The sequence below is a fragment of the Pseudorasbora parva genome, chromosome 13 (assembly GCF_024679245.1).
Source record: "Pseudorasbora parva isolate DD20220531a chromosome 13, ASM2467924v1, whole genome shotgun sequence".
Classification (NCBI taxonomy): domain Eukaryota; kingdom Metazoa; phylum Chordata; class Actinopteri; order Cypriniformes; family Gobionidae; genus Pseudorasbora; species Pseudorasbora parva.
In genome coordinates this window covers 39,055,793-39,199,971 of record NC_090184.1, presented here as the reverse complement: position 1 = coordinate 39,199,971, position 144,179 = coordinate 39,055,793, and the positions used below count along the sequence as shown (strand labels likewise).

The following is a 144,179-nucleotide window of genomic DNA, read 5'->3' as shown; positions in this document are numbered from 1 at the left end:
GTTGGACATTTAAACACATCTTCATATTATATTCCACCTATCTTCTATTTTATGCTCTGAACATTCTTTTAAAAACCTTCATGAGCTGGATGAGTGAATGTGTGTGTGTGTGTGTGTGCAATGCTGCACATTTGTGTACTGCTTTTTTTTTTAACCATCCAGCTAAAAGATGGTTTACATATACATTTAACAAATGCTTTTTCCAAAGTGTCTTCCAGTAGAGGAACAAAAGCAAAAGAAATGCACACGTGTCTACGATTTCTATTTGTCTGGAAATAATGAGTTGTCTGCTGCTTTTGACAGGGTTTCTGATCAGACCCGTCACACTTCACAGCATCATGGGGGGAGTATGTTTCACTTTTACAGAAAATGAGCGCTAATAATGACACATGGTCACACACACACCTGTGTCTTCTGTTTGAAAGTGAGAAATCCACCACTGTGGTTTCAGTTTTGGTATTACAAAGAAAAACTTTCAAATGGTTTTTTTGGTTTCACATATTTGCCATTTGATTGGTTGAAATGATGTGAATCCACCAATCTATAACGTTCAACAACTGTTGTAACGCCCAGCTTCAGTTGTGGTTTCATAGGGCCTCATCCTAATTATGAAAACAGTTTTGTTGTGATTAAGTCTGAATCACCACATCCTGACGAAAACATTGCAGGCATTCTGTGCTGTAGTACTTGTTGTGCAGGGTTTTGTGTTGGGAACGCACTTCTCCTTTATGATGCGTGGGAAACGGTGTCATGTGTTAGATCCCTGCCCTAGCTCCCAGCATTCTCTCATTTGCAGTGCTGCTCTGCTGGTTATCCAGAGCACCGCCCCTCTTTCCAGAGCTTGACCTGGACTCTGATGAACAGGGAAGCAGTTGACACCATTACCAGCACACACACACTGGCTGTTTACATTTAGAGTGGGGTGACCTGACCCAGCCAGCTAAAACAACAATAATTAGGCTCTTCAAAACCGTTTAACAAATGTATCTACAAACTGTGGCCGTTATTAGCTCGGCCATCTGATGTGAATGCTTGTCCATGGGTCTGCTAAAAGGTGCAGATTCTTGTAATGTAATGGGAGCCAATTTAAATGCTTTATTTTTTTCAGTCTCCATTGGAGATTAAGGTTACATGATGGATTGTAATCCTACACTGGAGGAATGTTTGTTCGATTAACAGTGCACTTGTTTGCTTTTGGCTTGGATTTGCACATTTCTTCTGAAATGCAACAGTGCCAGCTGTGCATTTTATCAAAGACTCCCTTTTTCCGAGCGAATCTTGATACAGTGGGATAAAAGGGCCTGACTGTGGGCTGATCTCTCCACCTGGACTAAAACAGTCTGGCCATGACATTAAAGAGATAGTTCACCCAAAAATGAAAATTACCTCATGATTTACTCACTCTCAAGCCATCCTTGGTGTATATGAATTTCTTCTTTTAGGTGAATACAATCGAAGTTGTATTAAAAAATGCTTTATAATGGATAATGGCAGTGAATGGAGGACAAGATTTTGAAGACCAAAAAAGTCTCCGGGAGGGTTAATAAAGGCCTTCTGAAGCAAAGTAATGCATTAGTGTAAGAAAAATATCCATACAAATAGCTTCCGACAGACGGCTGTAGACATTGCAGTGAAAGAGTAACCCCATACCTGACAAACGCAGAAGAGCAGCGGATAGAGTGAAACGAAACACCGTCACAAATTAGAAGTTTAAAGCACAAATTTTAAAAGAGAAAGACTTCGATATACGAGACGATGAGCTTGCGTTTGTTGCGCAGCACTATTTGTTTAAACAGCGAGAGGCATCTTCAGCAAGAGGCGTCTTAAACGCTACTCCTACATCGTGTCAGGGGTTACTCAATTTGCTTCAGAAGCCAGGCATTTATTAACCCTCTAGAGCCATATGGATTACTTTTATGATGGATGGATGCACTTTTTTGGACATCAAAATCAGGACCACCATTCACTACCATTAGATTTTTAAATATAACTGATTGTGTTCATCTGTAAGAAGATAGTCATACACCTTGGATGACTTGAGTAAGGTGTAAATCATGGGACATTTTTCATTTTGAGTGAACTAATCCTTTAAGTTTGTAAGACGTTTTATATTTGAATAAATGATCAAAAAGCTCTAAAGTTTGGTTTCGGCTCTAAAAACTGACTGTATGATATTCAAAGGCATTGTAAAATAGCTGATAAGTGCGCACCTGTAGCCTCAGATCATTTGAATGTTGTACTTATATGTTGAGTTTACTTATCTACCTACAGTTATGCTAATCAACTCTTTTACCTCCCCTGGCAATAATTGTTTATGCTGTGGAAAATCATGTTTCAATGCTGGGGATGTTGGGATGATACTCTCTGGTTTGCTAAGCAGCGCTTTTATTTTTAACTAAAAAATTGAAATTTGTAATTGAACTGAAGTTGAAATAATATAAAATACAGAGGCAAAAAAGTATTTAGTCAGCCACCAATTGTGCAAGTTCTCCCACTTGAAAAAATCCAGAAAATCACATTGCCTGATTTAAAAAAATATATATATTCGCAATTTATGGTGAAAAATAGTATTTGGTCACCTAAAAAAAGAGAGATTTCAGGCTCTCACAGACCTGTAACTTCTTTAAGAGGCTTCTCTGTTCTCCACTCATTTAAATATAAAAGACATCTGTCCACAACCTCAGACAGTCAGACTCCAAACTCCACTATGGCCCAGACCAAAGAGCTGTCAAAGGACAACAGAAACAAAACTGTGGGACAATTATTATAAAATGGAAGACATTTTCAAGACAAGACCACTGATAATCTCCCTCGATCATGGGATTGATGCAAGATGTTCATGTTTGGAGGAGAAATAATCTTGAGTAGCACCATACCTACTGTGAAGCTTGGGGGTGGAAACATCATGCTTTTGGGCTGTTTTTCTGCAAAGGGACCAGGACGACTGATCCGTTTAAAGGAAAGAATGCATGGGGGCATGTATCATGAGATTTTGAGTAAAAACCTCCTTCCATCAGCAACGGCATTGAAGGTGAAACGTGGCTGGGTCTTTCAGCATGACAATGATCCCAAACACACTGCCCAGGCAACGGAGGATTGGCTTCGTAAGAAGCATTTCAAGGTCCTGGAGTGGCCTAGCCAGTCTCCAGATCTCAACCCCATAGAAAATCTTTGGAGGGAGTTGAAAATCCGTGTTGCCTAGCAACAGCCCCAAAACATCACTGCTCTAGAGGAGATCTGCATGGAGGAATGGGCCAAACTTCCTGCTACAGTGTGTAAAAACCTTGTGGCGACTTACAGAAAACATTTGACCTCTGTCATTGCCAACAAAGGGTATATAACAAAATATTGAGATGAACTTTTGTTATTGACTAAATACTTATTTTCCACCATAATTTGCAAATCAATTCTTTAAAAATCAGACAATGTGATTTTCTAGTTTTTTTTCTCATTCTATCTCTCATAGTTGAAGTGTACCTGTGATAAAAAAAACTACAGGCATCTCTCATCTTTTTAAGTGGGAGAACATGCACAATTGGTGGCTGTCTAAATACTTTTTTGCCCCACTGTATATAAGCATTAGAGGAAACGCTTCAATTTAAAAACTGTAAACTAAACCAGTGGAATAGTTCCTTGGCAGCTACCTGAAATAAGTTGAAAACTAAAACAAATTAAAGTGGAAAAGAAATGTAATGAAATGAAACTATTTTAAAAAATGACTAAATTACTAAGATAAATTCAAACTGATAATATAAAAATAAAAGCTAATTCAAAATATGAATAAATACTATAATAGTATGTATAAATAATTCTAAAACAACACTGCTGTTTTAGGTGGTTGGTGATCTTTCTCAACATGGCTCAGGTTGCTCGTTCAGTTTAAGTTTGTTTGTTTAAATCACTAATCTTAAGTACGGGAAATAGTAATAGTGATGCTTGCCTTGGCAAACTCCACTAATAATTGTAGTTGTTTATTGCACATCTGTGTAATTTATTTTGTCGTGAATGTGATTCTTTTTAAAAGTTTACCCTTGGTAAAGTCACTGTAATGCAAAGCCTGTTTTGTTTTTTGTTTTTTAACACTTTCCAAAAACTATTGTAAAGGGTGTTGCAACAGAACCCTTTAATACAACAGTTTTATATTGGTCATCTAGGCTTCTTTTGTTCACTCCATTTCCTCAGAATTTAGTTTAAATATAAGTACTTCCTTTTGTCAAGTCGGTTGTTGTTTTCACTTTCCTCTCATGCAAGCTGATATTTCAGGAACAAGCGTTATTTTCTCTGATTTATCTGAGAAGACGCCAGGGTAAACTGAGGGCTAAGAAGAACGGCCTCACCCGTGGATGAAGCTTGAGGATGAATAACTCACATGGATGAGGCTTTATATGAAAATCACCGGTATATGCAAAGTGCATTCCAGTGTAAGCCCTGTTTATTGTCCCCGCACGCACTGCGGGATCACTTTCAGATACCTGCTTCGGTAGTAAACAAAGCAGCTGGTGCCCTGCTGTGAACTCCTGACAGACAGCTCGGCTACATTCCTCTCGTTTTGCTGTTCGTCATCTTGTTGTGATTGTAGAGCAGATGCCACAAATGCCATAACATGATTTGACAGAGTGGGAAATGCCGGCCTGCTCTCAAAGCGAAGGTGGGGCTGAAATTCCTCTCCTCCAGATTAATTCGTGCCATTTCCCCACCTTGCCCTTGGGTACTTAAAAGGATAGTTAATTCTCCAAAAAAAAAAATTCTGTCAGCATTTACTCAACCTCATTTCATTCCAAATCTCTATAACATTGACATTGAACCCTATGACTTTCATTCTATAGATAAGAAACACTTAAGTTGTGCCCCTTATGTCATACTATAGACTATGCACTTATGCGATGCACTATTTATTTAGTGTATCAATTTAACTAGGTTATTTTGTCACCGAGCATCAAACTCTAATAGTCCCTCCCCCTTCATTACGTATGCAATCCTGCCTTAGCTGAATTTATAAGGTGTCCAACATTCTGCACTTTGTTTTTTCACTTAATTAAGGGCGTGTTCACACTTGGCATGTTTGGTTAAATAAAAATGAACCATGGTGCGATTGATCTATAGTGCAGTTTATTTGAATGAGTGGGAACGCTGCCTGTTGCGCACCAAACAAACAGGTCGAGTCCACTGAAAAGATGCATCTCATTGAGCTTCTGAACAAATGACCAAAAACATGTGAACCACCTAAAAAATGGGACATGCTCAATCATACCTGTTTTTTTCTTGTCATGGTCGTAATGTTGCCCATCACAGTTCGGTACAGGCGTCAGAACCACGTCTCCTCGCAGCAGATCTTTGTTTGTGTGTGATGGGGGGTTGGTTTCTTGCTGCTGTTTTGACTCCTTTAAAGATTTGATAAGCTCTTCACAAGTTCTTAGCTGGTCAAAATACTACCATATGTAGGCTACGCACACACACAATAATACATAAATGTCCTAAAAGCTGACCAACAGGTTGTGAAGATATCCCTATGCCTTTAGGTCTAGTGTTAAAATTTCAATGTTGAACGTTAAACGGACCAGGACCAAGCAAACTGAGCTACAAGTGTAAATGGACATTAAAGGGTTAGTTCACCCCAAAATTGTAATTCTATCAATAATTACTTACCCTAATGTCGTTCCACACCCGTAAGACCTCCGTTAATCTTTGGAACAGTTTAAGATATTTTATATGTAGTCCAAGAGCTTTCTGTTCCTCCATTGAATGCATGTAAACAAAGATTTTAATGTTATGAATCAGCATATTCGTATTCCGAATCATGAATCAATGTTCATAACCTTCAAATCTTTGTTTGCGGATTGAAAACAAACACAGAAGAGAAGACAATGCTGAATAAAGTCGTAGTTTTTTTGTTTGTTTTTTTGACCAAATTGTATTTTCGATGCTTCAAGAGATTCTAACTAACCAACTGATGTCACATATGGACTACTCTGATGATGTTTTTATTCCCTTTCTGGACACGGACAGTATACCGTATATGCATTCAGTGGAGGAACAGAAAGCTCTCAGACTACATATAAAATATCTTAAACTGTGTTCTGAAGATGAACGGCGGTCTTACGGGTGTCAAACGACATTAGGGCAAGTAATTATTGACAGAATTTTCATTTTGGGTGAACTAACCCTTTAAGTGCATCATTTGGGTGTTTGAAGTACACTTTTTCTTTTTGTAGTTTAAAGTGTGAACACACTACTCACACTATAGTATATACTACAAAATGCTATCAATTGGGATTCACCCATATTCATACAGGATTGGAACGACATGACATGGAGTAAATGATGACAGAGTTTTGAACTCTACTTTGAACTCGACTATTGATTGAACATAATTGACATTTTCTTATAAAACGTAAAGTATTGAATGCTTACATAAGCTTACATAAATCTTCAAATCAGTCACATACAGGTCAGCACACTGGATTATTGATTCAGATTCAGATTATTACTCTGAAATGTAAAAAGCATAGGTCAGCTTTCACCTTTATTGGTCAAGCATTGTATTTCACTCCTGGACGTTATGTACTGTAGCTTTGTGGCAAATGTGGAGCAAAGTTTGAAGCCGTGTTGGAATCAAGGGTTGCTGGTAGATTCCGTGTCATCACATTGATCAACCCCTTCTAGGACAGGAAAGTACAGGTTTCAACACTAGCACCACTCGTGGGTTCCTTGTCTGTTAATAGTGCTTGGTTTCTACCAGATGGGAAATGGTGAAGAACTTGAGGATGTTGACTAGTTTGATCCAGTGTAAACCAGTGAGTTTGAGTTGTCTGGCATGATTGCAGTGAGCTTTAGAGAAGATGTCAAGGAGCATAATTCAATCGCAAACGCTGTTTAACCGAAAACCATTTTAAAACTCAATTGTAAAATGGTTTCGATCACTTGACTCACAGACGATGTATGTGATAAGATCGTCTGCTACCTTTAGCTTAGTTTTCTCGGTCATAGCTGTCTCGTGAACTTTTGCACATCTGGAACGCAGATGCTCCGCAAGTCTCCCCAACTTTCACCTAGACACCACCAAGACCCTAAGAGCTGCATCTTCTCTTGCCAAGATATAGAAAACATTGGCATCGTCTCTTACAAAACCAAGCTGTTGACGAAATCGTTTAGACGCATAATTCAAGTCTGGAGTTTAGGCTGGAGTGTCAGTGGTCCTCTGTGACCTGCACACGTTATGCCAATAGACAGCATGCCTGGTTGCGATACAGTCTCGTGAGCGTGAATGATTGTATTTTGACCGTCGGTGTGTTTCTGGGGCAATAGTAAGTTCGGTCTTACTCAACACTCTCATGAGCAGCGACTGACTTTTCTGGCACTAACGAAAGGCAGTTCAGTCCGTACATAAGCCATTCTTCAATATCTAACTGAACTTCCTCAACACAGGGTGTACTTTGAAAAGACATTTGTGATCTGAGCCCCCACCCCCTCCAATGTACTCAAAAATCAATATGTATTGATCGATAAGATCATGATCTTAAATTCATAGTCCATTGAGGCGCTAGAGAGAAGTGAACCGAACACACGGTAGTCAATAAGGCTGTTGATTGGAGAGTTACCTTTGTGCCTGCTGTGACTGGTGCCTGTTTTTAGAGTACCGCATCGATTCATTTGTTTGAAGAGCGTGTTTACTGATCAGTTGTTAAAGTGAACGTGGCCTGTCAGATGTTCTTTTGACCGTTGATGTCAAGGAGCACAGGAGTGCAGGTCATAGTGGTGACCTCAGCTCTTTCTGGATGGACTATGCAACTCATGTTCCACACGGTCATATTTGGAGACAGGGCATCAAGGTTTAAAGAAGTAATTATAGTAAAAATATATATTATGTAATATCTGTTTGCATCATTACGCATTTGTAGCCCATAGATACAGGAATAGTTATACCCCAAAATCTCTTCTAAAGTCATATGTTAGCTTTGCTCGAGAAACAGGAACATAACTTATTTATTTTAAAAAGATCTGACTCAAAAGAACATTCATGAATCAGACATCACAAAGGTGCTGATTTTCAGTGAATGATTGAAGTGAAATTATCAGTCCATTTTTTACACAAAGCTATCATGTGACTTCAGTAAGTGAATATAGAGCATATGAATTATTTTTTAATTAATTAAAAAAAAAAATAAAGTGTGGAAACATTGCTGTTTTTGAAAGAGTAAATAATATTACAATTTAAAATAACAGTTTTCTATTTTAATATACTTTAAAATATAATTTATTTCTGTAATGCAAAGTTGAATTTTCAACAGCCATTGCTCTAGTCTTCAGTGTCACATGATTGACATAGAAACTTTACTAACAATATAAATCTTTACTATCACATTTTATCAATGTAATGCTTCCTTGCTGAATAAAAATATAAATTTTTTCACAAAAAAGAAAAGAAAAAAGCAAATACGGACCCTTTGACCGGTAGTGTATATTGTTACAAAAGATTCTGATTAAATAAATGCTGTTCTTTTTATTCATCAAATAATCCTAAATAAAGTATCAAAGGTTATACAAAAAACCATTAAGCACCACAACTGTTTCCAACATTGATAATATCTCATCATTTTAGAATGATTTATGAAGGATTATGTGACATTGAAGAATGGAGTATTGATGCTCAAAATTCAGCTTTGATCACAGGAATAAATTATATTTTAAAGTATATATAAAACCATTATTTTAAATTGCAATAATATTTCACAATATTAGTTTTTTTTAATGTATTTTTGATTAAATAAATGCAAGCTTGATGAGCATAAGAGTCTTCTTTCAAAAACATCTTTAAAAATGGCTAAAAATATATTAATTGAAAATCTGCACCTGTGTGATTATATATATTTGAGTTGCCTTTTTTGTTATTTCGGAGCTTGTCAGCCTCAGTTGGAATTCAGTTTTATGAAAAGCGTGGCCACGAAAGAGTCATACCAGTTTAGAATGACAGAAGAGTTAAAGGTTCACTATTGTAGGATTTTTTTTTTTTTTCAGTAAAATATCCAAAAACCACTAGACCAGTGTTATATATTTTGTTCAGTTGAGTTCTTACAATATCACAACTATTTGTAAGTTGTGAGAAAATTACCCGGGAATCGCCTGTCAATTACGTCATATCTGCGTTACCCTCGGTTTCCAAAGTTTTATTTAGGAGAAACGCTTTACTCTTAGCAGTGTGAACAAGAGTCACAGCAGCCGCTGAGCGAACGCACAGAATAATGTCATAACATTAGGGCTGCACGATATATTGCATTTTACATGAAAACATGCTTATCGCGATTTGGCTTATCGTGATTATCAAATCGTAAATGTTCCGATTATCTTTTATGCGCAGTTTGTCAGTGTAGGGCGACTCTGTGATCAATAGTAAATGCTGTTCCATCTAAAAGCACTGCAAGTTTAAGGTGCAATAACATTTGAAAAAGCAACAGATGTTAAAAATATTTCCAAACATGAGAAACATTAAGTTATGTTTAATCAAAGCACTTTAATATGTTTATTCAGCTCACCGATAGTATGATGTTCATAGCTATAGAGATTTCCGTGAATGACGTGAGCTATTGTACTTCTGCGGGATATACTTGGAGTTCCCTAAGCGAGAGCGCCCTCTGGCTTGCAGAGCAGCGTTTACAACTGATCCCAGCCGCCATGCTGCTCTTAGAAGCTGCGCATGAAATGATCGCAGCCTATGTCAAATCGCGTGCGATTTTATCGGGATTTATCATGCAGCCCTACATAACATCATGTTAAACACACTTAAATGTATCTGATATGATTAACAGAGCTGCGCTACCTCATACTCATGACTGGAAAAGTGAAATTGGCGCCGGCGACTGTGTCCCTCTATAGTAAAAGTCCCGCTGCTCGCGAGCCGTGTGTTTGTATAACAATCACTCATGCGGCCTTGCTCAGCTCCACAACACTCAGTCATGCTATGCTTCATGCAATAGTAACGTTAATAATCACATCCATGAACATGATTTCTGCCATGAGTCCTATCCTGATTCTTTTCCACCGGCTGTGAGGGGAAGACCACATGTCCCAAGATTCTGAGCTCAAACTTGCCGTCATCAAGCTATGGCATTTTTTTTGCTTAATCTTAAAGGTCCCATTCTTCGCATGTTTTCGAAGCTTTGATTATGTTTAAAGTGTGCAATATAACATGAGTTCATGTTTCGCGTGTAAAAAAACAGTATTTTTCACACAATTGACTTATCTGTACAGCGCTGTTTTCTCTATCCTAAAAACGGCCTGATGATTTCCTTGTTTTATGAAGTCCCTCCTTCAGAAACACGTAACGAGTTCTGATTGGGTCAGCGCTTCCCGTGTTGTGATTGGACAGCAGCTTAGCGCACTTTGCCCGGAAAGCTCCCGCCTCTTACCATAACGGGGAGATGCAAGCACTGAATGCACGCTCTTCTTCACATGGGAGAGCAACAAGACCACACACCCTATTTTGCGTGTTCTTGTGGGCAGAGGGTTGGTCAACAAACGGTTCTAGTGACGTCATTACATCCCTGCACTTCCTGCTGTAGTCCAAACCGGCCGTTCGCTGTAGGCTTTGAAAGGGAACTTCTGTTAAATAAAATATCTCGCTTGGCATTGAACTTTGAGCTTTATAATTTTACAGGTATTATTTATGCTCTAACAGCAACATTACACACTAACTAAAGTTTGAAAGATGGAATTGTGAAGAATGGGACCTTTAAGACTTAATCTGCATCACTATTTGTACTCGTTGTGAATACGCAGGCCACAAGAAGTAATTAGGTGGGTGTTTTTTTTACTCAGGACATGCTAGCTGGCAACATAGGATTCCATTCATTATGCTAAGCTAAGCTAGCGGCATCCCTGCCAAACTAAAACAATGCATGTACTGAGACAAAAATGCATTTGCCCACATATCGAAATGTAGGAAAGAAGTTGAAAAAGCCCTATTTCTAAAAACGGTAGAGTGTTCCTTTGGTGGTAAAATTACAGCAATACATAGTCTCTCATAGTTTATTGCTTCAGTCATGGGCGGCATGTGCACAATGTACAGTAGGTTTAAGCAATTTTGCAACACTTTATTTAACCATTATGCATAATGCATTATAAAGGTATTCGTAACGTACATTATACAAGCATGTCTTTAAATAAATAATCGTAAAAAATGCATTATAATACTTGAAGGTTCCTTGTTACATCTGAAATTAGTTGTTTGTCATGTGTTTAAATGCATTATACTTTTTAAAGGTGAAACAATGAATAGATAAGTATTATAATGTATTATAACTGGTTACAACTACTCATGATATCATACAATGCATTTATAAAGTACATTACAGGGCATAATTAATGCATTCAAATACTTCTATAATGCATTGTGTATATAAAGTATATAAGTAAAAAATAAAATAAAAAATAAAGTAAATTTGAATTCAAAATATGTATAATTTGCTTTAGAGTTTGCTTTTATGATAGCAGCACTTGAACAGACATGAACAAAACCTGATGATCATGTTCTCCAGCTTGATTTGAGATGCTCAAAAGATCATCTGGAGCTTCAGTGGAAGACAATCTGACCTGCCACACAAACAGAGTCAAGTTGCTTTTCACTTTGTAGCATTCATGGTGTTTACATATGACACATTTCCTGGTGCTGAAATACGTGAATGAAGCTCCTAAACTAACGTAGGGTGTGTAAAGTTCCTGGGAATCTTTGACAAACTCAGCTCAGTGTGATGTCACGGTGGCCCTGCTTTCTGAGGATAACCCTTATCGATGCCAGCCAGACCTCGAGGGCAGGTCTGAGCTCTCTCTCCTCTTCTCTGAGTGTAAGCTGGGCCTGCCCCTTTCTTAGAAACGAGGCGCTATCTGCGGCCTGCATTAGTGGAAGAGAGCTTGTGGTTTTGTTTTTGCTTGGTGGACCTCTGCTCTTCTCTTTTCTTGTGAACTCTATCTGCGGCATCGGTCTTTCGCGGTAGACCTACTCAGTGAATTTCTCTGTTCCCCTTTTTTATTCACTGTCGCCCTTTTCTCATCAGTGTGTCCACTGGCGGCAGAAAGGTCAACCACCAGTTTTTAGTGTTGGGAAACGTCCTATTGCAGTCAGGGTGATCATTGCGGCGGGCTAGTCGTGTTTTTTTTGCAGTTGAGACATGGTTATGTGAATGTAAACAGTAATGTCTGCCTCCTGTGTGCGGTTTCCTTGCATGATCAGATGAACAGCATTTATTATTTTTATCTCCATAGAATTTTTTAATTTTAAAACTAGATTCCAATAAATCTTATTTATTAATTTAGTTTATTTATCAGGGACAATGTACAAAATACATTAATCTTACGAAAAGATGTTTTGTACCAGAATTAGCTAATGCTAGTTTCCATCTGCAGTCCCTGGGCAGGTGCACACAATATTAAAACATTACATTACAATGACTTTCAGTAGCACTAACAAATACATACAATAATAGAAAAACACTAATCAAAAAACCATCACAACCTAAAATATATACTACATAGTCAAAAACATTTTACACTTATAAAATTTAAATGTGCTGATGCTGACACAACTGGTTATCAAGTATATTATTTAATTTTCGAGAGAAGTCATTCTGATCTACAGACAACTTTAGACTGTCTGGGAGCTGATTCCATTGTTTATCAAGCATGTGACCAATTATTTGAGGTGAAGCTTTCATAAAATGGGTGGGAAATATCCTGTAGCCTTATCACATGTGATGTGGTGATCAAAAAATCAGGAAGACTTAGGCCTTGTCCACATTAGTACATTTTCGGTTGAAAAATCATCTTTTTTTCTCTGTTTTGGCCTTCTGTCCACATCAAGATGGCATTTTTGTCAACGCTTTTTGAAAACACTCTCCCAAGTGGATCCATTTGAAGATGCAGTTTTCGCATTGTAATGTGATGCATATTGTACCCATAGATATCTATGGTTATACCAGCATTGTTGTGCTTGCTATATACTTTCAAAGTGTTAAAGAGAACTGTTTCTTTTTCCAGTCTTCATATTGCATTTCTGCAAAGATGATTGAAAATGTACTCCTCATTGCTGTCTTGGGGCAAACATTATGACAATTGCGTTTTTCACCATTTTACCAACAGTAAAGACATTTATAATCTTTCACAAGATTTCTATTTCTAATAAATGCTGTTGTTTTTTAACTTTCTATCCATCGAAGAGTCCTAAAAAAGTATTACACAAGTATTAAATATTGAGCAGCAATATCCACATGGTTGATAATAATGAGAAATGTTTCTTGAGCACAAAACACAGCATATTAGAATGATTTCTGAAGGATCATGTGACACCGAAGACTGGAGTAATGATGCTTAAAATTTTGCTTTGCAACATATTTAAATAGTTATTTTACATTTTTAAAAGTATTTGCCAATATTACTGTTTTACTGTTTTTCAATCAAATCAGTGCAGCCTTGGGGAGAATAATAGCATCTTGCAAAAAACATTTAAAAAATCTTTTGAATGATGGTGTAAAGGTGGCCATTTTTAATTGGGCACGACGCAAGAACTTAGTAACGCACTAGAAACCACTCAGAACACCTTAATAAATACTGAGAATCGGAAACTATACATTTTCTTAAGGAGTATAAAAACCCATTGATGTTTATATGTTTTGGGTTGTTTAATTTAAAGCATTGCTAGGTGAACAATAATAGGAACAGGTCAAAAGAGCCTAAGAAAAGTAAGTTGGGCCTGTAATAAAACTAATACCACACCTCTTAACTTACCACATGACTTTTATTATTATCCATAGCATGATGCAGGATCAATTGCATAATAAAGTTTGTCATCATTTTCTCACCATCATATCGTTCCAAACATGAAGAAAGATATTTTGAAAAGTGTTTTAGTTTCTTGTCCACAAAATATAAGTCATTGTGGTTCAATGTTGTTTGGACACATACATTTCTATATGTTCCACAGAAAGAGGGTCATACAGGCCATACAGGAAGAAAATTAGGGTGTAAATGATGACAAAAAGTTTGTTTTTTGCATAAACTATCCACTTTAAAAGTCGGGAGTTTTGAAAACTATTAACCGGAAGTATAAATGTTGAAAATGCAATTTAGGTCAACATGCTTAAGGAACTCTTTTTCTTTAGTACTGCTCGCTGTTTGCACATGCAAAAGTTCCAGGCCCCACGTGGCAGCACCACTATAGTAAAGCTGTTTGTTATTCAAATTTGGGGTGAAATCAGGAAAAAAGTGAAGGCAGGTGTTTATCATCACACATGAGTCAGACTAATGCAAAGGAGTGGAGGGAAATCCCTGATTCTCCCCCGTAACACCCACTGATGATGGGTCTGGTTAACTACTGCACTGTGCTGTGATGAATGGAAAGGGTAAGACATATGGAAATACCAACAACGGACCAAATGGGGAGCCAAAAACAGACCCAATCTCCAGCTGCTGTTCTCCTGTGTGTGAGATGAGATCTTACAGACAGCTTCAAATGTCCTGGTCCTGGTTTTAACAAATGAACTTGTGTCTTAAGGGCTCACTGCACCTATTTAGAAATGTAGACGCATTCATTGAGCTAAATGCAGATTTTTACTTGACAAAAGGTGGCTTAAGGACTAAATTGTAGTGTTGCACCTGCAATGTTCACCCAGCTCTAAGTATTCATAAATTTCATAAAATTCATAAAGTTTCCCTAGTGACATCTATAGCTAGCTCATAAAGCAACAAGAACCTGCCAGAAAATGCAGTTATTGTTCATGTTGGGAACAGAACGACCGGTTCTTTCAGATCAAATTAATATCCTAAGAAGCACAGAGCGTTCACTCATTGCTGGTTGTGCCAATTGCAGTAATGAACTGTCTTTTAAAACTTTACGAGAGCTTTTGCTGTGGGATATTCATTTCTGCATCAAAGACTTCCTCTACTCCATTTGTATCAGATAATGTATATGGTTTACGGGGCCTCTTCTTAGAACTAAAAAAGTGCAAGTGACTTAAAATAAAGCACCTGTATTGGTATATTTGTCTGAAATGTCATTTAAAGCTTGTTTTTTTTTAGCGAAGCGAGTGCAACTTCCTTAGTCTGTTCAGAAGTGTCACAACAGAAGTAGGCCGATACTGCGAAAGAGGAAATTGACTAAGAGATTCTCAGAATCTTTGTGGCTAGTGGTCATGTGACTAGCCGGAATGAGCTTTGAGGCTGAGGTTCATTTACATATCGTCGCTTTTGGAAGGAAAAGGTGTCGGCCTCTGAGCGGAGCTCGTAAGCCCGTTTGTTTACATCTGCACCTTATTTGGGGCCCTAGTCTGGCTTTGAGTCACTCACTGCCACATATATGAGTATGATAAAGCCCGCCAAAAGTGGCGCTTGCAGAATGAGCCATGTAGTCTTTGCATGCATGCATTACAGAGAATAAGACCCCTCGAGATTAGTCAGTAGATATGTGCACCCTATAGTTTTGTAAGGTGTTAAAAGAAAAACTATTTACACGTTTTAAACCAATATAATAACTAACATGACCAGTATTACAAATCACCCTGTCCTCCTGCTGTTTGTTTTTTAGTGTCATTTTTATTTTTATTATCTAAAATTAAAGACAAAAGTGAAATGCATTGAAAACACTGTCTGGTATGCAATAAATGTGTGCTAAAATGATACATAACGTAATTCAGTTATAACTTTTTATTTTGCAGAGACGCTACAATAAATGTAAGAAAATACAATAAAACATGAAATGCTCTTAAATGTAAAATTTGTGCATGCAGAGACCATGTTGTTAATTTGCACATAACCCTGGCATCTTCATCTTTATACAGCTGATCAGGTTTACGGAGACCAGGATATGCACGAAGTCGTCCGCAAACATTGCATGGATTACTTGGTATGTGATGTTCTTTCTCTGGGATCATCGGAGTGTACAAAACCTGAGCATGTTATAATTAAATTCATGCTTTCTGTATGATTTTACTTGCAGATGAAAAATGCAGATTACTTTTCAAACTATGTGACAGAGGACTTCACTACATACATCAACAGAAAGAGGAAGAACAACTGTCATGGGAACCATATTGAGATGCAGGCTATGGCGGAGATGTACAATCGGCCAGTGGAAGTTTATCAGTACGGCACAGGTCAGCACAGGGTCTAATTTGCATTATGGTGTCCATAAAATGTAATTATGCACATTTAACTACACTATAAAAAAAATTCTCAACAAGTTATGACAACAATTTTTTAAAGACAGTTTAATTTAATTTGAAATTACTTAAACATCCAAGTTGATTGTACTTAAAATGTTTTTTTTACCATATAAATAACCTAGTGAATAGCAATGATGAATATGAAAATGATTGGTATTATAAGGAATTATAACGGTTAACAAGACACTGTAGTAATACATTTTGCTCGTAGAGTGATGCACTCTATGGTTATGATTTTCTGTATGTTTCTAAATGTTATTTTGATGGCCCCTTTTAGAACCAATCAACACGTTCCATGGCATCCATCAAAATAATGACGAGCCAATCAGAGTTAGTTACCATCGGAACATTCACTACAACTCAGTCGTGAATCCCAATAAAGCTACAATTGGAGTTGGGCTTGGACTTCCTGCCTTTAAACCAGGGGTGGGTACCTGCAGCCGCCACTTGTCAACATGAAATACCATTTGCAACCTGTTGACTTTCATAATCTGATATGTTTAAGCAGGATATTTAATGAGAAATAATGTTCAGTGGGGCTTGATTTCATCCATTAGGAATTGTTTAGATTGTGAAAAGAGGCTGTTACCTAACAGTATGATGTCAGGAGGTTAATGTTGACTTTAAAGTATCAAGACATAAAAATACACACACACACACGTCTGGTGCGCTACCTTTCTGGGGACTCGCCGTAGACCATGGTTTTTATACTGTACAAACCATATATTCTATCCCCCTACACTGCCTTTACCCCTAAACCTGCCTATCACACAATACTTTCTGCATTTTTACATTTCCAAAAGAACTCATTCTGTATGATTTATAAGCTTTTGTACCCATGGGGATCTCAATTTAGGTCCCCAGAGTGACACGAGTCCCCATGAGTTTGTGTGTATTCAGGATGAAGTCCCCACCAGGCTAGAAAAACATGTACACACACACACATAGTGTTTCCGTGTTTTATGGGGACTTTCCATAGGCATAATGGATTGTATACTTTACAAACCGTATTTTCTATCCCCCTACACTGCCCCTGCTCCTAAACCTACCCATCACAGGAAACATTCTGCATTTTTACTTTCTCAAAAAACCTCATCCTGTGTGATTTATAAGATGTTTTCCTCATGGGGACCTAAAAATGTCCTTCTTTGTGGGGACATTTTGTCCTCATAACGTAGGGATTACACGCCCACACACACACATACACACATACAGGGACAAGACAATGAAACTGCAACACCTGGTTTTAAACCACAATAATGTACAAGTCTGATGCAGTGCTTCCTTTTGCAGTCAATACAGCATTCATTTGTTTTGGGAATGACAGATACGAGTCCTGCACTCCTCCTCACGTTCATGTTCATCAAACCACTCGGTCTCAAGTCTTGCTGTGTGTATTGGTGCATTATCATCTTGATACTCTGCTGCACACCCTTCATGGTCGAACCATTGGTGCACATAGTCACCCAGAATGGTTCAGTAGTCCTTGGCAGTGAGTGACGCCCATCACAGTAGGAGCTCTGCATGTTAGTTTATTAGGACCATATTATATATTTTTTTTTAATATCCAACTTAAACTGTAATACATAACAGATTCACAATACTTTTTGTAAAATCAAATAATTAGTTAATGAGGGATTGGAAGTATCATTTAAGTGAGAATAGCTGTTGATTGTTTGCGACTCTGCTGTATTTTCAGTGTGAAGTATGCTAACTGCTCTGGTTGACCCCTCTGAGTTTGACACCTTGGTGTTACTATTGTCTATGTGTGTTTCTTCACGTACACCTCCATCTGCCTGTGCAAGAACAGCCATTTTTCACATAATTATAATAATAATAATAATAATAATTAACATACACTGTATTGCCAAAAGTTTTGGGACACCTGCCTTTACATGCATATGAAAGTTAATGACATCCCATTCTTAATCTGTAGGGTTTAATATGGAGTTGGCCCACCCTTTGCTGCTATAACAGCTTCAACTTTTCTGGGAAGACTTTCCACAAGGATTAGGAGTGTGTTTATGGGGATGCATTTTTTACTCAGGGGTGTGTAACAAAGTCTTTGTAGGTTTGTGAATTGGGATGTCCATTGAAAATATTGTCTCGTCAGAGTTTTCCTCCCATTCACTCAGGCAGTTCCGTCAGCTGATCCGCAGTCTGAATTTGGAGACAGCCGTCTTCAAAGCCACAAAGAGACAACAAAGTGTGACCTGCAGTGTCCCATTTCCTTGACTGCTCTGGGTGGAGAGGGGGGAAACATTCCACATGTCGGTGGTTTTCGGGGGAGCCCCATTAACAGCACACTGTTTTGTTTACGTGCCACATGCCTTGTGATAATTTAAGCTGAGCAGAACAAAGGCAGATCATACCTTCCTATCAAAAACTGTGTGTGTGTGGGTGGGCATGTTTTTGTGACATATAAGGACGCAAATGTGTATAATGACATGGATATCACATAGGTATTACAAGGAGAGGGTGAAATATGAGGACATTGGCTATGTCCTCACTTTTCAAAATGCTTATAAATCATGCATAAAATGTAGAATGTTTCCTGTGATGGGTTGGTTTAGGGGTAGGGGCAGTGTAAGGGGATAGAAAGTACGGTTTGTACAGTATAAAAACCATTACGCGTGTGTGTGTGTGTGGTGGAGCTCTCTGAGTAATTTGTTTCTCAAAAGGAACACTAATGTGATTATTTCCATTATCACACTTCTAAAGTGTGTGTGTGTGCTGGTTTGAAGTTATCAAGAACATATCATCCTAAAGCTCCCCCATATTACGGTCAGTTAGTTTAGCATAACAGTCTAGACAGACGGGGAATGGGCCAGTATGCTGTCCCGACACGGGTGCACTGTTCCAGAGCAGAGGACATGTATTCTAGTCTCTCTTATACAAGAAAAGAAAAGATGTCCGTCCGTCCGTCCCGACTAATCAGAATCAAGTATTTTGGATGGTTGTATAATGAAGTTTGTTAGCCTAAATGTGGGTGGTTTACGGTTGTCATCAAATGCCGCTCAACCCAATGAACTCTCTCCCCCTGCCTCTCAGGACAACAACCACGTTACATGAATTTAAATGTAAACTCAAAACACATTTGTTTAGTCAGTATTATCAGTCATGAAATTGTTAACTTGACATAACACAATCAATATGTTAACTCACTACCTATAATCTGTTTCATCTCTACTCTAACTGCCCACCATGCCGTCTGTAATTAATGTTTGTTACTTATGTCTTTCATGTTGTATTGTAAATGTAGTGCGATTTGCAACTGCAATCATCCAACTACTTGGACTGGGCAAATGTCCACTGTCCGTCTATGTATAAACTGCTTGTTATTTACTGTTATTGTGAAGCGTCCTTGAGCTTGGGATAGGCGCTATATGAATTAAACTTATTATTATTATTATTATTATCTGATCAGAATGCAGTTAAAAACTTCTGTTTTTGAGACGTGTTCTGTATTTCTGAGGTGCGATGAGATGTCTGTCATCCATGCTTAGAAAGAGTCTCTTAAAATAGACTAAATTTGCATTTAGCTCAACAATGTTATTCATTTTCCCAGAAATCAGCTCCCCTTCAGGGGACATTCTCACCTGTCACCTGAGGGGGCAACGCTGTGGCCTTTAACCTATCCGTCTGTCTCTTATGAAGAAAATGACAGACCGATCTTAGTAAGCTTGCATGCTATTTTTATCGTAATTAGCTTGATAGAAGTTCGGCACTCGCCAATGGGTTTTTCATGTTGAAATATGGGTGTTTCTTGTTGCAGACAAATGCAGCAATCAGAATGCAAAATGGATTCCATCCATCCCATTTTTAAACCGTTTTGACTTGCATTTGTATGAAAAGAGATAGACTGCGGAGTGATTTAAGACAGACTGTAAATGACCAATCAGAATCAAGAAATTTGTAAAGGTAGGCTGTTTTCGGTTGCTGTCAAATGCAGCTAATTCAATCAGAATTCAAAATCAAAAACTTTTTTTTTAAATGAGCGTCATCAACACTTAGAAAGTGTCTCTTAAAAAGATGTATTGCTTAATTTGCATTTAGCTTCTTCCTCTTCCCACAAATCACCTTCCCTTTTAGGAGACATTCTCACCTGTCACCTGAGGGTCAACGCTGTGCCTTTTAAACGTCTCTCTCTATCTCTCTATGCAGTTTGCAGACCAGTCACTCATGAAGAATGCAATTAAGACATCAGAGGAATCCTGGATTGAGCAACAGATGCTGGAGGACAAGAAGAGGGCCACGGATTGGGAAGCCACCAATGAGGCTATAGAAGAGCAAGTGGCCAGAGAATCGTACTTACAGTGGCTTCGAGACCAGGAGAAACAGGCACGACAGGTGAGGGACCTGCTAATCCTACTAATTACCTGACGTCATGTCTCATTTAATCAGAACCTTTAGTTGCATTCCTAACAGAACGACTGTCGGTAGGAATCAGGTATTTAACGTGTGATAATTGAGAACCTTTGACGCCATAGACTAATGGCTTTTTTAAACGCTGATTGCACAGGAATTATTTTCAAAGTCACACGTAAGCAGTGATGACTGCTTCATTGGTGACTTGATTATGCCAAGATGTGCAGACTATGTGGTTTGCGTTTTCACACTTAAGCCAGCGGTGAACAGGACTCTTCTTCACAGAAACAGTAGGCTTTCTTCTAAATCAGTTCTTGAACTGACTGACAGCTGCCTGTCATGAAGAAGCTTGTTGAAAATGTGCTTCTGAATTGAATATTATCATGTCAAACAAAGATAAAGGATTTTACGGAAACCTAAATGTCCATATATAAGAATGCATCCAAATGGCCTGTTAATTTACCACTGTCCCTCCCTCAGCCTCGTAAGGCCAGTGCTACGTGCAGCTCTGCCACGGCTGCGGCCTCCAGTGGTTTGGAAGAATGGAATGCCCGATCTCCACGGCAACGCAGCTCTGCCCCCTCTCCGGAGATTCCTGATCCTTCGCATTCGGACACACCCGCCAAGCCCCCCTCCCCGGCCGGAGCAGCCCTCGCACTATCCAAACCCCCGTCACCCTGTGCACCAGGTCTGTTATCAGTGTTTTGCTATAAGGACAGTGTCATTAAAACTAACAGTTTAACCTTATGATGCATTTCCTTCAGCAAGCCAATGTATGGGATAAATGACACACGAGGTTCATAGATTATTAAACTGACTATAAGGGTGAATCTCTAGAGACCTGGAGACGTATTTCACCCCAAAATTTAAAGGAATTAAATGCAAAATTTGTACAATTGTAAAATCTCATTTAAGCAATTTTGTACACTAAAAGTTTGAGGTTTACAAGATTTTTTTTTATGTTTTTGAAAGAAGCCTCTTATTTGATCTAATATATTATGAAATATTTTTACAATTTAAATTTAAAACAAATAATTTATTCCCATGATTGCAAAGCTGAATTTTCAGTATCATTACTCATTCTAACATGATGATTGCTGCTCAAAAATTTTCATTTAAAATTGAAATATTTTGCAAGATTTTATGTGTCTTGTTACTTTTGATCAATTTAATGCATCCTTGCTTAATAAAATGTATATAATAATAAAAATGTAAGCTTACTGACCCAAGATTTTTGAATGGGAGTGTATATAAACATAAAATATTTATGAAATATTAATATTAAAACAGCATTACCGCAATTACTGTGGTAATGTGTAACAATAATGCAAATGAAATGAAAATTAACATTAAGGATAATGGTATCTTATGCATCCAGATGCATTACAGTAATAAAAATGTGCGGCTAAATGTGCTTAAAAAAAAAAAAAGAAAAAAAAAAGTTCACAGTGCAAAAAATCTTAATGTCTTAAAAAATACACTACATTTTCTTCATGCTAAATAATTGTTACTGTGGGATAAAATGTTACGTCTTTTTGTGAAATTCACTCAAAACCACTTTGCAGGGGAAGCCACAGTGATAGAAACTCTAAACTTTAGTCTTTTAAATTAAAGATTTCCTGCGTTCCGTCTCGCTGTTCAGGTCCCAGTAACCAGGCTTGCGTTGGACCAGACAGACCCACCTCGTCTTCTCTGGTGTCTCTGTATCCAGCACTGGGCTATCGGGCCATTATGCAAGAGATGTCCCCTACTGCTTTCGGTGAGGAAGAGAAATCACGCTTGCCAATTCGTCTAGCTGTCCTGCCTGATTCAGTATGAAAGAATCTATGGCTCAGGAATGCCATGTTAATCACGGCGCTCGCTCGCCTTCCTCATGCATCTCACACGGCTCGAATCTGTGATGTGATCCATGTGATTCAGCTGCGAAACGCACCCAGGTCTCATGCAGAAAGCAGCGTGTACGGTTATTATGTGCCGTTAAATACACTTGATTGTAGCGGAGTATCGGCACACCCCAGCTACTGTTGACAGCGGCTTTGTTTCGGCTAAGAACTTAAGAAGGTGCAAATAGGGAGTGAATGTTTTTCACAAATTGAACTCTTGTAATGGATCAGTGTAAAAAAAGCCTGGCCACACCTACTCACTCTTTATTATTGCTGTTTTGTACATTTGAGACAAATAGGCAAAGCATTAAAGCAATTAAAGACATAAAGAAGTTCCAATGTATGTTGGACACTTGTTGCGTTGTTACAGTCAGATGTATCCAGTAAAAAAAGTTATTTCATATTTGTAAAGAAATGCACATGTAGACACAGTGATACTTTTGATAAGACGTGTGTTAGATGTTTGGACTTGTATGGTATATAATATGTTTTGTTGCTCTTGTTTTGCAATAGGCCTAACAGACTGGGAAGACGATGAGATATTGGCGTCCGTCTTGGCCGTGTCACAACAGGAATACCTCGATAGCATGAAGAAAAACGCCATGCATAGAGAACCTTCTCCAGATAGCAGTTGATAAAGGAGGGTCGAGGCACAATCTGCAACCGAAGCAGGAGGCAGATACATGGGGATCAAACCAATCACATTCTCTACATCATCATGCAGTTCTCACTGTCCTTCCTTTCCTTCACCCATCCATCAGTCCATCACTGGCCTCAGCCATCCAGCAGTAATGGCCCATTGTTGTGATACTCGCCTAACCACTCCTTTTCTTTCTTACGCCATTCACATCATCATCATCATCATCTTCATCATCATCATCATTGGACTTCTGTAGGTGCATGTGAAAATAAACATGACTGATATCATTATTGAATACGCGGGGAAATAAAAAGTTATTGAAAAAGTCATACTTTATCCTCTTAATAATTGATTAATATAATCTTGTTTTATTTTCTTGTTTGGGATGAAAATGCTCTTTTTTTTCTTGGAATAAAAAAAGAACTTTCTGAAGAAATGTGCTTCATTGTTGCCGTCCTTTTTGTGACATCACTAACAACATTTGATCATTTTTTGGATCATTTATGTTTCTCATGAACTTATGGATTATGCATAATTACTTGAAGCACAGTGCAAAACTAACTTCAACATTTAAGAATAATTGTTCTTTCTTATTTTGCAATTGGAGCAAAGTGTCCATCATACGTGTGAACTGTTTTAATACTGTTTAAAACATTCTAGGATGCACCATATGAGGTTGGATGAGAGAATGACAGAGCACAAACATAAAATATTTTACAATCATGAGTTCTGATTCATCACTATATCATTCTAAAATATGACAAGACTTTGAACGAGACAACATATAACAGTTAGTCACCACATTTGTCTTAGATTTATGTGAATTTGTCATTTTTGACTTTCACAAATGTGGAAAATAGTTTTTATTAAAGAATGTGTGTCTGAATATTTGACTTGCAGTGTATGTGAAACGGTCTTTCATGCATGCAACTTTAGTGCAATGCTGAAATCTACCAGTCAACAGTCTCAAAGGATCACAAGGACAAGTCAGGTTTTGACATCTGCATAAAGTATTGCCAAACACTATCATTTATCTAATAAAGGTTCCGTATTTTTTGGATGTCATCATGGTACATGGTAGGTGAAACCACAAGATTTTGTAAATAGCTTTTATGGGACTGCCCCACATGCACAAAGCATGCTGGAGCATGAGTCATCATGGCTTGCAAATTAAGATCATCCCTATTATATATGTGCAAATGTTTTTTTCTAAATGACTAACATAAACACTAAATTAGCTAATTTTTTATTGCTAGTAAGTAATTCAATAGTGACTAGCATGTTTTTTTCAATTTCACTAATGACTAGCTATTCGTTAATTGCAAGAGCGTGTTACTTTGATGGTATAGTTAGTCCCAGTGCGGATTCAATTAGTGTGACTGGTCTTTAGATTCACTTTTACTAATTACTAGTATCTATTTCAGTTTAATTTATACCTATGTATGAGACACTGACCGGGTCTCAAGTGGCTAACTGATTTTTAAATTATATTTGTTTAAATATCTATAGTTATATGTCTATTCAGAATAGTTTTTATGTTTATTTTTTGTTTTTTATTAAAAATGCTAGTAGAAACAGTTGGTATACCTGCATCAATGCATGGGTAAATTACAAATTTACGCGTTAAAAAAAATCTAATGTATTTCTGTCATCCCGCGCTCTTTCTCTGGTACGTTGGGCAAAATGGGAGGTGGCGATTCTTAGAATTTTATCCACCGCTCATTATTTTTCGTGAATTTAAAAGTTTCAACGCTGTGATTGGCTGCCAGTTCAAAACACTCAAGCATGTTAGGCGGGTTCGTAAGAGTGGGCGTGTTTACACATGTAGACTTAAAACATCAACAAACTGTGAGATTATTCAGAGCCTGTGCGAGTGTGTGAAGGAGAGCTCACGTCGACGCTCACTGAAAACGGCGGAATTTGAATTGAACTGAAAACAGACAGTGACGAATCATAACAGACATGGATATGCACTGCTGAGGCGGCTTACGGTGACAGCTGCAGATATCATTTGGTTGCTTTTTTATTATTCTTATTATAAAAACTGAAAATGTTGGATAAACGTATTGTTGACCTGCGTTTGGACCAGCTGGAAGAAGTGAAAACCAAAAATGGTAAGTTCATTAATACCGAACAACAAAAAATAAAAAGATTTTTCTTGAATGGCAATATTTGAATTTATTTTAAAACTATTTTAAACTTACTAAACCATTTAAAACATCCAACAACTTAATGTTATGTTTACCCAGATGCATAATTTAGAATAAACGTCATTAATTCCTGGTTATGTTGTTTCTTGAATATTAAGTTATTGTGTTTATTTTCAGTTAAAGAGCACTTTGAGAAGTTGTATAAGAAGGGAAGCCTTCTGGGAAGCGGCGGGTTTGGTTCTGTGTTCAACGGACATCGCATTTCAGACGGACAACAGGTAAAAATGATTAAAAAAATAATATAGAAATGTTTTTTCCCCTCATAAATATTGTCGTCTAAAATACTTTTATTATCATTTTAGGTCGCTATTAAACAAATATCCCATGACAGAATTCAACAGTGGGGAAAACTGGTGAGTAATCTCTAATATAAATGCATGTTTTTTTTTTTCCTCCACCCATTTTTATTATTATTATAGGTTTTTTTTTTATTATTTGTATTTGTCAGGACCTTTAATACGTACCAAAAAACGAAAGAAATATGATTAACAGCGCCCTCTACTGCATGCTTTTTAATTTATGTTACCGGAACATCGTCTTAATACAGAAAGTGACATATGCGTGACGTTTCGGATTTTTCAAAACACTAAAAGGGGAAACTAAGTGGGCTTTCCCTAATGTGTCAGAAACAGTTTTAATAGATCTGATTAAGAAGATATATTTGGTTTCCAAATAAAAAGTACATTTATAGGTCCACAAATGTAACTTGAAATTGCAGTCCCCCTTTTTAAATAACATTTATAACCCAGGGAGTTTACAACTGCAGCAGGGAAATTTAGTAGGGAAAATATAACTGGAATAAAAACATTTTCAGAGTCTAAACATAATAATGATAATTTTCTTTTAACCCTCACAGCCTGGTGAAGCAAACGCAGTACCCATGGAGATCGCTCTCCTCCTGTGTCTGGGTGGAGGGTCGGTCCCCGGTCACCGCGGGGTCATCCGGATGCTCGACTGGTTTGAGATGCCGGGTCAGGGATATCTCATTGTGTTTGAGAAACCCCAACACTGCCAGGACCTGTTTGACTTCATCACTGAACGTGGGGCCCTGGAAGAGCCCGTTGCACAGAGGTGCGAAAAAGCATGGTATTTTGACATTGAGTTCTAACAGTAAACTCCAATACTGATGAGAATGGCCTTTTTCAGGTTCCTCAAACGAGTCATTGAAGCCCTGCAGTTCTGCCACTCCAAGGGAATCGTACATCGGGACATTAAAGATGAGAACATCCTTGTTGACACCCGCACCGGTGACATCAAAATCATCGACTTTGGTTCTGGAGCTCTGCTGAAGGACTCCATTTACACTGACTTTGAAGGTAAGGCAGCTTTAGGGTGGTTACTGCGTATTTGTGAATGTAACATAAATGTGGATCAGGTTTGAATGACCCTTCTGTCTGTTTAGGTACCAGAGTCTACAGCCCTCCAGAGTGGATCCTCCACCAACGTTACAGCGCTCGTCCCCTCACTGTGTGGTCACTGGGCGTGCTTCTGTTTGACATGGTGTGTGGAGACATTCCCTTTGAGCGGGACGCCGACATTATACAAGCCAATCCGAGTTTCACTAAACGCATCTCCAAAGGTGAGCCCTTAAAAAAGATGAAATGCAAGTCAACCCTATCAGCTTTCTTAAAGGGATAGTCCACCCAAAAATTAAAATTCTTGCATCATTTACTCACTCTCATGTCATTTCAAACCTGTATGACTTCTGAAATTAGATATTTTAAAGGGATGGTTCATCCAAAAATGAAAAATATGTCAGTAATTACTCACCCTCATGTCGTTCCAAACCCGTAAAACTTTCGTTCCGTTGACAGTCTACGCAACTACCACTTTGACACTTCAAAAAGTTCTTAAAGAGTTAGAAAAACGAATCCATATGAATTGATTGGTTTAGTTCAAACTTTATGAAGAGACTTGATCGCTTTATATGATGGACAGATTTAAATGATTCACATATAAACATCCATCAGCTGTGGTAAACCGAAATTGAACGAAAGTCTTTTGGGTTTGTAATGATAAGAGGGTGAGTAATTAATGACAGAAGTTTCAGTTTTGGGAGAACTATCCCTTTAAAGAAATATTTTCGGTTCCCATTGACCTCCATGTCATTTTTGGATAAACTATGTCTGAGTAAACAATGGCAGGTTTGTTCAAAGTTTATTCTGTTTGGTTTCAGAATGCCAGGCTCTGATTCGCTGGTGCCTTTCGTACAGGCCGGATGATCGGCCGAGTTTGGAGCAGATTTTGCAGCACCCTTGGATGACGGAGACCTCTGAGGACATAGGAGATTTGCAAGCGGAAAGCAATATTAAACCAAGCCTTTAAATCCTCAAGGACTTTGGACTTGTCTCACACACTGTTTCGTTTTACACTGGACTTACTGAACCCCAGTTGCTGGCTTCTGGATTTTTCCTTATTTATTTTTGTTTGGCTGCCTTCGAAATTCATTTTGTTTCATGTGGACTTGGGATCAGTGCTCCTAGAATCCCTGGATTGGTGCAGTTTTACTTCATGAGTGAATTTTGCCACGACTACAGCCATCACAGCAACAGTGGGAAATGTTACTTTTTTTGTTATTTATTGCTGATTATTTATTTTTTCAGCCATGTTCTAATTTATTTTTGCACTCTATGGTTCATGAAGTTTCAGAAGCAGCCAACTGTGTTTGTTTAGTTGTCTATTTGTGTTGTTTTAAGTTCTAACTGACTTTAATGAAAGTGGGGGGAACTTGCAGTCACTTATCAGACTGCGATGATACCTGGTTTTACAGGTTTTTACTGTACAGTGATATTCTCTCCCTGTTCTAAGGGGTTTCAAAAGGCTGGATTGTCTTTCCAGTCTTTTGATGGGAGGCCTGCCGTAACAATAATTCAGGCTCATGTGGATCTGTTCCCATTTATCATCACACACTTAAAGAAGGTGCGACAGAAGAGATGAGGAACATTCCTGTGGATCCTGTTTACTCTAAATGAACCAATTCACTAGATGGATTCCTCAGAGCCATTAACCAGGTGGCTTCTGGTTTCTGTCTGTATTGTTTGTGAAATACCTGGGCTGTAAGCTTAAAGAATGTTGTTTTGTTGGAAGTTCCCAAAAGTCAAAGTGTTGACTAATGTCATGAGGGCTTCAACCACTAACCGACTATTGATGTAAAAAAAGGGCCAAGTGAGCTTTTCCTAAATATTTTTTTTCCTTCCCTAATTTCATTATTCACACCAAAGAGATCAGTTTAACAGCTTTATGTGAGGTAAACAAATACATATTTGATTTTATGTTGTAATTGTCTGATTTGAGACTTTGCAATTGAATGCACGTGGATTGGACCTCTCCTAACATAATGTGTAATGCATATGTGTAAACACTGGGGTATTTTTTTTGATACAGTCAGATATCTTTTTTCTTTCATTATTATGAAAAACTAAATCCTTGCCTTTTTTTGCTTGGGTTAGCACAACAGTTTTGCTGTAAATACTTGTGTATTGAACAATCTGCTGTGGCTGTTGTCACATGTTTAATTTATGAGATTCTATAAATAAAAAATATAGATGTCAAATATCTATATTTAAAGAAACATCTGTCTTGTCTTTTATATTGTTTTGCTCAACCAAATGGAATCAAAAGAGGAACTGCTGCCACTTTAGTGTTAAGATCTATATAGTGATAAAAGTTTTCTGTTCATACTTCAAGTTCAAGAGGTTTTTCAACAGGTCTCTCCAGTGAAACCATTCATGTTGGTTATTCCCAACATGTGAATAAGAAATATTTTTACCATGTTCACACGTGTCAAACTGCCCACGCTTACTGTAATGACTGAACCAACCTTTCCACATTATTTGTTCTAAATCACCTGAACCGTACACCTGATGGCATTTACCAGTAGACACTTGTTGATGTGCTCAATGACCTTTTTAAATGGGTGTTATTACATTTAATGAGTGAAACCTATTTTTTTAATCTCATTGGATCTTTATTTAGAAAAATATTTCAGGCATATCATAACATGATCAACTTCCTAATATTGTGTTGGTCCCTCTTTTGCTGCCAAAACACCCCTGACCCGTTGAGGCATTGACTCCACTAGACCCCTCAAGGTGTGCTGTGATATCTGGCACCAAGATGTTAGCAGCAGATTCTTTAAGACCTGTAAGTTGCAGGGTGGGGCCTCCATGGATCCGAGTTGTTTGTTCACCACATCCCACAAATGCTTGATTGGATCGAGATCTGGGGAATTTGGAGGTCAAGTCAAACTCGTGCTCTCAAACTATTTCTGAACCATTTTTGCTTTATGGCAGGTAGGTGGTACATGTCAAAGTAACATCCACATGGATGGCAGGACCAAGGTTTCCCAGCAGAACATTGCCCAAAGCATCACACTGCCTCCGCCGGCTTATTTGCCTTCTTCCCATAGTGCATCCTGGTGCCATGTGTTCCCTAGGTGGGCGACGCACACGCACCCAGCCATCAACGTAATGTAAAAGAAAATTATGATTCATCAGACCAGGCCACCATTTTCCATTGCTCCATGGTCCAGCTCGGATGCTCAATTGGCTCACATCAACTTTGAGGACAAAATGCTCACTTGCTGCCTATTATATCTACCAGCTAACGGTGCCGTGATGATTTAGTGTGATTTACTTCACCATCACCTAAATACATTTTTTTCATATAAATATATCCCTTTCGTGGTCCAGCTAATCATATTTTTAGAAGATTTCTCTGGAAAGTGTTTTACATTCTAGTATTATTTCTTAGTGGATGGATAAATTAACTTATTTGCCAATGGCAGGAAATAGGTTGTGCACGTGTGAATGATCATCTGTAAGCAGGATGATGCGAGATGTCCATGTATGTTGGTCAGTGTTCAGATCCTCACAGAACATTATTTCCAGTTTCACACTTTCAGTAAGTCTTTACAGATGATGCATTTGTGCCTACAATAACTGGTAGGCTATATGATAACTAAATATACCCCCCTTTGTCTCATGCAGTTTATAAGATAATGAAGTTCATCAGTCAATTGTCTTTGCTTTTAATTTTAATGTATTACGTCACTTGCAATCAAAATCAGCCAATCAATGTAAAATATTACACTTATGAGCATATGTGTATTTAAGCAATAAAGACATGTATTGCACATTTGATGGCTATTTTTACTTTTATACGCCACATTTATCAGGCTTTATAAATGGTGTGTCATATTTGTGAGGGTGTGTGTTCAACATCCTCAAACAATGTCCGTTAAAACTCAAGTTCAATAAGAATAACCTATGTGTTTTTATTCACTACAAACCATATGTTTGGCCTTTTAATAACTTTTATTAACACTAACATCATTACATTATAAAATGTTCAGTTTAGATTCAGTTGTGATGTCTGTGATTATGAGACTATGCAGATATTATTGTATGCTTCTGCCATCTAGAGGTCCCTGTGTAGAGCAACATATCATACTTCCAAATCTCAACATGTTATAAAAGATATAACAGAATTCATTGCTATGCCATTTTACTTGATGCGATACGTGGGTAAAATGGCCATAAATGGGGGTTTCCATTCAATACAGTGTATATCTATACACGTTTCACCTAATTTGCACATGAATGTGTTCTTGGGATAACATAGTGAATAAATAAGTGTAATAATGTGTGAATAATTGTCCACATTTTCATAATAATATCTAATATTTCATCATCTGTGAGGAAAGTGACACATCTCTGACTAAATAAAGTCACTCAGAGTTTCTTCAAATTAAAGGTCACTACATAACAAATGATTTTTAAAGACCATATATATATATATATATATATATATTGTTCAAATCTCTCTTCTACCTCAACTAGCCTAAATCTGTTTCACTGTCCCACAGCATGTGATTGGCTGTTCACTACTGATGTCACACCTAATCTCAGGATCAAAGCCTGAGTTGACAGATCATACTCAGCGTCATGGTACCAACAAAGCCTGACACTAATTCCACGCCACTTGGTTAGCCTACTCCACAGTTCCAAATGAAAAATTGAACGCTAACACCATAAATTTGATGTGGTGCTTTTTAGGCTATTTGTTTTATTCGGTCCTGCACATAGATATGTATACATATTATAGACCGTAAAAAAACAGACGTGCATCCATTAGAAAACACGGAGGTGCGGCTATGCTGGGACCGGCCACCTGGGGGCGATCGAGGTGCGGAGGCTTCAGTTTCTGAGAGGAGTGCTGCAGGTTTGAGCTATAGTTCAGAACGCGATGAAGCGAAGAAGACCGTGAGCGCGTGTGATTGGTCGATCCTCTCGCTAACGGCAACAGGAAGTGATTGTTTGCTTGGGGACGTCAACACTTTTCCTCGAGCACCTCTGCTCTTTCAGACCTCGTACACCGCTCCTGCGAGCTGTTTCATGGAGGGAAATTAACATTAAGCTCTGTAATCATTACAGATCGAGCGGAGCGTGAGAGTTTTGGGCAGGATTAGGTTCATGTTTAAAGATGATGATGGCAGCAGCAGGCAATGAGAGTCCAAACAGAAGCACCGAAGATAAAACATCAGCCCGCAGACAGAATGAAGGTAAAGACAAACAAACAAACAAAAAAATCATCTCATCTTCGGTATCGCTCTGATTGTTTAAGGACTCCATGCTTTGGCTGTCAGATCAAATGTAAGGAAGAGTATGAACATGTAACAGTGACCATAGGTAGTAGTTACCTCTAATATAAGCCTTCTATCACAGTACCATGTTTTTGACGTTATGCACAATGTAAATAACACATGCGATCTGAATATGTTACTAGGATATTGCCGCTGGATAATCTCTTAAAAAATGACCAGTATATTGGAACAAGTACATGAGTAACGTTATTACAATCATTCAGGTATTTAGCACTGTTACCATCTCATATCACTGTAACATCGTTGTTCATTCAAGTACACACAAGGAGTAATTTCCTAAAGAAGATTGTCATGTATAGTTGATCTCATATGAATTTACTATGATTGTACAGTAGCAGCAATAATATCTGTAGTAATTATGTTATAGAATGCAGAGGTGGGTTGAGTAGCCAAAATCTGTAACGTTACTCAAGTAAAAGTAACAATCTTAAGAGACTTGAGTAAGAGTAAGAAAGTATATGATGAACAAACCACTCAAGTACTTAGTTACAAGTTACTTTCGATCTGACTGATAAGAAGTGCAAACCCTGAATTTCAGACTACTTGGAGAGCTTTCACACACTTCCAAGTGTGTGTGTGTGTGTGTGTGTGTGTGTGTGTGTGTGTGTGTGTGTGTGTGTGATTAATGGTTAAACACTGTAAATTAATGGTGTTCTTGGCTGACCAGAGCTCCTTTAAAACATATTTTGTTCTTATATTTTCATGTTGCTGGAAGCAAAAAAGTCATGGTTCTTCTATGTTTTTGCTTATGTATGTGTTTTGAAGTACTATGTATATATAGCACAGTATATGACTGGCAATCAAGTACTTTTGTATTACTGTTACAGTACTTTATTTTTGAGGATATGGCGACAATTTTTAAATCGACAATCTAGATGAATAAAACAAACAATGGTCATTGCTAGTTCACACCTCATGCATTTACTAATGTTAACAAGTAGAGTCTGGCACAATTGAACAGTGGATTTTTTTGTTGTTGGTGTTTTATTTTCTTTGTTTTATATTTAATTTCATAATCAATTATTCATTAGTCATTTATGGAGTTGTCATTTGATTTATAATTTAGTCATATTATTATTATTATTACTTGATTTACATAGTTTATTCACATTATCATTTAATAATTGTATTTTTCTTTGTCACTTTGTTTTTATATTATTATTTCATTGCTCTTTGCCATGCTTGCTATTGTTGCCTAATCTTATGAGTGTGTGGTTAGAAGGGAAGTATGTCTTCACGAGTTAGAGATAAGATAATAATGTCTCCATTTCAATGTTTTTAACGTCACTGGACGATGTTGCGAAGCAGATATTTTTAATATATTTTTTCCCTTGGTATAATAAAACTTGTTGAAATTGTACTGATCAGATAAAATCTTGAGTATAGAGTAGTCTAGACGGAGTTTGAGCACTGATCATTGAAACAAACACAACTAAGATTATTTAATAAACTCTTTTTATCATCATCACTTCATCTCCTGGCTTTCCCAGTAAACTCTCAGGCTGGTAGAAGACTGATATCATATCTTCTGGCAGTGATTCGGCGTCTGGGTCAAATCAATATCGGATATTTCTGACGTGGAGATCTATCCGATCTAACAGAACTCTACATTGGGACAGTGGTTTGGTCTTGTAAAGTTCTTTGAATTTCCTCAGACAGTTTATAAACTGTTCTGTATAAAGAAACATTTTGTCCTGTCCATCCAATGTCATCTTCCAGACAGAAGCTCTTTTCATATCATCATATTGTGTCTTTAATAAGTTTTGACGGTGTGGCAGAAGGTGTGTGATACGTCAGTCTGGATTTATTGCATTCTTTACAGAAGAATAGAAACACCAGCATGCCGAAACTGGCGAAACAGGATCACAGTTCCTGTTTGGTCTTTTCTATAGCTTTTTGTTATGAGCTGTTCTCTGTAATGCTAATAGTCATACAGTTTTATGCATTTCTGTCCCGATTTTGCCTTTATTTCTATCTTTCATCTTGTTTTCTTATTGATTTTAGTATTACAATGTGAGAAGTGTAGTTTTGGCCATTTGGTACCCCTAAAAATACCAGTTTGCCAGTGGTCTACATTTCTGCACGCACAGTGGTGTGAATGAATGAAGTGTCTGTGCTGTAAGCAGGGTGTTGGCACCGGATTGAGCAAACATTCGCCCTGTGTCGACGTTTGTAGGTGTGTCCTAACTGAAAAAACAAGCGAAATATTGACTAGCTGCATTCAGAAAAGTGACGTCAGTGTTCAGATCTGCTAGTTTAGCCTCCAGCTAAATATATTCCTGTTCTTGTGTCTCTTGCAGTCAACAAGAAATTGAAGTACATCAGTTTGGCAATTCTGGTGATCCAGAATGCATCGCTCATCCTCAGCATCCGCTACGTGCGGACGTTGCCGGGAGATCATTTCTTCACCACATCAGCCGTGGTGATGGCAGAAGTTCTCAAAGTCTTCACCTGTCTGGCCATCATCCTGATACAGAAGAGAGGTGCGTCACATCGTGGCCTGTTACGGTGCAGCCTACAACACATGTATATACTATGTGTAGTTAAAGGGTTACTTCACCGCTTTTTCATATTAAACTATGTTATTCCCTTAACTAAAACGAGTTGATACATACCTCTCTCGTCTCAGTGCGTGAACTTAATCTCTCTGACGCGCGGTGATGATCTGATAGCATTTAGCTTAGCCCACTAAGCCCAGTTCATTCACTATGGAACCAAACAGAGATCAAGTTAGAAGTACCAAACACCTCCATCTTTTTCCTATTTAAATACAGTTACACGAGTAGTTGAACGATCAAGTATGGTGACAAAATAAAACAATGTACTTCTCTAATCGGATTAAAAAGGAGAACTATAATGTATGGCGGATTAGCACTTCTGAGAGTACTTTGGCTCGGTGCAGTAAAAAGTCCCGGCCGAAACATCTTTCCTCACACCTCCCCCTCACTCTCTCATTTCTGTCAATAGGGAGATGTGAGGGAAGATGTTTCGGCCGGGACTTTTTACTGCACCGAGCCGAAGTACTCTCAGAAGTGCTATTCCGCCATACATTATAGTTCTCCTTTTTATTTCGATTAGAAACGCGCCACGTTTTATTTTGTCACCATACTTGATCTTTCAACTACTTGTGTAACTGTATTTAAATAGGGGAAACGTTGAGGTGTTTGGTCGCTTCTAACTTGATCTCTGTTTGGTTCCATAGTGAATGAACTGGGCTTAGAGAGCTAAGCTAAATGCTATCAGATCGTCACTGCCCGTCAGCGAGATTAAGTGCACGCACTGAGACGAGAGAGGTGTGTATCAACTCGTTTAAGTTAAGGGAATAACATAGTTTAATATGAAAAGTCAGTGAAGTATCCCTTTAAGGGGATGGTTCACCCATAAATTAAAATTCTCTCTTTTACTTACACTTGTGTCATTTCAAACCCATTAGACTTTTGTTCGTCTTTAAAACCCAAATGAAGATTACTGTCCCTCCATTGTTCCATTAACAGTCTACGCAACTACCACTTTGGCACTTCAAAAAGTTTATAAAGAGATTGTAAAACGAATCAATATGAATTGGGCGGTTTAGTCTAAATTTTCTGAAGAGACACGGTCACTTTAAATGAGGAACAGAGTTTGTTAGTGGTGGGACATATATTGCTCAGAATTCATTAAAAATATATTCATTTGCAATTGTGTTTCGAAGATGAGCGAAAGTCTTACATGTTTGTACAGGTTACAGTTAAATTGACAATTTAGGATGAACTAACCCTTTAAATTCTTTTAATAAGTTCAATGTCTTATCTCACAATACTTTATTTTCAAGCATGTTTATTATGATTTCAAATAAATGCCATTTTGATATTTTAATATTTGAATGCAATGGCGCTACGCATGTTAAGTGTAGCTTACGTTTCCAAATATATTTTTTTCCCCGTATACTTATATTCAGCAAGGATGCAGTATTATTTTGATAATTTATAAAAAGGGAAATTATAAAATATATTAAAATAGTAAACAGTTATTTTAAATTAAAATAGTATCACAAAATATCACAAAATAAAATAAAAAATTACTGATCAAAAACTTTTGAATGGTAGTGTATGTAATAAAAAAAAAACACTTAATAATAATAATGATTATTAAGGCAGCAATGTGTCTGATAACAGTCATATGTCATATTTTTTGTAAATGCAGGTAATGTGAAGGCCTTCGTGCGGTTGTTGTATGACTCTATAGTCATACAGTACTCGGACACACTGAAGTTAGCCGTTCCGTCACTCATCTACACTTTACAAAACAACCTGCAGTATGTGGCCATTTCCAATTTACCAGCAGCCACTTTCCAGGTAAAACTGCTCCTCAATTTATTCATGCCCTTCCTTCTCCTGTTTCTCTCTTCACACATTCACTTCATGCCCTATTGTGTTATTCAAGGTTTATTACACCAGAAGCTGTTGTAAAATAGTGTTTCATGATCATTTTCTTTCCTCTCTCTGATCAGACCACTTTTGTAACAAAGTAGTTTTAAAATATTGAATGTACATTAAAATGCTTGTTTTTTTTGTCTTTGCAGTATTCTGTTATTATTTATTATATATTTTATTATTATAGTATTTATTAACATATTGACTTTGTCTTTTCATTTTATTAGAAGTTTTAGTAATTCTGTTGTGACTTTTGTCCTTTTTTATGATTTTTGTTATGTTTTGATATTTCTCTATAACTTTATTTCAGTTGACAATTTAGAACAATTTTAGTCCTTCAGATATTTGCCTTTGCATCTTTTTTTCCCATTACTTTTGTTGTTCATCCATTTTTTCGTTGTTTTATTTCAGCTTTATTTACATTTACCAAAAATAATTATTTATTCATTATAGCTAACAAAATATTTTTCTATTTCTATTTTCTTTTTAGCTTGTCATTGAATAAACGGCAAATATCTTCGAGAATTTATTTATATGCATCAGTGTGACACTAATAGTGCTGAACTTTTATATTTATCTGGATTTTCTAAATTTATTTGTTTTTACTAAACCATTTAAATACAAACAGAAACTCATATGAACATTTTTAATTACACAAACAAACAAATTACTAATTCATTTTTGAATAATTTAATTGAAACAGTCTGGAAATAAATAATATATGTATATTAAAGCTACTGTCCGTAACTTTTTTTGTGATCAAGATTTACAAAAATGTTATAATGAGAATGTACAACATGAATATATTTTCCAAACCGTGTTTTTGTCTTACCCTGAATCGTTATGGTACTCTTATAATAAGTGTTTATATTAGGACTATTTCAGGCCAGACTGGCACATGCAATTCTGTTTATTAACCACTAGAGTGCAAAAGTTACGGACTGCAGCTTTAAGTAAAGTTTATTGATATGAAAATATATACAAAATGTAAACTAAATGAATGTATTTCTCAACCAAAAACATGTTATGTTTAGTAAAAACAAGGCTGCCAGTGTAGATTTGAAACTTAAAGAAGATTGCAATAAAATGGAATTCATTTTCTTTTTGTAGGTCACATATCAGCTGAAGATCTTGACCACAGCATTGTTTTCAGTGCTCATGCTGCGCAAGAGTCTGTCTAAAATCCAGTGGATCTCACTAGTGCTGCTGTTCGCCGGTGTGGCGATCGTCCAGATGGAGCAGGAGGGTGGAAAACAGAAGGAGGCTTTGACCGGCACCAACCAGAACTACTTCAAGGGCCTGGTGTCCGTGATAGTCTCTTGCTTGTCCTCCGGGTTTGCCGGCGTTTACTTCGAGAAGATCTTGAAGGGCAGCTCAGCCTCTGTGTGGTTGAGAAACATCCAGCTCGGGATCTTCGGGACTCTCATGGGTCTCCTCGGCATGTTGTGGAACGACGGCGCTGCCATTGCTGAGAAAGGCTTCCTGTTCGGTTACACGCCTCTTGTGTGGGGCGTCATTTTCAACCAGGCGTTCGGCGGCCTTCTGGTGGCTGTGGTCGTAAAATACGCTGACAATATTCTCAAAGGCTTCGCCACCTCTTTTTCCATCATCGTGTCCACGATCGTGTCGGTCTACCTCTTCGGCTTCCACGTGGACCTGGTCTTCACGCTGGGAGCTGGATTAGTCATAGGAGCCGTCTATATGTACAGTCTCCCCAAACCAAACACCAGCACTTCCAGCACCAGCACATCTTCATCCAGCCACAGCAATGGAAGAGACTCGGAGCTGGATGCTTTCCTCCCAAAGTCAGTGCTGGTGAAATGACCTAAAGGCATCTTTTCTGTGTCCCCTTCCATTAATCGCTCTTTACCTCTCTCGGTGGAAGTCCTAACTCTCTCCTCTTTCTCATTTCTCTCTGCTGCTGTGGGTTTGGGTTGCTCTGTGAACAATAAACCATACGGTTCAGTGTAGGTCGTTCACGAACGTGGCCGTCTGCCTTTATTTCATTCATTTGGAAAAGCACAAACCAGAGAGAATGTAGACTTAGGTTTCTTTTTTCAATACCAAAAACAAACATTTTTCACCTTCGTAATCTGGGATGTCTGTTGAAACTCTTTCCAACGTCTTCACCTCCCTTCCCTGTTTGCCTTAAACAGCATTTTCCTGTTAGACAGCTCGATCTTGGGGGAAGAAGACATGAACATAATTGCCAGGCCACAGCTGCTGGGCACAGGAACTTTGTGCTGGATTAACTTGAAAACCAATGGGTGAATCTCACAAAACCTGTAACTTCCACTTCAAAATGAAGGGGGAAAAATGAAGCCTTTTAAGTATTACTACTAATAGATTGCATTGTGTTGATTTAAAATTAAAATGTAAATAATATATATTTTTGGTATATTTATGGTAATACAAATACTCTTTATTTATGGTAATACAAATTTAGAAAAGGAATGTGCTTATTTGTTATGAAAACAAGGCAAAAAGTCACAAAAGGGATAGTTCACCCAAAAATGAAAAGCATCACTCACTCATGTTCCAAACCCGTAAGACTTTCAGATCTTTGAAACGCAAATGAAGAGAGATTTTTGTCTCTCCATTGACAACTACACAACTACCTGTTTGACACTTAATAAAGAGTTTATAAAACTAATCCATATGAATTGAGTGGTGTAGTCCAAATTTTCTGAAGAGACCCGATCGCTTTATATGATGAACCGATTGAATTTAGTATTTCATTCGCATATAAACAACAGCGAACATAAGCAGAAGCTCAACTGTACTTGCGATACTGTAAAAATGTTTTGTTGGATTTTGTTGGTTTAACATAAAAAAGTAAGTAACCTGGTTGCCTTAATTTTGAGTTGATTGAAATTAAAAATTTGTGTTGATACAATGAAGGAAATTTGTTTAATAAATAGAAACTCAAAATATTATTGTATCTGAACCACATAGAAAATTTGATAAATCATGAAAATAACATGTTTTACAGCGTCATCAGAAATAAAACGCACAATTACCCAATATGCTTACAAAATCTTTTAATAATATTTTAATAAAGGTTGTCGGATCTCAAAAAATGTTCATTGTATTGACTCAATTTTAATTTCAACGAACTCAAAATTTTAAGGCAACCAGGTAACTTTTTTCTAAATAATTTTTTACAGTGTATAACTCTTGAGAATGAACCTCATTGGTTCTCACACATATAAAAGCCTAAATTCAATCTGTTAATCATATAAAGCGACCGCCTCTCTTCAGAAATTTTGGATTAAACCGCTCAATTCGTATGGATTAGTTTTACGATCTCTTTATGAACTTTTGTCAAAGTGGTAGTTGCATAGTTGTCGCCGGAGGGACAGAAATCTCTCCGATTTTATTAAAAATATCCTAATTTGTGTTCTAAAGATGAATGAAAGTCTTACCGGTTTGGAGCGACATGAGGGTGAGGAATTAGACAGAATTTTCATTTTTGGGTGAACTATCCCTTTAATGGTCCACATAACGCTAGGCTTAATTTTCTACCGAGTTTATTTTTTATTTTTTTGGTGTGAAATTTTACCCAGGCATCATCTTGACCGGTTCTGTGAGATTCACCCACAGCCGCTTCTACATGCTACAAGTTCTTCGCCAAAATCATTGTCTTGTGTAAATAGAGAAGAAAAAAAAAGTTTGAGAAAAGCTTTTTGAATGTCTGCCGTGTTTAAAGCATGGCAATACCTCATGGCAACACCTCTAAGGTTTGTACAGTGGCAGAGAGCTTGATTCACTCGTATCTGTAGCAGTAATGTGGCACTTTGTCACCTGCGTGCTGAGTTTGGCTTCATACCGAGTGATTTGGGCTGATATAGTAGAGGTGTCAGATCAAGGGATGCTTTTAAAATCAGCTTGCAGGGAATTATAATGTTACATTCATCTCAAATGTTTTTCTCTGCAAGTCCTCCTTACCTATAATACAGTGTGTTAAGTGATGCCACCCTTACAGGGCATGTCTGAAAATGAGCACTAATTGACATAGAGCTCCATTAAATGTGTTTTAATGTGTTTGAAATCAAAAATATTTGACGGACAATCCCTTAACACATTGTGTCCATGTGGATTCTTGCTTTACCACCCTCGTCTTTGGCATTTTCAGCTAACAGCTCTTCTCTGTGCAGAAAACTGACTAACCTGGTCATTTTCTAACCAAATGGCACCTTAGCGAAAGCTGTTCTGTTTTCTTTGTGCGTGCAAATGCGTGTGTCTCTGTGTGAGGGGGACTAGTTTTGCTTAACCAACGACTGGTTAATGCTGTGCCTTTCTCAATCAAAATTGTGACTGAATGCTAACTATATATGTTAATATAGTTCTTACACTGTACATAATATCAAAAATACTATATCTTCTTTTTATGATGCAAAAAAAAAAAAAAAGTCAAGATTTGTGGATTTATCTTGTAATGTATTGTACAAACAATTTTGGGCACATATTTAATTCAAATATGCCAAAACTGTTCTCAGTAAATCCCCACACACCACAAGAGAACGTCCTGATATGAAATGAATGTTTTTTTCTTTTTTCTTTTAGTAAAAATGCTCACCAGAGCACATATTGAAATTTGGTGGCCAAAAGGTGATGGATAATATTGGGGAAGTATATTGTTGTGGTTTGGTAAAGAGGCTTTTGTTGCTCTTAAAGGGTTTAATATGCATGTCAGAATCCATATAAGCTTAAAAGGACTGGGCTAAGATCTGGAAAAGTAGATTCGAAGTCTTCATTGTTTTGGATGAAGGAATATGGCTCGCAGTGATTCAGTGGTGGTTTGCTTAAACACTAATTTACTTTTTTTGTTTAAAGTCAACATGAAATCAGAATTAGCTCAATTTACATTCTTATTAAATGCTGCTGGTATTAATGTGCATTTCTAAGAAAGAAATGTTTGTTTTATCTAAAAAAAAAAATGTTCCCATTCTCAAATTACTTCCCTTCTTTGTATGTAATGCAGAAATGTAATAGATCCTTAATGTTAATGTAATAATGATAAATATTACAACAATAACAGCAAATTCCCTTGTTAGTAAATGTTCGTTCCCTTAAAGCTACACTGTGTAAGTTTTTTAGTTTATTCTTAGCTAAAAACACTTAGTTCTTTCAAAAATAGATGTGCTCATTAATGTATATTTACTTTTTTCAAGTAATAAAGTATTCTCGTAAGTTTATAATATGCCATTGAAAATACATACGGGTGAGGGTTCGAATGCCGGTCGCCATGTTGACCCTCCATCTTGAAAGTACATTAGCCAAAGAGGGACATACCCGTAAATTCAAGCTTCGGTCGAACTGGAAGCCATGTTAATCTTGGACTAAATCGGCCACCGTAGGAGTTGAAACGAAATTGGAATTGAGAGGAACAGAAACTATTATTCACTGGATTGTCATATACCTTTACACCGCTAGATGGGGGAAAATATCACACAGTGGAGCTTTAATGTTTCATGTTGACTTTAATTCACAAATTTTGATGTTACTAGTTCCCTTCATCGCAGGGAACTAGTATCTATAGTCCAGATCTTAAACCCCATCATGGGATTGTTTTTAAGAGTCTTTTTCAGAAACTAATGAGCCGAGAGTGACCTCAGGCAGCTAAAGCGATTTTGTGTGCGTGTGGTAAAATGTTATCTAGGTGTGTGTGTGGGTGGGTGGGTATGAGAGAATACTACAAGCCATTTTCTGACACAAAACCCTTGTGCGTAATGCTGTCCATCATGTAAATCTTTCATATTAGTTTATGAGAGATTATTATGATGGTGTTTGACATGTCAGAACATGGCCTTGAAAGATATATCATCATCAATATTAATCAGGGTCACAGAAGATCGAAGCATTTTCAGTCAATCACAAAGAAACCAGTACAATGTGAACTGAAAATACTGTCTTTGTTTTCTTTTGTATGTTTGGCTCATTGGTGAACGGATCTGATTTTAAGACCTTGAGCTGAAGGCGATCGCATGTAAAAAAACAAACAAACATGAAACATTGCACATGTCCATCTGAGATTTATGTTTAATTTTGTGTTCTGTGACAACTGTTAACACCTCATCATTGCAGAAAGACTGCAGAGATTTCATCTTCGCAGCTGATAAATCAAGGATGGCCTCTGTTAAGCCCTGTCTCTGGCACTATGATCAATATTGTAAATAGTCTGTGAAGAGTTGAAGTACAGCCCCTGGTGGCTAATTTCTTATAGTGGCCTCTTTCTTGAGGCTGACAATAAACATGGAATAGAGAATAGAGTTTCTGTTTTTTATATGAGCCTCAAAATTTATTCTTTCTTGTGTGTGCGTACTTGTATAATAAATAATTATAGACAAAAGAAGTGAAATACAGGAAAACATGTCTAATTATGTTTCAAAATTAAAGCAAAAACAAGTGCTTTTTTTGCATGGACTATTATTGGGATTTTATTTTTTTAATTAAAGCAACATTTTAATAACAGTTTCTCCTTTTCTCTCATTTAAACACGTTAGGCTTTTCGAGATTTAATTATTTTATAATTCACATTAGTTCTGTAGTGTTTTTTCTTTCTGTAGTATTTTTCATGCTAAAATAATTGTAATTTTTTTTAAATCAGCATTAATTATATGCAGTAAAAAAAAAAAAAATGCTACCCTGATGCATAAATATTAGGGATGCGTGATATATCGGTATTCGCTCGATAAGAAAATGTTGATAATATACTAAAGCCGATCAATAATGGATTATATCCTTTAGCTGAAACGTTTCAGATGCGAGCTGTTCGCCATGATGGTTTTCAGTTTGCTTGAAATATGACTGATTTAGCCAATATATCAGTTATTGGTATAACCCAAAATGTTCATATCTGTACATCCCTAATAAATATTAATAGTTAATAAATGCAAATTAGTTGATCATGGATTTCAAAATAATGATTTGCTGATTTGCATGCTTCCCTGTAAAAACACTAGTCCTGGTTAAGGCACGTCCTGCCATCAAAAATGTAACCAGAACAGTTTATCAGAGGTGATTTCGCTTAATTTCTGTGTGAGCATAACTAACCACTAACTTATCTCTTGCATCTTAATGTTAATGCACCCCTTATAAAAATAAACTGCATGGCCAGAAGTGTGAGGAAACTTTACTTATTGAAATTTTAATTTCATAAACTAATTTCATCAAGGAGCCTGTCCTTCTTAAAAGCTTTAATCTTTATGGATCGTGCATAAGGGACACCATTATATTAAAAATGGCTTTTATTTATCTATTTTTCCTATTAGTAATGGGCATAGTTCAAATAGCCAAATCATTCTTTACAAATGTGTGTTCATGTACTTTCAGTCATGTAATGTGTAATGACAATGAATATTTACCAGATACCTTAAAAATATGAGCACATTTCACAAAGCGTGAGATCACTGGGTGTTTACTTATGTATGGTTGTATGATATTCAAGAATGCATTGAGTAGGATGTGTAAAAATGAACACAGACACACACACACCACCAAAATACATATTTTACTCTGTTTCTATTAACTGTGTTTTTAATGTGACTTTTCTCTCTCTTTTCTGTTATCATTAGTCCCAAGGCCCCAGAAAAGAAGAAAGGAAATTGAAAAAAACATGATAGAAGAGATGATGAGGACACATTGTGCCTTCTTACACTCCTGCCCTATTTCCAAAGGGGAAAAAATGAGGGTTTTATATTTCAAGTGCCTTATGCTCACAATATTAACTCTGTTATGAGCGATTGTTCCCTTTAAACTAAACTGTGCTGACTGACTTTATGAAACCTCATAATTATACCGATACCTCACTAATGTTATACATTTAAAATATTGTGATTGATTGAAGTTGTAATATTAATGTAAACCAGGATTTTTTTTTGTGTGCTTTGTATTCTGGAACTGGAATGTGCTTTTTTCAGTGGATTTCATGACATTTTGATTTCAGAATCTGATGCCTTATTATGAAATATTTTCTTGCTTCTCTTAGTGTGGTTTTGCTTTTTTACTAAATGGTTTGCCATATTGGTGCTTTGTGTAATAGTGTCTTTTTGTCTTAGTGCCTTTAATATTTCAGCTGTGCTTTGTGCGACAGATTATCATATACTTTGAATAATCAAGCAAACGTTTCTTTCTCCACTGTGCACTTTCAGAAACTCCATTTCATGTTATATATTTTGTCGACGATGAATCTTAGTTCACCTCTTTAAAGAACAAAAACTGCATTTCTGATCTAAACATATGGTGTATGCATAGCATTTTCTCCCTGTACAAGTTTTGCTTTAATATATCTATTCTAGCTTTTTTTTTTTATTGGCTGAGCAGCAGTAAACCACATTTTTCAACCTTGTTGTGAACATATAAATTCCTTATCATTTCACAATCCAAATGAGGGAAACTAAACTATACGTTTAATCATTTTTAGAAGAAGACTCATCATCATTATTATTGTTGTATTTGAGTTTTGGAATAAACATGGTTTTGAATGTGACTTGCCTTGTTGGTATTAATAAAAATTATGTCATTGTTAACTGACAGGGTTGCCAACTGTGAGACACGCTTTCAGGCTCTGTTGCGCTCTCACTCTGCCCAACTAAATCTCACGCCAAATTGCCAAACAGGCTTTTGATATTAAACACAGCTATATCTTTGATTTATTTATTTTTGTTAAGTTTTAATGCGAAATTCAAACAATAATCGTGAATGTGGCATAATGTTAAAGCCAGAGGCGATTAAAAAGCGGAGTTGCAACATGTTCTCATCTCCCAGCGGTATGCACAGTGTCAATGCATTTTAATGGTTTAAGCAGATACACAACAATTTCATGTATCGTCATGAATCGATTGGCTGATTCATAACCGTTCGAATCTTTATTTGAGGATTGAAAACAAACAGGGAAGAGAAAACAATGCTGAATAAAGTTGTAGTTTTTGTTATTTTTGGACCAAAATGTATTTTTGATCCTTAAAGAGATTCTAATTAACTAACTGATGTCACATAGGCCTATGGACTACTTTGATGATGTTTTTATTCCATTTCTGGACACGGACAGTATAGTGTGCATACACTTAGATACGCTCTTGGACTAAATATAAAATATCTTAAACTGTGTTCTGAAGATGAACGGGTGAGGAACGACATTAGGGTGAGTCATAATTACATAAATTTCATTTCTGGGTGAACTAACTCTTTAAAAGTTGGGTTTAACCCCAAAATCACTGGTCCACTCCATATATTTCCCTACATCCTTCACCTGATGTGGTTTTTGCATCTGCCAAGAATTCATTGATTAAGTTGTCATTTTTCCCACAAGAACAGTGTGAATTAAATTACTTATTTTTTTTTATTTATCTTTTATGTTATATCGCTTTAGTAATTTTTATGTATTTTTTTATATTAATGTATTTTATTTTATTGTACAGCGACTTTTACACTAGCATTTCACCGGCGTCGACAGGAAGTCGTCATGCCGTAGAGTGAGTTGGCACGTATACCGGAAGTACATTAGTGTGTGAGAGGGTGCAGCAGAAGTTTTGACAGATTCCTGTAGGCCTTTCTGCGAATATTACTGGTTTTACTTCACATTCCGTAAGTTCTAATACAGCTTTTTATTTAATTTATCTTAAATCAATTCAGTGCTCTTATGAATGCGAATATTTTTTTGTGTACCTCAAATAACTAAGCGAATTTTCTAAAATGTTGAACTGCTCTGACAGACATGTTTTTGCATGCAAGTTTGTTTACATATGTATTCCTACTATTCACACAATTTGCATATATATATATTATCCGGTTGTTTAAGTCTTATTTTGTTCTCATTTGCTGCCAGTCTAACTAATCAGTTCTTGACGAAATAAATTTGTAATTCGTTCATTCGTATGTTATATTATTTGATTAGATCTGTCAATAAATATTTATTTCTCAATTTATTATAAAACATCTAGTTGTGAAATCACGATTATCTGCCTTTCATTTCAAATCAATGATGAATTGTTTGCTAAAAATACGGTACCTGGTCTTGATAGTTTTCTTTTGTTTAATAAACAAACTTGCTCTCTATGAGCAAATGAGTTTAGATGGTTTACTATGAAACCAAGAAGCTTATCCTTGTTATTTGATATGCATTGGTTATTTATCATGCCTAAATCTATTCTGTAAAAGGCCTCAGAGATGGTCTCATCTCCAGTCTGGGGTTCTCAGTTATAGACATAAGATGGTGCTGTTGTATCGCTTGATAATTTAATGAGCATCAGCAGGGGCCAGTTGTAATGTGATCAGATCTGGGCTATCTGATTGGGTCAAATCTTGAAAATGGGTTGTTCAAAAGAAGAAGAAGGCGGAATTTTTTTTGAAATCAGATTAGATCACAAAATCCAATGTTGGTTTGGTCTGGATCAATTTGTTTTGTACTTTTTTTAAGTTAGATTGGGGTACCTTTGATCCAAAAAAATCAGGATTATACTGATCCCAGCAGAACAGTGGATTCAGGAACAAAAATGTAATAGAACTGGTCAGAAAAAACATTTGTATCATGAGATGTTTGCTCTTGATTAGTTTAACTTTTAAAGTAATAAATTAGAAGTAGCCATTAGGCTAGTAAAGTAAAACAGATTAGGTGCCATAAAATAATCCCCAAACAATGGTAAATATCAAACGAAAATATTATATTTAATTTAAAGTGTTTTTTTTTTATCATCACTTTTTTTGTAAACTACATTGGCACAATCATAATAGATGAACCATTCAAAAGGTCTTTGTGAGCTGACACTAAGTTTCTTGGGTGAAAGCTACGGGAACATTTTTAAGAGAACACAAAAGCGTTAACATTTTTAAAAATGTATTAACAAAAGCTCATATGTTTTCCATCACCCTGTCCCTTTAGGGCTCCAAAGAGCTCTAGTAATTCAGATTTGGTAATCTGAAAAGGTGTGTATCTGGATCAGGGTGATCCAATCAAGTTTTTCTTTGAAAAACTAGCACAGAAGTAAAATGGATTACCTGATCCTGGACAGCAAAACATAGGATTTCCAAATCCAGATCATTTTAAACTTTTTGAACTACTGGCCCCAGAGGATTTGAGTTTCTACATTTTTTTTTTACATAGTAAAAATAAGGAAGTTTACTTCGCTCCAAGGATTTTGTTCCCTGTTTTTTTACAGACAAGGTTTAAGATGGTCCAAGATGCACGTTTGAGCTGTTTCACTGAAATGGCTTGAAATGTATCATTGTCTTTATTTCGTCTCGTGATGCACACCAGTAAAATGTCCTAATTGAACTAAGGCCTGTGAAACCGGGCCACATTTGCCCAAATCTTGTGCCTGTCAAATGATTTATGCTAAATTATGTTGACAGGGCCTGGTAATTGATGTGCATTTAATAATATAGACTGATCACTGCTGATATGTCCTCACAGACTTACAGGTTGCCGTCATGAGCTTGCAGTGGACGGCCGTGGCGACGTTTCTATATGCTGAGGTATTTGCGGTACTACTACTATGTGTCCCGTTCATCTCCCCAAAACGGTGAGTTTCATGTGGTGATGAAATGCATATTATCGTAGTAATCTTAATAACATCTGATAGTCGTCAGGCTCTGAAAAAACTTCATTTTATTTTCTTCAACACGGGCCTCTTCCAGGAAAGATCTCAGAGTATTGCCAGTACTGAAATGTTCATTTGTTGCGAAATAGTGTTGTTGTGTTAAAGCCCTAAAATGAGAATTACTCTGAGCTTTTGGTTGTTGATTTGAATGTTTTGATTCCAGCACTGCCAGGATAACTCAATTCTGTGCAATGCTTTTATTCAAGTTCAACAGGGAGTCATTTCTTAATTTGAGAGCATTCACATGATCTTCCAATCAATTTAAAGTTTGACAGGTTGGGGAACTTGGTAAACAACATTTTCTTAACCACAAAAAAATCTAGGTGACTCCTCAAAGAGACAAAAAATGCTTCTCAAAGACATTTGTTTGCACTCGCTTTTAAGTGTGTTGTAAAAAATGTAAATCTTATGGTGTTCTTTGCACTTGTTGAGAAAGATTAGCGTTATCTTGTGTCCCTTTTTGCCCTCTGTTTATTAAGATGTTATCTCTGTTGTTGCCTTTGTAGATGGAGCAAATTTTTCAAGTCTCGACTGGTCACTGTCATTACGACATATGGAAACACTGCCTTCATCGTCATCATTTGTATCCTTGTCTTTCTGCTCGTAGGTAAGCTTGGAAAAACCTAAATACAGCATTGTTCCCTTTAAGCAGCCTTGTTTAAACGGCATAAATGTACACACACCAGCACACAGCAATTAATTCAAGATGACGTTAAAGAGGATGTATTATTAAAAATACTACTTCCGCCGCCCCCAATCCACCATTAGTTACGACTTACTTGTAAAAGGGGGCCATTCTGAAATAATCACTGTATTCATGTCATAATGAGCTCATTTGCATATAATTGTCTACAATTGCATATTATCTTAGCTTCATATATTAGCTTATTTGTTATTCAGCAGCTTGGCAAGGTTACACATGTTGTACATTATACATTATATTATGTATATGAAAAAATATGTGCCAGATTAGCAGATTTACTGTTTAAAAGGAATACTGTTTTTACAAGTTTGGGGTCAGTAAGGCTTTAAAAAAATAAATTAATACTTAGTGCCTTGCGAAAGTATTCGGCCCCCTTGAACTTTGCGACCTTTTGTGACATTTCAGGCTTCAAGCATAAAGATATAAAACTGTAATTTTTTGTAAAGAATCAACAACAAGTGGGACACAATCATGAAGTGGAATTACATTTTTTGGATATTTCAAACTTTTGTAACAAATCAAAAACTGAAAAACTGGGCGTGCAAAATTATTCGGCCCCTTTAATTTCAGTGCAGCAAACTCTCTCCAGAAGTTCAGTGAGGATCTCTGAATGATCCAATGTTGACCTAAATGACTAATGATGATAAATAGAATCCACCTGTGTGTAATCAAGTCTCCGTATAAATGCACCTGCACTGTGATAGTCTCAGAGGTCAGTTTAAAGCGCAGAGAGCATCATGAAGAACAAGGAACACACCAGGCAGGTCCGAGATACAGTTGTGGAGAAGTTTAAAGCCGGATTTGGATACAAAACGATTTCCCAAGCTTTAAGCATCCCAAGGAGCACTGTGCAAGCGATAATATTGAAATGGAAGGAGTATCAGACCACTGCAAATCTACCAAGACCTGGCCGTCCCTCTAAACTTTCAGCTCATACAAGGAGAAGACTGTTCAGAGATGCAGCCAAGAGGCCCATGATCACTCTGGATGAACTGCAGAGATCTACAGCTGAGGTGGGAGACTCTGTCCAAAGGACAACAATCAGTCGTATACTGCACAAATCTGGCCTTTATAGAAGTGGCAAGAAGAAAGACATTTCTTAAAGATATCCATAAAAAGTGTTGTTTAAAGTTTGCCAAAAGCCACCTGGGAGACACACCAAACATGTGGAAGAAGGTGCTCTGGTCAGATGAAACCAAAATTGAACTTTTTGGCAACAATGCAAAACGTTATGTTTGACGTAACAGCAACACAGCTCATCACCCTGAACACACCATCCCCACTGTCAAACATGGTAGTGGCAGCATCATGTTTTGGGCCTGCTTGTCTTCAGCAGGTACAGGGAAGATGGTTCAAATTTATGGGAAGGTGGATGGAGCCAAATACAGGACCATTCTGGAAGAAAACCGGATGGAGTCTGCAAAAGACCTGAGACTGGGACAGAGATTTGTCTTCCAACAAGACAATGATCCAAAACATAAAGCAAAATCTACAATGGAATGATTAAAAAATAAACATATCCAGGTGTTAGAATGGCCAAGTCAAAGTCCAGACCTGAATCCAATCGAGAATCTGTGGAAAGAACTGAAAACTGGTGTTCACAAACGCTCTCCATCCAACCTCACTGAGCTCGAGCTGTTCTGCAAGGAGAAAAGGGCAAAAATTTCAGTCTCTCAATGTGCAAAACCCATAGAGACATACCCCAAGCGACTTACAGCTGTAATCGCAGCAAAAGGTGGCGCTATAAAGTATTAACTTAAGGGGGCAGAATAATTTTGCACGCCCAATTTTTCAGTTTTTGATTTGTTAAAAAAGTTTGAAATATCCAATAAAAGCACAGACACATTCAGCTGATCAAAAGTTATAGTTTATAACACATTTATAATGTAAAAAACCACAACATTTATAACCAGATTTCTATTTCAATGTTTTTAATAGCAGCAATATTAAGCATGTTTTCAACATTAATAATAATAATAATAATAATAATAATATTAATAAAATATGTTTCTTAAGCATCAAATCATCATATTAGAGTGATTTCTGAAGGATCATGTGACATTGCAGACTGGAGTAATAATGCTGAAAATTCAAGTTACATTTAAAAAAAATAATAAAAGAGAAAACCGTTATTATAAATTTTCATAATATTTTACACTATTATACTATTTTTGATCAAATAATTTGCCTTTTGTGCAAAAGAGACTTATTTCAGAAACATAAATACATTTGGCAATTTAAATGAATTGAGTACATGCAATAATTAACTTATTTAATTGCTAATGCATATATTTTGACAGCCCTTAAAAACATTACATTTAGGCAAATTTTCTCTCTATGACCTTTTCATGGAATGGACTAGATTTATGAATGAAAAATGGAAACCAAAGTTTGTGTTTCTGCTTTTACAGATGCCTTTAGAGAAGTGAGAAAATACAGTGTGTCAGAGAAAGTGGATCTGAGCAACAACCCTGTGGCCATCGAGCACATCCACATGAAGCTGTTCAGAGCCCAGAGGAACGAATACATCGCCGGCTTCGCTCTGCTCCTGTGTTTGTGAGTGTCCGTTTTTTACCCAACTCGACATGTCGCGCTTTGGCACTGGTTTTCTGAATGCAATCAGTTACGCGGCCTGACTTTATTTTAGTTGATGGCTCCCAACAGATTTTCTGGACAAGCTTATAAACAGAGCATCAGCCTGGCTTTCAGAACAGGGTCATTGGGTTCTGCACATTCTGCGCCAGAGGAGTATATTCAAAAAAGATGTGCAAGCTGTTTGATTTGGACCATGTGTTATGTTGCAGTGCCTACAAAAAGTTACCAGCCAGCTAACAAATAACATATTTACTCACCAAACACCACTCTCATCAAGCACTTGGCAAGTGTTTATTTAGGACCCTGGGTGTACAACTGCAGGTTGCATTCAGTAGGTTTTGTCCTCAACTTGCATAACATTTCTCCACTGTCAACGTAGCCAAGCCCAGCACTGCTGACCTTGTGTGACACTTAAATGAGATCATTCACCGACTCAGGGTATTCAAGACAGATTACTTGTATAATAACAAATGTTCCCAGAATGTTTATCAATGATTATTGAGGTCAAATATTATCGAGGTTTTATTACTGACATATAACAGAGTGTACTGGTCACGTTATGAGAAGGATATGCACTTAAAGACCCTTTTGGTGAAAAAAATTAACTGCAGTGAACCAAAGACGGTCTCAAAAACGCGCTTTGAAATCGACAGTGTTTTTTACGTCACAAACTTAACATTTAACCAATCACGTTAACATGTGGGCGGGCTTAAGCATATCATTAACTATTCTCTAAAGCAGGGGAGTCTCAAAAGAAACCAAGTTATATTTTTCTGTTAATATGAGAAATCTGGTACATTTATCAATATAGCGGGGGAATTATGTACGAGATGTATATTAAGATGTTTAAACTATGGTTTTCTCCACTGACGTTCTACGTTGTTTAAAGCGTTTTCTAAGGATGCTGATTGTTAAAAGGTAGCTGTTTGACTCTGAGATGGCGAACAGGAACATGTTTTGTGTAACATTAGCAATGCATTATTAGCTGTTTTATAACATAGTCAAGCAAAAGGCTAATCATATTAATTATCATTGTGCCCGACATTGTAAAGCGTGATACATAAAATGCATTACCATTATAAAACATCGACTTATACGAGTCTGTATAATTCACTCTTCAACTTCTTTTGATCCAGTTTCCAGTTCAAACTTATGTAGCTGAATTAAATGAGTATTTCCACTTGCCATCTTGCAGCGTTTACTACAGTAAAGATAAGCGAGTGTGTCTCTGAGCTGGTGTAGAGGTGGGACTCATTTGCATATTCATAGTTACGCAAATACTAAATGAAGCTAGGGTGTAGAGTTACATGCAAGAATTTTTTTATTTTTTTTAATGACATTTGTTTTATCTGAACAAAGGTCCAACAAAGGAAACAATGGTACGGTATACAGAATACATAAAAGTTAAGCAATTCTAGTTGAGGATAAGTATTTCTGATACATAAAATAAAGGGGTTCCAAACAGATCACAGTGGTAACATCAGGAAAGTAGATTAATCGTTACAAATATGTAATGCAGTATGAGACCCAGTATATAATGATCATATTCTCAAGTATTCTAATACAGGCTTCCAAATTTTCAAGAAAATATCATGCTTGTCATGATTAATATATCGTAACTTTTCAATATGAATAATGCTCACTGGCTCACTCAGTAGCACATGAAGATTTTTTTTCATAGGAAAAAACTTTTAAATGTCAATTTAGTGATCAAATATGAGTTTTAAGGGATATAATTATTGTATTATATTCACTACATTTGAAACTAGGCTTTACTTGTTTATCATTTAAAATATGCTTGTTACTAACCCGGTGCATAATTGATATTAAAAGGTATATAGAATCCTCAGAAGACTTTTGTTTTGAAACCTAATCCAAAACTATGTGGTATGTAATTGAGTGCTACAGGAATCCTAAAACTAGAAACTTCTGGTTACAGTCAGTGGGTTGTTGGTTAAATATCTTGAAATAATGTCTGAAGTAAACAAGCTCAAAATATTTTCACGCTTTATTCTACGGAGTAAAATACACTAATAATACCACAAATGTGAGCAGAGTGAAAAAGCTTAGGGTGGATGATGTTTTAGTCATGTGACCATAGTGTAGTTTGTTTATAGCCTAACTATTAGCCTATCAATTACCACTCTATTCTAGCACCGGCCATCTTGAGCATCAAATTACACGACACGTTCTGTGGAGGTGCAGGCATAGATACAGTGTAATTGAAGTTGGACAATCACAGCAGTGGCCATTTATTTGGATTTCTGAAAGATTTAATGCCCCTCAAAATTAAATGTTCATGGCAGAGACTGAACATGTTTATTTTTACCAATGTTAAAACATAGCAAACTTTGTAGGCTACAGAAACATAATATAAAGATATTAAACATGAGAACTGCTTTTGTTTGATGCAAGATATCAGTCACAATGGTGAGATGAGCACCAGTGCCAACTGGAAGAGGTCATATAAAGTCACACAAATTAAATGTTTGAAAGATTGCTAAGTTCATCCAACCAAAATCATTATATTAGCGTGCAGTACCTCCCGTTAACTCTGTATCTAACCCTGCTCTGTGTATTTATCCTTCTGAAGTGAAAATGCAGAGGCAATTATGTTCTTTTTGTATAAAATACTTATCTGTCATGGCATTTAGCTTTCTTTTTTTACTAGCACAGATTCATCTTGCATCTCCACCTTGTTGGAGACAGTGTCTTTATTTATAGTCATGAAAGGTGAATGAGTTGTGTACGTGTGGGGCAGACAGTGAGCAGAATATGTCGCTATATTACAGTAGACGTGGAAAGAATCTTATGTTGAGCCGGTTAGGGGTCTCGCACAATGTTTCCATTCACAAACCATCCATGGGTACTTCTTCTTGCAACCCTATTGGCCAGTTTGTTGTTGCACATTATACGCAACATTTGAGAGTCTCCCAGCTCTGCATAGTTATTCCTTACAGGGGTTTCACCATATTTTCTTTGAATGGCATGTTATTTATATCCTGCTGGATGACTACTACATCCATTAGTGATACTACTTCCCCTGACTGCTGGGCTTGAGTGTCGTTTTCGTAATCACACAGACAGCTGCAGGACATGTGATCAAGCAACTGGTGACGGGTATTATATTTAGCCAGTGTTCATGGCATTCTCACTGGCTGAAAGGCCATGACTCTTCTTACAAAAAGGACCTCTTCTACCTTGGCAGTAAACGCTTAGATGCCACAAAGGTGATTAAAGCAGCGCATGATGGTTTGACATGTGCTTCGTCCGTGTTAGGATGCAGTAGGCGCCACACATTTCCAATGTATGTTGGAAATCACTGTTCTGTAATTAAAGCAACATGACGGCAAACACTGCAAAAATAACTTGTTTTCAGAGAATAGATCTTGAATGAAATTTGTTTGTCATACCCCACTGGCAAAAATTGCTTATCGGGTGAGAAAAATACAACTGCGTTCAAGATTTATTCTCTGTTTTTTTATGCCATTTTGCTTTCACTAGGAAATGAATCCTTTAAAGGGTTAGTTCACCCAAAAATGTAATTTATGTCATTAATGACTCACCCTAATGTCGTTTGACACCGTAAGACCTCCGTTCATCTTCAGAACACAGTTTAAGATATTTTATATTTAGTCAGAGAGCGTATCTAAGTCTATGCACACTATACTGTCCATGTCCAGAAAGGGAATAAAAACATCATCAGAGTAGTCCATATGTGACATCAGTTAGTTAATTCGAATCTCTTGAAGCATCGAAAATACATTTTGGTCCAAAAATAACAAAAACTACGACTTTATTCAGCAGTCTTCTCTTCCGAGTTTGTTTTCAAACCTCAAATAAAGATTCAAACGGTCATGAATCAGCTTATTGAGTCATGAATCGCGTGTCAAACTGCTGAAATCACGTGACATTGGTCATCATGAATCAATCCGTTGATTCATAACCATTTGAATAACAAAATTATTTGTCTCATTTGGCCAATTAAAATGTTTAAAGCAAGCGGTGGTGGCCAAATGTCAAGATTTTCTTTCTTTCTTTATTTATTTTTCAACTTTTTGACTCTCCTTGCTGTAGTTAACTTTTTTTTTGTCTATGTCACTCTCTAAAAACTGTAAAAAGGCCATCAGTGCTTAAAGGGTTAAGGTGAATGCAGGTCACCTCAGATCACCTTGTTACCTCATACAGAGCGTTTGACCAAGGTTTGGCCTTCTCTTGCATTTATGCAAGTTGTGGCTGTCCATGGTTAAACCAATCTGCATTTTGGTCCCAACAGCCTTTTACAAAACCTTGAACCCTTTTACGCATGTGGACATTGACATGAACGCGATGCATGCCGCCTTTAGCCTCTGCATTCAAGAACACGGTTCAGATGTCATCAGCCTGCATCTCTCAGCTCATCTGGTTTTATGAAATTGTAATTTTAGAAGACTGACCATGTCTTAAGTGAGGAGAATAGCCAAAAGTTATGCACTGGCTTCAGGTTGGCAAAAACCATTTGATATTTGGCTATGGTCAAGTGGTAAGGTCTCATTTGTTTATGCAGTTTTTTTGTCATGCTGTTTACCGGCGGTGATTAATGAACATTGATTTCCTAGAAGTGTCACGCATGCTTTAGGAGTGATGCTAAGTAACCCAATCTCTGATTTTGGACTGGGCAATTTGTCCTGAAGTGGAGAGATGTTATTCCTGCAGTCTATAAAAAATGTCATACAGGCATCTAGGCTCGGCATCAACTCCTCCCTTTAAGATTTGCTTGTTTAAATGAGCCATATGTTATTCAAATGAAGTTAAATGTGTTTCAAAGAACTAATACTCTGAAATCCATGGTGCATTTATTATTATATTTATTCGGCTATATATTTGTCTTGCACCTCGGTATAATTAGGCTAATATATAAATCTATTTGTGTGTGTAAAGTTGATAATTTACACACAAAAAAATCATGTGAAGTCAACATAAACATTATGCAGTAAATGCTTTATAAAAATTGTGAAAAAACTAAGTATTATAGAGTGTTTAATATTTAAAGGATTAGTTTAAAAATTTGTCATACATTTTTTTTTTCATGTCGTTCCAAACCCATAAGACCTTCATTCATCTTCAGAACACAAATTAAGATATTTTTGATGAAATCCGAGAGGTCTCTGACCCCTCCATAGACAGCAATTTAACTACTATTTTATTACTACTATTGTTAAAATAGTCCATATGTCTCCAGTGGTTCTTCTTCATTTTAAGAAGCGACGAGAATACTTTTTGTGTGCAAACCCAAAACATAATTTGAGGGGCCGGCAATATCCTAATACCCAATATCCAATAGGCAATATCCTGGCCGGACTACTGTTGTCAGTGATATAAGTATTTGAAATTAACATGATTTCTTAATGTCTAGTGACATATCGGGGCCATTTTATAATTAATTGAAATACATTTCTTACATACAGTTCCTTTAAATAATGTCCTTATGTTTGTTTGTTTTTTGCTCACAAAATGTATTCTCGACACTTCATATAATTTAAGGTTAAACCACTGGAGTCACATGGACTATTTTATCAATGTTTTTACTGCCTTTCTAGACCTTGAAAGTGTTAATTAAATAGCTGTATATGGAGGGTATCCCTCGGATTTAATCGAAAATATCTTCTTGTTCCGGAGATGAACAAAGGTCTAACGGGTTTGGAACAACATAAGGGTGAGTAATTGTTGACATAATTTTTATTTTTGTGTGAACTAATCCTTTAATCCATGTTTAATAACATAAATTATAACTGGTAAACCAAAGTATTGCTATTCTGTTGTTAAGGTCTTTTAGATAGTTTGGGAAGCAAAACAAAAAATGTCAATAGGTAGCACCCTCCATTAGATCTGTATGATAGTCTGGTCTTTAGATATGGAACGGGTCCATATCTGGATTTTTTTTTCTTCTTCTTATTTTTATTATTATTTTAGTCTGGTCTTGTCTCGCAGGTGAAAATGATAGAAAAGTAACGGACACGCCTGCTAAACAAGCCAGCAATTTTAGGGAATCTTAAGCTCAAACAGTGTGGGATGAGTTAGATTAAGGGGTTTGTTGAAATAATAGTAATAAAGATTCTTGCCTTTGCTAGCACTACTAATTATGCCAAAATCTGGCTGTACAATGCAGAAATGCCAGAGTAGGCTGCAGCGGTGAGCCGTAACGATCAGATAGATACACACTGACTGTTTAGTAAATCCACTTGCGTCTGATGATTTTCTTTGTTTTTTCCCCTCCAGGCTGTTGAGACGTCTGGCCACACTGCTGTCTCAGCAGGCTACACTGATGGCCTCTAATGAAGCTTTTAAAAAGCAGGCGGAGGGAGCAAACGATGCTGCGAAGAAGTACATGGAGGAAAATGAGAAACTGCAGGAGGTGAGAGAGTTGTGTATGGCCACTAGTAAAGCTTTTTCATAACCCCAAAGGCATATCTAGTGGTAACCTTTACCTGGTGCCTGGTTATTGACCAATGGTGTAACTACAGGAAGTGCGGGTGGGACATTTGGACTAGGAATCATGATGAATGTGCTATATAAAGGAAACGCTTCACCCCCAAATAAAATTCTGTTGTTATTTACTCACCCTTTTTACTCATTAAATGTCTATGACTAACACAAAATAAGTTGGTAAGCTGCTCTAGTCCCTCAATTCAATAAAGAAGTAATGCAATTTAGTAATACATTGAAATGAATTTGAGATGAATTGTCCCTTTAATGGCTGCTAACCTGTTTGTGATTTAGTTAAAATGCCACATGCACTTCATTAGAAATGATTTGATGTTCTCATGAGTCCTTTTGGTTTGTTAGGTGTTATCCAGCTCTGTTCTCAGTGAAACTGTAAATATCATTATCATAGTACTGCAGACTTTGCATTTTACCTCTAGAGGGCAGAGTCTCACATTGTCTAGAATTTACAGACTATGTGCCAGGGTACAAAATTAACACTCACCTTGTGCCAAATGCCAGTAAAATAGTGTGCCATATTTACTTTTAGTGTATTTAATTTTACTTTAAGTTGAGTTACCTAGCAGTTGCTCAGTATTTTCATGGATGTAACAAATATAAATGGCTTTTGATGAACTTTAGAAAACCAGTTTATTTAGCTCTGCATGTATTTATGGTCAGAATAGATTTTATAATAATACTTTAAAAATGTATATATCTAATGTGATGTACATTTTTATAAAATGGATATGAATATATTTAGGAAAAATAATATATCATAAATATGGATAGGAAAATTTGTTGATGTACTAGTGAAGTCAAAGTTGATGAGTTTAAGTAGGGTGAGTTTTCCAAAGGTTTGGTCTTGGTCATGATGAGCTTTCACCATTGCGCTCTTGAGGCACTGAAACTCATTTGTGTCCGACCGACTTCCAGGGAAATTCAAGGGAGCTGCCAAACACTTTGTATAATTATCACCTGTAAAATAACCAACAGTACAAACAATGTAGAGAGGAACTATAGATCTATAGATCACTTCCACATATTCAGGCCTTTTCAAATTCAGTGAAGGGAGAAAGTGGCGACTGCTATTCTGTGCCTTCAGGGTAGAATATATGTTCAGGCCGCAGATAAAACAGGACACTATCAGATGAACTACAGATGACACTCGTCTGCTCGTGGAAGCCTTGACATCATCAAACTCTGTGACGTGTGTGTGACGTTCAATGATTAGTTATTCATATATTTTATATTGATATTTTGTATTGATATTTATTCAAGCATTCTGGTTAGGGTTTGTTCTAAATCTGAGTATTAGCAAGCTTCTGTTGCTAATTCAGCCTGAAATGGTTAACAGACTTAGTTAAAAATGTTTTTGGGTAGATAATTACAATATTGCATATTCTGTTTTTGGTTTTAAGTGTAAGTGGATTTAAGTTTGAAAACGTCCCATTTATTGCAAGATTTAACAGTGTTATTAAAGTTTTTAATTATTATTTTTATTTACATTTTATATTAGTTTGTTTTCTCTATAATTAATAGTTTTATTTTATTTTTATTTTAGTATTAGGAATGCACAAGTTAATACACTAACTTGTAGTTTGATGCATGCAATTATAATTAGCAGGGTTTTTTTATTTGATATTTTGATATTTCTTTTAACTTCACCATCAGTTTTATTTCAGTTAGTTGTTATTTCATAATGAATTGCAATTGATCTTGTCTTCCTCGCATATATTTAGTAAATTTTACACTTTACTATACCCGTGCCTTTTAATTCTTGTAGCCAAGACAACAAAAAAGACTTGCACTGACTGTCATGACAATGGCAAAACAGCTCAGATGTGGTATGTCATTTGCAAACACTGCTATTTCCTTGATATGCATGCCAAGTTAGTTACTTCAAGCCCTAGATACAGTGATCACATGCTGTGTTATTGTCTTAAGCGCACATCGTTTTTTAGTATGTAGATGCCCGAGTGTGGCTCAATTACAGTGCTGACGTACAGTAAGTCAACACCATTGATCTTTGCACGTGGGTTATCACACACTCGGACACACGCATACCACCATAATTCACGTCTGTCATGTTGTAACACCACAGAGCGAACCATAAACAAGAGCACAAGCCATGCTGAATGACAGATGGTGGAATATTTCAATTTAGTAAATGAAGTTTGACACTAGCAGAATGAGGCCTCTAAATGTGTTCAATGTGTTCTCGAAGCGCCTGGGCAGGGTGAGACGACCTGGCCGGCCTCTGTGATCTTTTTGATGTGGCTATTATTGATATACGTAAGCGCAAAAACTGTTTGTAGATGTAAGAGGTTAGAGGTAAGAGGTTAGCACACCATGTGTGACCCCCTGAAGGTCCTGTATTGATCATCTCTCATCTCTGTCCAGGGTCAGTCCATCACTGTTCTCAAGCAGGTGTTAAAGCACTCACATTTAATCAAGGGAGAATAAGACCATGAATTTTGCAAGCTTCTGCCTCATAAAATGTAGTTATATTGCAGCTATTAGGTACGTGAAACAGTTTTTTAATAATTCATAATGCAATTAGCCAAGACGGATCCTTCAGTAATAAAGCACTGATAGTTTTCATGAGGGTTAGGTGCTTGGAATGGATCATGTTCTACACTTTGTGCATTTTTTTTTCTAACAAATCCACTTATAATGTTAATTAAGGTTTTAACGGCGCTTTATGTAAGAACGGCTTGTAACGAAACACTAAAAAAAGAGACCTTCCTCCACTTCTTAGTTTGTCTATGAAACTCTGTAGTTGTATTTATTTATTTTTAATGTGAAGGACGTTTCTGACAGAAAAATTGCATCATGAATTCCGAGCAAGTCGCTGACTGCAGTTCTCTTAATGGCCACCATTGTCTTGTTGCTAATTTTCTAGGTTAAGGGGTCGATACAGCTTGCATCTTACACCCCTTTTATCTTCGTCCCATTTAAGTCTTTTCAGTTTTGTGTTCGTACCTCTGTTGTATTTCAACTTTTTTTAATATATCTGCAGGAAACATCTTCAAAAACATCTGACCCAGATCAAGTTGTTCCTAGGGGCCAGAAAACAACTTTTTCCTGTGTGACGTGTTTTTAAAACACTCCCCTGGGTTTGTTCCCTTGTCCAGGTCACTTTGAAAGGTCACATTGAAAGGCCTCGTTTCAAAATGTCCACGTGCCTTGGGCTGCATACCTTGAGTGGTTTAGCATTAAAATATTCACACAGTCAGGGTTTTAATGGTTTGTGGAACTTGTACAGGGACTCATTTCATGAACCTTGACAATCTTACAACAATGCTACTCATGTCGTTATGTGTTAATTTGTAAGCAGAACAAGAGTACAGCATGTCTATAAGCAGACTGTTGAGTAAGATTTGAATGTTTCAGACAATTAGTTCAGACTGTTACTTCAGACATTTTGTTCAGACTGTTAGTTCAGACAGTTAGTGTTTATTTATCACCTCTTGAAATCAAAATTTCACTTTTGTACTAGACAAAGTAACAGATATATAGATACATTTATACTTTCTCTTTCTGATAAAACAGAAAGTACATGATGCATGAGACTTTATACCACAATGCAGTGCACTCATCCTGACCTTTTTCAACTGATTTCCAGTGTAAACCAGCGGTAATATCTGCTGTGATTTCCTTTTTTTTTCTTCCTTTTTATATGAGATGATGATAGGATCCTTCCTGCTAAATTAAACCTGTGAAGTGATAAAACATTTGCATATTGCATACTCTCTCACTGTTTAAGGGTGTGTTCACACTTAGCATGTTTGGTTATATTAAAACAAACCCTGGTGCGATTGCTCTGTTAGTGCGGGTCATTTGAATAAGTGTGAAAGCTACCATTTGAACCCTGGTGCACGTCAATCAAGCAGACCTAGACTTCTGAAATGATGGGACTCAGTTTGCCTGTAAACAACATCATTGTCGTGATGTTGCCCATCACAGTTCAGTACAGGCGTCAGAATCGCATCTCCACGCAGCAGATCTTTGTTTGTGTGTGTGACGGAGGGTTTGCTGCCGCTGTTTTGACACCTTTACACATTTTATAAGCTCTTCACGAATTCTCAGCTGGTTAAAATACCACCATATGTAGCTACGCACCTACAACGAGCGCATTCATCGCAGGATTTAGGTTCGGTGTTAAAATGCCAATGTGAACGCTAAGCCGACCAGAACACATTTTTTTTGGTCTCACCAAACAAACCAAGTGAACCAAACTACAGGTGTGAACACAACCTAAATAAAAATAGTGCAATGCACAGTATGCAGTAAGCTGGCCGCTATTATTTAAGTCTAAACTTAACTACTGGCTTTATCAATAAAATAAACAAGAAAAATCTCTATTAATTGAAGCCATGGCCTACCGTTTAGCACACATTCTCAATAAAAAAAAAATTATGTTGTGTAGTATTTGAAGATGAGCAGCATGTTAGAGGGTATTGTATTTAACTGCTTATATTGTTTGATTTGGTCAGACCATTTATTCTGTAGCTTTCTGGCCAAAGGCTAAAATTTGTCTAGAGAATGTTTTCTGTTTGTAGCAAGAATGGGCAGGTCAGATGTGAACAGTTACAGTTGATGGTTACTCACTAACTGAATCTCCTAAGATGATGACACAGATGGAGATCATTGATAAGCCTAATTTTAACTTGATTGCAATCCTTGGAAAATAGAGCACTTGTTCTCTCTGTAACTGATTGCTTAATGAATGTAATAGATGATTAGGTTTTCTGTGAAATGTTTTGCAAGTCTTTTAGCTACATTTGGATCTGAAAACATCCAAAGAAAAGGGCTTGCAACAGCTTTTTACCTGAAAATACTGGGTGAAACTTGATTTCAGTAATTGGATATTAAGTCAGTGGCAAATTGCACAACATACCATGTATTATCACATTAAATGTATTTGATAATTATAAATTATTTTGACATGAACAGTTTTATCACAACTACACCCTCTAGATATTCTCAGGGAACTCGGATCAACAGAGAAATAGCTGATTATTCAATCTATGACTAACAGAAAGATTGAATGTTTTTCATCAGAAACTGCGGCATGCAGGCGTTGAAGTGCCTGAGGTGGGTGGGAAGGCCAAGGGTGGCGTGGAGGATGATAAGAAAAATCTGACAGAAGAGGTCAGGAAACTGAAGGATGAACTCGACGCAACCAAGAAAGGTACACTGAACCTCTCACTTAAGCCCACTGCTGTTTACATATGTAAAAAAAGATTTCTAAATGAATGCATCAAGTCTCTTGGTGAGCATAAAAAAATCTTCATGGAGGTTGTTAACTGGATTTGTTTAGATCATTAAAGGGATAGTTTACCCAAAAATTAAAATGTGTTGTTTATCCGCCTAACCCGAGTGCATCCAAGATGTAGGTGTCTTTGTTTCTTCAGTAGAACACAAATGAAGATTTTTAACTTTAACCGTTGCAGTCTGCCAGTCATAATGCATGTGAATGGGTAACAATTCTATGAGAGTAAAAAAAAAAAACATGCTTACGCCGGCTTCACACTGCACGCGCAAGCAGGGCGTAGGCAGCGCCGAAGCAGCGCGTGGGTAAAGCAGTAGCAGCGCGCGCACTTTTTGCTTTCACACAGGCAGCGTTTGTCGCGCGCAGTTGTCACGCGCAGTTGTGTACAGAGTACTCTATAATGGATAAGTTTGCTTTTCTCTTTAATTTATTTGAAATGGAAATAAAGCAAAGATTCAGATTTATCATGAAGCATTTATCATTATTTTTAAAAAATCGTTTCACTTGTTTCTGATGTTTTTTTTATTTCGTTTAGTGCGAGTTTTTGATAGAAGAAAGGCCATCGCACTATATGTCCATGAAAAGCACACTGCTAAAAAGAGAAACTTCAGGAAATCGTCTTGAAATATTGGATTGGCATCAAATTTACATGCATTACCCATCATAAACCTCTTAAAGATAATTCATAAATGACTGTAATAACTAAGAGGAAACTTCTTAATGATTTATCGAATAATTAATAACTAAATGAGCAAATTATCTAACGTTTTTAAAAAAATGACAAAATAACGCACATCATAGTCTATCTACATGTCTATACTGTTTGTGTGCTATATTAATGTGTGTATATTCTATTTACCTATCCATATTTAGTTGTTCGTTCGTGAGACAACGAAAGATTGTCAAAAACACTTAAAAATGACGTACCATCAGCACCAAGAGCCGCTCACGCTCACCAACTTCCTCCCATGCTTTTTCCTCCACTTGCAAGTCTTTATAAAGCAAACTGTGTGGATCATAGAGAACTGTGTGCTTCTAAACCTCCACGATGAGAGTTTCATCCATTGCTGTCTTTCCAGGACAGGTGCACTCTGAAGAACACTGCCTGTGACACTTGCTTTTTGTTTATCGTTTCTGTTATGCCAGCATATAGTTATAATATATACATAATTTAATTCATATTTAATTTAAGCTTAACTGGCATACATTATTTAAAATTAGTTTTGTAGTTCAGGCAAAAACTTATGGCAGTGACTTCGTTTTTTGTGTAGAACTTTTTTTTCTTCCACAGCGCCGGATGTCATGGTGACTGAGAAACACACGGAACACTTCACTAAATTATTTCATGGTTAAATGTGTTATTTTTCATGTTAACCAGGTTAATTTTGATCAGAACAATGTACTGTGGCTTTAATTCATCGTGAGCAGCGCGTCAAAAATAGACCTGGCGCCAAAACGATCGCGGCACTGCCGCTTCTGCTCTGCTCCTGCTACGCGCCGCTGCGCTGCCTCTGCTGCCGGTGTGAATGCACTCATTGATTAACATGGGCGCCGAAAAAAATACGCGCTGCTTACGCCCTGCTTACGCGTGCAGTGTGAAGCCGGCGTTAGACAACATGTACAACAACGCTGCTGCTGGTGATGACACATTGATGTTTAAGACACCAACTGATCGGTGTCTGTGAGAAACTCAACAGTATTTATTATTTTTACCTAATATCCAGACGAATCTCATCTAGTGTTCCCATCCGTCATTACTTCCGCCTGGTAAGGTCAAACTGGCACATTTTGGCCAAACTAGATATATATATATATCTATGATCGCACCAGATTGACCTTACCAGACGGAAGTAATGACGGATGGGAACACTAGATGAGATTCGTCTGGATATGAGGTAAAAAAAATAACAAATACTGTTCGGTTTTTCAAAGACATGAGTGTGTTTTCACAAGCAGCAGGGTTTTTGTGCATGTAGTTATAAGCATGTTTTTTTTTTGACTCATAAAATTGTTACCCATTCACATGCATTATGACTGGCACACAGCAACAGTTAAAGATAAAAATCTTAATTTGTGTTCTACTGAAGAAACAAACACACCTACATCTTGGATGCACTCGGGGTAGGCGGATAAACATCACATTTTCATTTTTGGGTGAACTATCCCTTTAAAGGATTGCCTGGGATAATAGTGATTTAATATTTTGTCCCCATTGTAAATGCCAACAGAAAAGTAATTTCAGAGGTGACCATGGTCGCGTTTTAAAGTAGGATGAAAGATTAAAAAAAATTAGAATAAACTTAAAGGGATAGTTCACTTTAAAATGAAAATTCTGTCATCCTTTACACACCCTCAAGTTGTTTCAAACCTGTATGAATTTCTTTCTTCAGCTGAACACAAGGGAAGATATTTTGAAGAATGTCAGTAACCAAACAATTAACTGGAGTCATTGACTTCCATAGTATTTTTTTTTCCTACTAGAAGTCAATGGTTCCAGTTAACTGTTAAACTGTTAAAAAAAATCTTCCCTTGTGTTCAGCGGAAGAAAGAAATTCATACAGGTTTAAAACAACTTGAGGGTGTGTAAAGGATGACAGAATTTTCATTTTAAAGTGAACTATCCCTTTAACGTGGGTACAGTTAAGGTGGTGCCTGACGTGGGTACAAATCAAAGAGTAAACTCTAAATATTTTGGAAAATCATTTAGCCCCTTTGATGACCCTACAGTGAGCAACACAAGATGACTAGCTGAACAAGACTCCTCACAGAGGAATGAGCTTAGTAAGCTCAATTCCCATGCCTCCTTCCACATGTACACTGTATTTAGACTGTGCTGCAGGGTTCACGGCCCTTTGATGACCCCCCAACTGAGTTCTCCATAAGGTGATTTGGTCATCTCATGGCAAAGCACATTTTAAGGGTAGTACAGTATTTCTCAATATTACTGTTTTTTTAATCAAATAAATGAGCTTTGGTGAGCATTAAAGACTTGTGCATAGTATGCCAATCACATGGTCTCTTCTGATCTAAGTGAGCAGTATTTGCACAGAATAATTTGCAAATTGGACCAGACTATCTGCTGAAGGCCTCATCTCTGATTCTGTTTTTCTGCTGATTCTTTACACTGTTTGCCTGTGTGTGCAGCTCTTCAGAAGTCTGACAGTGATGTGAAGGCCATGAAGAAGCAGACCGACAACCTCACAACAGAGTACGACCGTCTGCTGGAGGAGCACGCCAGACTGCAGGTCAGAGCTCACGCATCTGTCATCTTTCCCACCCTAGCTCTACAAAGACTGCTGCCTTCTAAGGCAGAATTGTAACTGAAGCAAAACCTGAAGTGACCTGAAGAGGGATTAATGATTCCAGTAGCATCTCAAGTATGTGAGTTTAGACGTGGAGAGTCTCTGGTTAAACATTTATTCTAGTTCTTATTCAGAACCTCATTGGCGTAAAAACCTATCATGTTGAAGTCTGGATCATTGCTGTGAATCTGTTCTTTTCAATGAACCATTTCTGTGGTTTGCTTAAATTATCACTTAAATGTATGTAGGTAATTAGGTAATTTTATATTAAAATGTATTTATATGTTAATAAATGAAAATGTTATTCTTCTATTAACTCAAAATTATCCTTTTAAACCAGTTCACAATATAAATTTCTTTCTACTGAAGAAACAAACACACCTACATCTTGGATGCATTTTTGGGTGAACTATCCCTTTAAAGGATTGCCTGGGATAATACTGATTTAATATTTTTTCCCCATTGTAAATGCCAATAGAAAAGTAATTTCAGAGGGGACCATGGTCGCATTTTAAAGAAGGATGAAAGATACAATTTTTTTTTTTAAAAATCTTAACGTGGGTGTGGTTAATGTGGTGCCTGACAAATCTAAGAGTAAATCTAAATATTTTAGGGTTTGGAAAAATCGTTTGGCCCCTTTGATGGACCTACAGTGAGCAAAACAAGATGACTAGCTGAACAAGACTCCTCACTCAATATAAAATATAATGAATAGGGTTGAACAAAATTGTAGTATAATACACATATGAGCCATATGAGCCTGTCTAATATACTGTTGGTCTTTTGCATGCTGCCCAAATACTCAAAGTCCTAGTCAAAGACACTCGGATGTTTATTCTCGCTTATTTCTCCTGTATCCAACACGCTGTTTGTTTGCTTAGCATCTAATCAATACAGACCTTAATATGTGTTCTAAAGCTGTCTAAACCTGTATGAAATTCTTTCTTCTGCTGAACACACACACACACAAAAACAATGATGTAACAATGTTGGGCCCCATTGACTTCCATCATTTTTTCCCCTCCATACTGTGGAAGTCAATGGAGCCCATCAACGGTTTGGTTAACCATATTCTTCCAAATATCATCTTTTGTGTTCAGCAGAAGAAAGAAATTCAATGAAGGGTGTGTAAATGATGACAGAATTTTCTTTTTTTGAGTGAACTATCCCTTTAAGTGTTTTTAATGTTCATTCAATACCTCATTACTCAATTATAACATTTAGAAAGTTGCCCTGGTTGATTTAATTCATTATGAGTTGGAACTAGCTACTTTTGTCAGCAGTTATCTTCTAATCGAAATCAACAGTACAGATAAAATAACCTGTTCCTGTAGCTTATACAGTAGCATTCCTGTCATTTCGAGGTTCACTTCCCAGGACATGCATGCTGATAAAATCTATGCCTTGATGCAATTTTAGTAGATAAAATCATATGAGAAATGCGTTTCCAATCTGCCCTGATGCCAGGTGTTCAACACCAGGTGTTTTTGTTGTTGTTGCTCAAAGCAAATATTATAATGCAGCTAGTGAACACTAAGGCTACTGAAGCAGCTGGTTTTACAGGGCTTAAAGGTATAAGTGTTTAAAGAAAAGCAGACATTAATATCACAGACCGAATCCAACTTCACATAATGTACGGTACTGTCTGTCCTATATATTGTGCAAGATGCATTCAAAAGTTGACGAGTTGACATAATTTGACATGTAGTTATTTCTAGTCAGAAGAAATTTGGTTTGCCTTCAATTTGCATTCAAACTATGTTTTATCAGTTCATGCATTCCCTGGGAATCAAACCCATGACCTTGCAAGAACTATGCTCCACTGTTACTGTTGAGCTACATTAATGCTTTAATCTCACACTTACTGTATATGAAAATGTGAGATCCGTAGTGTTGGCAAAAGCAAACACCCAGTAAATTACACGTCAGAGATATTTTAGGTGTCACGCGCACAGGACAGGAGAGGCAGTGGACACTGGAACCACTGGCACGTGTCCAGCTGGCATCTGTTAGCATATTGAGTGTGAACGTTACAGTGAAACCCGTTTGAAAGAATCGGAGGGTCTGATATCAGTATATTTAGTAAAGTTAAAAATTTCACACGTGCTGTCATCAGTCTGGTACTAAAATTACATGTTGAGAGTCAGTTTTCACATATGAGCACCATAGTTGTATTTTAAGACCTGATACAGTGTTTCATTAATGCACACAAGGACAAATGTTGAATTTTTTTTAGATGGACCAATGTGTCAATACCTTAAACTGCACACATGGTCTCCTCTCCACCTAAAGCCGGTGTGTGTGGTGGGTGTTCTGCTTTACTGTGGCTGATGGTGGTAGAAGAGATCACTCACCCTGAATCGCCACATCAATGTTTTTTTCGTCATTTTATTTCCCTGAAGTCTCGGTCAGCCGACTCCTGGGAACATGAATGTGATGACCGGTTGTCTTCTCAAGTGTGTGTATGTGAGACAGAGAGGGTGGGAGTCTGATAGACAGGCTTCTCTGGTTTACATATAAATCAGCTCTCACAAGAGACGGTGACTCGTGAACACATGCAGCAGTTCTTGCCATTACACGCTCAGCCAAACGGCAACACAGTGTTTACTTTCATACACCACAGTGTAAAGCCATTTTCATTGCATGACATCACTGTTATTATATTATAATATAAACTATTATTTTCCAGTGCAAATTCCACAATACAGTATTTACAAGTATGAGTAAAAATACATTTAAAAAAACCTTTCGTATTTTTTTTTATGATTCAAGAAATGTAAAGCTGCAGTCCGTACTTTTTGTGCTCTAGCGGTTAATAAACATAACATTATTATTATTATTAAGATAACAGAATAACATTGCAGCCGGAGCTACTTCTCTCAGTTTATGTCTATGACGACTCGAGTGACGGCAGCGGTTACTACCAGACCGCTCTGAAATAGTCCCAATATAAAAACTTATTATAAGTGCACCATAATGATACAGGGTAAGACAAAAACATGGTTTGGAAAATGGATTCATGTTGTAGATTGTGATTATACAACATTTTAAAATCTTGAACCCAATAAAAAATAACAGACAACTTTAAAACATGTTTTCTTGAAATGTTTATATCATCTTAATAATATGCAAAAATGAACTGCATATAACACACACATTTTTTTTTTCTTAATGTCTTTGGAAAGAAGTCCCTTAATCACACCTAGGCTGCATTTATTTGATAAAAAACAGAATAATTTAGTTAACAATAATTAAATATTACCATTTGAATTAATTGGTTTGTTGTAATATTTTTTAAGATAATTTCTTATTATCAATGTTAAAAATAGTTTCAGCTGCTTATTTATTTTTATTTTGTATTTTTTTTTGCAAGTTTTTTTTTTTTGCAAAAAAAAAAAAAAGAGACTTTTGAAATTAATATATATTACAAAAAGTTTATTTAAAAATGTACAATACATGCTGTTTTAAGTAAGGGATAATGTACACCCAGCCGGTTGTTATCGCAGAATAAACCCTGACAGAGTGATTAGTAAGGCATCACTCTGAAGGGGTTTATTCTGCGATAACAACCGGCTGGGTGTACATTATCCCGCTTATTACACGGCTACTATTCTCAAATAAATTAGACACAAAATATTGTCTTGAGATTAAATATTTTATTAGCTCTTACGCAAAGCTTATGCGAAGAAAAACTGTTCCAAACTGTTTTAAGCCTTTATCTATTGCTGCTAAATGTTGAAAATGAATGCTGAAAGGGTTAGTTCACCCAAAAATAAAACCAAGCCTATGATTTACTGACCCTCAAGTTATCGTAGGTGTATATGACATTCTTCTTTCAGACAAATACAATCAGAGTTATATTTAAAAAGTCCAGGCTAACGTTAATCCAAGCCGCAGTTGTAGCTGTTTTTGAAGTCCATAAAAATGCAGCTGTCCGTCAAATAAAGTGCTCCACACGACTCCGATGGGTTAATAGAGCCTTCTGATTCGAATCGATGCGTTTGTGTAAGACAAATATCTATATTAAAAACGTTATAAAGGAAACCTGCCTTGAAGTCTTCCATTGTAACCCACGGCTGTTTCAGCCACAAGATGGCGCCAGCGTTAAGCATAGAAGTAGTACCGGTCAAGATAACTTGCAGTACCCGGATGAGCGGGTGTTATCTGGAAATAACGTACCGCTGGAATGCGCGATTGACCAATCAGAATCAAGTATTTCACAGAGCCGTGTAATAAGTAAGGGATAATGTACACCCAGCCGGTTATTGCAGAATAAACCCCGACAGAGTGATCAGGATTATTAGCTCTTCTGCAAAGCTTCCGCAAAGAAAAACAGTTCCAAACTGCTTTAAGCCTTTATCTATTGCTGCTAAATGTTGAAAATGAATGCTGAAAGGGTTAGTTTACCCAAAAATGAAACCAAGCCTATGATTTACTGACCCTCAAGTTATTATAGATGTATATGACCTTCTTCTTTCAGACAAATACAATCAGAGTTATATTTAATAAATCCAGGCTAACGTTAATCCCAGCAGTAGTTGTAGTTGTTTTTGAAGTCCATAAAAATGCAGCTGTCCGTCAAATAACGTGCTCCACACGACTCCGATGGGTTAATAGAGCCTTCTGATTAGAATCGATGCGTTTGTGTAAGAAAAAGATCTATATTAAAAACGTAATAAAGGAAACCTGCCTGTAACAAAGGAAAGTCTTCCATTGTAGCCATGGCTGTTTAAGTATTTAACAGCCACAAGATGGCGCCAGCGTTAAGCATAGATGTAGTACCGGTCAAGATGACTCGTAGTACCCGGATGAGCGGGTGTTATCTGGAAATAACATACCGCTGGAATGCGCGATTGACCAATCAGAATCAAGTATTTCACAGAGCCGTATAATAATGTATAATAAAGACATAGTTTGATTATGAAATCTATTATTTTATGTTATCTATTAATCTATTAAATTATGAAAATCTACTAGTATATGATAAAAGTATAGTTTAAAGTTGTCCTAAAATAAAGTATAGCATTTCAACACACTGCTGAGATTTCTTGTTGTCATGTCAGGCACCCAAAACCACCAGCCAAATCTTTTTTTGTTGTACAGGATTGTGCAAAGCTCTGTCAGTTGGAGATGTTTATCTTCTTTCCGCTCTGTCTCTGAACACAGGCCAAATGTGACGCTCAACAGGACAAGAAGTCGGACTGAACGAAGACCATCATGCACCTGCTCTCTTTCCTGCATCCTCATTGGCTGATAGCAGCTCAGCTGGGCTGCGCATCACTCCTGTGGCTGCGTAAAAACAGGGTCCGTTCTTCATTAATGTGCTTTCCACGCGATTCATAAAGCCTGCGCAGGGTTTTCATTCACTGTATGCTTTCTTTCTGTTGTTGCTGTGAACTTCTGGTGTTTTAATTTTTATTTCCAAAGTTTTGGTTCTAATATGTCAGTTTAGAATTGACATGAGTATTACATTTAGTTTCTCGATGCGTCACTGTTTGTATGTCAGGTACATTGAGCCTCATCCATGAAACACAAGCAAGGTGAATTTCTGTGGTTAAATCTCTCTTATGTAAATACACACTCTGAGTTAAATATGCTATACATAAGCATGGTTTACAGTTTACACAAATGCATTCAGCTTGTGGTCCATAAATGAGGTCCTTTGTTTAAATTAAAGGACCAAGAAATACTTTACTGGATATTCTAGCTGAGATGTTTTTCTACATGATAATTGTTGGGTTTCAAATTTTGACTTTCACTGCTTTTATTGCCATATGGGGGAAAGCTTCGATCTTTCCTATGAATATGGAGATTTGGTTGCAGTACAGATGCGTGTCTTGGTTAATTTTAGATCTTTGATTTATAGGGTACACAACACTTTACACCCAATATGCACCTAAGAAAGAAAATCCCTCCGGTTTACGATCGAGCCTCATTTGTCATTTTTGACTGTCACCTGTCATGCTATATGAAGGTATATTTGTTGTTTTTTGTCCTGGGTGAGGAATCACTTTTCTTTTTTTTCTGGGGCTATTGTTGAACAGAGCGAGTAAACTGCTTCTTTCCAGTCCTATCTGGTTTGAGGCCACTGAGTCGGTATAATCTGATATGAGCCTGGCAGGGCTGTTACAGTGGGTAAGAATGCCACATTGGCAGGAACAGTAAAGCATCCACAGCTGATATTGTGTTTCAAAACACAGCACACTCTATCTCTGGTCTTCTAGTTATTGAAATGATACTAACGACACATTTGAGGGCCACGGACTAGTTTTGGGCCACGCAGATAACGTTTGGCATCGCTAAAGGTCACTGCGTTCACTTGCTGTTGCTCTGGTTGTTTTACGGTTTAAACGTCCTGGGTGTCTTCGGTTCTCGTCTGGCATCTCTAAGTAAATATCTTTGCAGTTTTAGAGCAGTGCAACCTGAAAAAGGTATCAACCGGAATGACATAGCCGTGTTAAAATAGGAATCTGTGGGAACAACATTAGCACTGTTTTGGGCTCCCAGGGGAAAGGGCATCGGGCTCACCGGCAAAGTGTCGGATGATTCATTCTTAAGACCTCCTGGACATAAGAACACGAGGAATGCCATCTGCTACCATGACACTAGTTTACTGTTTCATTCGCTCAACGATTGGTTCGATTGGTGAAACGTTAACCAGAGCACCAGTTCAGTGAAAATATCAGCGTGTACCTGAAGATGGAAAGTGCTTTGGCTGTCATCTCTCACTGTCATTTTCAAAACAAAACCGTAAATAAACGAATGATACTGTTAAATGGGCTCTTTCTTTAGAAGTATTCTTGAGTGTAGCTGCTTTATTCTTGTATCATGTTTTTAACTTTGTGACTTTCAACAAAACCTGCACTGTTATGTTGGCAAACTTGGTAATGATGGAACAAAAACTCAGCCTTCATGGAACATGTTGTTTCATTGCGTAGTTGTACGTAATGCACTGTTCTGATTGAGTAATGGTTTAATCTGCAGCGAATATCTTCAGGAGTTTCATCAGTAACGTCAAACTGCGTCACTTCACTATGAAATTATTTGTGAAATTTGTGTTCTGATGATGTGCTTTCGGTGGAATGCTGATAAACCAAACCAATAAATTCTACTTCATTCATCTTGATTGAGTCTCTGCAGTTTATTTTTATTTTAATAAAGCCTATCAAACTTGTCATCATTCAGATGTACTGTGGACAAGCTGTGCTGGCTAGATTACTTACAAATTGTAATCAGTTACTGATTGAAATTACATGACAAAAATTGTAGTTAGTCACATAATCTATTACATTACATATTTAAAGGGATAGTTCACCCAAAAATTTAAATTAGTCCATGATTTACTCAAGCCGTCCTACATGTATATGACATTCTTCTTTCAGACAAACACAGTTATATTAAAAATGTTCTGGCTCTTCCAAGCCTTATAATGGCAGTGAAAGGCAGCCCCAAATTTGAAGTCTAAAATGTCAATTGACCCAATAAATCAATCTTCATTTATGGGTAAACTAACCCTAAGGATAATCAGACTACTTTTTGAAACCTTTTAAATTACTTTTGACCTTACTTGATTATCACATTGATTTGATCTTGTACTGTATTTGATACAATGGGGAGAGGGGAGGAGGGAGGAGGGAGGAGGGGGGGGGGGGGGTGGGGTTCAGTTGGCCAAATTGAATTTCTTTGAATTTATGCAATTTAATTCACAGAAATTCAATTTGGCCAACTAAAAAATGTAGATGTGATCAGTCACTAGAAAATGTTCAATTGAAGACCTAATTTTTTTTTTTTTTACAGAAAATATATAAACATGGAGTGCATCAAATATTACGTTATGACGTGGGCTTGTGATTTTAATGAAAAGCTATTAAGTAGTTAAATCATAAACTTTATATATATATATATATATATATATATATATATATATATATATATATATATATATATATATATATATTGATGCATATTGATGACACCAGTACATTCTCATACTGACCATTAACTGACATTAGATAACTGTAAACTTAAAGGAACTGTATGTAAGAAATGTATTTCAATTAATTATGAAATGGCCCTGCTATGTCAGTAGACATTAAGAAATCATGTTAATTTCAAATACTTATATCACTGACAACAGTAGTCCGGCCAGGATATTGTCATTTAAAAGTTGTTGTTGCAGCCCTCAACTGATGTTGATGTTGACATGTTGTGTTTTAGCCTGAAGCTCCGCCCTCCACCTATCGACCAATCATGAAGTCCGTAGTGTTTGGGCATCCGGGTTGCCAGATCTGCTCTAGTTACCGCAGCTGCAGATCTACAAACGTTCCTGCTGGATCCTGCAGCCAATCTGGAATCTTTTGAATGGCAAGAAACAATTACAATAAGGCACTTCATAATCAAAATACAAACTCTAAATAACAGAGCACAACTAGATAGAAAGGGAACAAAAACAAAGAAGAATTAACAAAAATTATAATTTAAACAACTGGGTATTTCAATAGTTTACATTTCTTCAATAAACCAAGTAGTCTTCTACCACTTTTCAATTGTAACATTCTTAAAGATTTACAGAAAATCCAAAATGCTTTCTGAAAAACAGAAAACAAAGCCTTTGCTTTAAGGCATTTGCCCTTATGAATAGCCTATAGAATTTCCCCAAAATGAAAATATCGCTGTGAAGTGCTAGCTGTGGGCTGTTTCCTCAGGCAAATAGGAAGGAAGCTGTAGTCTGATCTCATGATCAGCTGTCTGTGCTGTGTTGAGGGTTAACTCGTGCTGTGACCAACAATCCCACAGGTTCATGTGAGTTCAAACGCATGATAGTTCGGTATATTGTGCATAGAGAGAGCTACTGTGTGCCATTCCAACATGTAGTTAATATGTTTATCAAGGTGACATATTTTAATATGTTTCCCACGCACTTGAGGGGAGGATTGGGGACTTTGTTAAAGACTGATTCCCATGCTAAACATGAAAAAAGTTGTACAAATATCAAGTTGGACGTTTGATGGAGTTTTTCTGTGACAAAAATACTCTTTCCGTTTTTTTTTATTTCTTCTAGTATGGGTCTGCGATGCGTGTTGCCATTAAATTAAAAACATTAAAAGAGTACTTTATCTCAAAATTCTGCCTCTTTTTGTTACTCACAATTGCGATTTATAAAGTCACAATCCAGAATTCCGAGATAAAAAGTCGCAATTACTCTGTTATGTTTTTATTTAGTGGCGGAAACGCGCGTCCATAGGGTGACGTGACCAACGGCAGAATTTCCTTGTACGTGCACTTTCCCCGGAAGTGCGCGCACACACTTCGGCCAGACAGAGCAAAAGCAGGACGCCCAACAACGCGCTTTGCTCTTTAATGGCACTGCACGAGTCTCAGGACTTTACAAAGTGTGTTTAGACAACAGAGTTTGTTCCCTACATTTCGGAGATATAAGGCCCAGTTCGACAGTTCGGCACCGATAAAGGTTCACGGTCATGCGTTGTAACCGCAGGCGGTGAGTAAAACTACTTCAAATGTCGGTCTGTGTGTTGTTGGCTCAACTGTAGGCCTACGTCAAGAAAAAAACAATAGTTAATTTATCAATGGAGCGTGTAAAATGGGCAAATAAAAATACAACGACATAATGAATGTAGAAATTAGTAATTTACACAAGCCGCTAGGAGTTGCTGCTGTTCCTGTTCAGTTTCAGTCTCGGGATCTGATTTTGGGTCATATATGTATGGCTGAATCTGATTGATAGCTATTTATTTAGAATATCGTTTTTCCTTCTACGTTTTTGGATGCCAAAGCTTTGAGCTTCCAAAAGACGATCTCAAAGCAATAGCAGCGCGCGCTCTTTAACTCAGTCCACACAATACGCCTCCAGGCGCTCGGTTGTACAGCTTATCTTTGTTTTATAAATATAATAAAACTAAAGACTTGTAGGAGATATGAAGAATGCAGTACTACTCTATAGGTACTCAAAGCTGACTTGAGATTGACATAAACTGTGTGTGATACCCCCCTCCCCTTTAAATTATTTATAAACTGTATTGTAGTCCAACAACAAGGAATTTATTAATTAGCATTTTCACTTTGTTTACTCGTTGGAGTTGTTAAATAATTAATTTGGCTTTGCTAAATGATTCATCGTTGAAATGAGGTCGGACTGAATTGCATGCACCAGTATTTTCCCTCTTTACTGTCCTGCACACTTCTGGGTAATTATTTTAGCTGTTGATATTAAACAGATGAATGCTTGCTTGCTATTTCTGTCTACATACCACAGCTAATATCTGGGCCAAAGTCTCATCAGCGCCGTGAACTACGTGCTACAGACCCAGTGAGGTGGAACACTTACTTGAGCTTCTCGAATTGGCTATTGTGTTACTGCAAACGTACACAAATATTGTGTATAGGCTGTTTGTCTTGAGTTGGACGTGTTAATCGAATGAGCTCAGCATATATCCACGTATAGGGCAGGGGTGTCCAGAGTTTAGCTTTAACTCCAATGAAACACTTAAACCAGCCAAACAACTAGGCATCCATACACTGCCCAGCCAAAAAAAAAAAAAAAATTCACAAAAACCCCCACCCTGTTTGGATTTAAATAGGATGTGAAATGTATATTTTCCATGTAATCACAGATTTTTGTACTATCTAACCTCAATAGCGATTCGTGACTTTTACATTTTCTATTTATTCATGTCCGTTGCGACTGAAACAACATACAAATTATATTAGCCCTTTTCACACAGTCTTTACTGTAGCCAAAATATACCAATGCAACTTTCATGAAGAAAAATCACTAAAAGCCTTCCTTTCGCCGGAAAATAATTCCTGACCGTGAACAGCAACCACTGTCTGACCTATTTAAAAGTCCTCTATATCAGGGGTTTTCAAACTGAACCGTGCTCTGGCCCTGGGGTTTTTAAACTGGGGTCCTCCTAAGAAAATTTCAGAGAATAAAAATACGAAGCAAAAATGGATAGTCTATTTCTAAATGTTTCTCTCCTTTCTTGCCGTATATATTACTTTCCACTTAATTCTGTATGTTTGCTTTATCTTTCTAGTGAGTTTTTCTCACTATAGTCCCCTTTATCTTGCTCACTGGGGTTAAGGCAGTTTATTTATTGTGAAAGCTGCTTTTATTTTAATTGAAAATGTTCTTCTTCAGGTTTATACTGTGCATCAAACATTAAAGGCTTATGACAGCGATTAGCATATGGCTTTCTATAAGTAGAAACCCAGGAGCATATTCAAATGATCAACCCAGGCTCATTGGAAATACGTGACTCTGCCTACATTTTTTCAAAACCCGAAATATGTACCTCCAGGTACGTTTACCTGCACTTTTTGGGTGAAACGTCCACCGGAGGTGCTAAGTGGTAATATTTTTTCTCCATTCCCAGACCGATCTCATGAAATGGCGTATATCTATGACACGCCAATTCGAATACCATTTTGGCGTGCTATCAAGACGCATAATCGCTTTTTAGCGTGTTTATCAACGCCGTTTCATTCTATCCCCCTACCACTAAACCTATCCAACACACACACACACACACACACACACACAGAGCCCCTAAACATAACCATCACAAGAAACATTCTGCATTTTTACATTAAAAAAAAAACAATTTACTATGTTTATAAATCCATTTACCTTGTGGACACACACACATATTCAGACACATTTTGAACGCGTAACTCAATCCCTTCCCTAAACCTGCCCATTTGTGTATTATAAAAAAAAAAAAACAGGATAACAGGCAGATACGACTGCATGCATAATTTATTCAGAAAGTAAAAATATCCCAAGTGTTCCGAGGCCAAATGATTGATTTGTATGAAGAAAATCCCCAAAAGCTATCAGTGACGTCAAGTCCATCCGCCGAATATTAATCATAGACAGTAAAAGAAATGGACAGAGCGTTCCCATAGACTTCAACGGCAGAAAATGAGGTCGATTAGAAGCACTCACTTCCTGATGGCTGAGAGTACTGCGCAGGCTCAGACTGAGCTTGAGGACATAGATGTGACGTAAGCCTCCTGTCTGACAGCTGTAGTTCTTCTAGTAGTTGTGGAAAGTGAAATCTGAATCACGTTGTTTAAATGTTTTGTCCCGTTGCTTTTTGCTCACTATGGGCTTCTCCCCATTCTTGACTTTATGTCTCCACGTCCCCCCGACTGTTTCATAGACAGTAAAAGATTGCTTCTGAGCGCCTCCTCCTGTCTATACGGTAATTTCTCAACTGTGCGACAGAGTCGCGTTGGTTATGACGCAATCGTTAGCCTATTTTTACAAAAACAGCTTCTACGGGGCGATAGTGTAAGATACAAGGTAACGGAGCCTTTTATGCATTTTCGTGTTTCTTTATAAATAAACAATGGACAAATGGAGTCTTTAAACGCCTCAGATGTAGAGTAATTCACTGTCAAAGTGACGCAAAAATGAATGGGAGTCAATGGGATGCTAACAGCAGGTGATGGCTTGGTTAGCAATGGCCGCCCCTATGGGTGGAACGCTTTCCGAGTGCTAGATTACCCCCTTGATATTAACACATTTCAAATATTGCCGCCGGGAGAAACGTCAGGTCAGCTTTGACAGCATTGGCTGTCGTGTGTCTCGTGACCAAATGTGTCATTACATCAGCTTTGATTGTAAAATGCCATTGGCTCTCGTGTGTCTTGTGACCGATCGCGTCATTCTAATCTTGTCCTGTGTATCATTTGAATTAGAAATATGAATGAACGAGTGCGTGTGTTCTGTTCGCAAAGGAGTGGGATCATCATTTCAACGACTAAAACATCAAGATCAACTCTGTTCTTCTCATGATGCAACATGAGTTAATACTTTTATACAGTTTTTTGGTCAGTTTTTTTAATAAATACATGTGACTGTACATTTATTTGCCTGTTACGTGTTTTATATTGTTGAGAGTTGGTAGGTTTAGGGTAGGAGTGGAGTTAGTTGCTCCAAAATATAAAATTAGGCTATAAATACTAATTTTGATGAACATTCATTCAGGTTGGCGCGTGTATGTTTACTCAAAGTCATGATGTCATGTTGCGCATCTGGAATGGAGAAAAAATATTACCACTTAGCGCCTCCGGTGGACGTTTCACCCAAAAAGTGCAGGTAAACGTACCTGGAGGTACATATTTCGGGTTTTGCAAAAATGCAGGCAGAGTCCCGTATTTCCAATGAGCCTGGGCTGCAACCGATCGTGCTCTCGTGATGAATGTAATCTGACTCCTGCTGCGTTTGTGCCGTGACTTTCGTTCGGCTCACTCACATTATATTGAACAGGCACATTCAGTTTTTAATTGTAGTGTCTGTTCTCTAACTGAACGGATTTTATGAAAATGAATGCGGTGGGCAATGGATCCAGTAATCCAGTAACGGTGGCGTTGGGAGTGGCCTCGTTGAGCAGCGATGCAAGTGCATTCTTGGAGGAGTTGTCTTTCATCCCCGTGAAATTTTCTCAGTCTAGAAGGCACCAAATTAAAAAATAATTTCACATTTCTACTACATTAATGAGTTTAAATACTAAGCTTAAGGCTAAATCACTAAAGTAACCCTGTAAGCATAGTCAATTTAAGTTCACAAACCGTATGTTGTATTGTCCCAATTGCTATTTATCTAACAGTTTACCCCCCCCCCCATGAATATATAGATGGATTTCAGGAAGGGGGTGCCTCATAAAAGGTTCAGTATATTTGGGGGTCCTTGGTAAAAAGTTTGAAAACCCCTGCTCTATATAGATCAGTGACGGCAACAAGTTACATTATTACGCCGTTAGATGGCGGTAAGACTGTCTTAATCTGTGAGCCACTCACTAGTGAAGACTTTTATATTGAAAAGACTAAAACCTGTGTGAACACAGGAACTAGACACAGATGACAAATGAGCGCTATCACTGTCACGGGAAAACCTTTTACTGTTAAAAGAACAAGATATGGCAGCAAAATTCTGTGGATTTCCCTCAAAGCAGTCAGCGGAAATCCCGCCCTGCAACCAATTTCATTGGCTGAGGTTACAGTGACGGGTAGTTTTAGGGATAAATTGGTCATAGCCCTGTTTTATAGTGAATAAAACAGTCATTGACCAATCAGAATCAAGGACTGAAACTAACATTTTATAATGAGCTTTTTACATATACAGTAAACATAAAAATAAAAAAAATGAATAGCCTACGTTAAAGTGTTTATTACAAATAAATTAATAAATGCTCAAAAACTAATAAATGTAAATGAAGAAAAATTTGTCCTGTGAAAACTTTACGTAATCAGATTATTTTTTCCCCAAGTAATTAGTAAATGAACGCATTAAATTTACAACCAAATATCTGTTAGTGTTTCAAATAAGTAATGAGTTACTTTTTCCCAATTTATTGACTGACTCTTTCAAACAGATTAAAGTGCAAAAGAATTAGGCTATAAAGAACAACAGGTAGGCTAAAAAATTACAATAAGGTCTCATTATTTAATGCATTCACTAAGATAAGAAGAGCAACAGCTACATTTGTTACAGAAAGTATAATGTTTTTGGTAATGTTAGTTAATAAATACTGATCATTGTTAGTTTTATCTTAGGTCCATTAAAAAGTTTTGATTTTGATTGTAATGTTATTAAACAGTAACTAAGAAATTAACATTGCTTCGAATAATTCATTCTTTATAAGAATTTTTCGTTGTCAGTTTGGTAATAATGAATTAACATGTTAACTAATGAAGTAGTATGTCTCAAAGTTTTACTGAACAATAATTAGAACAGTTCTAATCATTAGGGCATGTTGTGGTCCAGATTAAAACATAAAAATGTTTAATTTTGAAAATAAACAGCCTATTAAGTCTTTAAGTATTAAGTATTTGGTGCTGTGATGAACAACATTGAGATTACAAAAAACGAATTGCTGTTTTAAAAACTTCACACGTTTCTATTGTTTGCGGGGTTTCCGGGTAACCGCTGTATTCTGCAGTTCATCAGCGCCCTCTGCTGTCACTGAGTGGCACTTCATTAGCGCGTCTCCTTCACTCGTTCATGTGCTTCTCATTTACATCTGAGCGCTTCCCTTTGATGCAGAATACAGCGGTGTTGAGCATTTATACGGTTGATGGGCAAAGTATTCTTGAGTGCATTATAAAAAAAATATTAATTGTTAATAAATTATTATTTACGATATTTTAAAGTGCCCACGATAACATTTACATTTACATTTAATCATTTAGCAGACGCTTTTATCCAAAGCGACTTACAAAAAAGGGGAGAGTAATAGAAGCAACGGAACAGACAAGGCCAAAAACCTGTAAGAGCTGTAAGAAATCTCAATTAATTAGCACAGTACACAACATTTTTTTTAATTTTTTTTAAAGACAGACATCTACAACAAAAACTCACGTACGCAAAGTGCCGAACACTGGATTTTGATAGCTATGATAACAACCCATTAGGACTAAGGCTGTTGCCCCAGCTGTTGTCGTTAATGCAGATTCAGTGGCCCAATGGGTTGGTTTTGTATTCTAGCTAAACGCGCAGCAATAGCCATCTACAACAAAAACTCACGTACGCAATATACAGAACACTGGATTCTGATAGTTATGATAACTATGTAACATACCCGCCTGAAGGCACAAATCCGGATGAGAGACGTAGATATGGTCCAGGAGTGTGCGCTTTTGGTCGTTGCTGTGGTGATCAGTAAGTGCTATTCTGTATTGGTCAAGTGCAATTGGAAAAGATGTGTCTTGAGATGTTTTTTAAGAATGGCTACAGACTCGGCAGCACGAATTGAGATCGGCAGCTCATTCCACCAGGTGGGAACGGTCCAGGAAAATGTCCGTGAGAGCGATTTCATGCCTCTTTGGGATGGAACCACGAGGCGCCGCTCATTCGCAGAACGCAAGCTTCTGGAGGGTGTGTAAGTCTGAACAAGTGAGTTTAGGTATATTGGTGCAGAACCAGTGGTTGTTTTGTAGGCGAGAACTAGAGCCTTGAATTTGATGCGAGCAGCCATTGGCAACCAGTGCAGTTTGATGAAGAGAGGCGTAACATGCGTTCTCTTCGGCTCATTAAAGACCACTCTCGCCGCTGCATTCTGGATCAGCTGCAAGGGTTTGATAGTGCATGCTGGAAGCCCAGCCAGAAGAGCATTACAATAGTCCAGTCTGGAGAGAACAAGAGCTTGAACCAGGAGTTCTGCAGCCTGTTCTGATAGGAAGGGTCTAATCTTTCTAATGTTGTCTAAAGCAAATCTGCAGGACCGGGCTGTTGCAGTAATGTGGTCAGTGAAGTTTAACTGGTCATCAATCACAACTCCAAGGTTCCTGGCCTTGGAGAAATGAATGGAGAAATTTTGATGAAGTGCTGGGTTAGTTGAGAAAACAAGTAATTCTGTCTTTGCAAGATTGAGTTTAAGATGATGCTCTTTCATCCAGTCAAAAATGTCTGTCAGACAGGCAGTGATACGAACACTGACTGTAGGATCATCTGGTTGAAATGAGAAGTAGAGTTGAGTGTCATCAGCATAGCAGTGATAGGAAAAGCCATGTTTCTGAATGACGGAACCTAATGATGACATGTAGATGGAGAAGAGAAGTGGTCCAAGGACTGAGCCCTGGGGAACCCCAGTAGCTAGATGATGTGACTTAGACACTACACCTCTCCATGACACCCTGTAGGACCTACCAGAGAGGTAAGACCTGAACCACTGGAGAGCAGTTCCTGAGATCCCCGTCTTCTTAAGTGTCGACAGGAGGATCTGGTGGTTAACTGTGTCAAAAGCAGCAGACAGATCCAGCAGAATGAGCACTGAGGATTTGGAAGCTGCTTTTGCCAGTCTCAGTGCCTCAGTTACCGAGAGCAAGGCAGTCTCAGTCGAATGGCCGCTTTTGAAGCCGGATTGGTTGTTGTCTAGGAGGTTGTCCCTTTCAAGAAACATAGAGAGTTGATTGAACACAACTCGCTCAAGGGTCTTTGCAATGAAAGGCAGAAGGGATACCGGTCGGTAGTTTTCTAAAAGTGCTGGATTCAGAGAGGGTTTTTTAAGCAGTGGGGTTACCTGAGCCTGCTTAAATGCTGTGGGAAAGGTTCCCGTGTGAAGAGAAGTGTTGAAAATGTGAGTGAGTGCAGGAGTGATTGAAGAAGAAATGGCCTGAAGGAGGTGAGTGGGTATAGGATCAAGTGGACAGGTAGTAGGGTGATTTGAAAGGATGAGTTTAGAAATATCTGCCTTGGAGAGTGGAGAGAAGGATGGAAGCGTGTTCGTGTTAGTTGTTGAGATGTGCTTGTCAGTTTGTGATGAGGAGAACTGTTTGCTGATGAGGGATGTTTTGTTTGTGAAAAATGATGCAAAGTCATCAGCTGTAAGAGTTGATGAAGGAGGGGGAGGAGGTTTTGGTTTTTGGTTTAACTCTTAGATGTTTTGGTTTTTAAATAAATTTTAAACATTAATTTAAACTTTTTTAACAAAAAAGCAAAAGTATTGTAACACTTCTCCAACTGCCTTTAATATAAGCAGATAGTTGTTTGCTTTACTCCGGTTTTCCAGTTTCCCTTATTACGGTAAATCCAGTCATGCTTTAGGATGTTTTGCCACTTAGTTCTGCTAAGGGGGTGTGTTCCTGTGGGAATGTGCCTTTAGAGCAGCACTATTCAAAACTTGCCCCTGCAGAGTTTATCTCCAACCCTGATCAAACACACCGCCCTGTGATTTTCTACTGATCCTGAAGACATTGATTAGCCTGTTCAGGTGTGTTTCATTAGGGTTGGAGCTAAACTCTGCAGCGCATTGGCCCTCCAGGGCAAGATTTGAATAGCCCTGTGTTACAGCATACCCTGTATGTAGCTAAAATGATCTCAGTTTGGATTTTTTCCATCAATTATCTTTCAAAGCATTTTGTGCAATTACAGACTAATGTAGTTTATGCCTTTTTAAACTACATGTCTATCATATAGTACTCAGTAACAGAATGCAGCAGAGCTAAAAATCTGATCTAAATGTTTATGCAAGTAGTGCTTAATTACTGCTTCTGCGTAAATATTCAAAAAATCTTAGCACAACCCATGTGATGTATCAAAGTGAGCCAATATTAAGTTAATATTTAATGCATCTGCTTCGAGCTGTAATCCATCATTGTTTTTGAGTGTAAACAGTTGATCATTTTCATCATCATGGTTTACTAGCTCATGTAAACGTGTTTAAGCGAGTGGGAGCTGATTTGAGCTTTTGTGCTACAGGACCGAACGCCCAACATTTTCAGGCTCTGGGCAGAAATAGAGCAAAGTAGCTCAGCTAAACATAGTCAACAAACTTCTGCCAACCGCAGCCCGGCTTAATATGGCAGCTGCGCTCTCCTGACAAACAGGCATTTGTCTTTAAAACCAGTCTGAACCGCCTGAGAATCATGACTGGCCCTCCTGCCCGCCCCGGTAAACAGCCCTGAAACAGACAACCACTGCTCCGCCAGGAAATAGTGATGTGATGATGCTCTTGTGGACAGTAAAACTAAAGATCTTCACTCAGATATAAAACTGCACTAATGGTGATTATAGAGTCCACCAAATAATACAGATATAAAGCCACTGTACATTATTATGGATCTGTAACCCTGACAAATGAAATAATATTCAGAAAAAAATACTTTTATGAAATGGAAGTTTATGGAATTTTAGTTAATTTTGCATGTTTTTTGAGTAACATTTGATATACGAGGCATTTATGTCTCTCATAGTTATAATATGGAGCTCATACTGGAGGATGGCAAAACACCTCAATTTTATTCTGAGGCCCAAATTGAGCAAAAATATGCAGTTTGGTGCATTTGCTAATATTTAAAGGTGCACGGTGTAAATTTTAGCAACATCTAGCGGTGAGGTTTGCGAATTGCATCCACCCACCCCTCTCTTTCGAAGTAGAGAAGCTACGGTGGCCAACACGGGACAAAGATTTCATTGTCTGAGACAGCAGAGCGTACAGACTGATGGTCTTTACACAACATTAAATGTTGTTATATTGCATTTATGTCAATATATCCTTATAAATGCCACACACAGCACCTTTAAGATTCAATTCTGACAGCTTGTAATGTAACTCAATGAGATCTTTATATCAGTATGAGAGACTACTAGCATAAAAATACATAAATATCAGTTATCATTCTATATCTCCCTACAAAATTATATTTAAATGCTTGGTTTTATGATCAGAGGTCTGTAGTTTTTATTGTGGGACCAAAACATATAATGCAATACAATGATGATTGACAGATTAACATTTCTCAAAAGCATGATCATATTTGATACATTTTAATTCATTTTCTAAAAACAAAACAAAAAGTCTGGATAATCGAAATCTTAAGTTGCTTCGGTCCAGTATGGTCATGTTGAAATATTACTAACAATACAAAAGTTATGTGGTTTTGACGCCCTATAATGTGGTGTAACATGGGTGTGTGTTGAGATGCTGAAATTGACCATCTTATGAAATCATTTAAAAAGCTTGTAAACAATGTCACTTTTAACTCGGAAAAAGAAATGAGATATATACATAGACAGAATAACCCACTGTAAATAACCATCTGTAAATGAGACGACAACAGCAAAATACATTTTTCATGGAGTTAGTTTATTGCCTTTTGTTGCTTTGATTTGGGCAGGTGGATCAGCACAAGATCACAGTGTGGAGCATGAAGCCCTTCTTACATGAGAGGGATCCTGTTAGATAGATGGGACACTAACATACACAGTACAGTTACCTTAGCTTACTACTGTTAGATTTAAAAACGGACAACCATGGTTACGTCACAGTGTGTTACAAAGCACAAGAATGAAAGACTTCAATGAGCTTATCACCAGATTACCTGTGAAGTTTCAAGACAGTATCGTCACCCAAAGCTTTTGACTCTCTCTTGAGGGCTGCTTCATTGTTCTGTTCTACTCAGAGACATCTTTGGAATCATTAATCTCGTTAATAAATGAGTGCTCAATCATCTGTGATCCTACTGTGCTATTCACCATTCCCTTTAAGGTCTTACAGCATCATACAGCAAACCTTCAGTGCAAAGATACTGTCGAGAACATTTGGCAGAGCACACACAATGACAACATTTTTGCTTGTTTTGTTAACATGTATTTTTCTAGATAAACATTTCTACTTATAATCACTATTTAATAACTGATCTACTGACCAACCCGAGCTCTTATTTGGATGGAAAGCAAATTAAATTTGACTGGTTCCTTGTTTGCGCTTTAGCTCGTTACACTCTAATTGGACTAAATGGTTACCGAGTAAGGCCTTTGGTAAACCAGTAACTCGTAATGTGAATCGCAGAGGAGGTCTATCTCAGTCCTCAGATGTCTGAGGGGCACTTAGATCATTTCATTCTCACTACACACTCATAAAGGCATGTTCCAACTATGGGAATCGACGGATATGCCACTAAAATGGTCAGGGGAAAATACTGTATTACCCATTTAAAGGGTAAATGCACTGATGAATGTTTCATCATTGAAATGCTCAAATTTAGCTCAAAACCATAGTGTTTTATGGGTATTTTCAAGTGGGAGAAGAAAGGAACAAAACAACTTCCAATTTAGCTGGTTTGTTCAACGAAAACCAAATCGAGCTGGGTGGTCGGCAGAAAATACTGGAGTTTTACACACACAATCTAAAACATTGAACAACGGCAGCACTTGATATTTCAAATAAAACCAGATTCATGTGCTATCTGTCCCATATGCCTCCCTTCAACTGCGTTTCTGTAAGAATTCCCACTCCCTGTTATCATCTTTATCAAAAGTACATACGGCATCAAACGTTAAAATATAACACATCATTTATATTTATATGCATAAGCAAAATAATAGCCTTCACAAAATAAATCTCTGATTTATTTTACAGTATGTAAATCACAAGAAAAAAAAATGCTTTCTAACACGATTAAAAAGTGCTAGCAGATTATTTTACATCAATGTGCAAATGTATTCTGAAGCCTTACATTATGTAGACTAATTTGTACATTCGGATTACATCTTTAACGCCACAATGATTTAGTGTTTGAGTTGATTCTCCTACAGGGCAGAATTCCCACAGGTTGGAATGAGGCCGGTTTGTCTTTGTAGAATCTTGGCTATTTGTCCATGGGTTCTCAACTTAAGACAAATGAAGGCAAAGTTTGGCAACTATGTGTCTAAAGTTTACCCGCTGTCACAGGCTTTACAGCAGAACCACAGAGATCAAGCGTTCTGCACCTAAAATTGGCAAAAAAACAACAACCCGGTGGGTCTAGGTGGAAAACAGTTGATTTTCAAATAGTTGTTTTCAAATCTCTTTGATATTCTGACAAATTGCATTCAAACTAGTGCTGTGTAATTGATCACATTTGTAATAAAATTGCGTTGTGTGCGTGCAATTTCTAGGGCTGCCACCAATAGTCGCCTAAATGTTAGTCGATGAGAAGAGGCCAACTCAAACAAAATTGTATTAGTCAGTTAGTTGCTGAAAAAAAAGCTCCACAGGAAGTGATGAAGTCAGTTAACGGCGGGTCCATGTAGTAATTACAATATGTTGGGCAGGAAATCCAAACGTTTACCTATCGACCTCAAATAGGGCTTATGTTCATTTGAAGCACGCTTCATGACACGATCTCTTGCATTTTTCCCCTGATAACAGCGGAACCAATAGTGATTTTTGTTCCTACTGATAAGACAAAGGCATCAGTCGAAAAGGGTCTACTTTCATTTGTGTAAACTCATAATGGAAACTAAGACACTAGTTTATTTCTAAAGAGTTAAAATGGCTCCTTTGCAATTTTTTCCCAACACTATGCGTGCGCTTGAGCGTGAAATTATGTGCTGGTTTACTGTTATAACACGGTAGAAAGCAGAGTGAAGGTGAATTCAGGGCAGGATAAGGACTTGACCAAAAAAAAAATCAACTGTGGTTTGGGAATATTTTGGATAAAGGAGCCAGGTAATTTGCAAGAAACGTATCTCAAACTTATCATTGTGGCAAAACCGAATATGGGCTATTCAAAGAGAACTCGTTTTAGAGGTTAAAAACTCGAGACATAACTAGAGGTAAATTTTTAACTTTTACCTTGAGTGCCACGTAAAACGCAGTGTCATGCGCAAGATGCTGCAAATGAAGCGAGACAAGCACAACGGTTGAAGACGTCCGTCTAGCGCGCGTTTACATAGTAAAACATCGGCTTATTCCGAACCAGGTCAACACAAATTTATAATACAGGCAATTGTAAACTGTATAACATACAAAAAGTGTTCAAAAAGGCATAAAGAAATAACCAACGGCATCATGTATCATTTACGCAAAGATGTGTTGCCAGCAAATATCGTCAATAGAGCCGGCTTCCAAAAAAAGACAGGTATACATTTTGTAATTGCAATAAAAAAATCTTAATTATATTGTTTAGTCCATATTGCACAGGCCTAGTTAGAAACTGTGGAATATTTATATGTTAGTTAAAGCTACTGGAATCTTTATAATGACTTTAAAAATGTTTTATAATCCATTAAGATTTTAAATAAACTAAGAATATCATAGAACATTAATACTGGCACTCAAAATGTAGAACTGAAACAAAAAGCATAAACTTCTATTAAAGTCGGCATGGAACATTTTAAATCAGTAAAGTGATGTTATTGGTTGCATTATAAAAAATAATGGGTGTTTCATGTTGACTTTAACAATTCAGTCCTTAATAAAATGCTTGTTTGGTTCACAAGCAACTTAAAGTGCCTGTATGTGTCTAATAAAAACTCTACGTGTTTGCAGAACACATTAAGCATGCAGTACATTTCAACTGAAGATATTGTTTTTTTTATGGCAACCAAAACCATCTCCTGACAAACTTGAAGAGAGATGGAAAGTCATGCTCCGTTTGGCACATCCAGTAAACGCTGTGATATCATGCACCAGATACTGAGGTCACCGCTCTCAGATGAAGACACATTGAGAGAAAGCTACAGAAATGATTTTGCATCGTTTGGCAACTATCAACTTATTGACATGAAATCTGCAAAGACGAATTTAATTTGATGGTTAGATCTGTATCTATTTTCGCTGATCCGTTGAACTCAACATCATTTATCGACGCGTATATTATTTGAATAGATTTCATGAATTTGAGAAAGTGAATTACTATTATCATTCATTGTTCTGGATGTCATTATGGGTCAATTTAAAATCAAGGAAGCATTTGTACGATTTTCCATTTGAACCTATGATTCTCGCTCAGATTTGATACTCATGTGTCAGTGCATAGAGACCCTTATCATGTTCAGGAAAGTTGCCTGTGGGAATTCTGCCGCTGTCAAATGAAGTTATAGGCTACACTATACTGTCCCCTCCCTCCAAAGACACGCTGATTTCGTCCTGCAAGTCTCGATAACAAGTCACAAAACATTGCACATCTTTTTCTTCTTTTTTTAATCGTGTATAGACTGGTGGAAGAGGAAGAACATCTGGTAATGTGCATGCTAGAGGATCTGTAGTATGAAACAAATGTAACCATCAATATCCATCAGCTGTTTTAAGACTGTAAGATGATGCAGAATTCCATAAAATGTCAAATAAATACTGAGGATTTCTTCAACCAGCTTGCCTTAGGAGGGTTGTCGTAGGATTTCCCTTTGATCTACATAACACTCTCAAAAATGATCACCTTGTTCTCCTCCGTTCCAGGAGACAGAGAGGTCAGGCTTTTAATGTCAGTGTCAGAGGCCATGTATTCGAGGTGATGGGCTCCCCACACTGGTTTGGTCAGAGTTTCCCAACGCTGCATGAAAGACAGAGGAGACAACGACAATTATTCTTAATGACCATCAAACTAAGCTTTGTCAACAAATAGCTTCTGACTTTTCTATTCAGAGTGTCAGTACGTGTTCCCTCATTATCCTGCATTATTTTCTAGGGGTGTCAAAGCAAACATGCTAATGCATGCAAATGATGAGTTATTTATTTATAAATCAGCTTAAAAATGTTGAAAATGTAAATATTAATTGCTGGAACAAAGCATAAATGAAATTTCACTCTTGAGTGAAATGATTCATAGAACATTTTCACCAATCTTACAAATATATGTTTATGGAAGCTTGTTTTCACTATGGAATAAAAAAGGTAATTGCGATGTTTTCTCTCACAATTCTGACTTTATCTTGCATTATAAAGTCAGAATTGTGAAAGATAAACTCACAATTGCGAGACAAAGTCAAAATTGTGAGGTAAAATGTTGCAATTACCTTTTTTATCAAATTAAAAAAAAAAACTTTTTACATGCAATTCTGACCTTATAACTTACACCTGAGATATAAACTCGCAATTTTGAGGGAAAAACTCAATATATTCATATTTTCTTTGTATCATGCACACACATTGCTAAACCCAATGGCTGTAAAAACACGATTAAGCTAAACTATTCCACATCCCTATTCTTCTATTTTGTCCGGCATCCTGTGCTAGTTTTCCCACAACATGCCTCAACCCTCAGTTGTCTTCTGTGTGTTTGGAAGCAAACACTGAGGGGGTGAAGCAGTGCGGTCTGTCTGCAGAGGAATGACAACCATTAGCCTAGTTACTATAAATACACGCGTCGCTTTCTCATGAGTAATTCTGATGCTTTTCTGTGAGGTAACTGACCCACAGTCAAACTCCAACGGCACCCGACGGCTATATTAAACTGCTGTTTCTGGACCGTTTGCACTACTGCTAATTGCTGTTGCTTGTTTATAGGGTTGGACGGTGTTAGTTTGGGTCACTTAAATGAAGTAAACTACTCTTTTAATGCCCTCCGCATCTCCTATTATAGCCCATTTAAGTGCATGGGAATCAGAGCAGGGGTTTGAATAGTGAAATGGTTGAAATGGTGCACACCTCTCTGAATGTTCCCTTGGCTCCAGCGAGCTTGTACAAGAGGCTAACGGGGATACAGAGCATGGAGGAGAGAGCCATACACCATCCGATCACCTCTCCCCACCACGGGTACACGTACACATTGTTGTACGTCAGAGGTTTGTAGTTCAGCAGGTGAAATAGGAAGATACCCTGAAGACATGCAGAACAATGGCATCCATATCAGAGTCAGCAATCTGATCAAATTATACAAGCATTAACATTTAAGTTGATATCATTTTAATGGTGCACATACTGACAGACTCAACCTTTTTTAAAGGCATGAACAGGTGGGAGTATTTCCCAGCACTCACCATGCAAACACATGGAGTTATAAAGGACCAGCACCACTTCATCCACGGGAATGGCCGGTAACCGATCATACGGGCAATATCGTCCATGAACCTGTCAGCACCTGCACACAACGGCATAAAGTCAGCACTCTTGTGGGCGTGTGTAAGATTAGAATAGTGTTAGTGTCAGCACATGGTCCTACGTGCTATTTGTATCTTAATGCTACAAACACCAGAAGATTAATGCCTGCAGTAGTTCTGATAAAAGTGATGAGACGTGAGAATGTTAAAAACACCTGCATGAAGCAATTCTTACCATAAACCCACGCGACAACCACGCATTCCCAGAATGCTTGCCACAGTAGGGTCATTCCACTGGCTGAATAGTAGTCAAAAAGCTGGAAGACGTACATCCCTCCCTGCAGACACAATGGAGAAATCATAAGTTGGCATGAAGTCATAATGGACCCTATTTTACTGAATGTCTAAATGGACCGGGATGGTTTTTTTCCCATAATACTTTGATAAATAAAAAAAGTAAAAAATGTAAACATTCACTTGAAATATTACTTTTTTTCCCATCTGTAACTTTTCATCAATTTAAGGCGAGACACGACAGGTGAAAACATTGTTTTTTCATGCAGTGGTCAATTTTGAGATTTTGGCCAGTTTGCTCCCTTAACATGTAAGCTTTCATGTCAAAATAATAAAAAAAAGTCGACATTACACATTAATGTGGTTAATTCACTATATTTTGTCAACTTGCACCTTTAGAGTTCTACCCGAAATCATCAAAAGTTATTCTAACGCGAGCTCCTTTGCAGTCTCCATTCAGAGAAACGTCATGCCTGGTATCATTGTAAAGCTCTCACCGCTGTGTATAAGACTATCTAATCCAAATATGGGCATTTCCTTTGTAGAACCAACCAACCGCAAAAGTTTGCAGCCGAAAATCACATCTGATTGGCCGATGTGAATTTCACACTACGTCATACGTGCCGCCACATCCTTGTGTATTCTCTGCCTGAGAGAAAATGCAGACAACGGCAAAATAAGCTCATAAAAGTTCACAGAAAGGATAGTAGGGCGTAGCAAGAGCTGATAAAAAGAAAGTAAACAACTACAGATTAGATGATCAGGGTGTCCGCGGGGTTTTAAAAAGTATTAAAAAGTGATAAATCAAAATTGTCAAATTTAAGGCCATTAAAAGTGTTAAATGTGGTCTCGGAGGTATTATTTTTTTCCAAAAGAGGTATTATTTTTTCAGACTATCAGGTGTCCTATTCTGATTGAAATTCTATCTGCGTTCGCGTTAGTTCGTTTAAATATGGGCTTTAGCATATCTGGGCACGTAATCAAAGATCTTTCGTCTCCGGCTCAACGTATGTTTGATGCTGACGTCATATTCAGTGGTCATTCGGCATCATCTCAGAGCCCTGCGCGCTCAACAGAAGTGGCTGGCTTACGTTTCATTTTAGACTTGCTTTAAGGCATATCTTCTACGACTATCCTCATAAGAGCAATCTTAAGTGATTTATATAAAGTCTAAAATGAACAAAAAGAGTTGTAAGAGAATGAGGCGCGATCCATAGACAGTAGTATATAAACAGTGAGATCCGCGTGTCTGTCTGCTCTTAAAGGGACAGCAGCCAATAAAGCTTCCTGTCAGTAAAGTTAAAGAACAAAGGGAACAGAGAAAATGACTCGCTGCTCTTGACTAAATAACTTTTGTAGCTTTAATAAGGATTAACTATTTAATTTATAGTTTATAACTTTATTATATTTCTGTAAATTTCCTAACTGTTAAGACAGGAAGGGCAGGAGTAAACATGACATGTATTATGGGTTTATGTTAGCATTGTTCAAAGTTTACTTAAATTAAAAACTGTTATATTTGAAGCCTAATAATAAATGTAAAATAAAAATAATAATAAAAGTAATACTGGCCTTCATTCATAAAAAGATGCCATTTAAACAAGTATTTAAAATATACTGTCTTTATGTTGTTTCTACATTAATTTGATTAACTGTGAAATTATTATATTAAAAATATATTAAAAACGTACAAAAACATTTATTTTTTATTGCGATTAATTGTGACTAATCACAGAAAAAATGTATGATTAATCTAGTTAAAGTTATTAATCGATTGACAGCACTAGTTTTTAGTATTTTGTTAAATTCAACAACTTATCACAGTTATAGAAATGTAATATTTGGCTCAGGTTTTGTTGTTAAAAAAAACACTAAATAATTTAATTGTTGAATTACCAATTATTAATGTAAATCAAATGTGTATGCAGTAATGCTTCACCTTAACCAACCTTTGTGAATGTTGAGATCTATTTTACTGTGTCTGAATGATAACTTATAACAGATTTCCTCCTGGTGTCGATTCTAAATCTATTCTTTTTTGTATGTTATATATGTCAAAATCTGTGTAAATAATAGAAAGGTCGCTGATTAACACTTGCAATTCAGTGTCGTGATGGTTTTAAAAAATATTCTGAAGGTAGTAAAAAAGGTATTAAAAAGTAGTAAATTTAACTTAAGGATTGCTGTATATACCCTGGATGATGAAACCCTGTCAGAAATAGATTCATATAGTTATATATGAACATACAGCAAACAGGGACAGTTTTTTGCTGTTTTTATGTGTTTGTTAAAGGTCCCGTTCTTAGCGATTCCATCTTTCAAACTTAAGTTAGTGTAATGTTGCTGTTAGAGCATAAATAATACCTGTAAAATTATTAAGCTCAAAGTTCAATGCCAAGCGAGATATTTTATTTAACAGAAGTTCCCTTTCAAAGCCTACAGCGAACGGCCGGTTTGGACTACAGCAGGAAGTGCAGGGATGTAAAGACGTCACTAGAACCGTTTGTTGACTAACCCTCCGCAAAATAGGGGACGTGGTCTTGTTGCTCTCTCACGTGGAGAAGAGCGCGCATTCAGCGCTTGCATCTCCCCGTTATGGTAGGAGGCGGGAGCTTTCCGGGCAAAGAGCGCTAAGCTGCTGTCCAATCACAACACGGGAAGCGCTGGCCCAATCAGAACTCGTTACGTGTTTCTGAAGGAGGGACTTCATAGAACAAGGAAATCATCAGGGCGTTTTTAGGACAGAGAAAACAGAGGTGAACAGATAAGTCAATTGTGTGAAAAATACTGTTGTTTTTTTTACACGCGAAACATGAACTCATGTTATATTGCACACTTTAAACATAATCACAGCTTAGAAAACACGCGAAGAACAGGACCTTTAAGATAGTTCTCTTCAGCATAAGGCATTGATAATTTCTTCATTCACGTGTTTTAAATGTTATACACTGCTGATATTAATTAAGTGAATATATATTTTGTTTTTAGGTTGGGGGAAATGTATGCAATTATACAATACAAAACTTTAAAGGCCTTTAAAGTAGCATCTACAAACACCAACTTTTCCAGTCTTATACTTAACTATATTCTGAAGGCTTTTACAGAGGGAGTTGTTGATATATAATTTCTATATTGAGTTATAGGTCTTTTTACTCCAAAAAATATGGCGAAAATTGATTTTAAGGCTATTGTCAGTATTCTATAATTAACTAAAGCACAAAATAAGATATCCAGAATCCCCTCTGTAAAAGCCCTCTCATCTAATATGTCAACAAATAGAATCAAGAATTTTGAACCTGGTTCTTTCCAATTTCCAGATGTTGCTTTTGGAAATATATGCAAATGAGCGAATATTTAAAGGGGGGGTGAAACACTCAGTTTCAGTCAGTGTCATGTCAATCTTGAGTACCTATAGAGTAGCATTGCATCCTGCATATCTCCGAAAAGTCTTTATTTTTTTTATAATTATATAAGAAAGATGCGCTGTTCCGAGTCTTTCCGAAAAAAGCCGAGCGGGTGGGGGCGTGTCGTGTGACCGGAGCTAAATAATGACGTGTGCAGCAGCGCGCTGCAGTGAGGAAAGTGAGTCGCTCTGTGAGGAAAGTGATTCGCTCTGTGAGGAAAGTGATTCGCTCTGTGAGGAAAGTGATTCGCCCGCCGCGTGAGGAAAGTGAGTCGCTCTGTGAGGAAAGTGATTCGCTCAGTGAGGAAAGTGATTCGCCTGCCGCGTGAGGAAAGTGAGTCGCTCTGTGAGGAAAGTGATTCGCCCGTCGCGTGAGGAAAGTGCTAATACAGATCGACCGCCGGCCTATCTGTGGGTAAGTCAGTAGCTACTGGTTATATCACCTGTTTAGCATCCTACAAGCCAGCGCTTTGATGGGCGTAGCCTGTTACTTTCGCTCTCTCCCTCGCTCTCTCTCACGCGCTTCCGGTAGAATTGTCCGTAAGGCCCATACAAGGAAATTCCGCCCCCGTTAACGTCAAAGGGGACGCATGATCTCAAAAAACTTGCCGAAACTTATGACAAACCGGAAGTAGTATTTTTGACAAAGAAATACTCCCATCAAACGTCCACCTTAACTTTTGAAACTTTGTCTATGTTTAGTATGGGATTCCAAGTCTTTAACAGTGTAAAAAGATCAGTATGCATGAAACAGCATTTCACCCCCCCTTTAAGTATACAGGCCTCATTTGCATATTAAACCATTATTTTATACAAAACTTGTAATACATTTTTTTTCCTTATGTTTATGCCAGTAACAAACTGGAAAAGTTTCATAGTGATATCTTGTAATTTAAGAAAATTCTCTATTCACCTGTAGTGTCTCCCCTTAATGCATACTTTCTGTATAAAATTGTTTCTTTAAAAAAAGTTGTACCGACCACATACATACATATAAAATATATATATATACACAGAGATCAGGCCTAACAATGACCACCTTCCTAATATTCTGTTGGTCCCCCTTTTGCTGCCAAAACAGTCCTGACCATGGGCTCTAGGCATGGTCTCCACTAGACACCTGAAGGTGTATCTGGCACCAAGATGTAAGAAGCAGATCCTTTAAATCCTGTAAGTTGTGAGGTAGATTGACTCCATGGATCTGACTTGTTTGTTCAGCAGATTTTATCGAGATCTGGGGAATTTGGAGGCCAAGTCAACGGCTTAAACTCATTGTGCTCCTCGAACCATTACTGAACCCTTTTTGTTTTGTGGTTGACGGGGTCTACATGGGCCTCCTGATTAGTCTGTGGCTATGCAGCCTCATACACAGCAAACTGCGATGCACTGTGTATTCTGACACCTTTCTATTAGAACCAGCATTAACTTCTTGAGCTACAGTAGCTTGTCTTGTTTGATTGGACCACACAGGCCAGCCTTCACTCATGACCTCGTCGCCGGTTCACTACTGTCCCTTCCTTGGACCACTTTTGATAGATACTGACCACTGCAGACCAGGAACATCTCACAAGAGCAAATCCTTAACCTTGCCAAATACTTGCAGGTTGTTATTTTCCTGCACAAACTTTTGAGTGATTGTTTGAGGAGTCACATCACTCCCACACACACTAACAAGTTCAGCTTCTGAATGAGAGCATGATGATCTAATATCCAGTAAAAGGGCTTGGGATAAACCATAAACCAGATATATTCTTATCTGCCTAATGAGGGTATAACACTACTGATTGTAAGAGAATAAGATGCTGATATTCTCACACCACAAGAGGAGTTTCATTAAGGGGACTCACCTGTGTAACCATGGAGAGATCTATAATGAAGCATAATAAACAGCAGATCGCCACAGCGATTTCACGCTGATAGCGCATGTAATACTTTCCAGGGCAAAGATCAAGAATGCCAGTTACGAAACCCTCCACACCAACAAACTGGGGAGAAAAAAAGTCAGTCAGATGTGTTATTCATAGATTTTCTTTAAGACTCAAAACATGGAAAAATGTTTAAAAAAAAATTCTAACTGTAAAATTTCGTTTTTATTTCAGTTAACAATTTTTTAAATGGTTTTACTTTAAGTTTATTATGATAACCCTGATTCATGGAAGATATTTACTAAAAAAAAAAGCAACTGCCACTGAGATTATTATTTATATTACTATTAATATTATTTTAATAATTATAGTGTTATATAATTATTTTAAATATTTTATATATATTTAAAAATAAAGTCAGTGGCAAAAAATATTGATCTGATTGTAATAATTATTATTATTATGGTAATAATATAGTTTTACTTGGATAATATGTTTGTCATTATTTTAAAAGTGGTAAACAAAATACATGTCCATCAATTTAATAATGTGATTTTACATTTGGAGAATTGATCAAATTCATTTCGTACCTTGGCTATTAATATCATGAAACAGCAACACACATCAACTTTGAGATGTTTCCATGTGAACTGAACTGACCTGACTGTCCAGTCCTAGCAGTAGCAGCATGATAAAGAACAGGGCAGCCCACACCGGAGCCACGGGCATCAGAGAAATGGCTTTAGGGTACGCTATGAACGCCAAACCGGGTCCTGCAGGGAGAAGAGAAACATGAGAGACGCGTCACCACGGGCTACAGGCCGCCCGCAACTCAGACACACATACACACGTACAGCACCAACGGAACAGAGAGACAGAACTGAATAAAAGAGAAAGAGAGAGTATGAGAGATAGAAGCACCTGGATGAGGTGAAACGAAGTGATAGCTTGTGAAAAAAAGGGACGGAGGGATATAGTTTTTTTCGTGTCTTTTTCTTTTAATATAGTTTTTTTGTTTTACTGCTCCTCTAGCTTGAAGACAGATTTCAATTAGACATTTAGTGGTTATTAATGTCTAGCATTTCAGTTTAATGCTTTTGATTGGAGATGAACAGTAATGTAGTGTAGGCAGTGTCTCATTAGAGGCCTGTGAGTGCTTGTTAGCATCGTGGGCGTCTAAATCTATCAGCGTCATTAGTCATCTGCTATAATACTGGTAAGTATCACAGCACACACATTTACAATACGGTTAGTTTATGGTCAGACAAATTTAAAAAGCTGGTTAAGTACAAATTTGAGTTTGTCATCTGACACATTTCTAATTTGTGTGTCCTAAAATATAAAGGGACACAAAAAATGAATAAATGTAAATGTACACTAAACTGAGCTGGTAAACAAATGTCATGAATGTCTGCATTTTGGTCTAAAATTAGAAGAACAGAAGTAATCATATTGTACACTTATTATTTATAATGTAAGACTTCTATGTTTGAGCCCTCTTTGCATGTAAAAAGAGATGCAAAGTTTCTACACTTATTTCCAATATGGATTTTAGCTGCTCCATCCATCAAAAACAGCCTCTTTGCAAAGCCTGAAGTACACTGACAAATTCATAAAGCATTTTGTACTGAAAAATGTATAGATTTCTAAAACATTTTGATCAGTTAAGGTTGCTGATTGGTAATGTTGAGATTCTTCTGCTATACGATAGAAGAGCACATGGTTTAACATGTTTTCTATATATTTTATTTGAGATAGCTCATTAGGTTTTTGGGAATATTATATCGTACTGTCATTATTAGGTTTTTATGACCGGATGTGCCATAAAGTGTAATTGATGTGTCAGTTGTGTTCGATGTAACTTGTCATATTATTATTATTATATAACCCCTTTAAGTGCAGAGGTGGGATATTCATGCATTGTCAGCGATCTATTGCCAACGACTGTTTTTACATGACTTTCCAACAAATATGCGCCTGTCATGATCATGAATTCTGTGTGGACAATTAAAGGAGCTATATGCAATAATCGCTTTTTGTATTGCCATTTGCCAAAGCTTGCAACAAAACCTAAAAAACCTCCCAGCTTATCTCTGAAAGCCACATTTTTATTTGAAAGACTCAAGAAAGACTTGTGACGTTTACGTGCACCCCCGAGAGCCTCTCTTACGTTTAATGACACATGAAACTAATGCTTATATAATGTTCAGGACAATACCAAAAGAACCACTGTACTGTAATGTCAATGTGTCGCGCAAAGAAAACTATAGTCTCACATAGCCAGATCTACAGGGCTTGACTATAAGGACTGCCCCAGCGCCAGTCTAAAAAAAGACGCTCAGGACAGCTGATGTTAGTACACGTTTTTAAGTCTGATCAATTTAAACAAGCGATATTTAACCATTCAAATATAAACCCAAGAAGCCACGAAAGAGAACTCTGTGAGAACGCTGTGAGTCTCTGCGTTCTCTGTGCGCGCACGGAAAACAGCTCGCGGGTCCTGAACTGAGCTCTCTTTCGCGTCTTGCGCTTGAAACGACAAAAGGCCCATCTTGGCGAGTATTCACAGAAAACTATCGGTTATGTGTTGAATGTAAACAGAAAGAAAATGCATGTGTAACCGTTTATTGGATCCATGTATTTGGTCTTAAAGGGACAGCAGCCTAATATTCCTGCTGTGTTTTTAATGTTAATAAAACAACAAAAGCCAAAGAAAATCATTCACTGCTCTTGACTGAATAACTTTTGTAACTTTAACAAGGATTAGGTGATTTTTAAAAATGTAATACATTTTGTGATTTGATTATTCAATTTCTATACCTAGACTTGCCTGAAAACCTTAAAGCACTGTTTATTTATTTTCGTCGTTGTTTATCTGCTGTGTTTATTTGAGCTGTTGCTTATAATATGTTCATTTGCTCTTATTTTACTTTATATTAGTTACTAGTTAGGCTAGTTTTTTTCTGGGGTAACGAATATGAATCAATCGAGAAGTGTTAAACGGTATCAAAAATGTTGGTGGTTTATTTATTAGAATACAATGTTACATGGGTCAAAACAACAACTTTTATTTATTTATTTTTTGTGGGGCCAGTGAAAAAAAAGAGTGTCTAATATAGTCTGAAGTCTCAAATATATTTATAATCAAACTATCATAACAGTGTCGTTTTAATCAACTCATCTGTCGACAAAATGCCAGTGAATTGCATAGCTGGTGCAAAGATGTCCACATGGCTATGATCAGATGCTTTCTTAACTGCTGCTTTCTCACCGCTGTCGTTGAGTTCTGTTGCGTTCGTTTAGTTATTGAGTTAAGCGTGCAGCTATGCCAGTAAATGCCACTCTCCGCAGCGGGGGCGGCATTGGGATGTCCGTTAACAGTATATCGCTGCAAAGCTATTTCCAACTTTTTACTTCTAAGTGAAGAAGAAAAAAAGAACTTATCACTGAGTATATTGAGGCCTCGAATCTGTGTCTCTTGTACGTTATGTGTGCGCAAGTCCGAGCGTGAGCAATAGATGCCTTAAGGGCCACTGGTGTCGTTTCTGATTTCTAAATATAGCCCCTTTAATTGTCATTCAAATAATTGGGATTAACACTTTAATTCGGTTGTGTTCATGCCACTTACTTAAGTGTAAGCCTACTATGTTATTGTTTTACTTGGAATCATATATATAATACAATAATAATATTATAATAATAAAAATAACCTATGCCTATATAATATAATATAATAACCCTCATTTAGTACGAGACCTTTGCTCTCTTTGTTTTCTTTAATAATGTTTTTATTTATTTATTCTTTGGCAAAATGTGATTGAAATTTATACTGCACAGTGACTGTGGTTATCTCAAATAACTTGGATTAGATGGAATAACCACGATTAGATGATTAATCAGTAATTGCGGCAGCCCTAACAACAAATGTTACTTTTTTTTTTAAATAGGATGGCTGATAAATGTAATCACGATACAGGGAAATTTAATGGAAATACAAGGTGAAGAGCCAGAAGAAGGATGTGTCTTACAGTAACGTCAAGTGACTGTTCTATGAGATTGAACACTGAACTGCACTGACAGAAGTTTGGAGAATGTTAGTGCTAGACATTGGCATGTTTCTATTGTGTTGGGGTTAAAACAGACTGAGTTTACAGCTTTTCCACACTTTGGCTTCGTCTCTCAAGATGGATGACCCTAATTGTGAAATGACGCTAGGCTAGGCTGTGCATGTCAGGCCTGCCTGTGTCGGCAGACTCTCGTAGGTGCTGACTTTAGGGCTGGGCTGTAGTAGTGGTGTAAATGCTAACATTAGATATCAGAGGTTTACCTGCGTTGGCAGACTGCTCCAGGACCCCTCTTGAAATCGAGATGTGCACATCTCAAGAGGCAAAGTTCCTGGTTAAATAATCCTTAAATTAATACTTAAATAAAGCCAAAATATAGATATAGAGATATAAATGAATATATATGAATCACAAGATATATATACGGGACTGAAGACAATCAAGGAAAACTAGTCAAAGCATCAAATTTATGACGGGGAATCTGGTTCGCATTCTAACTGTAACTGTCATCCGATTGTGTGCTGCAGGAAAATGAAAAATAAGAAAAAGCCACAAACAATGTGTCAATGGTTTCCTTCTCAAAGTTGTCTGGAAGTACAGCACATCACAACCCACTCGGACATCACAACACAAGCCGACTGACACAGAAAGTCTTTTTAGACCTCAGGATCTGTCTCTAAACATCACACTGACACAGACGACACACTAGAAGACAAGGACCAACACACACGCAGATGAGCTTTCACGCACTCTCACTCATTCTTACAGATGCACATTCAAAACATGTCTGTGTGTGTGTGTGTGTTAGGGCTGTCAACAAATATTCTAAATTCGAATATATTAGAATAGTAAAAAAACAAAAAACAAATTCGAAGGTGAAAATTAATATTCGGGAAAAAAAGGTGGAGAAAAACGCCTGCGGTAGTAGAGGCGTGGCTGTCTGCTTTGCGAGTGAGCGCGCTCATGGGGTTCAGGGACAGGTCACAGGAGTCGCACTGTCAGGCTCAGCGTCAATGCTTGCAGAGATGGCAGAAAATGCAGAGCCCAACTCGAACGCGGCAGAGAAAGCCATTTTAACCTTCCAAAATCTAAAAGGCCATGTCTGGAAGTACGTTGGATTTTGGTCGGTAGGAGGTAAAATTGTTGAGCCGCAAGATAAAGTTATATGCAAGCTCTAAGATACAGTTAGCACACCATGCCTCATTTTATTTAACATTAAACAGAAACATTACTAAAGTGTATGCTACTGTACTGACTGAAGAGATGTTGCATGAATAAAGGATGAATGCACTGCTAACACTGGTTTGATTATTTATCGCTTCGTGTCATGGAAAAGCTCCGTGTTTACCACAGTACTTGCACAGCTCCCTCAATATGCTGTAAAACTTAAATTAATATTAATCATATTTGTTTCAATCACTGAATGAAGCCTGCTATATTTGGGACAAGAGTCGCGACCTTAAAGGTCCCATGGCAAGGATTTTTCTATTATTTTATAATATTTCCTGAGGTGTACTTATATTGTTAATATGGATTTTACATAAAAAAATGTCATCATTTAGAAATAAAAGGCTTTTTTTCTATACTGATATTAGTCCTCTGGCTTGAATGCTCTAATCGTTTTAGTCACTGGCTTGATTCACTGATGCCTCAAGACGGCCAGCGGTAGGACTGACAGTATTAAACGATTTAGAAACAAAGTCTGAACGTGAATGATTACACATCAGGAATCACTGATCCCAGATCAGGCATTAATGAACACTGTTACCCACTGTTTGTAGCGGTGCTGTCGAATCCATATGATAAAGCCAGTGCTGTGCTGACATCCACTGATAAACTGAATCCATTCTCTACTAATTCTCTGGGCGGGTAAAGCAGGGGAAGGGGAGGAAACCTTTCCTGGTATGACGTCATAACTGGAGAATTCAAGATCAGCTCGTCTGGGCTCTCAGTTTCTCAAAGGCAGAGAAAGACAGCCTGAACTCGTTTTACACCGATCAAAATATCTAGCCACTTGGGGACAACATTGAGGCTAGGGGAACTCATATTAATGTTGAAAAACCTCATAAAATAAAAATGTCATGCCACTGGACCTTTTTAAATTTCTTGCACAAAACTCTTGATTAGCTCAAAGTTTGATTATTTAAACCGTTATACTCAGAGAGAGCGTGAGCTGAGGGAGAGAGAGAGTGAGGTCTGCGGTCTTGGCCATTAGAAGATTTATTTGTTTTTGTGTAAGTGATACGTTGTCAAATATGTTTAAACTTAAATGGACTAGCTTGAGAGATAATAAGTCAAATTTGAGCATTTAATATTCAAATATTTAAACAAAAATAATGAATGAAATTCGAATGGGATATGGAGGAAGATTGACAGCTCTAGTGTGTGTGTGTGTGTGTGTGTGTCTGTGCGTTCTCGATGTATTTTTAAAGGTGTCACTTTTTTGTGGTTTCTGATTCCTGAAATTCAAATCACTAAACTGAACGTAATAATGACACTATGATTTTTTTTAGAGCTGCTTTACAGATGAAATGATATTTGTTTCACAAATGAACAACTTTGTAACATTAAGGGCCAAGTTTACTAAACGCCAAATTAGCATGAGCGCAACTCCAAATAAACGCAGCTGGGAGTGTAAAGTTCTACGTGTGTTCTACTGACGACACGCAAATGAAAGAACACAGACGCGGCCGGATCATTTTCATAACGACCAACACAATCTACCAAGAGCAGCGCAAATTACTGTCTGGTTTAAGACCTTTTTTGGGGCGATTGAATGATGATGCAATATTGGGCCCACGGGTGGGGCGCGGAGTTGAATTGATTAAATACTTTCCTCCCATAAATTTTGCATCTGAAATGGAAACATCTAAAATGCATTTGCAATAGTGTTTTTCACAAATCTTTCCCTGTGTTTTTTTTAGTAAATCCTGACATTAGTTTTTTAACGCCAAAAGAGGGTTTGTGCTGGTGCAAGCTGTTAGTAAATCTGGCCCCAAGGTTGCATGTCCACCAAAGTGAGAACGATATACTAGTAACACTTCCGCGGATATTCCATATCATATGGGAAAAAAAGCGGCACTGCTGAAAATGCCTAGTTGTGGGCACTTGAAAGCGTTTTGGCAGTGCAGCAGTGTTGTTTTCTTTTTTCTTTAAGTTGAGACACTTTGCTATGATACGGAATATCCACAGAAGTGTTACTAATATCCAAGCAGCATGCTCCCGCGGTCTTTCTTGAAGCCAATACGGAAGTAATTCCTTGCAAAACTGCAATTCCTCGACAGACTCCAGAAGGGAGCAAAATCTCATTGAGCCCCATGTTAAAATGCCCAACTTTACAGCAGAAAAAAACATGTTTACAGCCTGGTACAAATTGTGGTTTTGGTCTATACGGCTAATTTGGACCTTCATGACAACTGTGAGGGGAGTGAATTTTGTTGAAATTTGTTTACGTCAAAAGCCTTAAAGTTCTGCATAATTAAGGGTTTGGTTACTTTGTGAGTGGCAGGTGGATAGCCATTTATCCGCCGTCTATAGTCATTGCGTTGCATAAGCTCCGCCCACATCCCGCCTCTTTGCCCATTTTATGTTATCCGGGCGTGGCGCGTTGCCAAGATCGCGACGGCCAGCTCGGCTCTACTTTGCGCTTCAGAACGGCTCATCAGAATCCTATGATTGACGTCACGGACACTACGTCCATTTTGTTTTTTACAGTCTATGCTAATATCTCATTTCACAGAGAGTTGGTTTCTGTATTGTTTCTATATAATCCTGACACACTGTAAAGTATTTGCTCTGGCTCTTGTTTTAAATCATTTTGTTTCGTTATTATGCACGTTTTCATCTGTTGACGTTGTACAAGCAGAATGTGGCATTTGTCCCACCCCTCCTCCACTGTGATTGGACGGCTGGGTAAAGCGTGACAGTATGAGCGCTGCGTTTTACTCAAATTTGAACATTCTTCAATTCTTAGCATTCAGTAAAAAATGCAGAACACTTATCACTTGAGCATGGAATAGGCACTCAGCGTCTTGTCACGCTCATGGCGTTTTAAAAATGCGGCGCTCCCATTCATAACAATTGGAAAAATACGCCAGCCGCCTTAAAAACACACTTTGGGGACACACAACCTAAAAACTCTTATTTTGTAGTTTATTACAGGAGCTATGCTTCTATCTAAAAATGCTCATTTAACTTATTGCGGATTTAAGAGAACAAAACCATCACTTCCTGTGAAATTAGTGCAGAATATCAGTAATAACAATGGAAGTTCCTACAATCAGGGAGGCATCTGTTTTGTCTTTCGTCACACATCATAAATGATTTGCGCCTCAGAGCGTGCAGACGAAACACAATAAATGCTCTCACGTTATCTTGCGTTCGGATGCCTGATGTTTGGGAACGCAATCATGTGAGACGCTTCTGGGAGGTCATTATACCAAATCATTCTGAGGACAGACTTTGGCTCAGGCATTTCAGAATGATCTAACCAACATTTGTGATGCTGTGCAATGAAACCAATCGCTGGTTAGTCCAGTTATCCAATCACATCCTCTGTTGAGGCAAAGTCATGTAAGTATTTTATTTTAATGTGCGTGTCTTCTTATTGGATAAAAAAGTAACTGTCTCAGTTGAGCATTTTTAGGATATATGTGCATCTTGGCGTTTCCATCCAGCATTTTTTTTGATTCGCTAACCCAAAATTTGCATAAAAATAGGTGGATGGAAACATTGTGAAGCTACTACATAATTTTGACTTGACTTGATTTAAAATCCATCTCTCCCATGTGTTTAAACCAGCCATGACTGTTATAGTACCAGTACAGACTACAGATTAGCACTTAATTTTGGTACCCCGGTGGCGGATCTGTCAGATGTTGAGTTCAAAACATCAATATGACCATAAAAAGAAACTTGTGTTTACTTCACTGAGAAGAAATCACAAGCTACATTCAATGTAATTTAATATTTGCATTAAACTTAACCTGGCATCATGAAAAGCCTAGTGAAAAGAGCAAGGACATGATCCTTCACATGTTTAATTTGACCCCTTTAAAACATGCAGTACACTGGTATGATATCACCAACATGTTGAAGCCACGATCCTATGAAAATTCATTAAATTCAAGGACGTGAGGGTCATTTTGTATAAAGTCAGTGGAATCTTGCCAGGTCATTTAAAAATATTATCACTTCATACTCATTTAGTCTCGCTGCCTACCATCTCTCCTTCAGGCCAAGAACATGCTGTCCTTTACTGAGCCTCAACAAACCAGCGCACTGCGTCTGTGCCGCCGCAAGCTCAAACTGATTTTGAAATGACAGTACTAATTTAACATGCAGGGGAAAGAGTAATACCATTAACACAAAATGGAGCTCAGCAGCAATTGAAAAGCTGTACAATTTTAACCCAGGACAACTGAGGTTTATAAGGGAAAAGAACAGTCTTATATTTCTTCATATGCTTAAGAGTTTTAACTATTTAATTTTGTATTCTGGTGCTAACTTTGGTTCAAATCAATGTCATTATTTAAATGTCATGCCCAAAGACAATATGATATTTCTTTTTACTGATCAAAAATCCTGTTAAATGCACATGCATGCAGATGATGATTACCAGGTTGTGTTTTTATTTATTTATTTTTTTAAGATAAATAATAGTATATCAATAGGGTTACCAGATTTCTTATGGTGGAATACGGGAGGGGATGGACAGACGCAAAATAATGAAATAATATATATATATATATATATATATATATATATATTATTTTTTTATTATTATTATTATTATTATTTTTTTTTTACAGGTTTATTAACATGTATACATTTATTTAACATCTTCTGTTGTTTGATTAACATTAATGACCCAGACAGGTATTTTAGGCTGCTGTCACTTTAAGACTGAATGCTAGGATCTAATTTTCTGACACACATAATGGGCATTTTAACAACTGTGTCTGTATTTGACCATTCAGGTGCGTAGAGAACTGGATTTGGGATTGTGTGCTGTATGAGATTGTGCTTCTGGTGTCTCATTCAACGCGATACTACATTGAGTTTTTTTGCACATTTTTCAGGGCATAATTAATTGATAAACTCCTTGTTCGAGATCCTTGTTAAATGTACACACGCGCTTCTTTGGGTCTGATATGATCTGCTCCATGCTTTCTAATATCCCACCTGCATGTGATTGTGATTGGATGATGATTTTGTTCTCCAAAATATACTATGATGAGTGGCTACCTTTGATTAGGCTCTCGCGCAGCAGAAGACTGCTACTCTACTTTTATACAGCATTGAAACTATTTTAACTTAGTAACTGTCACAAATAATTCCCATTGAACAGAAATGCACTGAAATAAGTGAAATTTGAAGTAGAAAGATTGAAACCGAATTTTCCGAATTGTTTTTTTAGTGTTTGAAGAAGATGGCTATAATACATAAATGACCATTAACTAACCAATCTAGATTCATGATCACTCTTTGGATATCTGTTGATTTATTCTTTATGCAGCAGCTTATATGAAAATATATATGTATATATTTATGTTTTTGCTTTAAAAAAAAAAAAAAAACGACCTGAATTTAGTGCCAATTCTACAGAATGTTGTGTACAGATTATTAGTGATTACTTAATAAAAAATGAGTGATAAAAAATTATACAACAGAAGGCCAAGCCTGGTATTCACACTTTAAATGTGAAACATGTAGGCCAATGTGTTATGAGCTATACAGCGACACGTCTGCATGCGTGAGCGGCACTGAAGAGCATGCGGGGGCGTTCAGTTCATGCTGCAAACTAGATCTAGTCTGTGATGTCTATGTTTATTTCTATTATTAATGATCAGTATTTCACTGTAGGTAACAAACATAGAGATTGACTTAAAATGGCAATAAATGTCTTTGCTTTTGTGTGCGCAAATCAAGGAGTTGCATTCTGAGAATCATGTCCTCATAAAGTGTTTATGTTCATGGACGATACAGCATACAGAAAGAAGACCACGTATTGTGATAGCGAAAATTCACAAACAACACACACACACACACACACACACACACACACACACACACACACACACACGCGCCCTTCATTCAGAACAGACACATTAACATTCACGCACACACACGCACAATATCCCACCCAAAACAAAATAATGAGTGACATACAGCTGTTAATTCATGAACCATTATCTGTTATTTACCATTATAAACTTGCGCACACCAAGTATGCATACACACACAGAAACACACACATAAAACAAACTGCTAATTGTCTGCTCCCTTTCACAGTAATATGACTAAGAGCAAATAACATTGTGCATAAATATAAACATGATCTTCATTTATATTGTGCTTTCAGTGATATTGTCAAACCAACAATAAACATTTATAGTAATACAATATCTCACATATGACACTGCATTGAAATTCATTTACAATAGAATAGCATCATCATACCACATGTTCATGACTCACAAAATGCATTCATTTTCAGCAGATCATTCTTGCATTAAATATTGATGTCATAAATTATTTACAAGAACCAGCCCCAGGTCAGAAATGCATTCACTTATGTGCACTAAAAACAAGTGAAAGTGAATTATTGAATGTCTGCATTAAGATGCGTGTTGTTTCAGGCCTGGTACTAAGATCAGGGCTGGGTGGCACACACATGAATATGCTTTAAACGTATAGTTTGTCTTACTTTCCAGTATAGTACATAATCTGTCACCTGTATTGAAGTAAATACGGCAGACTCTTACCTGATTCAGCCACTTTAGAGATGTCCACACCTTGCTCGGAAGCCATGAAACCCAAGATGGAGAAGACCACAAAACCAGAAAAGAAACTGGTGCCACTATTAATAAAAGCCAGAACAAAAGCGTCCCTGAGAAGAGAAGAAGAAAACATTTACTGCAGCTCAGTTGTAGGATGTGTTTTAATGCAGGTGCCTGTATGTTTCAGTATTTGCTAGTTAATTTTGTTACACACGTGATGTACTGTATAAAATCAATCAACTATAAATGTTTTCATCTTTATGCATTAAAATGCATTCATAATATATAATAATAATTCCACCTTACAGTCAATTATCTACTCAAGGTTATACATTAAAGAGTATAATGCGTTAAATAACATGATTTCATGAGAGACATGGGGCCCTATCATACACTTGGCACAAATTCTCTCATCTGTTCGGGCATGAGGGTCTGAAAACGAGCTGTGTTCAGGCGCATTGGTATTTTGAGGCACACACAGGGACGTGTAGCAGACCAAATGTTAAAAATAAAAGAATTACAATGTAAAACATTATTATTGTGTACATAAAGATAAAAATGCCTACATGCCATAATGGATAGTCATTGCATGTATCAGAATGAAATCAAGTGGCTACTTATTTAACCAAACATGGCAATTGGTCAAAACCTTTACTGGTTTTTGCCATGGTATCCATTTAGTATCTGTATCAAGGTATTTTAGGTATCATGGTATCATATCGAAGTCATAATTTTGGTATTGTGACAAATAGTTTACAAATTTGTACCTTGTACTTTTATATTTTGTCAAGTTCCTCTTTACATTTATATTTGTATAGTACACTACTGAATGCCAAAGTTACAAGTTAAATTATATGATTTAAAGTAAAATTGTTGAAAATGATTGTGATAAATGTCAACAGATTAATCAACAAATTATTCGATAGATTAATCAATATAAAAATAGCCGTTAGTGGCAGCCCTAGTGGCAATACACATGCATTTAAACTGACTCGTCAGGTGGAGGGTGGGAGAATGAGACTCTGATTGGCTTATTGCACGTTATGCCCAAAACACACCCATGACTCATTAAAAGAATAGGGACAACCCTTTTAGACCATGTGCCAGGCCACTTTTTCCTAGCAAAAGTGGATTTCAGATCGTTAAAGGGATAGTTCACCCAAAACTGAAAGTGTGATGTTTATCTGCTTAGTAGTGTTGGGCGATATGCCTAATTTTCCAATCGTCATATCGTCAGCCTGTGAGATCGCCGATATGCGATCTTATCGCGTCGGGGCGGAGCATTCAGTGGCTTAACTTTGTTTTAAAAAGTGGGTGGGACAGTCTCACGAAAATGCGTATAGTACGAGTGTGCAATCTCGTGGAATGTATACGTCAAAATGAGCTTTGGCTTACAAATGGTAGGCTACGCAGTTTTTTGTGTGCATATGATACACACTTTATGGCGTATTATAAGGGGATGCATCTAAACACAATATAGCGTTAGTGTCCAGATTTTTCACGTGAATAAAGGCATAGATTTGCACACTTTAAATCCTCGTGTTTTTTCTCATTAAAACCGAATATCATCAGTGATTGTACATGAAGAGCAGGGACAGTTTTTGTGCATTTTGTTTAGTGATTTTACCAGAACGAATAAAAAAGTTAGATTAAAGTGCTCTGCACATGCACGAGCCACGAGAGAAATCTGCAGCACTGAAAACAGCGGCAACGAGCGCCAGATCGCCTCTTATTTAACAATCGAAATGATGCTCTTCTAGTTAACCAGATGTGTTGTGTTTGTAGGCCTATTATTTAGGTTCATCCGTGAAGCAATCCGTGTGCAACTGGTCGGCTGTTGCATACCACAAACACAGCATTTATTCATTATTTTTTATTTAAAATCCAAAAGTTTTTACTGAACATGGCTCGTCACTAGCCTACAGCATTTTATTCAATTAATTTATTCATATTTAGATTTAGCTCACACAAGTGGCAAAACATTTAAACATAGGTTATAGCCTAAATCACAAACATTTTAAATTAGAAACTTACAATAGGCTATTCAAAAACAGCCGACTCTCGTCTTTTCTTTCGTTTTTAAACCTTTTAAAGGAAATCCTGCAGTCTCGTTTCCTTGCTTAACTTGAGAAAAAAAGCCATGTGTTGACTTTGAAACAAGAGTAGGCCTATATTTTCAATTATACAATTTAAATAATAGCCTCCGTCAATAGCCTACCTGTTTATTTTAATGCGAACAATGTTCTGTCGTTTTAATGCAGCAACGCAGCGCAGCAAAAAATAGCCTCGGTACGAAAACGATCCGTGCACTGCTGCAGACGCACCGCTCCTGGAACGGACTGACGGACAGCATCCGCGTGCAGTATGAAAGCTGTCATCCGTTAACATGGGTACGGAAAAAAATACGCGCCGCACACACACTGCAGACGGAGTATGTGTGAAACGGGCTCCATCGGAACGCGTGTTCAGTGCAGCGGGCAACATACTCCCCACCGCAACCTTCTCAAACCCGAGAGAGTAAACCAGCTGGTTTTCTTTATACAAAACATTTTTGGGAATAGATACCTGAATTGCATAACAATAATTGTTGTCTTAATTGTTTGTGGCCTTGTGTTTGTTTTAGCAATAAGTTCATTCGAGTAGCCTATACATTTGAGGTGATTTAATTGTTTTGCCGTTTTATTTGAGTTCTTTCATTGTGTTTTTTATTTATTAAAGCCTATTTCGTTATTCATTATTTTTAGGCTACCGTCAACCTGGTGTCACAGCCTGTCTATTTTAATAAACTATTTATTTCTGTAGCCCATACAGCGGGCAAGGGCTAAAACACATTATTAGAAAATACATTGTCTGCTGACATTTAAGTATTTCACTGCACTTTAACAAGAAATCTTAGATTAACGGCCAGTGCAATATTTTTTTGCTCATTTGTTCGTTGTTCCGTCGTTAAGTCGTTTGAAATAAAGCTGCTTTTACTTTTTGACTGATTGCTCTGTTCAAATGTATAGGCTATAGCCTATAATTATAATATAGCAAATTGTTATTGTATTATTATAATATAAAATAAATGTACATTTATGAAAAAAAATGCTTTAGCCTGATGATGATGATGATGCCGTTTTCGCCGTGGCTTATGTGAATTTGTGAATATAGGGCTAGGTTGATCACCTTGCAATTAAATTCTGAAACTATGTAGTTTTTTCGTCTTTAAAAAAACATTTTTTTTCACTGAAGAGTAACTCATTTTTACATTTTAAAAGCGTGTGGTGTTGCACTCGCAGTATATATGCGGCACGTAGCCTGTGAGTGCAACACCACGCGCTTTGATGTTGATGTGAATAGTAAGGCTAAGCAGAATAAGTACAATTAATGTAATGATGATGATAATAATAATAATAACTATGATCATAATATTTTCATTTAATAATAATTTTTATTTATTTATTATATTCATGGGGAACGAGCCAAATATCGCCTTGAAATCGCCAACAGCTTCAGCTTTCGGCGATCTCTCTGCCTATCGTCGATACACGATACTATCGTCTATCGGCACAACCCTACTGCTTAGCCTCAGGGCATCCAAGAAGAAGGTGTTTTTGGAGCAATGGTTGGAGTTAAAAATCTTGTTCTTGTGTTCTACTGAAGAAGCAAACAAACCTACATCTTGGATGCCCTGGGGCTAAGAAGATAAACATCACATTTTCAGGTTTGGGTGAACTATCCCTTTAAAACAGGGCCCCTATACTTTAACGCACAGAATACAAATCCAATTACTAAATAATTAAATTAAAAAAAATGTAATGAAAATATTTATATTGCAGTTCCCTAATAACATTTCATTATAATTTAATAAAAACATTTATTAAGAGTGAAAAGCAGAATGCTTGCTTGCTTGATTAATGACTGAAAAATGGTACAGAATCTTCATCAATATAAATAAAACATTTAATTTTAAATTTCAAATTCTAAATCTTTTATTTTTCAGGTTTAAATGAAAAATGTATCTCCGATGTTCAATGTGTTATACATAGCCAGACAGAGTGCTGCTGATTCAGTGCACCTGTTTGCTAATGTATGCATTTGAGATCTATAAGTGAGAAGCCATTTGCTCTTTGCTAGTCACACAATTCAGCTTCTTATAAGACAAGGTCAGGGCTCTCTGATTGGATGAATGTACTAGACACAACATCTTTAGAAAAGAAACACAATGGTTCAGAAAGATCACAAGACGGCAAAACAAAATATGTCCTTGTCTCTTCAAGGCTGTGATGGAGGCTTACTTATAGCAGTCATTGTTGAATCTGTTATAGCTGCCCAGGGCGGTGAGGGCTCCGAGCCCGATAGCGTAGGAGAAAAAGATTTGAGTACCGGCATCGATCCAGACCTGAGAGACAGAAAGAGTGATGACAGTGAGACAAACAGATCCACCTCTGAAATGATTATTGAGCTCAAAGTGGCTCCAGCTACTCTGGAGAGAAACATAAATGTCCAATTTAAAAGTGCTAAGAAACAGTATTAAAGTATTATGTATCAGATCTATAGAAGAGGGAGAAAAGTAAATGTGAAGCATATTGACATACATTTATATTTATTCATTTGGATAAAAACTGATGATTTTATCAAAATAAAGGTATGAGGCTAAAAGAGAAAACTAAAAGTCTCACCTGTGCCTCTCCTAGCTTAGACCAATCAGGTTTGACATAGTACAAGATTCCATCGTAAGCTCCAGGAAGAGTAACGCCCCTCACCAGGAGAATAATCAGGACCACATACGGGAACGTGGCAGTGACATACACTATCTGTGAAAAAAAGACACACAGTCAAGTTCATTGTTTCCCCCGGTTTCACAGACAAGCCTAGTCTCAGACTAAAAGGCCCATTTCAGCTGTTTTAACTAACAGCAACTTGCATTGACATTTCTTAAAATATGTATGTGGCATTGTTTTGTCTCCAGATGCACACCAGTAGTTTTTTTTAAACCAGGCGTTTATTACCTATAGCTTAGCTTAGGTTTGAACCTATTATTTGCATTTGGTAAGGCTATTACTATTAATATTGCTAATACTTTAGTGGGGTATTTGAAGAATAAGCATTAAACTGTCACAAAACTTAGTAGCCTAATTGATTTGTCAAATTTAGTTTATTTGAGAACTTCAAAATAGTGCAAACTTATGTTTTGCCAAACTTTTATGTTATATATAAGCAGATGTTCAATGCTTATACAAAGTTGGAGGAGAGAACATATATTATACATTACCTACCTATAACTTGCTGCTTAAGGTATTAGCATATTAGCTGCATTTGCTAAGGATATTACTATTGCTAATATTTTATTTGGGTTTTTGAAGCATAAGCAGTAAACTTTGCCAAACTCATCTTGCATCGCATGTGCAACAGCCGTGACAGATATATCAAATCGTGTTTGTTGAGCAGAGATATGCTATTATTTCTCAAAAAGATCAGAATTACCAAAACTTCCTGGCAATGACCTTGCACCCTCTGGCCACCTCCACAACATGCTAGTGTAATGGAGGCCAGCTAGTAGTAGTTGCTGTGCGAGTAAACCTCACTCCTCTGACTTCAAGAGACTCTAGCGACCGACACTAGATGTTGCAGCCTTTAGCCTCCTTGTTAGAGCGTCTGACTCTCATGCCGGCGGACCCGAGTTCAAGTCCCGGTCCGAACAGAAGGGGTTACACTAGTATGGTGTTCCATTAAAAAAAACACCACTTATATTTTCTTCATAAAATGTAAAACTCACATTTCTGATAATATGTTATTTATCTGTGATTAATAAATGATTTTGGTAGGCATTTGCGTGCACTTAAGAGCATTTGCCAGACTGATTGTAGAATGCCACATAAAATCCAGATAACATAATCTAGTTTAAGCCAATATTATCTGTAGATTTATTTCAGGGAATTTGCTGCATTGCATCTCTGAAATACTTTTTATCTCTCTCGGGCCACAACAAGGACAGTGTTAGTCACATGCTGAGCATTCTGTCATGTGAATAAAGTCGGGAAGCATGTACGGCACGTCTCAGTGCCTTCTGTTATCATATCATTGAAGATTTTTTTTTTTTTTACAAGGAGAGGTTTATTGATTCAGTGGCTGGGTCCAAACGGTGTGAACTTTGAACTCTGGCAATACGAGAGATTGTTATCAGGGAGAATTAAAATGAGACCTGCTCAATCCAAGTGTTGCCGCTTCATGGACTTGGCTCACTGCATGTTCTTACGAGCTGGCAGCCTTCAGTAATTGCTCCACATAGACGACGCATAAAAGTAGGACAGGCATTCTAGATCAAGCCCATCTACATTAAAGCACGCCGCTCAGCCCTAGATCTTCACAGACTTCAATTGTTCTTTCAGAACTCTCTACTGAATTCCCTAAGGAAGGCGAGCTAAACTCAAAAAGCACAATGCCGCCCAGTTACTATAGAGCTCTTTGAATTCTCCACGTCATTCTGACATCTTTGTCTGTCCACAGTCCAGAGCATCATGTCTGGGGGTTTTACATTAATTACTACTTTTATTCAGCAAGGATACATTAATTTGATCAAAAGTGACAGTAAAGAAATTTATGCTATTACAAAATATTTCTATTTCAAATAAAAGCTGTTCTTTTGAACTTTCTCTTCACCAAAGAATCCTGAAAATAAATGGTTTCCATAAAAATATTAGTTTGAGAAATGGTTCTTGAGTATCAGATAAACCTATTGCAATTACTGATAAAGGATCATGTGACACTGATTTCTGAAATAATATTTGCACACACACAAAAAACCCTTTGCAACATGAATTACATTTAAAGATATATTACAATAATTACTAAAATGTTATTTTAAATTGCAATTATTTTTCACAATATTACTGTTTTAACTGAAATTTTTATCAAAGTAATGCAGCCGTGGTAAACATAAAAGACAAAGCATAAAATTTACCAACACCAACACTGAACTTTATTTTGTATAATACCATAGCATTCAACAGTTTAGGGTTGGTAAGTATTGCTGTGTATATAAACAGCAAGACTTTCCTAGTATATTAATAATAGAATTAGCTGTCTGACACACAGCCATTAAAATCAAACACTCCTACCATAACTCTGTTACCATCTCAGACTTTAAGATTCAGTCTATGCTGCTTTCAAGTGCATATAAAGATGCAGAAATAGACCTGAACTAAAAATACTGTCAGTAAACAAACTCTGTTCTAATTCCCATTAGACCGGTGAATCTGGGGTAATCTGCCGCTTAGTATTTGTGCCCCGTAATAATTAATCAGATTCTGAAATAGCCAATTAGCTCACTATAACACTGGCTTATTGTGTGCGTGTGTGTGTGTGTATCGCCTGAATGAGCTTGATTCAACTTTAGTGTCCTTTGCATCAATGAAAATCTATGAAGGAAAAACACAAGTTGGCAACTAACCATGTAACTAAATAAACAAGTTAAAATAACCTACTTTCCATTATTTACCTTCCTTTACTGTTTTACAAGAAACATTAAGCCCTGCTTTGAGTACACAGGAGTAACACAGCAGACTTAAGAGCAGAAGAGGCATGCTGTAATACGAGGATGACCTTCTACACAGTAATACGCAGAAGAAATAAAATGAAGTTATTATATTACTAAGGGTTCATATGATCCCGCCTCCCAGAGAGAGAATATGGCTGTTGGCCATTTGTACGAGCACCTTATCACGTCCCACTGCAGACACCGGCTCGTGACCGACCAATCTCAGTGTGCCTCCCTGACAAGGCACTTTGGAATATTTCCCGCCACACCCCCATGGCAAATAATGTTGCTATGGCGACCTTTCTGCCTCACTTCAACACTACAGTGACAAAGGAGCAGTGGGAGGAGCTATGCGAATCAAGGTTATGTAAGAAAGTCACACTGCGCTAATCAAGGGAAATGAAATGCATTATATTCTGGTAGCAATTTATTGTACAGTCCTGTTTCGCATGAACATACTATGAACTTATTTTAGTAATGACACTAACTAGGTACTAACCCCGAACCCAATCAATTAGGTCAAACCATATTTTTAAGAATTTATTTGTGCAGCATAATAACAAGGTAAGATTACATAAGATAGAACTAATGAAATGACATGGAGAGTGAATTAAAGTTTCAGATGAGAGAGATATATTGGATTCAACTGGCTATTTCAATTACACTGGAATATATGCTCTGTTACAAAACATAGTGAGCAGCTTTCTGGCATGAAAGCCGTTACAGAAGACCCAAAATTATCACTTGGTAAGAAGAAGGCAATCCCATAACTGCAAGAAGCACAGCGAAAGTAAGAAACAATTTCTGTAGCGTTTTAAAGTCCAATTCATACTAGTAAAAAAAAACAAAAAAAATTACTAATTTTAATCCCTAAAACTGGGCATACACTCTGGGATCCAAATACACTCTGGACCTCGTCCGATTTCGAGCCGACTCGAACTTGTTTTGGGTTGGGCCGATTTTCAGCTTTGTCGTGCGTTGTTTCATGTGTGATGTTCGTGCAGTGTACATAGGGAAACGAGAGGCGATTTAACCTCTCCCGATCGACAATCATATGGTCTGATGAATTTCTAGCATGTCAGAAATTCTGCTCGCCCCTCGTGAGAGTACTGCACATCGGAAGCAGAGCTGCGAACTGATTGCCCTATTTTCCCCTCTCTGCGCCTGTGCGAAAGCAGAAGTCAAACCATTTTATCTTTAATGCATCAAGAAAGAAAACGAAAAGAGGGAGATCTTTAAGTTCTGTAGGCAGTCATCAAACAGCAGCAATTTAGCAAACTGTTGCATGCCTCCAGTTCATGTAGTAACATGGATAATCCAAGTCTACCAAACCACCGGGTAGCCTATCCAGTGCCTCTTAATTCAGCTACTTGATCATTCATTTACTTGTTTCTTACTCATTTATTTAATAACTTACTTAATTACTTAATTTTATTATCATAGGAAATGCGAACTGTTGCCCATCATTTGATAATTGGCGATAAAGAAAAATGTCATGTCGTAATATCGCAATCATGAAGAGTCAGCGGATAACACGCAATGCTCCAACGTTGTGCAGGAATTATGTCGATGAGGACTCAAACCAGTCAATTATTCACTGCAGAAAGTGAAAATAACAAGCTTTTGACACGTATATTCTCATAGAGACAACGCACGATAAACTACTTCAACATATATTCGGAAAACGTAGGCTACTATAACTGTATTAATTAATTTTCTTAATATTTTTCTTGTGGTCCATAAAACCTATATAGTGTAAAAAGAGAAGTAGTCTATTGCGTGTTAAACAAGTTGTTTTTGATAAAGCTGCTGAGACTGGTATTACTGCAGTGTTCTGACATACTTTAATTATAATTATTATCTTTTCTGCAGTGTTTCGTTATGCATTACGCATTATGAAATGTAATATCAGTTTAATAATAAAAGTAGGCCTACCCTAATAATAATAATATTGATAATAGTAATGTATTTTATTACATAAATTGGATATGCTAAATCCTCTTGATATGATAGCTGGATCATTTGACCATCTCTCTATTGTAGTACACCATATGCTTTATCTGTGCAATCCTGGCACGGGGGTTTATTGTGCATATTTCACACCTTCAGTGTGAGCACAATTTCTGAGCGCTGGTGTGAGTAGGTAACCTTGCTGAAATCGCAGTGTATGCCCACCTTAAACAGTGTTTGAGGTCTTTTCATCAATCATCAATGATCAAAAATACAATAGATTTTAAATTGTAATTTATTTCTGAGATGCAAAGTTGAATTTTCAGTTGAATTATCATTACTCCTTCAGAAATCATTCTAATATGCTGATTTGCTATTCAAAAAAATATTCTTATATTAATATTACTTGTGATAATTTGTTTTCAGGATTCTTTGACGAATATAAAATACAAAATAACATACATAGTTTGAAACAGAAATATTTTGTAACATTATAAGAATTCATTTCTTTCAAAAACTAAAAATATATAATCTCTTTACAAAACATTTAGCCAGTTATTTTTAGTAGCTAGTCATTTTTTCAAAAGAGTAGCTTGACTGTGGTTTAACTAGAAGCAGCTTCTCCAGTACTAGTTAACAATGAGCTCTGACTGTTACATAACCAAGCTTAAGCTGTAGCGCAGGTATTTGATTCTCTGCTGTCCATGTGACTGCGTTTACCCGTCTTCAAGGGTCACACGTAATGAGAAGCACTAAAGAAAGACAGAGAGAAAGAAAGAGTGTCCTTACCTTTCCTGTTGACTTCACTCCCTTCCACACACAGAAGTAAACCATCACCCACACGGCGAACAGACACAGCACCATCTCCCAGTTTATGATGCCTGGCTGGTCCAGCCCATCCGAGATGTTCAGAACCTTGTTCCTGAGATGGAGATAGACGTTCATGGATGAAAGCTCACAAAGCTTTGCTTCATTGCAGTTTTTGTTTTAATGTATTTAATTTATAACTACCTAACTCATATGAAGCTTGAAAGTGATGACTTTCCAGAGTTGTATAGTCTACTGTCCCTGATGTCACGAAAACTAATCATGAGCCGTTTTGAACGGTCAATCCATGTGCTCTGTAAACAGATGTCCTTCCAAATCTGAGATTTCACCTTGCATAGCCAATATTATGTAGATTTATAAACCTCATACACAGATCCAGATCGTACAGGCAGCACCACGTGACCAAATGTAATGCCACAGGTTCATTATAGGTAAAGAGCGAATTATGTGTTTAACCGGCTCTGACATGTGGGATTAAGTAACAGTAAATCAACATGCCCAAGTAAGAAGTGCAAGTTTAATTGTAACAACAAAAACACATTGATCTTGTCAAGGGTGATTCTTGTATAAAAGGCATATTGAATATTTAAGAGAGAAATGAATGGCATTAAAAAAAACAATCACTCACTCCCAGAATTCAATAATAGGAGAACGCCCATTAGCAAGCTCTTCGCACGTCAGGTTGCCAAATGTGGAGTTGCCAATGGTGCCGTTGTGGCAGTCGGCGTGGCGGAAGATCTCGATGCAGTTCTCCGTGTTCCATGGGTTGTCGCAGGTGGACCAGGGCAGCGTGGAATTGAAGGACTTTATGAAGTAGTAGAAACCCCAGGCAAGTACCATGATGTAGTACGTGTTACAAAAGAACACAATCACCATGGAGGCATAGCCAAGTCCTAAAATAAACAAGTAAAAGACCGCATGAAGCGTAAAAATAAACACCTTCAGGTGATCAGTTTCCCTTATATAACGTGTACTGATTAATAGGGATGTGATGTATGGCGAAGTAGTACAATGGCAAACTTGCTTAACTAGGCGCTTTTACATTGGGCTTTGAAACCAAATGTTCCGCCACCATCTTGTCAGTCACCACGCCTCACTCTTCTTGTCAGTCAGATCTCATCAAGTGATAAATGAAATCGGACTCCTGCTGCTGATCTGTGATGCAGCTCTCATTTGGGCTCATGATGAACTGAGCAGTTGACTTTTTAGGTGTAGTGTATATTATCCGACGGAACGAAAAGTTTTTTATTACTATATAAAAATCTAAATGACCAATCAAGCATTCAGACAGTAAATAGAGTCAAATTTGATTTCATGCTGTCTTTAAACTACAAAATGAGGCTATATATATATATATATATATATATATATATATATATATATATATATATATATATATATATATATATATAAGTAATATCAAGTAATATATATATATATTACTCAATATCGATATTAAATACAGATATAAGGTGATATTATTTTAAATTATTGTACTATATATAAAACTTTACATTTTATTTTAATTTTTAATATATTAGTGCTGTCAGACGTTTGTGTTTACACAATATACGTGTGCGCACTGTGTATAATTATTTTGTGCATATAAATACACATACATGCATGTATATTTAAGAAAAACATTTTATATTTATATAAAATGTTTATTTATATATAATTTAAATTGTATAAATATATAGATGTGAATATATCTTAAATATACATGTACGTGTGTGTATTCAAATATACATAATTATACACAGTACACACACACACACACACATTATGTACACAAACTTTTATTTTGTAATCGTGATTCATATTTTGACAGCTCTAAAAAATTAAACAAATTATAATATTATAAAATAAAACGTGCAGTGTTTTAAGGGACAACCTAAAATAGCATAATAACTAAAAAAGTAAGGTAGTGTAGTTGTAGAGCAAACCTTTAAAAAGAGGGGCAATGTTCCACACATTGATGCTTCCAGCCTTCATAAACTGACCCAGCGCTATCTCCAGGAAGAATATCGGAATGCCTCCCAGAAATATGAACAACACGTAGGGAATGAGGAACACTCCTGTGAACACACAGCAATAGACAATGACAGAGTGACCTTAAAGACAACATGGAATGACATTCACAACCCATTTCAAGTTATTGCATTTTAATGAAAGAATAGGAATAATTGTTGAATAACATGCATAAATTTGTCTGAAGGTCAAACACTTGATATGAAATTCAAAGAACTGCATTTTCCATTTATTCTAGTCACAAGATGTCATAATGTCCAATAAAATAATACCTAGAAACATAAAGGTCTCATGATGCATATCATGACAATTAACCCAAAAAGACAACAAGACTGCATTTTGCACATCTTTGAAGTATTACAACACAGGGGACTATTTTAACAGAGGGAATTATCTGCTATTTGTGCACAACACCTTCGCGTTAGCACGTCAGTTAGGATTTGACTGCTGCTGGCTGAATTAGCATTCATCATGCGGTCTGTGCGGCAGCACACTGACACGTCGGCAGCAATAAACCTTTGCTCGACTGATCTGAGACTGACAGCCACAGTAGCAGCTTAGGGAGGGGGTTGGTCGCCGGTGTGATGCAGATTAAAAACCGTGCTGCATGCTCAATGAAAGGCTTGATGATGTCACTTGCCACTCATCTGCGAGGTGACTGCAGGGGAGGATGGGTGTGTGTGACAGACAGAAAAAAAAAGAAAAGGCGCGTGACGTCGTTATACAAAGTGACATGCTTACGTAACGCTAGCTCTGCAGGCTAGCAGCTACACAGCCAATTTAGAACGAAAACGAATGCAAGCCAGATAATCCTAAACAATAAAGTAACGACAACCCCTGCTGCTAATTTAAAACACTGATATGAATGAAGTGACTGCTTTGGGAGCACTGCCCGGTTTCCATTCAGAAAACAACAGCTTTTGTTGGACTCGTGACTCAGAAAGAAGCCTTTTGATGAACTGCCTACAGAAGGACACACCGAGCACAATGTGCTGCACAGATCTGCAGACTGCAGCTGCTATCTGAGTCTATTCCTCTGTGGAAAAAAAGGAAAATATGCATATGTGGGATAGCGTAGGGTTGATCTGCAAACAAAAGAGAACACCATGGCAATGCCCCACGAGCGGATGATGCATGAGAATGTGACTGCGGGTCAGTGCGTGAACATGTACGCAGCTACAGCGGAATAAAACAAGCGTGACTCACTCTCTCTCTCACACACACATACACACACACACAGTCTTGCGCACACTGCAGTAGCTGACGTCGTGCGCATAGAGCACTTGACTCTGTATCAGTGTGTGGTCATTCATTATTATGCTCTCAGAAAAGTATTTTCAGCTCTTTCTCTTGCAATGTATAAGACTAGGGGTTTCTTTGCAAATGGTGCCTAATGATATAATTCAAGAGGAAGTAGGTTTATTTGTTTTATTATTATTTAAATCTACACATTATCTAAAAAAAAAAATCCCCCTCTTTCTCTTTGGGGGTTTTTTCGCACAAAAATAATTCTCGTTGCTTCATAAAATTAAGTTTAAACCACTGTAGTCAGACGGAGTATTTTAACGATATCTTTCTAGGCCTTAAAAATTGGTGATTACATTGGGGGTCAGAAAGCTCTTGGATTTTATGAAAAAATTAATTAAAGAAAATCTTAATTTGTGTTCCGAAGATGAACCATGGTCTTACAGGTTTGGAACCACATGAGGGCGAGTAATTCAATTCTCATTTTTGGGTGAACTAACACTTTAACTGTAAACACATTAAATGTATTTATTTGAAAAAAAAAATTTTTACATCATAAATGTCTTTACTTAGCCTGGATGCAAGCCAAACTTAGCCCCGCCCACAAAATGTTTAGGTCGAGCAGTTCGGTCTGGCCTTGCTCCATAGAGGAGTAATTATCCCCAAACAGAAACTGTTTGGACCAATGAAATCATCAGGGCGGGCTTTAGACGATGATGGACAGATGATCAACAGTAACGTAATCATCCACGTCATCAAAGGGGCTTGGATTATATTTTTTTGAATCCTAAACGGAGAGCTTGTTTGTATCTGCATTCACCTTCACAATTTCTCTCAGAAATGATGATCATGTTGGGTAAGTACTCTGTGTATCATTAAATGATTTTATTTTTTTACAACACTGGCAAAGATTGTGTATTCCAGCCTGATTTCAGCTCGCGTGCAGACAGGATTGCCAAGTTTTTACAACAAAACCCGCCAACTACTAGCCCTAAACAATAGCTTTTCGGGGGGTTTTCCAGGGGGGAAAATGGCGTTTGGGGGGTAAAATATGTGTTATTTTGGCACGGTTGTCTGCTAAAATTCGCACTAATGGGTCTATATATCACATAATAGTCGCTCCAACCCGCGGACATGGAAAACAACCCGCGGGGGGAAAAACGCGGACTTGGCAACACAGTGCAATTGAACTATGTTGACATTTGACAATGCGTTGCTTTGTTGCTCTGATTGGTTGTTGGTCTATCCAACTGATGTCTTTCCTGGTTTGGTTGAAACACGCCTCATAATCACAGCCCAATGGAGCAGTTTCAGACTCATATTCTGACTAGAATTGAGTATGACCACGTCAGGCTAGTCTTTACTGTCACTTTTTGATCAATTTAACGCATCCTTGCTGAATAAAAGTATTAATTTCTTTAAAAAAAAAAAAAATGTATTGACCCCAAACTTTTAAGAATGTGATTTATACTAACATTAGCAGAGTTCTTGTGAATACCTCTAATATAAATCTAGCATGCAGTTAAGATAAAATATTGCTTCATATGGAATACTTGATTCTAGTCAATCACAACCTTCAGTTATCAAATATGACTGAATAATGACCGTTACACACACAAATTCTGTATAAGTGACTGCCTAGTTGTATTTCATACATAGCTGTGCTGTTCTGTTTCTTTGCAGCGTCAGCTAATAAAATATAATTAATATTTCATGTCTATTTATGTATTTGTTTGCTGAGTAGCCGCATAATAGTTTTGGATACTGTTCAGACAGCTGCTCGTTATCACCAAATAAACCCTGACAGAGTATTTTCTGATAATGACTGACCGTACATTACCCCTTACTTAACTTCCACCAGTTCACGACTAGACAGCCACCTCAGGTGGGGTTACATTTCTGTTAAGCTTTCAATTCTGGATGGGCGAAAAATTCATCGAGTTAGTGATCACAACGGTGTTGAATCCTGTTTGCCAGTTAGTAAAATTGCCGTGTGAAGCCCAGCTGAGTAGTTCATCCTGTAAAGCACACATGGGAAGCGTTTTCACTCCTTTCTAAAGAGCAGGCCTTAAAACACAGGCAGAATTGATTGGATTCTTGGGTAATAAGGGGAGGCTATAAATATGCTATAATTTTCCACACCTCCCCCTTACAGAACAGATGGATATGGATGCTCCGTCAACACATATGGCTTAGTCCACTCAGAAGCCAATGATTTTATCTTAAATGTATTACCAAATAATAATATAAACTTCTACCGACCCAGTATGTAGTAGCCATGCATTCAGTGGAAGCAAAACACTATCTCTTTCTGAAATGTAATGCTTCCCTACTATATTGCATGCGGAAAACAGTAAGCCAACAGAATAGTATGTCCGCAGTAGGGATGGCTCGATACCACAATTTTGGATTCGGTACGGTACCACAATCTAATACCGAAGTACCGATACAAGGTCTGATATTAGCGCGGGTATATTGCACGCGAATGAGTTCAATTATGCAAGTTTTGAGTTTATAAAGTGGGAAATTACCACAAATGTTTATTAGTAAATTAATCAGCAAAGCTTATCACATCAAATCAGTCATTTGAAAACTTTCTTGTGAGAAATAATTTCAGCAAAAATCTCTCAAAATGAGCAAATTGCTTCTGGTTTCAAAAGACATCACACTACACTAAAGCAATCTGCATAATCCGATTCAACATTTCACGCTCGTCTCGGGATGGAAAACGGAAATCATTTGAACATGCAAGTGATTTTATAGCATTTCGTAATAAGTTACAGGAGATATGAGCTCATACGACACACACACACACACACACACACACACGCCTGTCACTTAGTCACGCTCGCACATTACACATTAAGTTTCCTTAAACAGTCAAATACACAGAGTTATGTACAAATGTCCATCTTTAGTGAGTAAATTATTCACATAAACACAGGCGGTTGTGTCTAACGGGAATATAAATAGTGCAATAGTACGCGTGCAAATATAATGAGATCTAAATGTCATTGGTTGAAACGAACGCTGGAGATTGTGATATTCGATCTTATGTTAGGCTATGTGTGTGCGTTGATCAGTGTTAAAAGAAAATAAATGTCCAAATGAGATGGTTTGAATGATCACTGACCTGTCGATCTCTTCAGAAGTCTTAAAGTCAGAATAGTGACAGATGCTTCTTGGCTAGGTTTGATGGTTCTTCATCAGTTTTATAAGCAAAGTCATTACAAATGTCACTTCTACTCCTCTCTTTATTAATTCGTTTTGGGCATCTTGAGTAAGATTCAACTGCTTTATCCATTTTGTTCATCTGTTGTTGTCACATTTGCCGGTTGTTTCGGGTAAGTTTGGGTAGCGCGCTGCCATCTAGCGGTGAACTTCGGAACAGCAGCATATACCGAAATGTGCCAAATCATGATATCGTACCGTTTTAAATAAAATATATACCGGTATTTTTCCAGTACCGGTATATCGCGCATCCCTAGTCCGCATTCATAGTATTCGAAAAACAGTAGGTGAAAAAGTACCCGGATGGCCTAGATTGTAAAGTGTGCATATGATAGACACTTTAATATCCTATAAATCCAATGAGAGGATTTATAAATGGAGGTGAAGGGATGCAACCATAGACTGTAAAATATGGACGTGTCCGTGACGTCCAGAGTGGCCAGTCAAGGAATTACAGTTTAAATGACTTCCGTATTGGCTTCAACAGAAACTGGGGGAGGTTGCCGCTTGGACACAACTTATAGTGGCAAGTCATGTGATAACGACAATATGGTAGATGTATTATGTCCGGATTTCATTCATATTACACACATTCATACTATATAGAATGTACTTGTTTAATGGTCGTGAATTAAGTTCAAATTAAAATCTAGTGCACTACTCACATAAAGTATGTAATTTCAGACACAGCAACTATTCTAGTATGGTAATGTAGTATGTTGGAATAAGTGCATTATTTATTTTAGTCCCCTTTTGCAAGGCTCTTGGTTGCACCTACATACTAACCAAACTAGAGGATCAAGTTGGCTTTCTGATAAGATCAATCTTCATGTTCCTTATACATTTTCTAGGGTTGGTGCTTAATAGTCAACCCAGGGCTCCAGGCTGAGACCAATTGGTTGCATTTAGCACAAAAATGTCTTACCGGTGTGAGTACATTTAGCAATGTTGCAACCACCATGTTGCCCAACTGATAAGAGCTGCCATTTCTATTGTATAAAATGCCAAACGAAACAAAAGCACACTTCTCGTTTGAGCTGCACAGCATGGACAGTTTATCAGCTTGTACCAATATTAAAGCTTAGAACAGGTTTACTAGCGATCGCATCTTTACTACACAGTGCTGGGAGATCTAGGAAAGTGTTTGAATTCGCGGAGTATTAATAACATTGCTGTGAGATCTAGAGAGAAGCATTTCAATTCAGCGCAGATCAAACGGTGCTGACATGGAAAACCAGAAGAAACGGTGTGCCGTGAACTAACAGGTTATAAAAGTTTTATGTGTGCACTTGAGAAATGATTTTAGATTTTAAATGCTTATGGTTTAGTATTTCTTTGTAATGGCTATAATAATGTTATAGTGATGTTATTGTTAAAGATACTATACACAAACAACGATTTCCCAATCTGAAGTGATCATACTTGTTCGAGAAGGTGATGAATAATAAAAACATGCAAGGATTGGCTCATGTATGCAAAAACAAGATGAAAATGAATGTAGTTTTGCATGACTTGAGGTATTAATCATGTCCCTATGCTATTTTTTGTGCTAAAAGAATAGTTATACTTCATACTCAGGGTTTCCTACTTTATTCAAAGGTTATTAAAATCCATAACTGTAAGTATGAGCAATAGTGATGGTGCTTAGCAAGAATCCCTAATAAATGCTCTAAAAACAAGAATATTGCTACTAGACTATTAAAGCTGCTACGTAACAACAACATTGCATATTGATATAACATGAAGATAATATAGCACAATGGCTGAGCCATAAAGTGCCCATGGTTAGGCCCCAGTCAGAAAAAAACGATTAAAAGATTAACAGACGCTTCTCTTAATCGCTCGTCCACGTGGAGCGAGGAACTGATGTCAGTCAGGCAAGACGCCAGCATGTCCTGCTGTGCTGGCATCACTGGCCTTCTCATGCCTAACCATTGAGAAACACACACTGAAACAGTGTACATTTTAAAATGTCATTTGTAATAGAGCAAGCTAATACACATTATAGGCTTATTAATGTTGGAAATGAACTGTTGTCAAAGTTTGGCCAATGTTTATGTGCATTATGAGTAGCGGTGTCGCAATTTAACTGGTATTGACGATAACCGTGATATGATTTTTTTTTTATAATAAGGGGTGTGGTGATAATCATGATATTTAAAAATTACACATATGATTTCACGACATACATAAGCCCCAAAATAGGGCGATTTGAGTTATGTGCTCACATTTTTTTTCCATTCATACCCGTAGCCAGAGGGCGCCCTTGCAAAGAAAGTCCAGATTCGGAAGAGTAATAAAACTCCAAAACGATTAGATTAGATGAATAAAACCAAAAATTGCCTGTTGGATATATCGAAAATAGTTGTACCTCATGTAGCAACACTACATAAGAAGGACCGGCCGAAATAAAGCTGTTCACCGAACGGCCGCAGACGGTCTTGGAGCTCAATCTCCAAAAATGTATAAACAAATGGTCAAATATGCGCTAAGTATATAAAAAAACAAGTATATGAAAAAATATCGTCAGGTACATATTTAAGGTCTAAATAACTACATTCTCGCCTAAAATCAACATTCTGTGACACAAAAACAGTAGCATTTGTAAAATGATGGTGTTTGCTTGACTGCCTTACACTTGCTGTGAGAAATGTTGCTAGTGGAGAGATGCAGACGGTTAAACGGTTCCAGTGCTGATACTGGAAAAAAAAACCTCTCAACCAAATCAGATTCGAGAACCAACAAGAACTGTTGTGTGTATATATACGAATGCAAAGAAGGTCAAATCTAATGCAATGCATATATACAAACAATACAGTGTCATGTTTCTTAAAGGGTTACTTCAGCGATTAGCATATGGCTTTGTATCAGTAGAAACCCTGGAGAATATTCAAATTATTGTGCTTTCCCCCCTCATATCTCCCTGAGACAAGAGATTTATGCATTTTATTTCTGGAAAAATTCCTCCTATGATGCAAAATGACGATTTTTGCATCATAGGAGGAATGTTTGCCCAGAGGCTAAAGACTACAGCCAGCAGAGGGAGCCATTTCCGCATGTTTTGAATCCGCGCATGGGGGATGGGAGATTACACTCAGCTGGCAGGGAGAGCTCAGCTTGCAGACAGGATCATTTAAACGGAGCTATGGTGAGCAATGTAAGTCTTTTAACTTCTCAAATTCATTTCTATGAAAGTTAAGCTTGCAAAGGCATGAACTGAAACGCGTGCCAGACTGAACTCCTGTGTGAATGTATGCCGCGAATGTAGTCGCGATTCCCTCAGCTCTCATCACTCGTGCAGTTAGTGCTCAGGGCTGTGACACTCGCGCGGTGACTCACTCATTATATTGAACAGACACGTTCAGTTTTTAATTGTAGTGTCTTCTCTAACTCAGTCACAGTAATCAAGTTGGTGGTGTTGGGAATGGCCTCACAGGGCAGCGAAGCATTCTGGGAATTGTAGTCTTTCATCCCCATGGGACAAAAATACATTTTCTGTCTTTTCTCAGTCTAGAAGACACCAAATTCAAAAATAATTTCACATTTCTACTGCATTGATGACCCAGTTTAAATACAGATTCATCTTCCCAGCGCTGAAGTACCCCTTTAAAACGTGACTTTCCTCAGTTCTCTTTTAATACCAGGAAGATAAAACAATCAGCTTTTTTGTGTGTGCTGACGCACAATAACAATGCCAGATTGTTATTAAAGACTGTCACAGCACTAATACTTTAGATCAGGGTGATTTTAGAACGTCTGTTATACTGTACTGCAGACCCAGCAGCCAAGGACAGGTAGAGGGCTTTACTGCAGAGATCATAAATCGAATGACTATGTGGCCACCATTCTGTTCAGCTTGGCCTCTCTTAACTCTGATGCACTGCTACATAATGCTGTAACCTGGCAACAGGAAGACGGGACTGTTTCTGCATCTCACAGGTGCATTCTGTATATGAGTTAGTGACACCACAGTGACTACGTTTACATGGACAGCAGTAGCCTAATTATTGACCTTAATCTGAATAATTAACAGTCATATTTTGATTAATGTGTACATGTTCATGTTATAGAACATATTGATTAATGGCACACAACAATATGTCCCCATGCCATACAGACCAACGTTCCTTCCAGAATTAATTTCACCTATCAACATAGAGTTTGCCTTCCTTATGGTATATTTTACAATGTACAGTTAATTATTTGTCATGACGACAGCAGATACAAATTCTCCGGCAATAAGCCTCCTCTGCCACCAAGACAAACTCGAAGTACTGGATGACAGTGCAGAGTAAGGACTGGTGGGAGAGAGTTGTTTAAGGGCCATGCTCTCTTGTTTGCCGTCAAATGGTTGACCTCTGCCTCGTGAGTAGCGAAAAATGGGATGGGCGATACCACTTTGTTTTCGATACGATTACGATACTTTCAAGACCAGTATCCCCGATATCGATACTTCTAAACTGAACTTTTTAATTATTAAATTTACTAAAGACACCCAGTTAACATATTTGAAAGGTATTTAACATTCAAAATGCCTTAATAGCAACTTATTAGATCATATTTTTGTTTACATGGGCCTAAAATGTTTACTTATAGTGGAAGTAATGTTTACTTTATTGTGAATAAACATGTTTTTCTGTCTTCTGATGAGCATGGTTGTCTTTCTTATAATAGTTTTGGAAACGCAGCTCTGTTTGAATACGGTGTCATCAATGAGTGATGCTCTCTCTGTGATCGAGCGGTTATGTATTGCAGTATTTACGCGCCTTCAGATCATGGTTCAGATGAGCAGGAAAATAGTCCTATACTAGACAACTTGTTTACTTAATCTTTTTAAGATGAACAAAATTACTGGTAAAAACAAAACAAAAAAAACCTTAATATCAAAATTTTTATTTGAGTATCGATACTTTTCGATGCTCACATCCGTATCGATATATTGATACTTCATATCGATACGCCCATCCCTATCCTACATGACTTTAGTGGTGTGATTAAGCTGTGTACATGTCTATAATGGACTTTCGATAATGCATGATAATGCCACGTCTTAATTTGATTTTGCGTTTACTTTGAGTATGACTCGATTAGCCGGATTAAGGTAATTAGAAATCGCTGTTTATGTGGTAGTTTCTTAATCGAGTATAGCCTTAATCAAGTTAATATCAGAGCATTGTTGTCCATGTACACGTACTAAGTGTAATAAAGATTTGTGACCTCAGATAGCACAGGCTCGCTAAACTGACTGCAGAGCTGTATAAAGAAACAGATAAGGCAGCTAAGACCTAGACCAGCTAGACCTCTGACCTCTACCATAAAATCTCAGAGTGCAGCATGAGGCTGTGTGCTATCAAATAACATGCTCTGAGATTAAAGCATGGTAACAAACTGCAAACATGCAGAAGTTTAATAGTTATGGTGAGAGAGTTGACCTACAGATTAACACAACTTTAAGTGGTGCACATCAAGAACTTTAGACTGTTTTAATACAATCTTGGATTTCTACAGGGAATTAGGAAAATTAGCAGACTTTCACTACAGGTGTGGAGAAACCTCCTGTGAGGACTATGGGAAATCAATTAGCTCATGAGTGATTTGGCTAGAACAGATTAACAACACTGTATCAAAACTGCAAAGTCTCCAGATACAAACAATCACCTAAAGTTATAGAGGAACGCTCTCCTTGAGGCTTTAGCAATTACTGCAATATATTGAATAAAGTGTTCACCCAACATTAAAAATGTACCATTTACTCATCCTCATGTCGTTCCAAACCTGTATGACTTTGATTCATGCATCAGTGTTGTTATTGTTAACTGAAACTAAAACTGTTTCACTTAAATAACTTGAAGTTAAATGTTAAGAACTAGAACTAAAACTAAAATAAATTACAGATGAATAAAATGTGTGAACAATTATTTTGAATATATTGTGAGATATTCCTTTTAAGAAAGAACAAACCCCCCTTATACTAATAAAAGATCCCATGGGTTTGAATTTGACCTGTGACTAAATTTGTCTTCTGAGAGTGAGGAAAGTAAATATCACAAGTATCTCACAGACTCAACCTTTGAACACTGAATAAAAGAATGTGTGACATGATCTGTATTTACTCTTCTTTCGCCAGCAGGACCTTTTCGGTCTTTGAGAGGCCTGATTCGATTTGGCAAAACAATTCAGGAGCCTGTCAGTTTTAAACACAAAGACGACACGTCGTGTTGGCGACCTGTACCGGGACACTGTAATTCTGTTACCTTAGAGCTCCTTGTTGGGGGTAAAGAAAGTATTTGAGCAAGAAGAGCACTAACTGTCAGCCCATTCTCACTAGACACTCATGCGTGTCTCATATTTCTCAAGCTGGCACGTCTTATTTCAATCACTTATTGTTTTCCGAAGAATTGATGGTCTTCGTGAAATGTTCCCAGCAGTCGGTTTCTATCACCTTTCCCCTCTACCACAGGTGGTGGAGATTTCAGATCCAAAACACACTGACATCTTCTCTATCTAAATAACCAAACGATAATGAAATCAAGTTATCCGTCGAGACCGAATGAAATTGCAACCCAAGTGCTAACACAACATTGACATATTCTTGACATTTCGCTCACTGCAGGAATTCAGGGCAGTGCCAAAGACAAACACTGCTTTTAGACACGATCACTGTTACAGTTCGCATACTCGGTGGAACAATATACATTTTGATGAGTCTATAAGTGAATAAGACAATATTGGAATTTTCTCAAGGATAGTGGGAGACTCTGGAATAGCATTCTATTCATTCATTACATTTCTCATCATTCTCTCTAATTAAGCTATTACGCAAGTTATTCTGTAAAGTGAACTATCCCATAGATGTACTGTAATGTAATCAGGTTTGGCTAGTGAGGCTAATGATGTGCAAATGATCCTCGACTTCATCTTTAATAAAGGTTATTTTTTTTATTAAATTGCTAATTATGCTCTTTTTAAGCTGTGTGTCCATCAAAGCGTTTTTAGCCAGCTGAAAACGCCTCGCTGTGGCACTCGAGAGCCATTTTGGCAGGGCAGCGTTTTTTTTTTCTTTCAGTTGAGACTCTTTGCTTGTTGTGATACGGAAAATCTGCGGAAATGTTACTAATTTCACAGGTAGTTTGTTCCTGTATTTATTCTATATAAAATTGCAGATAGAATGTAATATTTGCTCTGGCTCTTGTTTTAAATCATTTTGTTCCGTTATTATTGCTTGTTGTCATCTGTTGACAGAATGTGGCAGTTGGTCAGTGTTGTATTTGTCCCGCCCCTCTTACACTGTGATTGGACAGCTGGGTGAAAAATGTGACAGTGATGAGCGCTGCGTTTAACTCAGAGTTGAACATTCTTCAACTCTCGGCGACCAGTAAAAAAAAAAAACCGCAGAGCGCTCAACACTTGAGTGTGAAATAATCGCTTGGCACCTCGTGCTTATGGCGTTAAAACAGTTGAAAACGCTAGCCAGCCACGAGGAAAAAACGTTTTGGTGGACACACGGCCTTACAAGATCTTGGTTTAGTTTTAAGGGTCTACTAGAAAAAGTTTTCATACTTGAATGTTTAAAAAACACATTATTTCCCACATATCTAAACATTTTCAGCACCTCTCTTTCCAGTCTGTCAGTAACACTCGGTTTAGTTCGTTTCTATAAAGCCCCTCCTTTACGAAAAGCACACATTTAGAGGCATGAACATGTAAAGTAGATGTCCCTGCAATAACAGAGCGGCGAGCACGAATGCACAAACTTCACAGAATTGTGAAAACCCAGCTTTTAGTCGATCCTGGTAAGCGTTGTAAACATGGCGCGTTTTTCTTCCACGAGGGAGTTTGGAGTCTCGGCACTTGTTTCAAGGCCGAACGTTAGAGAACATAACACTCGTCATGTGTAACACTCATGGACATCCTGTAAAAATTACACCAATCAGATGAAGACTTTGAAACTCCTGAAGTGTTTCCAGAAAATTGTGCCATATGCATCAGACGGTCCGTGGGTGTCACATCTGAGCCTGAGACTAAATGCAACTCAACCTGGCTTCGGCCCTTTTTTTGTATGCCTTGGGCAGGAATTATTCAATGCATAATATTATGTATTATGAGTAATATTATGACGTGTTCGTTCCCAGAATAAAAGTCAAGACTATAATTAAGACATTTTAGGGAGTTCAGAAATGGTGTTTATTGATATAGAGAATAACTGCCATTGGAGTGACTGTGCTTTGCAACTTTGCAGACCTTTTCATGCTCAAACAGCAACTTAAGCAGAAGTCCTATTTAACATGTTTTTTTTTTTTTTTTTAAATCATACTAGATATAAAAAAAAACAAATCAAGCATTTTCAAGGATAATATTTAAAATATGTACATTTCAAAACTTGAAAACATAATGGTTAAAATCAAGTATTTTCCATATATAACTTTCAAAACTACGAACCCTGCGTAATGCAACTGATCTAAAGTTGGCTGCATAATTATCTCTTATTATTCGATTTTTTAATGTAACATAGGGTGTGTCCCAAATGACACAAATATACGATGTACATATGTCCTCATCTGTGTAGTGTGTGAATTTGATGTTATTTAGTCATTCATTCAACATCGGAGTCTAATGCCCCTCCCCCTCCGCTAGGTAATTCATTTGCGTCAGAGTGCATGAAGTGTCGACATTCCATAGTTTTTTCCGTTAATTTAGTGCATCGTCCGGATATTTAAAGTGCACGTTTTCTTTTTGTAATCTTCAGTGTGAACATGCTACTCGCACTATTTATGCTACAAAATGTCATAGAATAGTGCATAAGTATGCAAATTGGGACGCACCTATACTGTACGTTTTCATCCTCCAAGAGTACATCCCCATACATCAAGACAAAAAAAATGTATGGCCATTCATTCAGCAAACGCTGGACGGCATCCAGAGCGCTGGGGACACAGGGAGACAGCTTCGTCATTCAGGCAAATACAATGGATCTCTTTCTAATGGGGTCTTAAAGTGTTACGCAGACTTGGACTTCACATTCTATAGCCATCAGAGGATGACTCACAGAGCAACAGTGACGATTATGATGAAAAGCGCACCATGACTACTAATGCAACTCGAATCTGTCATTAGACAACGGCCGTTTCCCAGAGCCTAATGAGCTAACTACCTCGACAGCATTTTGGCATCTGTGTGTTTAATAAAGCCAAAATTAAATAATTGCACTAAATTATTTATATAATTATTTATACACAAACATAAAAAAACTAAAGACTTTTACAAAAACTTTTAAGACGCAGCTAAGATATATCAGATAAAACCTTGAATATGATCCTAAAGCTTTTTGCCAGGGCATGTGTGACCTCTAATGGTTGCGTAGAAATGTGTGACCTCTACTTGTGCTTTCATGCACTGCATTCAGTGTCATATTCAATACAGAGCATTTTCACCTTCAATATCCATTTATAGCTGCATTTGAAGCTCTGAAATACAATAAGAGTACACACAGAGAGTGCAGCAATAAATGAGTACTGATTTAAGACACTAGTCTAGAGGGGAAAAAAGCCAAAGAACCGGATCATCTTACAAACATGTGACCATGCACGCACAATGCGCACTCCTACTGTCTACAGCAAAGTCATGGGAAACTGGTGTACTGACACGTTCGACAAATACACCAGCTTTATAATTATTATTTACAAACTTAGTGTTTAACAGGGCATTAAAGAAAATTCAAAGTCAGAAATGTCATTAAGCTTGAATTATGTATTGTCACAGTGATTCAAACATATAATGATAAAGCTTTTCTCAGAACGAAGCCATTTTTTAGATAATTTTGTACTTGTTTTTAACAGTCTATCTTATGCTTTAATTATATTTTTTTAAAAACAACGAATCAACTTTACAACCAAAACTAAGCAGGAAAAGTGCTACATTTTCTTTTAAATCAATGCCATTGGAGTTGAAATTGTGTTTTATCTTATAGAATGACATTTAAATGATTAACTGCCGATATTTCTGTCTTCACTTAATCGCTTATTGATTCTTTAATATCATGAACAATAGCAACATTGGTGGCACCAAAATAGCACTTAACATTAAATAACTGGACATCAAACAATAAAACAAGTGTGCACAGGTGATGATAACTTACTATTTTAAGGCATATGCAATTTTAGTACAGCCACTGAGCTACACGCAGCATTTAAATATTAAAACATTTAATTTTTTAGTAACACATTATTTTACCGTGTGCTTGTTACATGCTCTTACCATAATAATAACAACAGTAAATTATGCATAATTATATTAAACTAACCCCTAACCAAACATAATTTGACCCTAACCCTATAGTAAGTACATGTATTTAATTATTATGATAAATTATAAATTTATTTAATTAAAGATTAATAAAGTTAATAATTATTAATCTGCATCCATATGACATACAAAGCAATAATTGTTGATCCTCTCAATGCATAGCCTATACTGTAGTGTGCACATACACACACACACACACACACACACACACACACACACACGCACATGCATATATATATATATATATATATATATATATATATATATATATATATACATACATACATACATACATACATACATACAAATACTGCATTGAAAAAAAATTAATATATATTTTTAAAAATTTCATCCGTAAATAAGGGGATATGCTTGCAAGGCAATGAATGAATGAATAAATGAATGAGTCAGGTCAGACACACAGGAGGTGTCTTCCACCGTGCAAATGACGTCATGGGAGGGAGGGGGGGGGGGTTCTGTCATCTAAAGGGATCTGAATGTGCTGCGGAGAGCGAGTCTTACCTCCACCATTTTTGTAGCACAGGTACGGGAAACGCCAGACGTTCCCCAGACCCACGGCAAACCCCACACAGGACATGATGAAGTCCATCTGTCTGGTCCACGTCTCTCGCTCAGGGTAGCCCTGCTTCCTCTCCACCGCAGAAATGGCTCCAGTGGCCGCTGATACCGGTCCCCCGTTGAGGGTCCCATTGACGCCTTGATGCGCGCTTCCATTGGGAATGAGATGGCCCTTCTTCTCCTCCACCAGGACCACGTTCAGTGCGCAGCAGTCTGCGTCCAGAGAGGATTTCTCCATCTCTCGTGTAAACAAAGCAAACCAACCTCACACGACTCGAGAGGGGCTTAAATCAGCAGTCAAAAATAAATATTTGATCTCTTATTGTTTTTGGACAGTTTCAATTTTCTTTTCACACCAAGATGTCCCTTTTGTTCCTCTTCAGGGGCACAGGATCTGGTCCTTTATCCTTTTATTTAATAAAATAAGCAGTGTTTTTTAACGATTTTTTTTTCTTCCGTTGGCAGTTTGAAATTCTCGGCGAGATTGGCAACGGTTTTGTTGGTTTATTTTATCAAAAAGCGCGTTTGTAAAATAAATAATAGACCTTAAAAGAAAAAAGACACCGATTTGAAACAGCACCTTCAAAAACAATCTACGAAACACTTAAAGGTGAGTCTGAAGAATCGCATGGGCACGTGAATCTCTCAGAGAGAAGACGACTGCGGAGACGGCAAAACCAAAGCGGCCCTTGCGCGCGCTGATCAGATGAATGTAATGGAATTACATTCACGGATTGATCGCCTAAATCTCTTCAGACCATTGTTCGCATCGGTATTAAACACCCAGAATGTATAAATGAAACGCAATTCGGTGTCTACGGGAGGTGCGGCTGCTGCTGTCCCTCTGTGCGTGCTGACGGACTGTCTGATGCGTTCGCGCGAAGCCGCTCGGTGTTTTAACGGACTCAGTAACGTCATTTGCAGCTCATCCCTCCCCCTCCATCCCGCTAAAGGAAAACGGGGGGTGGAAAGCTCACGTACGCCGCACACTACGCACTGTATACTGCATACTACACAGCAAGTGCGATAGCTCACTGGTGCGCGGCGCGGGATCAGATATGAGAGGCTTTATGAAATCACGATGCATTTTTGAAATGTTTATGTAAGCAGTATCACACACACACACACACTTGAAAGACACTTTTGTAACATTACAAATGACTTTACGGTCACTTTTGATCCATTTAATGCATCCTTAATGAATAAAAGTATTCATATAAAAAAATTTAAACTAAATATTCTTACTGACTACAACATTTTTAACGGCAGTGTATAATACACAAGCTTTTTATTTCAGATAAATGCGGCTGTTTTTAACTTTCTATTCATCAAAATATCCTGAAAAATGTTTACAACAATAATAAATATTTCTTAAGGAATCAAATCAACATATTAAGAGTGATTTATGAAGGTGATACAAGACTGGAGTAATGATGCTAAAATTGAACAGGTTTGACCCCAGGAAGTATATTAAAATAGAAAAAAGTTATTTTAAGTTGTAGCCTAATAAAATCTCACAATATTACTGTTTTTTTTTTTTTTTTTTTTTTTTTCATTTTAAAATAAAAAAAATGCAGCCTTGGTGAGCAGAAGAGACTTTTAAAAACGTTTGAACGTAGGCTATAAAAAGTAAAACTAATAAATAAATAATAATAATAATAATAATTAAAAGGGAACCACACAAAATAGGCAAATAAAACATGGATTACCATATTAATTAGATAAAAGATAAAAATAATAGTAATTAAATTAGATTGATAAAAATAAAGATTTGTATGGGGCAAAAGACCATGACCCATGTTCATCAAAAATCTGTAAAATAATTATGAATTAATTTAGAATTCTTTTGCCATTTGACTATAGCTGAATATTACCATGTAGATGTTTTCAGGTCAGGACCAAGCAGCAACCTCCCCCATTTTCTGTTGAAGCCATAGACTGTAAAAAAATATGGATGACTCGACATCATCCGTTTCTGCTTGCCAGATTTGAAGCTTTCAGGCGGCCTGCACGGCGCTGACATCTTGGGACCGAGTCTGCGCAGTAGCGATTTCGGGACCGGAGTTGCGAGGTAGAGCGCTGGAAGTAGAGCAGAAAGTACAGCTGCGAAAGTACAGCCCACACTCTCGCAGATGCAGAACAATTAATTATTTTGGTGTGAAATAAACAGTTATGGAAATGTAGAAATGAAAGCTAAAACTCCAACCTGCTCTCAAAAATCCAGAAAAAAGTCAAGTTAGTGCCTCAGTGACAACTTCACTCAGAGAAGAGGTCAATCTCAGCTGTCAATCATGACGCCACACCCCCGTTTTTAAAGCATCAGATAACTAAATAAAACTAAACTTATCTTAAAAACGAACACTTGAAATGAAATCATCGTGATGATAACTGCCTTCAATGACACAAACTAACTTTGGGGAAAAAATATTTGAAGTGTAATTTTATTGTTTAGTTTGCCTCGCATCCATTAGAAAACACAGAGGGGTGGCTATACTGGGACCGGTCACTGGGGGGCGATCGAGGCGCGAAAGCTTCAGTATCTGAGAGGGAGACTGCAGGCTTGGTTGAAGCCAATACGGAAGTAATGTAAACTGCAATTCATCGACTGGCCACTAGGGACAGGCTTCAGAAGGGAGCAGAATCTCATTGAGCACCATGTTAAAATGCCCAACTTTACAGCAGAAAAAAATAAAGAAATCATTTTTATAAATAATAAAGCCTTAAAGTTCTGCATAATTAAGGGTGTGGTTACGTTGAGTGACAGGTGGATATCCATTTAGCCACCATCTATAGTCATTGTGTCCCCTAAGCTCCGCCCACATCCCGCCTGTTATTTCTGTTATCCGGGTGTGACACGATGACTCGCTCGCAAGATGGCAACTCCCAGCTCGCCCCTACTTTAAGCTTCAGACTTATCGGAATCCTATGGGTGACGTCACGGACACTACGTCCATATTTTTTTTATAGTCTATGGTCAGGACTCTAATAAAACGTGACGTTTGGGGTTGATCGGACATCATATGCCAGAGTTACAAGAACTTCCTGTTTCATGGTAAAACATTTGTCAGGCCGCCACGGACACACCCTGCAGCGAAAACTCGAGATCTTTATAATTTAACATCGCAAAGGCCTTTAGATTAGACTGTGCAAACACAATGTTGATTTGATAATGATTACATTTTTAGAAGGAGTTTGTTAAAGTATCAATGTCTGGAAATGCAAAAAGTTTTTGAGAAAAGTCCAAATATCTGGGGGTCGCTTCGTTGAAATTTTGTAGGTGGGGCTAGAGTTGAAGCCATACTCTATTGCCATAACTAAGCCATACTCTTTTGCCATAACTAGTTCTGAAACCCATATCAGACGTACAGTGTGTGCAAAGTTTCATGAGCCTAAGCATGAGGCCCTCAAAAATGCAATTCGTTTCGGAGAATAAGAATAATCGACGAGCAATTCAGGGTCCTCACAACATCGGTGCTCAGACCCTAAAAACAAATACAATTTTAATTGTAAAATAAGTATATTTTTATATTTTATAAGCTATATTTTTTTGTTTTTTGTTTACCATGTGAGAGTAGAAAGACAGTAACAGGGAGAAGCAGAAAGGGGCTTTTAGCACATGCCGTCAGTTGGTTGTGGGACTTCAAACCCACAAGGTGATGATACATTGGGCAATTTTATGAATGATGTCGACATCAACGACAAGCTGAGTCACAGCGCCCATGGCTGATATAGTAGATAGAAGTTTGTTGTTCTTCATCAATGACACTAATCGTTTTTTATGCGTGCATTGTTAAATCTAAATGAGAAACACAAGAAATAAGCAAATAAAAAGCAAATTGTCAAATAAATGCGATACAATTAAAAAAAAAAATGATTAAAAACAACTTATTTTCAAAAATGGGTAAATAAAAATAAAGATTCTGAGGGGATGGAATAGGGGGATGGGGCAAAAGACCATGAGCCTTGTTCATCAAATGTATTAATTGATTAATTTAGAATTTATTTTACCATTACTTTTCACACAAACTATGCTTATCCATCAACATTAAATACATAATAAATGCTAATATAAATATGAAATATGGTTCACCCAATAATGAAAATTAGAGTTTTATCTGTTTAACTCCAACCGTTGCTCATATAATGCTAATTCTAATTAGACCCCATTGGCATGCATTTTACGAGCAACGGTTGGAGTTGAAAATCTTTATTTGTGTTCAAACACACCTACATCTTGGATGCCCTGGGGGTAAGCAGATGATTTTTGTTGATCATTTGAGAGTAGAAAGACAGAAACCAGCAGAAGTGGGAAGAGACTTTCAGCACATGCAGGCATGCCATCAGTAGGTGCAGCATGGTATGGCATTTCAAACTTAACCACAGGTCACATATATTGCGGTGAGGACTATTATTCATCAAGTACACCCATCACTTTTTTGCATTTCAAAGTACATAAACCTCAGTCTGACCATAGGAGATCCTGTTGTCCCCTCTGGAAAATTACAAACTTCCATGAAGCACTGCAGATCTTTTATTGATTAGACATACTCTGCCAAAAGAATACAGGCCTATATACAAATATGTGTAGACATCAAAATCTCTGCAAGAAAACTATGGTAATTCGGTCACAATTGGTAAATAGAAGTTTCTTACACTGTTTGAGTGCGATCCGTGTTAATTTGTAATCTTTAATTCTTGTATCAATTCTTTAGCTTATGTATATTTTCAATGTGTTAACACGTAGTTGAACAAACACCTCTTAAAATAAGCATCCGGAGGATGATTTCAAAATCTGGACATTTTCAGAGACAGGAGAAGAGATATTCTGATGATTACTGTGTACAGGATGTTCTAAACTCAAAGGGACTTGTAGTTTTTAATCCAACATAAACCGAGGCTCGTGAACACACACGATTGTTTCACTACACGGTGTCAGTGCTCCTCTAAATAGTGGCCGTGACACTGCGGTGTGTGTGAGACCTGATGAATGAGATCAGAATGAACATATTTATTTATTTGTAGTAAATATTTTAGACATTATTCATGTCATTTTTCATTGACAATCATTTCACTATGTAATTCAAATGGTTATGCCAAAATGTGTCATCACTTTACTGTTTAAGATTAATTCAAAGTTGAACATCATTTCTTTAAGGCAGTTACCACAGATTCATTCATAGATTTTAATACAGCTCTCACATGGCTTTACTACAAATACATTTTTTTTTAAAAAAATGCTTATTGTAGTTTAGCTATGGTATTTGTATTAAAACTGTTATAAATACAAATGGTAATCGACCCACACACACAAAAAAAATAGTTACTACATTTTTACTGCAATAAAACCATGGCTAATTTTTCATAAGGGTGTTTATCAGTCATATTCAACAGGTATGAACTACGATCAGTAAGAGAAAAAAAAAAAGACGAGTACCGGACTGCGGTAGGTTATTTGGGAAACAAATGTATTTATTATTGAGAATGCACATTTGGAAGGGAAAATTTCAGCAGGTTGAAGATATGATTTAATTTTTTTTACTTTTTATATTATTCTAAAATATTAATATTATTATCAGTCTCACCCATGTTTTTCTCAATTATTTTTGTGTCGAGAAATCATGAAAACTGAGGTATATTGCGAGACATTGTTTAGAATTAGAGCAGCTGGGTGAGAGGATTGAGCCATTATTCAGATTGTGTTGCGATAGTACCGGAAGTAGCAATACACTGCTTCATTTACTGGAAATAGGAAGTGTGATAAAAGTCTGTAGCAAGCCAGCTTGAGCATGAGATCTCACCCTCTCTTCAGAATGTCTCTAAAGCCTCGCCTCCTTCAAAACACATAAGCACACAGCAGAGGGCACTCTTCTTGTCTCCTTAAAGGGGGGGTGAAATGCTGTTTCATGCATACTGATCTTTTTACACTGTTAAAGATTTGGAATCCCATACTAAACATAGACAAAGTTTCAAAAGTTAAGGTGGACGTTTGATGGGAGTATTTCTTTGTCAAAAATACTACTTCCGGTTAGTCATAAGTTTCGGCAAGTTTTTTGAGATCATGCGTCCCCTTTGACGTTAGTGAGGGCGGAATTTCCTTGTATGGGCCTTACGGACAATTCTACCGGAAGCGCGTGAGAGAGAGAGCAACAGCCTACGCCCATCAAAGCGCTGGCTTGTAGGATGCTAAACAGGTGATATAACCAGTAGCTACTGACTTACCCACTGATAGGCCGGCGGTCGATCTGTATTAGCACTTTCCTCACTGAGCGACTCACTTTCCTCACGCGGCAGGCGAATCACTTTCCTCACTGAGCGAATCACTTTCCTCACAGAGCGACTCACTTTCCTCACGCGGCGGGCGAATCACTTTCCTCACTGAGCGAATCACTTTCCTCACAGAGCGAATCACTTTCCTCACGCGGCGGGCGAATAACTTTCCTCACTGAGCGAATCACTTTCCTCACAGAGCGAATCACTTTCCTCACAGAGCGAATCACTTTCCTCACGCGGCGGGCGAATCACTTTCCTCACTGAGCGAATCACTTTCCTCACAGAGCGAATCACTTTCCTCACGCGGCGGGCGAATCACTTTCCTCACGCGGCGGGCGAATCACTTTCCTCACAGAGCGAATCACTTTCCTCACAGAGCGAATCACTTTCCTCACGCGACGGGCGAATCACTTTCCTCACAGAGCGACTCACTTTCCTCACGCGGCAGGCGAATCACTTTCCTCACTGAGCGAATCACTTTCCTCACAGAGCGAATCACTTTCCTCACGCGGCGGGCGAATCACTTTCCTCACTGAGCGAATCACTTTCCTCACAGAGCGAATCACTTTCCTCACTGCAGCGCGCTGCTGCACACGTCATTATTTAGCTCCGCTCACATGACACGCCCCCACCCGCTCGGCTTTTTTCGGAAAGACTCGGAACAGCGCATCTTTCTTATATAATTATAAAAAAAATAAAGACTTTTCGGAGATATGCAGGATGCAATGCTACTCTATAGGTACTCAAGATTGACATGACACTGACTGAAACTGAGTGTTTCACCCCCCCTTTAATCATATCATAAACTACAATTCCCATAACCCACTGCCCGGACTCATTATGCTTGATTACATTCATCTGTGTCTCACTACCAAGTTAACGCTCTCTATGGCTGCGTCCGAAAACCTAGGCAGCTGACTCGTTGCCTCGCTGCCATATCAGACAATGACTTGTAAGGCAGCATTTTGTGCATGAAGGCACCTCATGAAACTAATTTCGGACAGACTTCTAAGGCAGTGTAACAGTTTAATGACCTACAGCAAAATAGAGAGAGCTTTGGTGAAAACTAAACACACATTTAATTACTACATTAGTAATTTCTCGCTAGAAATGACATCAGAAGTGGAACATAACATTTATACACAGGGGCGTCGGACTGGGGGGAAAAAGGGTACCAAGGGCCCAAGGCGGGGGGTGGGGGGGTGGCTTAGAAGTTAGTTTT

The 144,179-nt window shown here is 37.4% G+C and overlaps 5 protein-coding genes across 8 annotated transcripts in view; 4 read left to right on the top strand and 1 right to left on the bottom strand.

Annotated features, from left to right (window-relative positions):
* Nucleotides 1-23,536, top strand: part of otud5a (OTU deubiquitinase 5a) — a 32,466-nt gene extending 8,930 nt beyond the window's left edge. Inside the window, exons 3-9 of one of the 2 annotated variants that reach the window (XM_067414334.1) lie at nucleotides 15,822-15,886; nucleotides 15,980-16,136; nucleotides 16,483-16,631; nucleotides 20,370-20,555; nucleotides 21,054-21,261; nucleotides 22,216-22,332; nucleotides 22,970-23,536. In XM_067414334.1, the coding sequence (XP_067270435.1) occupies nucleotides 15,822-15,886; nucleotides 15,980-16,136; nucleotides 16,483-16,631; nucleotides 20,370-20,555; nucleotides 21,054-21,261; nucleotides 22,216-22,332; nucleotides 22,970-23,091 (1,004 nt within the window). In that variant the 3' untranslated portion in view covers nucleotides 23,092-23,536. The remainder of the gene's footprint in view (nucleotides 1-15,821; nucleotides 15,887-15,979; nucleotides 16,137-16,482; nucleotides 16,632-20,369; nucleotides 20,556-21,053; nucleotides 21,262-22,215; nucleotides 22,333-22,969) is intronic. The other variant, XM_067414335.1, reaches the window with a different exon arrangement.
* A 1,409-nt stretch (nucleotides 23,537-24,945) lies between these two features.
* On the top strand, nucleotides 24,946-28,853 carry pim2 (Pim-2 proto-oncogene, serine/threonine kinase). Its single transcript, XM_067414333.1, has 7 exons — nucleotides 24,946-25,210; nucleotides 25,424-25,524; nucleotides 25,609-25,659; nucleotides 26,163-26,377; nucleotides 26,453-26,622; nucleotides 26,709-26,885; nucleotides 27,483-28,853. Exons 1-7 carry the CDS (start codon nucleotides 25,147-25,149, stop codon nucleotides 27,629-27,631), a joined length of 927 nt encoding a protein of 308 aa, XP_067270434.1. The 5' UTR covers nucleotides 24,946-25,146; the 3' UTR covers nucleotides 27,632-28,853.
* A 2,740-nt stretch (nucleotides 28,854-31,593) lies between these two features.
* Nucleotides 31,594-44,812, top strand: slc35a2 (solute carrier family 35 member 2). The gene is made up of 5 exons (XM_067414332.1): nucleotides 31,594-31,868; nucleotides 34,271-34,453; nucleotides 36,153-36,304; nucleotides 37,493-38,187; nucleotides 43,960-44,812. The coding sequence occupies exons 1-5, from the start codon at nucleotides 31,790-31,792 to the stop codon at nucleotides 43,991-43,993; spliced, it is 1,143 nt and encodes a 380-aa protein (XP_067270433.1). The 5' UTR covers nucleotides 31,594-31,789; the 3' UTR covers nucleotides 43,994-44,812.
* Nucleotides 44,813-45,832: 1,020 nt separating this feature from the next.
* Nucleotides 45,833-73,448, top strand: bcap31 (B cell receptor associated protein 31). Its single transcript, XM_067414331.1, has 8 exons — nucleotides 45,833-45,970; nucleotides 47,796-47,904; nucleotides 48,489-48,589; nucleotides 51,097-51,241; nucleotides 57,539-57,674; nucleotides 62,810-62,939; nucleotides 66,165-66,265; nucleotides 71,489-73,448. The coding sequence occupies exons 2-8, from the start codon at nucleotides 47,813-47,815 to the stop codon at nucleotides 71,525-71,527; spliced, it is 744 nt and encodes a 247-aa protein (XP_067270432.1). The 5' UTR covers nucleotides 45,833-45,970; nucleotides 47,796-47,812; the 3' UTR covers nucleotides 71,528-73,448.
* A 1,156-nt stretch (nucleotides 73,449-74,604) lies between these two features.
* Nucleotides 74,605-137,586, bottom strand: slc6a8 (solute carrier family 6 member 8). 3 transcript variants are annotated; one of them, XM_067414328.1, is made up of 14 exons: nucleotides 136,631-137,586; nucleotides 121,246-121,377; nucleotides 119,928-120,192; nucleotides 119,261-119,393; nucleotides 113,664-113,798; nucleotides 113,280-113,383; nucleotides 108,985-109,109; nucleotides 97,815-97,927; nucleotides 97,137-97,274; nucleotides 91,828-91,930; nucleotides 91,533-91,633; nucleotides 91,201-91,371; nucleotides 89,993-90,106; nucleotides 74,605-74,676 (listed from the first exon to the last, which is right to left on the bottom strand). In XM_067414328.1, the coding sequence occupies exons 1-14, from the start codon at nucleotides 136,923-136,925 to the stop codon at nucleotides 74,620-74,622; spliced, it is 1,986 nt and encodes a 661-aa protein (XP_067270429.1). In that variant the 5' UTR covers nucleotides 136,926-137,586; the 3' UTR covers nucleotides 74,605-74,619. The 3 variants fall into 3 exon arrangements, with proteins under 3 accessions (XP_067270429.1, XP_067270431.1, XP_067270430.1); XM_067414330.1 differs by lacking the exon at nucleotides 74,605-74,676 and adding an exon at nucleotides 85,915-89,816; XM_067414329.1 differs by lacking the exon at nucleotides 74,605-74,676 and having other exon boundaries at nucleotides 85,915-90,106; nucleotides 136,631-137,585.
* Nucleotides 137,587-144,179: the final 6,593 nt, after the last annotated feature.

Bases quoted from the DNA above. Each gene is read 5' to 3' on its own strand.
- slc35a2 (XM_067414332.1), top strand. From the start codon at position 31,790: ATGATGATGGCAGCAGCAGGCAATGAGAGTCCAAACAGAAGCACCGAA. The intron at 31,869-34,270 runs GTAAAGACAAAC...TGTCTCTTGCAG, and splicing joins AGCCCGCAGACAGAATGAAG to TCAACAAGAAATTGAAGTAC. The intron at 34,454-36,152 runs GTGCGTCACATC...TTGTAAATGCAG, and splicing joins CATCCTGATACAGAAGAGAG to GTAATGTGAAGGCCTTCGTG.
- bcap31 (XM_067414331.1), top strand. From the start codon at position 47,813: ATGAGCTTGCAGTGGACGGCCGTGGCGACGTTTCTATATGCTGAGGTA. The intron at 51,242-57,538 runs GTGAGTGTCCGT...TTTCCCCTCCAG, and splicing joins TTCGCTCTGCTCCTGTGTTT to GCTGTTGAGACGTCTGGCCA. The intron at 62,940-66,164 runs GTACACTGAACC...CTGTGTGTGCAG, and splicing joins ACTCGACGCAACCAAGAAAG to CTCTTCAGAAGTCTGACAGT.
- slc6a8 (XM_067414328.1), bottom strand. From the start codon at position 136,925: ATGGAGAAATCCTCTCTGGACGCAGACTGCTGCGCACTGAACGTGGTC. The intron at 119,394-119,927 runs GTGAGTGATTGT...TCTCCATCTCAG, and splicing joins CCTATTATTGAATTCTGGGA to GAACAAGGTTCTGAACATCT. The intron at 97,928-108,984 runs GTAAGAGTCTGC...TTCTCCCTGCAG, and splicing joins CTCTAAAGTGGCTGAATCAG to GACCCGGTTTGGCGTTCATA.
- pim2 (XM_067414333.1), top strand. From the start codon at position 25,147: ATGTTGGATAAACGTATTGTTGACCTGCGTTTGGACCAGCTGGAAGAA. The intron at 25,525-25,608 runs GTAAAAATGATT...TTATCATTTTAG, and splicing joins GCATTTCAGACGGACAACAG to GTCGCTATTAAACAAATATC. The intron at 26,886-27,482 runs GTGAGCCCTTAA...GTTTGGTTTCAG, and splicing joins CACTAAACGCATCTCCAAAG to AATGCCAGGCTCTGATTCGC.